Source organism: Alligator mississippiensis, chromosome 6, assembly GCF_030867095.1.
Source record: "Alligator mississippiensis isolate rAllMis1 chromosome 6, rAllMis1, whole genome shotgun sequence".
NCBI classification, from domain to species: Eukaryota; Metazoa; Chordata; order Crocodylia; family Alligatoridae; genus Alligator; species Alligator mississippiensis.
The window spans coordinates 18,694,686-18,838,864 of record NC_081829.1 but is presented as its reverse complement, the minus strand read 5'-3'; the positions used below and the strand labels follow the sequence as shown (position 1 = coordinate 18,838,864).

The 144,179-nt window shown below is 44.5% G+C and overlaps 1 long non-coding RNA gene across 3 annotated transcripts; it reads left to right on the top strand.

The window, feature by feature from the left end:
- Positions 1 to 75,594: 75,594 nt before the first annotated feature.
- On the top strand, positions 75,595 to 123,962 carry LOC132251133 (uncharacterized). Of its 3 annotated transcripts, none has more exons than XR_009462975.1 (4): positions 75,595 to 79,065; positions 85,785 to 85,901; positions 106,972 to 109,504; positions 117,923 to 123,962. It is a non-coding gene; the product is annotated as an uncharacterized LOC132251133 (long non-coding RNA). The 3 variants fall into 3 exon arrangements; XR_009462974.1 differs by lacking the exon at positions 117,923 to 123,962 and having other exon boundaries at positions 75,600 to 79,065; positions 106,972 to 107,498; positions 109,181 to 109,633; XR_009462973.1 differs by lacking the exon at positions 117,923 to 123,962 and having other exon boundaries at positions 75,600 to 79,065; positions 106,972 to 109,633.
- Positions 123,963 to 144,179: the final 20,217 nt, after the last annotated feature.

The window sequence follows — 144,179 nt, the reverse complement described above, 5'->3', positions numbered from 1 at the left end:
AGACACACAAAGTCAGTAGTAAAAAGAAATGAAAGTCGGCAGCTTGCCACAGCTGAGTGCAGACTTTGCAGAGCTGCCTCTTTTATTGGCACCCAGACTGGAGGGAGGTTTATGCTCTCAAACAAGCCAAATTGGAACTGTAGTGCACGCCCGTGCCCTCAGAGCAGCCTGGCACCCGGGGAACCCCTAGCACGGCTAGAGGTGTGCAGCTACTCCTGGATCTGGCACCTTCTTCCACTCTCTGATTCTCTCTTTCCCACCCATGAACTCCTCCCCCCAAATGCTCATCCTTTTTCAGCTAACTCTGTCTTGGCTGGGGCTTATGTAATCACATTGGCATTTCTCCCACTGAACCTGGCATCAGACGGTTCACCAAAAGTCCAGGGGCCAAAGGATAAATGACTGTGAGAAGGAATCCATGCTCCTATTTTTCCACTGGTTGGATAGGTTCCAGAGGACCTTCTGGCATCACCATGGGAGGGTCTGTGTCCAGGTTTATGACATAATGCCATAAGAGTGTGCCCAGTGGCAAAGCATGGCAGACACAGAGGAAACCATACAGACAAAAGACACAGGACACAGAGCAAAGATGGCACAGAGAGGGCCAGAGTCCTTTCCAGAGCAACAGCCACAGACTTTCTAGCTTGTGTTCTTCCTTCTGGCCTAGGCTAAGTTATAACACAGGAGGTCCCCACCATGGGTTTTTGCTTTGACCTCAAGTTTGTGACATACATTTGCCCAGGGTGCACATGTATGGATCCACCTACCTGCCAGGCCAGGCCACAGCCTGATGTGCTTTCCTTCCCTCACCTTCAGGTTCTTTCCCATCTTTGTTCATGTCTTCCTGTAATTTCTCTCTTTCCCTCATCTGTGTTGCTTTGTGTCTTACTTAAAACCAGCACATGCCCTGGCATGGAGGACTCTGGGGTTGCACCTTGAGACTATGATATCAACACTGCACTTGCAAATCATGAAGTGGAACAAAATGGACCTCCCAGAGGTAGGACAATCACTGAGGGAAGTGCTTGAAAATCAATATGTAAACAAGTTCTCTAAGCCCAGCCTCTGGGTTTTGAACTACTGGAACTCCATGGCTGGGTAGCAGCAGCTTGGGCAGGGATGTATGGAAGCTCTGATGCCTCAATACCTCTGGGGGTCCTAAGTGAGATACCCTCAGAGAAATTCCCACTCTGTATCTACCTAAGGCAGCAGCAATTTCAAATTATGTCTGAAAAGAGCACTGCCGTCAGCAGTAGTGCAGGCTGATGTTCATGGTTTGGTGGGTTAGCAGTTCTAATTCTACCTGAGTCGCTTAGGATTATTTCGACGAGATATGTAAATCTCTAAACTTTCACCGGGTTGTTAGGCACCTAAATACCTTTCTGCAGCTCACCCTTAAATCTACCCTGTGCCTCAGTTTATCATCTACAACAAACCATGGAGATGAGGATAAATAATTGTCCTGCCCCTTGGGCACTGTTGGGCTAAAATTTGCTCTTGATTAGTAGAAGGTTAAATCTGATGGTGGTGAGGGCTACCTACAGCTCTGCACAGAAGAATATGGGTGCTGTTTCACGCATTCTCAAGCACAACAGATCCTTCTGATATCAGACAGGAATCAGTCATGTTTAGGGTAGACGCTGTGTTTGTGGATCAGCTTCTGACCAGAATTTAGGAAAATATTCGCCCCTTCTCCCTTTGTTGTGCATTTCACCTGCAAAAGTAAAAATATATGGAAAATTAGAGCTGCTTCTGACATTCTACAAGTATATTTAAGCCTGATTCAGGGCACACTGAAGTCAGTGGAAAGGGTCTTGTTAGCTTCAAAGGACATTGAATTTGGGCACTAGTGAATGTAACCATGTCTCCCCCCAGTGGCAGACCCCACGGAGGAGAACTGGTTATCTCCTAACCAGCATGCTTGTGACCACACTATTGTGCATATGCACCTATCATATATTAGAAATGAAACCAGCAAGTACCAAGCTGCTGGGTTCATTAGAGCTCTATGCAGTTTTAATTAACATTTCCCTTGCAATTCTCAGTATGTTTCTATCCCATTCAGGAAACAATACCGGAAGCCTTCTAGCGCAAACTATTTACCACCTGTAGCACTTTGCATAAATGTGTGAGTTGCTTAGCAGGTAACGTGCCTGTTATACATATACATCCCCACTTCCAGTTTAGCTACCATCAGATGGAGGGCGTGTGTGTGTTTTTATGAGAGTTTTTCACAGTTCTGAAGCCTTTCATGTCCAACAGATTGGGGCGTTTTCAACATGTAATTAACTTTATCATCCCAAAATACTCTGCATTTATGGAAATTATTAGGCAAGTCTCTTTGCTCAAGAAGTAGAATGGCATTAACCCTTGCATTGCTGACATTACCTCACTGCCGATTGTGTAGAGGTAAGGGGGGACACTTATTTATTTGTTAGGCTGAAAGGTTCTACTGGCTGCCATAAAGGGATGCGAAGACAGTCGCAGATCTTGTTGAAGACAGCAGATGTGCCAGTCATCTTCATTCAAGCTTAAGAGACGGAACATTTGTTTACGTAGTAAAAATACTTGCTGAAAATGGTGGCGGCATCCCAACACGGTAGGTCTTTTGGCAGGCCAGAACTAGCCCGTGTACAAGAGATTTCCTCATTGATAGCAATTGCAGGTGGTGTGCTCTGAAGGCAGTAAGCCAACAGAAGGAATTGCAAATGTGACCCTGAAAGGGAGCAGAGAGACAGAGTTTCTTGAGCACAGGACTCAGGAGTGGCAGATGCTGGATTTCTGAGCAGGAAAATAACCTGTGCACTTCTGCTACGCTTGGGAAATGGAACTGTGGCCATTTTTTTTTCTTTTTCTAAGATCGCACCAAGCGTGTAGCTGACTCATTCCATCAGTATCTTATCCCAATGGCAGGCATGCCACAAATTAGCTCTGTACACTTGCTGAGTGCCACACCAGTCCTTTTCCCTTACCCAGACTGCTGCTTTGCTTTCCGCTTCCTTCCCTGTTCTCCCTGCTTGATTTGATGTGCTGCTTTTTGCTCCTGGCCCTATCTGCCACTGTGCTTGCTGCCTGTCCCTTTCCAAATCTGCCACATGCCATACACAGAGGCTGCCGGTGCCATTTGTGGCACCTGTGTCACTGATGGGCCACCCCCATCTTATCTTAACAGAAACCACAATGAAAGCTTGTGAATTTTGGGCAAAATGCTCAGGCCAAAGGGACAACAGTATATTTGATTCCCATAATGTTATAATTATATAAAAGGCAAGGTAGAAAAGATAAGATCCACTGTATGGGGATGTCAGGTTAGCGCTGGATCTCTGGTTAAGTGAATCATGTCTGTTAGGATCAAGGAAGGTCTGAGACCAGATATCAGCTCCTGATATCAGCAAGGGAGTAGCTGGCATTCATGGATCACGTTCTCCAACTTCAGAGAGAATCAGCAGCTAACCCCTCCCTGGGTAACATGCCAGCTGCATTTGAAAGCGGCTTTCTCTTTAGTGGGGGGGTCAACAATTTGGAAAGAATGGGCCAGATAAAAGAAGCCAGTGTATATCAGCAGAGCCCCACTAACTTCAGTGAATTTACACAGTGGAGGATGTGGCCCACTGCCTTCAATTCAGCATCTTGTCTTCTAATCGACCAGCTCGTAGTGACCTGGTATTCCAGGACTGTTCCCTCTGTTACGAACCACAAGCGAGTGCCTCATGCAGTCAGACTTTACGAGACCCACGGGGATGCCAATGTCTGACCCTCTCTGTCATTGGGAGTTAGGAACCTTCTGGTTGCACTGTAGCAGAAGGACAAAGATTATATGATATATTTAATAAAACAAAATTTAAAAAAAAGAAAAGAAAAAGAGGCCAATGCACGGGAAGGTAATGTGTTCATTTGAATAATTGGCAAAATCAAATTAATTCTACATTAAATAGTTCTGAATAAAGGGTTTAAGTCAGCAGTTTCAAACTTGTTTTCCTTAATTACTTTCCGTGTTTAATGTCATTAAGAAGATTAAAAATTCATTAACAAGAGTAGTAAAGTGGCAAATCAGTAAAGCTATCACTCCAGGTTAAAAACTAAGCTGAGGTTGACACTTTGTACACTTCTCACAGGCATTGCGTGGAGTGTTCATGGGGAGTAAAAGGCAGTTAAAGGGAAGCATGCACCCCAGCCATGGCTGAGGGAAAGGCAGCCACCACGGAGTATTGGCTGGGCATGGTAACCACTTTCACCATTAACTAAGTAAGACAGAAGGCAGCATTTAACGAAAGGGCATAGCAGACCATGGAAAGCACAGCAGTATAACCGTTGAATATGGCAAGCATCAGAAACAGACTCAACCATGGAGAATGGGAGATATTATAAAGCACTAAGGCGTGTTAAGGCAATCCAATTGCTTGATTGGTTGAATGTCCCTTGCCTTCTAAGTTTGAATAAACAGAGGACACTGAGCAGAGAGCCCGCTGCCTCGATACCACTGGGCTGTTCCATGGGGACTTCAGAAGGCTGGTAGAAAGCGTTTTCTCCTCTTTAAATTTAAATGGTTACAATACACCATAGCTCTAGGAGCTCATTAGAAGAAGGTTTAAAATGCTCAGGGCACAGATACACCACACTCCTACTCTGGAATCATTTGACTTTAAAGTTGGAGCATACACCAGGTGTACAGTGTTACACTGGTGTGTGTCACTGCATTCTGGCGCAAAGTTACCCCTCTGAAAGTAAGGAGGAAATATGTACCAGTGTAAATTATATCAATGTAGGCCTATATGTCTGCTCCCCTAGTTCAGTTCATCCAGGTCCAGTACAAACCAGCTATTCTAGCACCTGCTGACAAGGCACTGTCGTTGCATCTACTGTGGGCAGTCAGTTTAAAGAAAGCCAGTGGTATATTTACTATTTGTAGTCCCTGCATTAAGAAGAACCACAGAGAGGTGAAGTAATTTGCTCAAGGTCATCCAGTACGTCCGTGGCAGAGCCAGGAACAAAAGCCAGTGTCCTGATACCCAGCCTAGTGCCATCTCCACTAGACATTGATAAGTAAGAAAAACACTGCCAACCTCAGGCATTGCACATTTGCAAGCCAGGCCTCCAAACATCACAAGACTGGCTTAAAAATCATGCGATGGGTTCTTGCCATGTTTTACTTACCTTCTGGTTTCTCAGGGGGGTTGTATTTTCAAGGTTTTCTCTGCAACCACGAGGGACAGAAATGGATTTTTGCTCTTATGTCTAACTGTTTGGCCTCAGAGTTCTGGCATCCCAAGAGCTGCAATAAAATGGCAAGAGCTGGCAGCACTGGGAATGACACTTAGTTACAGCCACATGACCCTGAGAGCAGGTTTGAGCTAAGAGCAGATATTATTCCAACAGAGATGAGGTCAAAGCAAACCTGCAATGTGAGTGGCCCTCAACCTGGGTCCTTTTCTGTTCCTGTCTCTGAGATGGACTGAAGTGAGCTCTGAGAACATCATAAGGTTTGAAATCCGAATCTCACTTTTGTAGTTTGGAACTAGAGAATATGTCAACATGCAGAACTGATGCAGTGGCATATGGCAGAGAGCAAAATCCATTCTAGGCCTGACATCTGGCAAAGCATGCAACCGACACTAATACTGTGCATGTCGTTAGTGCCTGTCTTCCAAAGATTGTAACATACTTTCCCCCTCTTAATGAATGAAACCTCCCCAACCCTCTGGGAGGTAGGGAAGAACATTTTCTCCATTTTGTAGATGGGAAAACTGAGGCCCAGACTTTGATTATTTAGAATCATAGAAAATTAAGGTTGGAAAGTACCTCAGGAGGTCATCTAGTCCAACCCTTTGCTCAAAGCAGGACCATCCCCAACTAGATCATCCCAGCCAAGGCTTTGTATACCTGGGTCTTAAAAACCTCCAAGAATGGAGACTCCATAACCTGTCTGGGTAACCTGTTCCAGTGCTTTACTATCCTCCAAGTGAGAAAATTCTTGCTAATATTTAACCAAAACTTCCCTTGCTGCAACTTGAGCCCATTGCTCCTTGTTCTGTCACCTGCCACCACTGAGGACAGTCCAGCTCCATCCTCTTTGGAACCAACTTTCAGGCAGTTGAAGGCTTTTATTGAATCACCTCCCAGTCTTCTCTTCTGCAGGCTAAATAAGACCAGTTCCTTCAGCCTTTCCTCATAAGTCTTGTGCCCCAGCCCCCACACCATTTTCATTGCTCTCCTCTGGACTCTCTCCAATTTGTTCACATCCTTTCTGTAGTGGGGGGCCCAAATGTGGCCTCCAGATGTGGTCTAACCAGTGCCGCATACTGGGGGATAATCACTTCACTCGACCTGTTGGCAACACTCCTAGTAATGCAGCTGGGTATGCTGTTAGCCTTCTTTACAACAAGGGTACACTGGTAGTTGCCCAATCAGAATTGTGATTCAGAGATCAGAATACAACCTACATATTCTGAATTGAGAAGAAACCTTTCTCAGCAGATGAGAGCAGAAGCTATTAGTACCAGAGAACGTGGCGGGAGAGGGTGCCACTGCTGCTGTCTCTGGCTGAACCCAGATCGCAGCGCAGCCCAGCTGCAATGGGGCGGGAGGGGCACTAGAGCTCCCCCACTCCTGTGTCATCTGAGGATAGCAGCAGCACCAGGCAAAGCAGAGGAAGGTGGGAGGGGACAGGATGTGCCTTTCAGCACAAAGGGAAAGGAAAGAGTTGCCATGAGGGGGGTATGTGTGGAAGGATTCTTACTTGATTTGGGGACTTTAAAAAGTCCCCAGCTGCTGCTTCAATGGTGTGGCCTGCCTGCCCAGTTAAGGGAGAGCTGGGAGTTGGGGTGCACCCATCCCCACAGCACCAGTCAATACTCCTTTATTCCCTGTACAAAAACCTGGATCCGTCCAGGGATAGGGTCCTGGACTGACACTTAAGGATGCAGGTCCAAACATCCTGCTCTGCTACTGTCTTATTGTATGGTCTTCTCCCAGCCTGTGTCTGCCTCACCTATTTTGATTAGAAGTTCTTTTGGGGCAGTGACTGGCTTTGTGTTCATGCAGCACCTGCCACACAGGTAGTTTCATCTCTATCAGGTCCTTTTGTGACTACTGCAACATAAATAAGACCATTATCAGTCCAGTTTTTCTCTCTATCCCATTTTTCTTGGTCTCTTCTAGAAGAGCAAAGCCCATGACACTCATGTCAAACTTTGCAGCCCTGATGTTTGGAATGGGATAGAAAGAATCTAACTTTCCTGTATTACAATCTAGTCTGAAAGAGCAATGGTTATATTTGTCTGTTGTGTGTGGAGATTTCAGTGTATTTGCATGCATGCAAGTGTTACCCCCTACATACATGCATACCTGTATATGCATCACTTACTGCATAGGTGCCACTACACATGCACCTTTGCTTCATGTACATAAACAGTACACCTGATAGAGGTGCAGCTATCTCTACATCTGTGCCTCCCCTCCATTCACAGCACACAATGCATGTGTGTCCCACCCAAGTGCAGCCACATCCTTGTGGGGATACACAACCCAGTGTGGAAGTATACCCACTTACACAGCACGACATACATGCATGTATATTGGGGTGTGGCCACACTATTGTCATACAGCCTCCCTCATCCATACAAACAAGCATATGCATTCAGGCCTGGCAGGAATCCATCGGGAAGAAGAAATACAAATGGGGAAGTCCCTCAGACAACAGATTTGCAGGTATAAGCAACTTCCTGCATCTCTGAGCATAAGCACATTAACAAACCTATACCAAACCCCCTTTTCATTAGGCGTTCATTGTCAAGTCTTTGTGATTATGATGAAAGCTTCTCCTGCCATCAGCATCTTCTGAACTGAGGAGTTGCTTAGCAGGCCACTCTGGGACACCTTTGTATCCTCCGGCCCCGAAGCCACTGTGTGAGAGGGAAAAGGTATTTACGCTGGAGCTGGTTGAAATTTGTTTTCAGTGAAAAACACCATTTTCTCTGAAATCTGAACTTTTAAACAGTGGCTTTTGCTCCCATTTTATTTTTTTTTAATGGCAAGAAGCATTATGATTAAGTCTGGAAGTTTGGATATTTCCCAAATGGAGCCGTTTGGGATTTTGTTACTAAATCTGAAGAGATTCTTTTTTTTTTCCTGAAAAATACATTTAGTGGTCACCAAAGATCAAAATCAAAGCAAGAAGCTTCAGTTTGATTGAAATTAAACCTTCTGATGGATGATCAGCAGCATGGTAATTTTTTGCTGGGATTCTGCGTTGCAGAAAAGTTCTGTATTTTCTTATTTTTGTTCCATTTCAAAATGGGGGAAAAACATCAAAATGATAGAATTTGCCTTACACCACATAACCTGGTTCTTCCCAGCTCTAATTTATAGGGGGAGCAGGACAAGGTGTGGTGTGAATTCTCATTCCAGTGTAGGCCTTCCCCGCTTGGAAACCCATTCTCAGCCCCACACCAGCTGGGAAGAGTCAGGTCCCTTCATGTCAGCGTGTCTCTCCCTGTATCCCTGGGTTCCAGGGCAGAGGCTGGGAGCAGGCTGCTCTGTGCAGCCCTGTTTCAGGAGCAGTTGGGAGGAGGGGAACGTCTTTGCAAGTTTTAATTATTTAAGTCTGAATTTGAGCCGTTCGCTTTTCCCCTTCATTCTCAGCGTTTCCTGGAGAGCGACTTCAGCTCTAACAAAGGCCCATGGTTTGGGGCTGGGTTTTCTTTTTCCCCTCCAGAGATCTAAGGCTGCCTGAACTGTAATCAGATACCAGCCCCTCCTCCCTGCTCACTCGCCTTTCCCTGTGGCAGCCCCCATCCCAAAACCTCTGCCAGGCCAGCACCGCCTTGGCTTGGCTTGTCACCCTTCTATTGCCCCATCTCAACCCAAGGGTCTAGGACAAATCCCCCTTCCTGCACATTGTAATTAAAGGCACCCACTAGGGATGGCAGGGACAGACCCACCTTGAAGGGCCCTTCCTGGGAGGTGAAGATGATAGAGTTACAAGGGAGAGCAGCTTGCAAACTGTCGCAGCTTTGATGAAGTAACATTTAATTATCCCCCCAATGAAAAAGATCTGCTATTGTCTAAGCTAATTTGTCCCTTTCAGTGAATTCCCTAACCTGCACGCTAAACCCTGGGCTCAGATTACTCTTTCACCTATCCCTCCTACTCCCCTTGCTTGATGGATGTTGTTTGCAAACTCCCTTCCTGGTGCTTCAAAGCACAGTGGTAGGATCCTCTAAGTGGCCACATTCTGCTCCCTGATACCCCAAGGAGCTAACATGGCTCTGGCTCTGGCCTGAGGCACTCTGGAAAGGACCCTGTGCATTTCCACTGGAGACAACAGGCCAGCTCCTCAGCAGGTGGGAGCACTGTTTTTGTCTTGGTTGCAGCTACACCCAGCTGAGGGTCCATTGCAACAACTGGAAAGAGCATGGCCCTTGGGACACAACTGGTTATTCTGTGTTTGGCTGGCCAGCCTAGTTTTCTTTCCAGGAGGGATAGCTTTTGGAATAGTGGGGTGTAGGGTTTTAAATATTTTGAGGAGGGAGCAGAAATCCCTTAAACCACCTCCCCCTGGGTGAAAAGAGGATGGGTGGTTTCCCTTGCCAGCTATCCACTGAGGAGCACTAATCAGGAATAGCCCCATGGTCCTGGGTGCCAGGGCATGTGTGAGCTATCACACCTCCTGCACTCACCATTTCCTCTCTCCCCTCGATTGCTGTTTGACTGGAAGTGTTTTGTGCAAACTGCCAAAGAACCTAGCATTGACTAGCAGACGAGACACAGCGCTGCTCCCTGCTCACAGCTTCAGGTAACCACAACAATCCCATCCCCTTTGGTTCAGTGCACCAGACTTGCCAGCCACCAACTTGCCTGGGCTTAGGGAGATAAACTAAACACTAAACCTGTGGCAGTTCTCTTCCACCCAGCTTGGTACCTCCTATATCTCATCAGCCCAAACACTTCTCAGCCACCTGCTCTGCTTCCCCATCCCAAGCTAATCTGCCGCCCCCCATCCCAGCCCAATCTCATCTGCTTGTTTTGCTTGTTTTGTTACCTCAAAACCACCCCAAAGCCACCCCAATCTGTCTCTCTGGTTTGGTACCCCAAATCCACTGTAGTCTTTTCACTTCCTCCTGATTGCAAACACATCCCAAGGGCTTCTCAGGTTCTTTGCCTCATGCCTTCTTCCCTCCCTGCACCCCCACTCTCCCCCCATCCTCCCTGCCCTCTCTGCTTCCCCATCTCCACATAATCTTAGCCATTCTTTCTCGTTCCTCACCTCACACCCAGTGCAGTTACTCTCTTTTTTCCTCCCCACACATATATGAGCCTGCCCATTGCTCCCCCACCTCAAACCCACCCTAATATATCCCCTTCATCTACCAAAGAGCCCCTCCCTTAACTGGTTCACCCTCCCCTGCCATTTCATAAAGTCAGTCCCTCCTTCACTATGGCAGGTCCAGCCTTCAGCCTTCTGTTTTGTTCCCCAGTACATCCCCAATACACCCCACCTAGTACTACTTCTAACTAACCCCGGCCATCCCTTCTTCCCCTTCACTAATCAAACCTCTGCCCTTAATTCCCCAATCACGTAGTCATACAATGCCTCTTCTCCTTGCCTAGATGACCAATATTGCCTTCCAGGTCTCTATACACATCCCACCCACCCTTCTTTTCAGTACTTAAATCATTTTTCCTTGGTTGTTCATTCAATGACCAATCCTCGCTGTTTCCTGAGGCATTATGCCAATATCCTATATATAGTTTGGGGGAATGGAGGTGGAAATGGTGAGGAATACATTATGATCTGGCGCTGTTGGAGTGAGAAATTACTCATTACAGAGCTGGGCTGGAGCTGTGAAGTTGTGGATCTGGTTAAGAGCTGTGCTGAAGTCCAGGGCTGTGCACAGTAGGTGGGCTAGGTTTGGCTTGATATGGACATAGCGGCAAGACATGGTATTTGGATTTGGATGTGGAAGACAGCTTGGCTCTAACATTCTGTCATGGGTCCTCCCATAGGTCCAAAAGGCTCCGCTCCATGCCCATCAGCATCAGTGAAAGGACTTCTTTTGACTTTGGATCTGGCCCTATGGTTCAGACGTATAGAGGGGGCTCATCCAAACTGAGTCCAAGCTCCTTTTAAATCTTCCCCACCTCACATCCAGTCATTGGACCCATTCAGGAGGAGACAGAGGGAATTGTACCAAAGGTGTCAAACAAGGAGCTGAACCATGTAGACCAAAAAGGCTGTGGGAGAAGCAGAAGGCAGTCATTAGGACTCTGTGCCAGAACTGGGGAGCAGGGAAATTTGGGACTGTCTTCTCCAAAGAGGGGAAGATAGTGAAGAGAAGATGAGGGACTCATGGAAGGAGGCTGGAGGATTGGGGTCTGCTGTGGGTCAGGTGTGGGTCCAACTTAGTGAGAAGCAAACCAAAACAAAACCCAAATAAAAAGTGACTCAACTCGGCTGTGGGTAGCCCCCCCCCCCCCCCCTCCCCCACACCACCATCCCCAGAAGGCAGTGAAGCTGCTTTCTCAAACAGCCGCGTCACAATAAATTCATGGCAGCCAGGGCCGGGAAACAGGCTGCTGCAATTTAAAGGAAGCGTGGATTTGCATATTGAATTAAAATTAAGAGCTAATTATGCAAATAAATTATGACATTTGGCAGGAGAATTTGCTTCAAGATCATTTATTACGTTCTTTTTATAACAGTGCGAGCGTTTAACGGTCAAAGACAATATTTTAAAGGAAAATTAACGCAAGATTATTAACCTAAAAACAATTCCACATTAATGAGATGTATTTCTCTTCAACTTCTCACACCTGGCTGCCTATTGATGCCCAGCCAGGACTGTCTCTCAATAATTGGCATTTTTTTGCAGGCAAATATTGAATGAGGTTGCAAACATTGCTTTGGACAAACTCACTCAGGAAAATTCCTTCAGGGTATTAGCTTGCTGGTCTGTAAAGGAAAGTTTTGAAGGTCGATTGTGTTTCCTGTTGTTCTTCACCATGTCTCTAAGTGAGCAGGTTCATGAGTGCTTGGGAGATGACACCATCTTGGACCTGCCCTGAACACAAGAGTAAATCCCCCCCCCTGTTAAAATGTGCATGATCGCCTTTCAGAAGAGACATAAAATGAAGGTCTTGGCCGTTTGTGGTCATTAAAGATCCTGTGGCATTTTTCACAAGATTAGGGTTGTTAACCCTGGTGTATTGGCCAAATTCCAATGCAGGTAATTACAGTCTGCTTACTTCAATTTCAGCTGCACTTTAAGCTAGCTTCAAGAGACTTCACTTCCTGTCCTAAAATGTCAGAGAGTGTCAGTGTGCACCGTTTAACAGGTGCTACATTCTTCTCCTAAGATAGCTGAAATATATCTTTACACTTCGTTTTCGTATCATTGTAATGCTGTCTGGGATCCTTTGGGGTGGAAGTTGAAACAGAATTGTAAAACATTTCCTTCCCACCCTCCATCTGCCTTGTCTATGTATCCTGTAATATCTTCCTGGACAGGGACAAACTCCCACGATGCGTGAGCCCAGAGCCTAGCACTGGGGACTCAGATCTTGGTTGGAGCTTCAAGGTGTTCCTATTAAACCAAATAACATTTGATGATGGTGTTTATATAATTCTACACTTATTATTACAAGAATAGTGAGCAATAGACTGACAGGCTCTGGATTTGTATTGGAAAGTGAGCAAATGATCAGGCGTCTTATTAGGAATCCATCAATAGTTTTATATGATTAGGCTCAAACTGGTAGGTGCCTGGAATAAATAGGAAAAAAGCCCAGCTGTTTAGTTCCTGTGGTTCCAGGAGGACTGTGGTGAAAGGACATAAGAGTAACTGAGGGCAACATTTTCAGCTCAGTTGCAGGAAAACCCATGGACATGTTATTAGCAGTCCAGATTGAACTGGCTTTGTGACCCATTTCCTCATCATAGTGAAACTTTAAAGGTTTAGTGGGTGGTAAGAGACCCACATCCTATATCCCTCCTCATGGAGAGAGTGAAAAGGATTTGTCTCAGCATTCATTCATAGCTGAGCTCCCCTTTATGTCCCTGCCACAAGGTCCAAAATGGAATCTCATCTCAGCCATGCTCCTATGGGGCACCTTGTTCTTAGGATGAAAAGCACAGTTAGGACCCAGGTTCCTTAGGTCCCATGTTTTTCGCATGCTCCATTCCTCTATTACTGGCTCTTAAGCATATTCAAGGAGACCCACCGCTCTCAGCAAACATTCTCCTGGCCTTGTCTACCATGCACTTTAACAACGGACCTCACCCATGCCCTAGATGGATGCTTCAGTCCTGGGGGCAGAGAGAAGTCTGAATTGCATACTTCTTGACCCTGATGTCCTGCCCCGCTGCTCCACAGTGGCCTAGAACCATGTGCAGGGCCAAGAAGGAGAGGACAATACATGTTAATTTAATCCTGAGCACTAACCCACCCATAAGAAATCACAAAGCTCACCTTGGGCACCAAACTAAATTGCAATAAATGATGGATTTGAAGCCAAACGAAATGCCTGGCATCCCAAGTCCTCAGCTCTCGTCCCTCAAAAAGGCAATCGGTGACTTCTGGACCCTCCTTAATGGCTCAAAACCAGCTTGAAAATAATATTAATAGTAATAAAAGAAACAAAGAAGGGGCTGGCGCATTTTTTAAATAAAGAAATTTCCCTCATCTTGTGGTTAATTTAAAAGGTTTATTTCTTGAAATGAATCCTCTTCATCAAATCTCCGATCCTTGAAAATCAGTGCAACCTGCCTGTGTGGATAATGAATTGATTTGTAATGTAAATTATATAAAACACCCTCCCCGCCAGCATTTGTGTGTGAGTGTGTTTAATCTAAAGCGTTTAAGTCTGAAAATGAGCTTCTCCATCAAAAGTCTCGATTCCATTTACATTTCTTGCATACGAGTCAATTTGTGCCTGACCCAGTCTATAAATCACTGCCAAGGAGTGCTGTGTCGGTACCTCTCCTCTCCCCCTCCCCTCCCCCACCCTCGTCCTCCCATCCGTGCGCAAGCTACATTCAAAAAGGCATCCTCAGATTCTGCCTATAAACAACTCCCCGCTCCCAGCAAAACGCCTGCATGCGGAGGAGGAAATCCCCCTCTCCCAGAGAGGAGTGTGGCATGGGTAATTAGCTGGCAGTCAGGAATTCTCTCTCAGCCTATTCAGGGCCAGGCTGGTATCCTTCCTCACATGGAAGGATGCTCTACTCCAGCATGGCCCCCAGTAAAGCCAATGCAACTCTTTGGGGAGTGAGGTGGCTGCTCAACATGCATAAGAGTACCAAAACCTGGGGCCAGGCCCTCTGCTCTAATGGGATCAGTGGCGTAGCACCAACTAATACATGTGGTGGCTTTGTCTCTGACTATCTCTTTCTCTCTCCCCTCCTGTTCCTCCAGTGAACCAAACAGTGCCTTAACTTTTATCCATCTCCCAGTCCCATTAGGCAATGTGTGACTCAGGGGACTGGTAAAGGGCAACAGAGCTTCTCACTCCAGTATGTTCAGTTTGATGCCTGGGCCCTGACTTTATTGAGAGTTAGGTACAGGCTGTGGGAGCTGGGCACTCAGATTCAGAGATTTCAGAGCTGTTAGGGCTGGAAGGGACCTTGGAAGATCATCGAGTCCAGCCCCCTGCCCCAAGGGCAGGAAGTCAGCTGGGGTCAAAGGATCCCAGCAAGATAAGCATCCAAATGCTTCTTAAAGGAGTCCAGAGTGGGTGCTTGCACCACTTCTGGAGGGAGTCTATTCCAGGCCTTGGGGACTTGGACAGTAAAGAAATTTTTCCTTATGTCCAGCCTAAAACAGTCTTGGAGGAGTTTGTGACTGTTGGACCTTGTCATCCCTTGGGGAGCTCTGGTAAACAGGCATTCCCCCAGATCCGGATGCACACCCCTGATGTATTTACAAGCAGCCACCAAGTCACCTCTGAGCCTGCGCTTTTCCAGGCTGAAGAGTCCCATGGCTCTCAGCCTCTCTTCATAAGGCCTATGCTCTTGTCCTCTGATCATGCGCATAACTCTCCTCTGGACTCTCTCAAGCTTCCCCACATCCTTCTTGAATTGTGGAGCCCAGAATTGGATGCAGTACTCCAGCTGCGGCCTGGTAGTGCCCAAACACAGCAAGTCTAGGCGACCATTTAGTGAAGTATGTGTAATGAAAACAGTAGCTTCTTTGTTCAAAGAGTTTCTCCAGACCAGCAAAACTCTCTCTCACCGAGTTTGTGTACATCCTTCTCTGCCAGGGTTAATTTTGTTCTAGAGAACTAAGGAGGAAACAGTTATTCACAGGTGGTGGAAGGCCGGGGCTAATGGGGCTTAGCCCCCGAAACTGAGCTGGCTACAGCAGCTCCAGCACCACTGCCACCACAGCACCGTGCCTAGCACCCCCATCATGTGTCCTCTGCCGCTGCGCACACAGCACCAACGCATGCTGGCCCCAGAATAGCTCTGAGAGGGAGGGAGAGGCTCAAGTGGGTATGCTCCACACTGCCTAGCCCCCCCAATAATATTTTATAGTGCCACTTATGTTCATGACACAGAGAGCAACTACCTCTTGGTTTATTTAAAAATACCTACCAGGAATAGTACACTATTTGCATTGAGCTCAAGGGAGTTGTACATGGGATGGCTCCTTCCAGACTACTACTTCTCCATATGAACACAGGACAGATTCAGTTTGCCTTACTTGTGATAAGAAGAACCTCAACAGGTAAGCATCCAAAATCCCCTAGGCCTCTTTCATCAGGGTGATATGCTAGATTTTTTTAGCCCAAGGAAATACCATCAAATCAGAAATCAATCAATTTATATCAGCAAGAAAGAAGGTTAAGGTGAACAGTGAGTCAGTTCAAGGTTTGTATCTAAACATCACATGAATTATTTGGAGATGGAGATCTTACAGAAACAAGATTTCCAGGGCTTCCTCATTCTCACAGTAGGCTTTGTCATCCACTTCCAGTGTCAAACCAAACCAGAGAAATACCCATAAAGTGGTATCAATAAAAGTCACTTGAAATGTTGACGCTTCAAGAGATAATAAGATGAAGAGTAAGACCCATTGTTAGTCTCTGCAATGCCACTCAGTGCCCTCTTCCTTAGCCACTTTATCTGCCTTATCAAGATCATCATATGTGACCACAACGGAAAGAGATTCCATGTCACAGTTTCTACTCTTGGGATTGAGTAAGACTTTAGTGAGGCTACACTTATAAGTGTATATGCCCTTGGCATCAGCGCAATTAAATGGGTAAGCTCCCACCTGGGAACAACATAATGATATAACAAAGGCGTGGCAGGTATGGCGAGTGAGGCAGGCGGGCAGATTGCCTTTATGGCTAACCCCATAAAGCATCCTGCTCTAGCTCTGGAGATACAGGTTCAAACTGTACCCTAGACTTGTGCCAAAGATTGCCCCCAGTTGACTCGCTATCAATGGATACGTAGCTGCTTGAGCTGGAGGAGATGCTAGTCACATTGCTCTTTTGTTGTACTGCTGGCTACAAAACTTGGTGGGTCTTAACTACATGATCCCAATGGGCTGTTTGTCTTGGGAGATCTGTTGACAATTGTAAACAGGTACTCATTAGAGCAAGAAAAAATTGCAGCTAAGTTCACAGAGCTGAAAAGAAAAGCTGTACTGAGCTGGAGAAAGTTAATGGAGAGGATAGTTCCTGAATTTTATTCTGTGAATACCAGACCCTTAGAGTTCAGGTCTCCAGGATCTTCAGGAGCACAAATGCCTTGTACTAAGAAATGGGAGGGCCCTTTTCCTCCTCCATCTCTGTCCAACAGGTGCTAGTCCATGACTTTTCTCCCACTAAAATTCTGAAGATGTATCAGGCAGGCCAAGTTAGATCTTGTATCATGTTGTATACATGACCAAGCCTAGTTGTGCAGGGTGGAACTGGAGGTAAAACCTGAGAGGCAGGATAGATTTTGGCTAGGATTTGGACATTTAAACGTAACTTGGACACACAGCATGAGAAGCAAAATTCTGCTCTGCTATTGCATCTCTACTAGATAAGCATTAATATGCTCATCTTAAAGAATGGATAAACAAGATGCAGAGAAGTTAAGTTGTTTAATCATGGTTGTGCATGATAACAGATAACACAATAAGAGAAGAAATCAGGAGAGGAACCATGGAGTTCTGATTCCTACACTCCCCTTTTCCCCCTTTCACTTATACTAAACTCCCCAGCAAAACAGTAGAATAAAAAATAAATCAAAGTAACCGAAAACAAATGAAGTTGTATTGAAGCTATTGCCATAGACTTAAGTTTCTTACATTAGTGAAGGAACTATCCATGTTTTCATGAAGCAGCATCTTTAAGAGACTGTTATACAGTGGGCCAAGGCCATTAATTTTTTTTCACCGACATTTTGAGATTTCACATTTATTTTTTTGTTTTGCCCAATTTGGGATGCAAGCACAACATTTTGAATTTTTTTTGTGTGAAATGGGATGGAACGTCTTTAAAACTTTTGTTTTGAAACTATCCAAACATTCCACTGGAAGCTTTCAGCATGTTTCATGAAACAATGCAATTAGTTTTGAGCAGAGTGGAATGAAATAGCTTGTGCAAAAAATGTTGAACTGTTTCATTTTGCTATTTTCGATACATTTCATGAAACAGCCAATCGGAGAACATATGGGGCAACATGTGACAAATGTAAGGCAAACCTGAAAAGCACTCTTCAGTTTGAAATAAAATGGAGACCTTGGAATGAAAGAGAAAACTTGGAATAAAGTAAAATAATAAACAATTTTATTTTTTATTGTCTAAAAACATTTTGCTGAGGAAAATGTATTGAAATGGGTACAATTTCATGACACACAGTGGTTGTGACAAAAATCCCATTTTTCAGTGAAGAAAGTTTTGCTGAAAAATTCTCATTCAGCTCCAGTGTGCTGCATGGCTATATTAGGTGGAAGTAGCTACCTGAGATTTTTATGCTAAAGCAGATAGTCTAGCAAGTAGAAATGACTAGAATTATGATGTCCATATGTGAACTTCCCTGAGGGTGGCAAAATGGATTCCCCAGATAAGATGAATCTAAAGGCATTAAAATAACTCCTGTGATTTATGCAGCAAAAAACAATAGAAATCTCTCTGCAATAACAACTTACAAATGCATTTAGACTGGCATTTAAGAGGATGTTGTATGGAATTGCTAATTTTTTTATAGGGATTGTTATTTCGCTAAATCTACCCTTTCCCTCCACTTGACTTTATTGTCTTTATCATTACCTCAGTGATGGCTGGGTTTTCACTAGTGTAACAAAGCGGGGAAGTTTTCCCTTAGATCCAGGATGCTTCTCTTCAGTTTATTCAAATCAGAGACCAAAGAGCAGTATTTAAAATCTCAGGATGTTAAGAGTTCTCTAAGAGGCTCCTAGCTGCCAGGGGGCCTGGATCTCTATGCAGTCCACATTACTGTAGGAGCTGAACATTTACCCTCTCAATACACCTGTGGGGTAGGGCAGTCTTATTATGCCCATTTTACAGATGGGCAATGGAGATGCAGCAAGACTAAGGTTATGGGATTATTTTCATTCCCTCTCTTCCTCTCTCTTCCCCTCTGACAGTGAATGATTCATTGTTCTATGAGCAATGGAAGAGCTGTGGCTTCCTCAGGATACCCTAGAGCCCAGTGGTCCTAGCACCTAGCAGAATTACTGGCAGGTAGGAGATGTGGGTCCATCAGGCAAAAGAAGGATTTGGACTTGGGCCTCCCATATCTTGGGTAAGTGCTTTAGCCACCAGATTGAGTAAAAAAGGAGGGCTCACCACCTGTTCCTCTGGTTGGGCTTTGTATGAGGTCTACCTCTGTATATGTATGTAGAGAATATCTACTAGATTGTGTCGTGCGAGCAAAATAGGTGGGGGGACGCTTCTTTTGCAACTCCCCGTGAGGCTTAGGTGTGAGGTTAGTGCTTTGTTACCTAACCCAGTCAAGACGTAGGTGGTTCTAGGCATGCTAAGAAGCTGGACTGTAAAGAAATGTTTAGGCATTTAGGAATCCTTGCTGGTAGAAACGTAAAGGGCCTATGGAATTTAGACACATTCAGAGCAAGAACAAGGAACTGAAACAATTGGCCACTCAAGTCCCAGGTTAGCATCCCCTATTGCTGGACCATCTCTTGCATCCCAGACCAGAGTCTTGGCTGCTGGAGAAGCAAAGAAGGCCTCTCATAACTCCACCTAACACAACTATAAATATATGCCCTGAATCTGCCTCTGCCCCCATTGAAATAAGTCGCCCTTAGAAGTCAAACAGCATGACAGGCTCAGGTCCCTGCCTGAAAACTCGCTTATAGCATGTATCATTCAGACACTCATTCTTAAATACTCAGAGCTTTGATATTACAGTCAGGTGGGTGTTATACAGGAGCTCTTTATACAATCATTTTCTTCTGTACTGGGTGTTACAGTGGGGCTGTGTTTTCTTAAAGGGCTCTTTATGCACTCAGTTAAACTCTGGTGGGAGCAGGTGCTGTAGAAAATACTATAAGCAATCAGAGCTACATTTGCCCGTGGGGATTACAGTGGGGCAGGTGTTATAGAGAAGCATTTTATACATGTAGGAAAGGTCTGTGGGTCTAAATGGGGGAGCAATATTGTGGGGACATGGGACAGGACTCTAGTCATTGAGTCGGGCAGCCCCAAGCGTGTGCGCAGTCTAATCTCTTTGTCCGCGCACACAGTCCAGCTCAGCTCAGGAAGTGCTGCGGGAGAGGGGGGCTTCCACTCAACAAACAGAAACTTGTTTCTCCTCCTCCTCCGTCCTTCACAAATTCCTGGTGCCTGCAGCCCTGCTGGCCGCTCCAAGGGTTTAATAAAAAGGGAAACCAACAGTTTATGTGAGCACAGTAGGGAGAAGAGAGGCAGCTCAGAGGGAGGGGGCCTGTCAGGCAAAGGCCAGACAATGTATCCATATGGAGAACAGAAGGAAGCTGGGTTGCTTGCATTCAGAAAGCAGGCCCCTCTGTTCTAATGTGCTGCACAACCACTGCTCCAGGGCAGGGGCTCTTAACATAACAAGTGAGAGGAGGGGAGGCCGGCCTTGCTCTCATTACAGTCCAGATTCCGTGGCTCCTGCTCTTCGTTTCCCAGATACTGATCCCAGGCGGGACGATGCCTGATCCCACTGCCCGTGTCTCCCCTAATAGCTTCCCCAGCAGTGCTATTGTCTCCTTGCCATTTCAATGTGAAAAGATGCCCCTGGGTCCTTTTCTGATAAAGACCAATAAAGTTTAAAATAAAATAAAACAAAATAAAACAACCAAACCCTCCAGGCAATTTGAGCTTCATCTATTGTTTAGTCCAAGGAATCTCCCCCCTCCTGTCTCCTAATGAAATCCCCCAAGCCCTCCTCATTCCCCCTCCTCCCCGTTCAGGGTACTCAGATGGGCACGCTTGCATGCACTTTTGTTTCCTACAGTAGTGGTGGTGTGTGTTACATGGATGGGGAATATTTTATTTGTAAAGGTTATTGGCTACAATTGCTTAGCCCCCAAACCCCTTGATGTGCTGTGCCATGTTGTGCTGTGCTGTGTTGTGTGTGTGCACGTATGATGATCCTTCGGCATCCCTTCCACCCCGAATGTCTATGAAATCTATGAAATGTACACACACACACACACACACGCAAGCATGCACGCACGCACGCACACCCCGCCCCCCCTCCACAGCAGTTAGCAGATGGATAGAAATTGAATAATACAGAATCACTGGACAATATTAAATTCTGCTATCCTGACATTGAAATCATAAAATACTAGTCTGAATAAAGGTAGGAATATCTCTGCTGATCCTCCTAGAACCTAGGATACTGCTTGGTTTGTCTGTCTGTATATCTATCTTCATCATCAACATCATTTTCCATACATGCTCATCTTCTAACCTAAGTACACACATACACCTATATGCAGAGATGATAATCATGTGGTTAACATGCAGAACCATGTGATAAATGATCATATCATATTCCTTTGCCCCTTTCGCCTGCAGTCTCCTCATTAATCCATCTCACTCGTATTTATTCTTATACACAAAAAATGTGAGCAACTTTGACCAGTCCTCTTTTTTATTGTTAATTGGCATCCACCAACATGGAAGCTGGAGGAGGGTGACAGGAAAAGCACCCTGCAGGGAGTTCCTCGCCCCATGCACCTTGATACCTGGTACCTGCTCATGAAGGCTGGGGAGTCAAAGCTGTGGCAGCCACACCAGTCCCTTTTGTGCTGCTGGGTACAGAAACTGGTGCTCCTTAAACACGCTTGCCCAGTGGGTTGATACTCTCAGAAAGACCTTTGACCAGCTGGCAATCTGCTTTGTTCCTGGCCCCAATCTGGAAAACCCAGACCAGTTTTCAGTAGTCAGGCAGTGCTGCCCAGACAGATAATACTTGATGTCTCAGCCTCCATGAACTCCCTGTCTCCTGCTGAACCAATTCTTTCAGTTAACCAGCTAAGTCACCTCCTGGCCACAGGGAAGGCATTTGCAGTTTAGCAGGCTGACAGCTAGGGATGCCTATGTTCTGTTCCTGGCTTGGACACCAGCTGCCTCAATGGCCTCAAGCAAGACACATAATCACTCTGTGCCTTAGTTTCCCAGTCTGCAAAAGGGAGTTAATATTACTGACCTGGGTGTGGGTTGTAGCAACAATTAAACCAAAAAATACCTGCAAAATACTACAGAAATATTTTCAGGAGGCCCACACAAGCTTTCCATAGCCCTGACTCACTGTAAGAGTTCTCTCCTTTCATGCATGGACACACACAAGCAATTACACCGTTTCTCCTGCAACCAAAGGCCAGTGGTGACTTAAAGATTGCATGCACACATATATCCATGCATTGTACACGTACACCCACACACGCACACACATCCTTGAGGCAGCCTTGCCTAATGGGCAGAACTAAGGGCCAGCCTACAAGATACTTCAGTTCTGACTGTGGACTGCTGGATAACCTTGGGCAGATCTGTGCCTCTCTGTCCCATCTTGGCTATAATGGTATTGAACTGTTAGAAAAGGACTTTGAACGTTGCAAATGAAATATGCTACATAATAAATGGATATTTTACCATTAGGTATTGAACTGTTAGAAAAGGACTTTGAACGTTGCAAATGAAATATGCTACATAATAAATGGATATTTTACCATTATTATGATGATCTGTCTGTCATATTTGAAGATTGGCCTAAGTCTTCATCATTCTCTAACTCACCCAGGAGCCTCAGGCCAGCCTAGTCCATGAAGCAGGCAATTGATTACATTAGAAGGAGAGGAGGGGAAAACTCCAATTGCTCAGACAGACCAGCTGCAGTAGAGGAGTTGCCTCTGTGCTAGCTTTGCACAGGACACAAAGGGAGGACCAGACAGAACATGATGGAGTAGGGAAGAGTGGCTCATGAGTTTGAGACAGCGCAGTCACAGACCACCTGCCAAAGTACATGGGAATCATGTCCGCTATCCCCGCCATAGGGGTGCAGACAGGCCAGAGTGCTGCCTACTACTTTGCCTATGTAAGCTTTATGCAGAAGTGAATTTCTCTGTGTCTTTCTATTTTAATCTCCCATTGCACACTGAAATGCTGATGGATTTCCCTGATCACTAGCCATGCTGGCTAGTGGCTAAAGCAGTTCATTTCAAACCCTGAACAGGCATTTCTTACCATATATTATAGTGAATAATGTATCCCCAGCCATGCAGCACAAGGCTTATAAGGCTATCTCAGTATTCTGGTGACAGTGTTAAACCACTCGACCATTGACCATTCAGGTCTCATGGTTTATAGAGTCACCAGCACACCTTGACAGGGTTATAGCCCACTTATTGGTATAAAGCATGGTTAGGGATACATTATTATAGCACGTTTCTTCGGAAACTGGTCTGTGGACTACTGGTGGTCTACAGGGCACTTGCCAATGGGCTACAAAGAGCTGGTTGGCATTGGTTATTGTTTTTACATTCATTTGCTAAATTCCTCTAAAAGGAGGAAAACGTATTTTGAAAATCGTGATAGTTTTCCATATAAGCAGTTGCTGGAGTAGCCAGAGGAATGGTATTGAAGCGTGCTTCCAACAAGAAAGATATTCAGAACAACTGAGAATGAAAGGAAGGGGAACCTCTCCATTAAAATGTGGTCCACACTAGAAAAAAAGCTGGAGAGTTGCTATTATACCAGCTATCACTAACACCCATTACAATGAAAGTCTTAATTCCAACTTTCATTCTAACTCTACTCCCAGATTTTTGGAGCAGCCCTTAACTTTCTCAAAGACATTATGTTCTAACTCACTTGTCAAGCTCAGACTATACCTAATGGTGAATCTGTTTTAAACTTTCAGTGGGATTGGTAGAAACACATTTCAGTACAATGTGCACTTGTTCCAGTCAGAATTGCTGAGCTCTAAGTTATAAGCACTGGCCTTGATCATTTTAGTTTGATCTTTATTGGATTTTGAAAAGTCTAGTTAAACTTGATGATAACTTTTATCTAAACGAAAATGCAGCAATTTTGTAAATATTCATTAGATTTGCCTGTTTTTGAAGGAAATATTCATTTGAAACATTCCAGTTAAAGGATTAGTTGCATGAACTAAGTAAGCAATTATTAAAATGCCAATGCTCGTAATATTTTAAAAACAAATACATGCATAGTCTCAAATTTCAAGTCCAGGGAGATCTATAGAACAAGCCAAGTTTGACAGCTTTTTCTTCAGCTACTTTTTTTCTCTTTTTTTAGTTTTCTGCTAAATTGCCTTGATCCTAGAAAAATTTACACAAGTGATTTACTTTGAGCATGCAAATAGTCTCATTGAGTTCAATGGGAAATTTAAAGTGAAGCACATGAATGAGTCTTTATAGGCCTGGGACCTAACTTGCTTAGTTTAAGATAGCTGAGGTGAGTGGTTAGATGTGCATGGTGGCATTCTATTACTGTAAAACTTATCATAGAATCCCCTCTAAGAAAAAGGAAAGAGGGTGGAGAACTCCCCTATTCTGGAAATCTTTTGCTACTGAAACTTCTTTTCAAGCAGGACATGGTGTAGAAAAGGTAACGTACATGGAAAGAAAGACAAAGACAAATCAGCACAGCAAGCAAATCTTTTCGGGTATATTTGTAAAATTTCATGTCTGGAACACTTGGGCTCAATTCTAAAGAAGCTTTGCTTTCCAAACAGAGACGTACCAGTATATTTAATAAAACCATATGAAGAAAACCCTCTAAACATTCCCAAACTAGCTTTTTGACTAATGCTGTGGCACACAGATGGTACAGGAGGGTGTGAAATGCTGACATATGACACGTATTTGGGAGAACCTATATGCTTTGCATCTTTCTCCTTGACTTATGCCACCATCCTAAACATATGCTTCAATTTTATTATCCTGTCTGCGTTTATCCAAACACACTCAAATGTGGAGCTGCTTAGCCTGATTCTCCAGATGAGTCACACCAGTATAAAGCTGGTGTGAATAAGGACAGTCCAGCTCCTGGTTGAGTCAAAGGCCAACTGGATCATTACACTGGTAGGGAAAATGAAGTGAAACACAAATAATGGTATGTACATGTAGAGTATTTATTACTGTAAAATCCCCTTACAAAATTGCTGAGGGGTCCTAAGACTTACGATGGCATTATACATTGCCGTTGCAGAATTAATGTGCGGCCTCCTGTGTGAGCTAAGGCAGAGAGCAGCAGTGTACTCTGTCATCCAGGGGTGAGAGCAGGGAATGAATGCACATACAGTACTCCCCTCCACTGCTAATGGACCCTAGCATCAAGATTAGATTTACACCCTCCCTAGAAACATACAGCGGGAAAGGCAGCTCCCCCAACCAGACTGCTGAGCATCACTGCTGCAAACCCTGCTCCTCACTGTTCAGCCTCCACTCTCAGCGCTGCCCTGTTGGGCGCAAGTCAGACACTTTGCCAGATATCACTGTAACAGGAAAACCCATGTTATATGTGTTTCTGCCCTGAGCCCTTGGATGACAGTGAACATGCCCAGCCCTCTCCATTATGAATGTCCATCTCCTCTGGACTGGTCCAGTCCCCAGGTGACAAAACCTAGCTTCCAGAGCCAGCCTTAGGGAAAATGGCACTCTGGGCAAACTTGTATTTTGGTGCCCCCCCACCCAATGTCCCCGCTACCAAGTCAGTAGCGCTGCTGCAGGCAGAGGAAAGCAGCCAGGGGTGTGGGATACAGTCTGGCCAGGAGGCAGAGCAGCATGGTGCACACTGTCTGCCCACACTGCCTGGCCCAGTCCCTCCTGAGCAGCGGTTAAAGGCAGGGGTGGACTGGGCTGGGCACTGCTCCTTCTGTCTGGGGTGGGGACTGGCTGGAGTGGAGTGGGGCAGGGTGGGGGGAGAGTGCTGCTGTAAGTAGTGGCTGTTCACACACGTGTGTGTGTAAGTGTGTGCAGCGGGGGGTGCATTTCTGAGGCATTATGTTAAACATAGGCATTCTGAAATGGGCTTAGGGATGAGAGGGGACAGCAAGTTAGATTTGACTTTGCAATGTCATTCTAGATTGCATTTTCAGTGGCCTTGGAAAACAAGGAAACATGCATAGTTTGCATATTACACATCATTGGTACTTCAGACCTAAGTCTGATCCAATAGAGAGTGGAGCAATAAAATGATCAAGGGAATGAATTTATTTAGTCAGAAAAGTTTCTGTCCTCAAAACTGTGAAAACAGTTTCCATCAAGGTTCATAACACTTTGACCACTGCTTTGCAGATCAAAGCACCCAAACTTAAAATTCTGAATCATAGAAGAAAAGAAAATTAGGATTGGAAGGGACCTCAGGAGGTCATCTAGTCCAAACCCCTGCTCAAAGCAGGACCATCCACTACTAGATCATTCCAGCCAGGGCTTTGTCAAGTCTGGTTTTAAAAACCTGTAAGGGTGGAGGTTCCACCACCTCTCTAGGTAACCTGTTCCAGTGTTTTACTACCCTCCAAGTGAGAAAGTTTTTCCTAATATCTAATCTATACTTCAGTTGCTGCAGCTTGAGACCATTGGTCTTTGTTCTGTCATCTGCCACCACTGAGAACAGTCCAGCTCCATCCTCTTTGGAACCACCCTGCAGGTAGTTGAAGGCTAGTATTAAATTCCTTCTGTCTTCTCTTCTCTAGACTTAATGGGCACTTTCACACATGCTCCAGGGATGAGGGGGGAGCAGTGCTTTAATTAGAGCAGTTCTGAGAGCCACTCTAATTAAAGCTCCACAGCATCTTGTGTATCGGTGTCCCCATGCTTCAAAATGGCAGTGGGGCACTTCAACTAAAACTTGCTTGATGAGCCTTAGTTCAAGTGCCCCTACCGCCATTTTGAAGCACTGGGATGCTGATACATGAGGTGCGGAAGGCTGCTAGAGCACGGTAATTACCACACTCCAGCAGACTCAATTAATAGAGTCTGCTCTGACATGCTATAGTTACAGTGTGTCAGAGCAGCCTCCATGCTTGTGTATAAGCCCCCAGTAAGCCCCGTTCTCCCAGTCTCTCCTCATAAGTCATGTGCCCCAGCCCCCTAACCTTGTTTGTTGAACTTCACTGGACCATCTCCAATTTGTCCACATCCTTTCTGTAGTGGGGGGCCCAGAACTGAGCACAGTATTCCAGATGTGGCCTCACCAGTGCAGAATAGAGGGGAATAATCAATTCCCTTGATCTGCTGGCAATGCTCCTACCAATGCACCCCAGGATGCTGTTAGCCTTTTTGACAACAAGGGCACACTGTTGGCTCATACTCAGCTTAGTGCCCACTATAACCCCCGGGTCCTTTTCTGCAGAGCTGCTGCCCAGCCAGTCAGCCCCCAGCCTGTACTGGTGCATGGGACTGTTCCATCCTAAGTGCAGGACTGCACATCTCCTTATGGAACCTCGTAAGATTTCTTTTGGCCTAATCCTCCAATTTGTCTAGTTCTCTCTGAATCCTAACCCTACCCTCCAGTGTATCTACTACTCCCCACAGCTTAATGTCATCTGCAAACTTGCTGAGGGTGTACTCTATGCCATCTTTGTTCAACTTCTTCACATTGATGAAGATGTTGAACAAAACCAGCCCCAGGACTGACCCCTGGAGCACTTCATTTCATTCAAAGACAATATTGGTGAACACTTCATCCAAAGTTATGTACACTGGAATTGTGTGTCATCGTATCCTGATCCACATGGGAGCTAATGACTCCTATCATTTACCACATCCCTAGAAGCACACATGTAACACAGATGCAAAAGCTGACATAGACACACGCAGTGTGGAAATCATGACCTGCCTTGTATGAATGCACAGGGCAGGGTAAAGGAGCCCTTTAAATCCCATTCTGCCAAGCACAATAAGGGACAGCAGATGAATAAGAGAATGAGGTGATGCCTGCCAGGCTCCCTTTCCTCACACCAGTGCATAGGCCAGCCCAGCTACATTGGCATAGAGGGAAAACTGAAGGTATGTTACTTCTCCCTGGAGCAAGGAGGAAGTGGTGGGGATCAGTCTGTAGTGATCACGCCATACATAGATGACACATAAGTGTTTTCAGTGGGGAGGCACAACTCCAACAGTGCTGCCACTGTCCTAGCCCCCACCCGCACTGCTGCCAGTTGCTGGGTCCATCTGAACTGCAGCCCCACACCCCACTGTTGGCACAGAAATTGGGTGGGGGGGATGCATATTGCTCCCTGTGGCCCCCCCCCCCCCCATGAACTATCTATAACTCCATGATCTCAACAGTACTAGGAAAAAGCGTATGATGAAGATGCTGAGAGTCCCTAGCTGTTACCTCATTCTTTTCAGCAATAGCTCTCTAAGCTTTTTGCAAAGGGCAGTATCATTATCTCCATTTTACAGATGGGGAAAATGAGGCAGAGAGAGAGAGAAAGATTTGCCTAAGGTCACCCAGCAGGCCAGCAGCAGAACTGAGCACAGCACCCCAGTCTTCTGAGTATTAGGCAAGTGTTTTGTCTACCAGAAACCACTGCCTTGTATTACGAGGAAGGAGAGAGATTGTCAATTGGATTAGGAGGAAATGGGTTCAGTAAAAATTAAATTTGAGGGCATCATGGGTGGTATTTTTACTGGAGTCCTACAGGACCAAATCCATCCATGGTCTAATACTTATGACTTCAGTAGAATAGCTCTAAGAATAAACCTGTCCCACCCTCTCTCCAACATGACACAGAAGGTTTGGTTAGGAAGGAGCCAGAGAGCACTGACAAAGGAGAGACACAACGAGTTCATGGAAAGGTAAGGCATGACCTTATTAATGGCACCAGCATGAGCGATGAATTCCCATTGCTGGGAGAGCAGGCACCAGTCCTTGCAAGGTATCTAGGCATCACAAAGCTGATCTGCAAGGGTCCCATTAAGGAGTGGCCGTGCTCTCATCCGTTCCACTTGGCCTGTCACCAGGCAGCATTAGAATTCTAGCCACAAGGAGACAGTGACCACAGCCCTGCTAAAGAACTCCCTGGAAATAATTCACACCAACTTGTTTAAAGGAGCAAATGGGTTTAATTATTAGTTACAATCTTGTCAATAATTATCACCCCATCTGTGGGTAATAAATGGCAGCTTCTCACAGACTGCATCATTAGAGTTTAAGGACACCAATGGGGTGCATTAAAATGCTGAGGAAAGCATCGATCTGGTGTAAAAATCCTCTTTACAAATTACATGCACAGGTCAAGCCCGCCAACAAGTCCTCCCTCTTACCAACCGGTGCCAGCCTCCGTGAAGCCCACACACCTCTCCCTCCTCTTGAAGTCCTTCCTCCCTGCTTCCCTTTGTACTGCTGCTGAAAGGCCATTGAGTTTCCAGTATGGTGCTGCACTGGTGGCTGCTCTTCTAGACCTACCACTTCTCAACAGGACCTAAAGTGAGTATAACAATGAGAGATTGGACAAGATCCTGATCTGGTGAAAATCAGCACAACTTCATGGCAGTCAGTGACAGCTATGATATTTTACACCAGCCAGGGATCTGGCCTACTGCTTTCCACACCTCTCAGCAAAAGTGCAAAGCCAGAAGTACCTGGCACAGGCAACACTACTCTCATCACTGAAAGGCAACTGCTTCTGGGGTGAAGAAGCATCAGCCTCTCATACCTACTCTGCAGCAGAGCTTGTGGGAGGGGAAATGAAGAATGCTTTTTCCAGTTGAACTACAGGATGGAATATAGGCCAGCAGAATGTAATTACCCAGACTGGAATTTGGCCAAGACACTGGGGCTAACAGCCCTACTGTTTCAAAATATGTCACCGAATCTTGAATGATCACATATTACAGGACCAGATTTTGCATTTCATCCAACATGATGTTATAAGGGGATATTTATAAGTGTAATCATCAAAGTCATACCAAAATATGCTAGCATATAATCTAAGAGGAGCTAAAATGGGTCAGAAAATTGTGCTTTGGAGGAAAATTTCAAAAGAAATTAACATTTTGCCTCTTTTCCATTATTTTTGGCAGAAATTTGCTATTTTTGCTAGAGGAAAAAACAGTTTTCAATTTTTAAAAAATTCAGTTTTTTTAGGTCTAAGCTTTTTATTGAAAGAATAAAACCTTTCCAGCAAAACAAGACCTTTCACATGAGGATCAAAAAGAATAACTAGGATAATGTATGGGGCCATACTGACAAACAAAAATGTCAGTAAATAATTCTTTGTAGGTGCAAGCAGTAAATTTTCCATTAAAAAGACTGACAAATCTATAGAAGGCTGAATGCAACTGAGAGACAATGTAAATATATTCCTGACATGATATGCACACATATTCATGGCATGCATCATACCTCTAACACAGGCAGGCAAACCTTCACTATTATTATTATTATTATTATTATTATGCACAATCACATCTAGGACCGCCACTTCTTGCAGGTGTTATGCAACACAGATAAAATGCAGAACCTGTCTTGAAAACACAGCAGACAGCCCTCTTCAAACAACGTAACTAGACCAGGGTGATTTTTTTGGTATAATGTCTGTTTGCTAATTGTTGACTCAAGCTATTTGCAAGTCAGTTCTGAATTTGACAAAAGAAAAATAAAAAGCCAAAAAAACTTAAAATATTACATTTCTGTGTTGACTTTTGTTTTGAAATTCTATTTTTTCTTTCAGAATGTAATGAGATTATCTTTTTTAAGGAAAAAAGTTATATGAAAATTAAATGAAAGTTTTGGTTTGGGGTAGAACCAGCAATAGAAGAAAATACTTTCACTTCATTTTTGTTTTATCGTTTAGCCAGCCTCCTCTGAAATGACCCAAAAGAAAAACTTTCATTTTTTTCACCCTTAATCAAGGAAAAAAGCAAAGAAAAAAGCATCCACACATCCTGAATGCAATAACAAATTCATCTTCAACACCGCATGAACTGAACCTCTCTTGAGCCAACAACAATCAACAGTAGCCTGCTTTAACATGACTTCATACTAATTCCCCCAGACTGTATTAGGATAATCTCATACTGCATGTAACCTGTGTCTCTTTATAGGCCTCCCTTGGAATCCATCAGACACCATGCAGCACTCCAGTTTCCTTAGAAGCTCTATCATCCTCTTGGCCCAGGTAACCAAATCCCCTCCACCCCATTTTGAACACACAACCCCAGTACACTTTAAGAAAACCATTCCAGCAGGCCTAACTATGCCTTAAACACTGAACTATGCTGAATGGGGAAAGTTTGCAAAGTGGGGTGGTTTCTGATGCCTTTGTTGGTGGGTGGTCAACTAGGGACTCTTGAGTACCCTGCAAAGTGCCTAAGTTGAGAATCCAAAGACCAAGACACCTGAACTCACTAATCACTTTGAAAATCATCTTACATTAATTAAAGAAACAACCACTTTGACATGAAGCGCATCTGTTAAAGACTGTACAAAACACACTTCCAATATTTCATTCACTTCAGTCTAGTGTGGTCTGGAGTAAAGAGGACAAAATATATGCAAGTATTTTTGTGAATGGAAGTACCAAGTTTGGCTCATTAGTTTTATGGGCTCATAGTCTACGCCATTCACGAAAATCCAGATAACTGCTAGGTAGTCACAAAAACAGTAGTGAATTTTATCCTAAAAAAATAATGAATTTTATCATCAGAAATGCACAACTGAAAATTTGTAACAAAACATGTTATTATTATATTATAATGCATATTGTAGTAGTACTCAGGTCTATTTCTGAACAAGGCCATTTGAGCTGGCAACTGTACAAATACAATTTATTTCCTTAAAAATTCACAATTTAATTCCACCTTATTTGCTATTTGTTTTCCTGATTACAAAAATACCACATGACTGAGCTGACCTATTCACAAAGAGTTTATGAACAGTCAGTCTTGTCAGAAGATTATCCACCCCAACTAGTTTGGCAAATTCCTAATGAATATATTCAAAAGAAATCAGAAGTGGTTAATGCGCAATTTGCAGACTCAAAAAAATATGGAATAAGGGACCAATGCAGTTATACATATGTGTCTGAGATGTGCTAAATTCACAGCTTGTTCTGCACCATTTTTCATCTTGCTTCTTGTGCATTTTCTAGCAGATCATTTCATGTGCAAGACTGGGTACAAAAACAACATGCCCTATATGAATACTGGAAAAAATGTAACAGAATATAAACGTTTAAATGTTAAATGTAAGCATTTGCAATGGAAACCCAACCTTAGCTATTACATCTACCGAATCCCCTTGCAGAAAGAATACCAGGTCATCTACAGGTCCAATCAAAACAAAAGAAACTTCAAGCTGGGCGGGGCAGATTTTCAGCAAGTGTAAATCTGAAAGTCAGCACAGTTTCACTAATGTCAGAGGAGTCATGCCAATTTACTTTCAACAGTGTCTGGCCCCATATAGCGCATATTCACAATGAACTACTCATGAATGAGTTACCAACCAAGAATTTTTCACTGAAATTATTAGTGAATGACTTCATACAATGACTACATTTGAGAAAATCACAATCAGCTCCAGAACAGTCCTCAAGCAGAAAAATACACAAATTAGAGTTAAATAAATTACTTATTACAAATTACTAATTTAGCAGTATCATCCCATAATTGTCCCAATCCACCAAACACCCAAGCACCAACCTAACATTAAATGCAAGAATACCACCTTTGACTTCAGTGAGGTTACTGCCATTGACTTGAGTGAAACTCTTTGAATGCTTGAAGTTAAGCATGTGCTGAAGTGCTTTGTTGAACTGGGTATTATGCTGCAATTTTTATATACCTGTGTAATCCAGCTGGTCACATGAGATGATCATTGTAGTCTATTATGGCCTTATAACCCATAAATCTATGCATACAAACAGCATTATCAAAAATTGCTTATCCATAATCTTTCTGGCCATTCAAGCTGTTCCCCACTCCAAAAATATTAATAAAACACCCTGTACCTAACTCTTCTCATATTAGACTAAGTACATCACTAAATAAACTCCTTAATATTCTAGTATATTTTGCAATGAACATTTCCCTATACGCTAGAGCGATTCCTTCTTTTGTGCCATCCAGAACACAATCCCCATGAAATACTGCAGTAAACATTTCTCTGAATACTACAGCAAACACTCCTAGCATTATCAGATTAACCATTCCACTGAGCACCATATTAAGCACACGTTTAAATACTGAGAAAAGACATACAGCCTCATCTTTCCACTGCGCCTCGTTACCCTGCCTCCATTCATATTTCTCCCCATGAAGTTGACTGTCCCTGCACACGCGCGCACCCTACACCCTCACAAAACCTACCCTGACACCTCGCTCTCTTGTAGGGAGAAGGATTTGGCATGGTCGAGGAATTTTTCAACTGGGGGGCATGAGCGGCATTGCTCGACAACAACAATAAAAATCAACAACATCTCTCTCACAGGTTCATTGAAGTCTGATGATGGAGAAAGATTGGCTATAAGCACTCCTCCCCTCCCCACCACCACCTATACAAAAGAATAAGCGTGCTTTGAAGTATCGGGTCCTGACGGGGGTAATCTGGAGTTATAAAGCATTGTTTTGGTTTTACAGGTGTGCTTTAATGTCAGTGAAATTACCCTGCTCAAAGACTTCAATGGATTCATCTTTAGCAAGTGCTTAAGAGCCACTGACTCGTCTCTGTTGCTGACAAACCATCTAGATTCAACCCATGGTTCTGTTCAGCTTTCCTCCTTTCCTCTCTCTCTCTCTCTCTCTCTCTCTCTCTTTTTCCTTTTCTTTTTTTTTACTAGCAATTTGATGTTTGATCATTTGAGGCAATGAGGCGGAGGGTAATTTACGTTATCAGGGAGGTATGAGGGGTGCTCGGAACCCAGACGCAAGGCCCATTCGCCTGCTAAAGCGCCATCGTAATGTAATGAGACTCCAGTCAAGTGCAGCTAGTAATGGAGAGGAACATTTCCCATTCATCTGCCTACCTGAGCCTCCACGGAATACGACAATAACTTTTACACAGGAGTGGGGAGGGGGCTGGAGGGGGGGGATATCTGCAGCATCGGGCTCCTTCTGTTTCACGGAGATGCATAGAGGCCACATCCTTCAGGCCATTCAGGGAAACAAATTAACACATCTCAGGCAGCGGCAAAACAGGTTATTGAAAGCACTTAACCCTTCTCATGCCCACATCAGATGCTCTTCTCTAGAAGGAGCATCAAGCCAGGAGAAAAATGTATACCCACAGCCTGTCATGTCAGTGTGTAGAAAGTGCCACTGGTTGGAGACACACAGCAGAAAGGAAGCTCTGTGTTTCTACCAGAGTCCTCTGTATGATCTCTGTGCTAGTTATCAGAGACAGCCTGGCTCTTACACTGAGATACACTTCTGAGGCTGGAACGAATGCGGTTTCTGGGTATTGCCCAGTCAGTCTCCAAAAGAAGTTGAAAGAGCTTCAGAGATGTCAAGACATGGCCACAACCAAGGGAAATGATATCACTAAAAAATTCAAAGTTGTTTCCAATGAGCGATGTTCAACATGAACCTGCTGTTCCTGAGTTAGTTTTCTCACTTGAATCATTTCACATTGATCAGAAACCAAGTGTTTTTCCTTCAAAACCAGATTTTCTGTAAATGTCTCTTATGGTTTCCATTTAAAGAAGATATGCCATGAACATGTTGGGAATGCGGAGCATTCAGATTGTGTCAACTATTTCATATTTGTTTTCCTTTTTTTTGAAGTGCTCCTTTTCCCCCTCAAAAATAAACTCCCTTCTAGTGTTAGGGATGACAGGCTGTGCCTGATGGTCCTCATGGCTGACCATGCTGGGGGAGCGGATTCTGCTGTGCCCCTGGAGAGCCCCATCCTATGTGAGGTCCTCACAGCACTATGAACGTCTTCATTAACTTTGCCTTCCAGTAGCCATCTTTACTTTGTAAACTTACTGTGTCTGGTACTGGGGCCCTTGACTATGCTGGACTGCTCAGGGAAGGTTGCCTCCTAAACCAGACTAGATGCAGCAGTGGATGGGGGCAGGTTATTTGGTATCATCACTCAGCAGTGCTAATTTCCCTGCCAGAAACACCTTATAAAGGTGGATATACTCTTCCCATGTAGGAGGCAACCTACCTGGAGCAGTGTGTTGTGCATGAGGCTGCCATGGTGGGGCACAGTCAATGTACTGTGTAAACATGGCCGGTTTCTCAGTGGGCTTAGCTGTATCAAAGCAATTTAACTGATGGGGAAACTGAGGCACAGAGAAGTGCCCAAAGTCATTCTGGGAGTCAGGAATAAAATCCAGGGGTCTCATTCCCCTGTCACAGCCTACAAAGAAATTCTGTTGAATCCAAGGCTTGTGCTTTCACTCCAAACCATCCTTCCTCTAGGTAACATATAACCATTATGGACCAACTTTTGGGTTCAGTTATATACAGCACCTAGCACAACAGGACTGTGCTCATGATTGTGACATCTAGATACTAATAATAACAATAACAATAAGAAAACCATTAAAGTATTAAAGAAAAGCCTGTAATTCTGTAGTAATGTTGCCTTGCTCTTGTTGGAGAAGTAGTGATCCAGGGAATATTCAAGAAGGAAGAATTGTGATGTAATAACTTTTTTATTTTAAAAAATCACTACTAAATTACACCACCTCACCCTTCCAATTTTTCTTCCAGTTATTCTGTATATTTTATTTGAAAGAGTAAGGCAATTATTGTTCAAGTGAGCGTCTATGACATAAGTAGATATCTTAGTACTAAGATCTCTGATCCCTTTGTATGTCAGTATGGGTGGGTGGCAGGGGCATTAGACAGGGGCAAGATAAATTATTTTTCTCTACAAGCCTGCCCAGACCTGGCCATGTGTTCAGACAGAATGGCCAGAAGTGTTCAGAATTCAGACACCAAACCCGAGAGAGATAGAGAGAGCTCAGTTCCCTCCTCTCCGCCTTCACCAAATTCCTGCCACATGGACCCTTCCAATTATATTTGTGTTTGAAAGGCTGCTGTCAGGATGAAAGGCACCAAGCAGTAATGAACTGACGATTAATTTGCAGTTGCTGAGCTTGGCTCACCCAGTGCGCAAGCATCTCAGGCTCACTGCATGCGGGTGCTAAATATGACGATGTCAGCAATTGTCAGCCAGAGCCAGGGTTACCCTTAATAAGAAGCTCTCCTCTGCCTAATCACCCACCACTAGTTCTCTGTGGCTCTGACTTTGCTCCCCAGCTTCCAAAACACAAGAGGAGCTCATACGCAGTCATAGCTGCCACCCAGGAGGACAGAAGAGTAAAGAAGCAATGACCTGCTCCCCTGGGAAAGAGGCAGGAGCAACTTCTAATACCAAAGAGCTCTTAAAGTGACAGCTTGGACCCAGAAAAGATGCATTCTATGTTTGCATCCACATATATCAGCATCTCAGTTTATCTGTCAAAAATTAAGTGGTCAGCCCTGATTATTGTCGATAAAACATGACCCCTAATGGCTCGAAAGCCCTACCTAAGGCATATATGAGGAATTCAACTCTCATTTCTTTTTTGCTTTAAATGTCCTAGTTTAAAACCAGTCTCCTCCTGTGGGGTGGGGAGGGCTGACTCATGATTTCTGAACATGCAGGGTTGGCATATTGCTACAGACACGCACCAAATGGGAAGAGTGTGTGGAGGGGTGAGTGCACCGAGAAAGGCAGCAGGGTATAGCAGTGAGTATTAATAACTATTCAGATTTATGACTAAAGCAGCAGCATTGTCAGTGCTGGGGAAAGTGCCTGTGAACAAGGGGCCCATTCTGAACCCCTCTTTGAACACTGTTTTAAAGGTATTTGCATAGATGTTCAGAGCTGGCATCCACACACCTCTCCCCTCCAGCACGGACTGCAAAAAGAAAAGGACCATTATTTGCAGAGAGACCCCCAAGCAAAGTCTAGGCAACAACATGTTGGGCACTGTACAAATACTGAGGGAGCCCCTGCCCTGAAGGGCTTACTGACAGATAAGGATGGAACAAGTCAGAGGCACAGTGCCTGCCCCAGCAATGCACAGCAAGTCATGGGCAGACCTGGAGGTAGAAGTCAGATCTCTTGTGTCCTGATCAAGTATGCTCTCTACTACAGAAACCAACCTCCCCCCAGAAGCACAGCTTTGTTACAAACCTAGCTTTGTTACAAATATTAAAAAGAAAGGTGGTTGCTGATAACATGCAACAATGACTCTATGCATTTTTATAACTCAGGAACAGCCCAACTGGGACATGATGCTGCCATGGTGGAGATGTACGTTGAGATACTTCAGCTTCTCTTATCATCGTGGCCTCAGACTTCTGTGTAGTCCGTGCCCAAGATTTTTGTAAGTGACTAGTGATTCAGGGCTGCCCAGCTTGCAACACCTTAAAGGGGCCCGATTTCCTAAGAGCTTTCTGAAAATTTCCTAAAACTCAGAGATTTCTGAAAAATGAATCCCTGTAAGGTGTAAGCTGTCTCAAGTGCAGCACTAAAACCTTTGGCCTAGGAGCTTTAAAATGCCCCATTCCAGAGCTACGATGGGCTTGTTATACAGGAACTCAGTGTTATTCAATGGAGCACTAAAGATCTTCTGCCCAGTGGGTAGAGTGCTAAAGTTATTTACCATACGGTTCCTCTTATCGTTACCATACACCTTAGAGCTACTGTTAACCATTAATCCATGTTTTGTATTCTGCCTTCATTACTACATCTGGATTCTTAATATTATTTTGAATGTCAGGAGTTGCAAAGGCTGCTCAATATATATGAAGAACTAGCCCAAATTACATAGAAGCTTAAATACAAAGATAGGAGCTACATTTTATGCATCAGGTTCTAATACTCTTAGCATACGTTAGTAATACCCCAGGATTTATATATGCCTACTATTTAGGTCATTATTGCCTCAGGTCACTGCATAGTCCATGTCACCTTTATGTGCAGTCAGTGTTGTTGCAAAGCGTATATTTGTCCCCAAAACCCTGCTTGAATAGCTTCAGTATATTGACCAAAGTTCATATAACTCCATATGCCCAAGAATCAGTCATTACCACTGTTACTAGCATCTCAGGAATCCTGCTTCAAGGTCCACTGAAGTCAAAATGAGTCTTTTAACTCACGTCAATGAGTTTGGGATCAGGCCTTCATCATTATCACTTAATGTGTTGCAAATGTCCTGTGCCCTGTACTGTTATTCAGAAAGCTGTGGGCATGTCTACATGTGCACATTTACTGTGCAGTAACTGAAATTACTGTGTAGTACAGGCACACATGTACACATGCTTGCCTACCTACACTGACCTATGGCAGCTTATGTCAGTCCACTCACAAGTCAGTCCACACACAGTGTTAATGTGCTTTAACACCTACACATGTAGATGCCAGCCTATTCCCGTTTACTGTGCAGTAATTTTAAGCTGGTGTACATGCAGTGTAGATATGCCCTGTATGTACATCATAGCAGGACTTATCTCACCCTCATCTATGTTAGCTCTGCATAGAATGCTGCATGATTTCTGGGTCCTATGCACCTATATCATTTCTTCTGGTAAATAGATTATTGTTTTCTAGTGGTTAGAACAGGGACAGGAAGTCAGAACTCCTGGCTTTTAAGCAGAGCTTTCCCCCCATTTTGCTGTATGTTTCTCTACGTCTTAGTTTACCCATGTATAAGATGGGCTCATGATAAGGGTTACGCTCATCCATCATGCACATGGACACAGAAGGAAGAACCCAGTGATATTTCAATCCAAACTTTTTTCCTCTGAAAAAGGCACGTTGAGGCTGACTGAAACATTTCACAAATTGGTTTTGATTACAGCAGTTTCTTTCAATGAACATTTAAATTAGAGTTCGGGAAACGTTGGACCGTACCATTCCTACAACTTTGCAACAAGCTTGCTTTTTCGACTCAAAACAACACTTTAATTCCTAATGCAGTTCAATTTTATTTAAGAAAAATATTTTAAAAGCTCAGCAATGTGAGAGTGCATTTCATTTCACATGGAGCAAAAGGTCCCATTCCTCTGAAAATGAATGTTTTACCCAACTCTGTGATTTGCCAAAAATGTTTGAAACATTTATTTTTCAGGACAAAGCAAAATTGCTTGTTTTTATTTTTTATTTCTCTTCAAGAACTACCAGCAAACTGAAAAATCAGTTATTTGCACAGCTCTAACAATATGTCCATGTGTCATTATTATTATCTTTGTTATTAATATGATCTGTGTCATTCAATGGCCATACATACAAATTGCTCATGATTCCCCAGATAGATTCATAGATTCATAGACGTTTGGGATGGAAGGGAGCTTAGCATATCATCGAGTCTGACCCCCTGCCCTGGGCAGGAAAGAGTGCTGGGATCAGATGACCCCCAGCCAGGTGCATGTCTAGCCTCCTCTTAAAGACCTCCAAAGTAGGGGAGAGCACCACCCCCTTTGGAAGCCCATTCTAGATTTTGGAAACCCTTACCATAAATCTTACTGATGTCTAACCTAAATCTGCTCTATGTCAGTTTGTGGCCGTTGTTCTTAGTTACTCCAAGGGGCGCCCTGGTAAACAGAGCATCTCCGATCCCTTGCTGTCCCCCCGTGATGAATTTGTAGGTGGCCACAGGATCATCTCTCAGCCTTCTCTTGTGGAGGCTGAATAAATCCAGGGCCCTCAATCTGTCTTTGCAGGGCTTTGCTGGCAGTCCTGCTACAGATAAAAAGGCCTGTTTCCTGTTCTGAGAAGCTCATGATATAAGGATGGGCAAAACAGACAGACAAAGCCTGGGGGAAAGGGATCCCACAAACAAGCCAAGTGATCAAGATGGTAGCTGAGTGCATTTTGCAAAGTGAGCTTGCTGCTGTAGCCTAGAATTACTGCGTACTTTGCAGATCCATCTATATTTTATTTGTTCTTTCATTCTCAACTACAGATCTATCTGTGTCCCACTGGCCCTATCACTGCTATCGGTGGATCTATATCTTTACCAGGCAGAGCCTGCCATCCAGATCAGAGGATTTCAGGTGCCACAAAGACCCTATCACTGACATCACAGAATTTGTTTGTGCCATGCTCTCTCACTCTCTAAATATTTTTCCTGTCAGCTGCCTGCAGCACATCTGCCAATGGGTAACTGCTCGGGTCTGTCTCTTGGATGATTTTTTTAATTGCCTCGGTGAGAGGTTGCTGTGGCAGATTCAGTGAGACACGAGATTCTGCCGGAGGAAGGTTCAGTCTTGCCTGTCTCCGAGAGGAGCTTTTTGGCTTTCAGAGTTCCTGGCAATGCCGCGTTCCTTTCCATGTTGCCACTGAACAGAAAGGATCGTCTGGTTCCCTTTAGGAAGCTCTTCCTAATGAAGCCCTGAGCCAGCTCGGAGGGGCCTGCGATGGCTTAGTGCCGGAGCAGGGAGGTAATAGAATCATGGCATTAACTCCACTTGGCAGGCGATCCTAATTACATCTTGTCCACATGAAACCTAAGAGCAGCCTTGAGAAAGCCAAGGGCTCCTTATAAAGGAGGCTTGAGCCCTTTAAGGAATAGAAAAGAGAGGAATCAATTGCCTGTTCTCCTTCCTCCCTGCTCCCCAACCCCCCCCAACCACCACTACCACACACGCACCCTTTTCACCCTGCTGGAAGGTGACATTCGCTATTAACCTTATATTGGGCCATTTTGTAAATCAATGTCACTTACATTTAATAACAAGTGTAATCAAAGGAATTATGCAAATTTAATTTGATGCTTCTTGAATTATGCAAATCTGCACCACATATAATGGCTTCTGACATGTGCCCAGTTGGAGAACGTTCCATTACCTCCTCTCTTATTACCCCTATTATTATTTTTATTTTTTTTCTCCTGCGGTTGGGAGGGGGGCGGTGGTGGTGGTTGGGCTTGAGGGGAGGTGGAGGGAGGGAAAGAAGAGGGGGTGTGGAAGAAGCTGCTCCTCTGCAACCCTCTGCCTGTGTTCAGAGTACAAAAGCCTCCTGGAGGCATTTCTGTGTTATCGTTATTGCAGAGCAGAGAAAGTGGGGAGGGGCGGGGGGAAGGAAGAGGGGTAGCGGGGGGAGAAGTCATTTCCCATGAATGGCTTTGCAGGCGATAATACTGTAAGCCTCTGATTCTAAATTACTGCCCTTCCAGTCCCATCTCCATCTCAGCATTACTCTCCTCAGCCTCTTCTTCCTAAATTACTGTGATGAGATGGGGGTGCACAATATGAAATAAAGAACCCAAAAGACCAGATAGGGAGGGTCGTCTATCATGTTCCAAGCTAGGCTCCCTACTCCAATCCCTACAGCCCCCCAACCGCCCCATCCCACTAGCCAGGCCCACCTCACTGTTAAACTCCAAAAGCAATAGCATAACCATTTTTTTAGGCAGGCAGGAATTACAGATCCCGCTCAATTTTCCCTTGGTTCATTTGTTACCTTCTCTGGGGCCTCCTGACCAGAGAGAGATGTTTTCTTAGGGGGAATGGAGCACTGAGCCATGACAAGGAACATGTTTATGAAAGACTTGATGAGTGTGGGAAGCATCTGAGCCAATGGCATTCCATTTTATTCTTCTTCTTACCTCCAATAGACTTCATTACCTGCAGGATGATGGCCTTGGGTGTAAATTCACTTCCCCCTTTTTCCTCTACACTTTTTGCTGTCTATGGCTTGTTGGAGAAGAGAAGTTAGGGGAATTTGGTGAATAGAGAATGGATCTGCTGGATGGTGTTACCACAGTTGGGTAGAACAGGGAGAGAGATACATGGACTCAGATCTTCAGTGGGTTAATGTAAAATGGGGGACAAAATATTAAACTACTTCATTAGGCATGAGTTAGGAGACACAACTCGCTCAAGTTTTAAAAGGCTTATGAAATCCTGCAGTGGGGGGTGGGAGTAAGGTAAGAGGAAAGTATAAAAGGAAAACACCATCATGGCATGGCCATTTCTATGAGAGTAGATGTCCTTACTATCCAAAGGGAATAGAAATTCTCCATGATCTCAAAGTGAATTGTGAAGACAGACAGGAAGAGAGCTATATTGACTTCCAAGGGGCACATGGGTGTTCAGCAGAACAGATGACTCACCCCCTCCACCAAGGAAACAAACTTAACACGTGCCTTATCCATTAAAGGCTCGTTGAGCAGAAGGAAAAGTTCACACTAGAGTTGGTCACAACTTTTTCTCTCCAAAGATATGATGATTTTTCCACTCGTGAGATTTTTCATTTTGAGATCAAGAGTTTCTGATTTTTCTACAAAAAGTGAAAAACTAAAATTCAGAAAATGTGTTATTGTTTTTTTTTCTGCCAAAGCTCGGTTTTTGTCAAGCAAAGCCATTTTTGAAGACAGAACTTTGGGGGGTGTTTGGTATCTTACTTTTGTTGAAAAAAATTTTTTTTTTTCACAAGAAATTTGGGGGGGAAAAAAAATAACCAGAACTGAAAATTAACTGAATATTGTTGTAAAAATGATCCTCTTCAACCAATTGTAGTGAATATATCCTTTTTTGTATTCCCTGGAATTTGTGCTCACTCCATTCCAGGATTGACAGTCAATGGGATGCAGGAAGCCAATGGGACTCAGCAACATAACATGCCCTGTTGATGCCAGGTGAAGTTCCAGCAGCAGTGTCCCATCAGTGTTAGCTAGCACACGCAGCATCTGCAGGCACTCGAACAATGCCGTTCCCCAAGGAGGCCAGTTACAACTCAGTGAATGTCTTTGGTCTGACAGCTGTATCACACAGACACCTTTGAGTCCAGCACACCACCAGATGTGTGCTGGGAAATGAAAGCATAAGGAACTTCACTGGAAATCCAACTACCTCAGCCCATCTTCTCAGCCCTTCATCTCATCTATGCTGAAAACACAAGACAAGTTCACCACAGCAGACTACAGCCCTGCGAGCTGCTGAATTTTGCCGAGGTATGTCAGTGGAAATGTCAATAGACGTGGCTGGCACTTGCTCACCTCGGCTTCGGGTTGTTGATTCATTGCCCAGAGACACTGTCTGTCATTAGGAGGCTGCAGAAAAAAATGAGGCTCATTTTGGAGTCAGATACATCAATAACATCCAAAGTCCTCCTCTTTGTAAAGCTGCTGGACTAAACAGAGGAGAAAGACCTTGTTTCCATTCCTGCCCAGCACCTAGGACTAAAGAGTTAGTAGGAGTTACATATGTGGCTAAAGAAGCTGAATACACCCTGAATCATTTATTATCGTTTTGGATGATCTGCAGTAGGAACACCATGCATGGAGCAGAATCCTTTGTGCGGAGAGCTATACAAATAGAACCAAAAGGCAGTCTCAGCCCTGAAGAGCTACAGTCTAATTATTGAATATGAATCCATCTCATGCACAAGGCTCTTGGTCTAGAATAAATCTCTATGAAACCATGCAAATATTGGTTGGTAAATATTGGATGCAGCACATCAAACTTAGAGCTGGTGTAAACACTAAGGGCCAGTTGCTATTCCACCCTGCTAAAATCCCTGCTTAGTTCTTTGCGTGACCTAGTCTTGAGGATGAGATGATGGTGTATTACGAACGTAAACATGTTACCAAGGGGAATGTTTAAATTTCTCCCAGGTCTGAGGATGTTCTCTGATCGTTATTGCTAGAACTGTGGGTGTTATCATTATCCATATACCTACTGTATTTCTCTGCTTTGAAGTATACAGAGTTTCTAGCCCCAGGGATATCAGTGGCAGTGGGTTCCCTGGGCACCATGTATAAAAGTGGGGTGAGTCAATTCAGTATTTTCCACCTTTCCAAACTGTTGCTCAGCCCCTGATTCTTGCCTTTCTTCCCTTTCCATTACATTTTGAAGAAAGGAGCCCAAATAATTTCCTCCTCCCGGCCCTGAGGAGTTGAAAAGGCTGTTCATCCTGAGAACCAACACCCAGCCGAGCAGTTTTAGTACCAAACACACGCTGTCTTCTTGAACGCTTCAGGGATGAAAGTCCAGATGCTGGGTGAAGAGTTCTACAGTCTTGATATTACCTGTGGTCTCAGCCCAGATTTATAGAAGTGTATCTAAGTCCTCTAAGCCAGAACCTCCACTTAAGTCAAACCGTGGCTCAGTGTTTTTTCTCTTTTTTTGCTCTTCACCTGGTGACAGCCTAACCTTCAGTACAACTTAGAGCAGCCTCAGGGGGAGAGCCTGAAAACTCTATATTCTGCTTCTAAGCTTTTCTATAAGGCTTGCGTTGTTAACATGGAAGAGCTGGTGGAATAGCATGCCTCACAGGAGGTTCTCCAGACCAGGCTGACAGACTTTCAGTCCAGTATTACAATGGGGAATCTGTCCAGCTTGGCATCAGGAGAGGCAGTGATGGGGTAAATAAACAAAGTGGTGACCTGCCATTTGATACCTTAATTGACCCAGTGGCTCTAAAATGGATTGCTCCCAGCGGGATGCCCTTGCTCCTTGACATTTTCTTGTTCCTCCCATCCCTGGTAATCTCAGGTCACTTGCAGCCCCATCCTCCCCAATAAAAGTGTAATCACTTAAGTGGTTGTAAAAGCTCCAAGGATTGGAGCTGTGAAAAGCCAGGAGGGGAGGCCAAGTAATGTAATAAGAAAGGAAACATTTTGGAAGAATGACCATGAAATACTCTGGGAAACAATTCCAAGTGAACACACTGGGAAGGCAGCAGGAGGGCAGCTCCCACGAGAAGCAAAGCAAGAAAATCAGGACCCTTCTCCATCCATTCCTGTTGCATACATAATGCACCTACTGATAGGTTAAGCACTAAAGCAGAGCAAGGACAGGGTGGCACATGAATAGCACAAGGATGGCAAAGGTGAAGTTGTTCTGTCAGGCTAAGGGAATGACATCCAGGAGGTCTCATCTACACTGCAGTGCCTATTATTTGTGAGGGTCTGGCTCCACCATAAACCACAGCCATGGTGTTTGGACTGTGATTCATTCTTGCAATGCAAGTGGGACCAGAATATCCCTGAGCAGTGCGACCACAGCAGAGCTGAATCCAGCAGGAATGTGAAAGGACCTATCACCACGCAGGTGTAAAGGGATTCTCCACAGGTGCAACTTACACCTTGAAAGGCAACAAAGGTGTTAGTTCCATGAGACCATACAACCTTGAATTGGTCCCTTGGAGTTTTGCAAAGTTATTGGAATAATTCAGGAATATTCTCAGTGTGGGGAAATGTACCTTTAAAGGGCAATATCTCCACTTATTTCAGTGCATTCACTAATCCTACTAGAATGGGTTCAGTAAAGAGGGAAACATCTGGTCAAATGATTCCTCAACTGACCAAGTATGGGGAAAGAGTAGGGTGACCAGAGCAGTTTGCCAGCTGGGATGCTGGGGCTAGAATCTGCAGCAGGATTCATCTTGGTGTGCCCAGGCAGATCCTCCTGCAGAATCTATTCCTTCCTAAAGAGACATCTTAAGACTTTCATCTTGACCAACCCTTTTCCCACAGCACAGAGCTACCAGTTCTTCATCTTTTCCAAGTGAGATGAAAAACTGTATGCACACCCATTCCAGCGCAGGCACATGGACAGACTCATTCCCTTCAACCACCTGCTGGGAGTACCATCAGTCTCTGTGATGTACCTGTTACTGTGATGGGCAAAGCAGAAGTTTCTCAGCTAGCCACTCTGTCTCTAGTCCAAGGTTGTTTTGTTTTGTTTTTGTTTTTTAAAAAGAGGGGCTCCATCAGAGATTTTTTTTCAATGAGACTGTGTATAAAGAATAAAAATATCAAATCAAGATGGGGTGAATTGAAAGAGCTTTGGTTTAGTGATTTAAGCACAAGACTTGGTTCTGAGAAGGCCTGAGTCTGAGTCCCACCTCTGCTTCTTTGTGATATTAGCCAAGTGGTATAGGAACTGATTTGCAAAATACCATCCTACAATGTGCTACAGCTAAAAGCAGGAGAGACCAGGGCACCATCAATGCCCTGTCACTGCCATAGCAAAGAAATGTTGTCATATGCTCAGAAAAGCCTAGGAAGCAGGCCAGGCCTCACATGGCTGAGGAAGCCAAAAGCCTCCCAGGGTCCTTGCTAATCTGCCCTGTGGGAAAAAATCTTTCCAAATTGGGCAGTTGGTAGGACCACTTGCAGAAGAGCAAGACATTCAAACCAAAAGCCTATCAGGTTTGAGTACCAGAAACCACACCGGCACACTCCAATCAAAACCCTCTAGCTTAACTGTTGTCAAAAGGTCAACTACTTCAGTGGAAGATGAAAAAAACCCAGACGCTTATGAAGAATCCATATGGGGGAAAAAATCCTTCATTCCAAACAACCATCAGAAGCCCTGCAGCATGGGATTGCTAGGCAGCTCCCACACAGAGAAACAGTTACTTCTCAGACCCAATATAGGGTTCACAAACATTTGAATCCAAAAATAGGTTGTACCAAGTATTAATCCATGAACCCTCTATCCCACCATCCCATTTGTCCACAAACTTGCCAAATTCTATCTTGAAGTAGTTCAGCTTCTTTGACCCCACTACTTTGTTCAGAAGACCATTCTAACCATTTGATCCTCTGATAGTAATTTCCAATGTGATGTTATTCATAACCAGTTTGTACCTATTTAAGCTTGGTTAGGATTGTTCTTTAATTTAACTAGCTTTTCTCCTTCCCTGGTATTTACTCCACACATATATTTGTAAAAGGGAATCACATCTCTTAACCTGTCGCTGGCTTGTTAATCAGGCCAAATTCTACTTTCGTAGAAAAGGTTCTCCATTCCCCTAATCATCTTAGTGGCTCTTTTTTGCATTTGTTCAAGTGTATATTCTTCCTATTTGAACATTTGTGACCAGATCTGTACACAGTATTCTAATTAGGCCTTACTGATGTCTTGTGGTGGGGCATTAGTACTTCCTTCTCTCTACCAAATATATCCCACCTAATATACCTTATACTTGTAATATTCCCCCTTTTTATGGCTACATCACTCTAGTAGTGAATGTTCTCCTGCAATTAGCCAGAACACTCAGCTCTCTCTTCCTCTGTCGTATCTAGTCTACGTGGCCCCATTTTACAAAGTTCTTAGTCTTAGTCCCTAATTGTATGACGTTATATTAAACATCATACCATTTCTAATGTGCCGCTACACAAGGTTATCCAAGTCTTCCTATATAATAGTCTAATCCACTTTTGTATTGGCAATACTTTTGATTATTATTTCAGTATCTGTTCTAATACCTTGCATAATATTAAAGTCACAACAGCAAGCCTGTAAGTGCCAGGGTCAGTGTTTCCACTTAATTTGCTATTCTCCAAGCACAGGATACTATCCCAAAATTGAAAGAATAACTGAAGACCCAGCTAATGGGACTGCCATTTCATGTGCCAGTTTTTTAACAATTCAGGAATAGAGATGATCTGAAGTCCCTAATTTTGTCACAGGAAGCAATCTATATTTTGTTTCTATCTCGCATGTGGTAATTTCCATAACCATGTCTTCATTCATATTTAGTAGCCTACCATTCTCCTCAGTTACAACTTCTTCCTTATTGAAGACCAAAGCAAAGTACTTATCTGGTACTGCATCCATACATAGGACCAGCATCTTCAGTGTATAGCAGCTTCACTTTGTCTCCCATTGCTCTCTTCTAATTTGTATGACTGACAAAACTTTTGTTGCTTGTATTATTTTTCCTCATAAGGTCTAACTCAACCAAGCTTTTAATCATTCTCACTTTATCCTGTATTCTTTGCTCACACTAGTGTATCTTTCCTTACTGGTCATCCGCTTTTATCCTTCCTTGTAAATCCTTTACTTACCATTGAAAATGTTGACTGACTTTCACATCTCTGAGCCCCAGTTTCCTCAGCTATTAAATGTAAGTGATGAAACAGCAACTCATTTTATACTTGGGCAGGAGCATTATTTAAGCACCCACTTCAGCGGAGATAACCCAACAATCTACCACAGCAGGTGAGACCAATGACAATGTTGGAGATGGGAAGCTTCCTCCTTAGAAAAGGAGGATGCCGTCAGGCTGCTTCTCAAGAAGGGAATTTTGCAGCTCACTTGTGCTCTTGTTCTGACAGAACTCAGATGGGGAGTTCTCCTGGATAAGCTAAAAAGTGTCAGGCATTTGCAATGGGCAAGTGAGAGGCGTAACAAAGCAGCCAGGTGCCCAGGGCAGGGGATGCATAGTGGTAGTAGCACCTGCCACCTGCCACTGTGTTGCAGATCCAATTGTGTGGCTGTGGCAGTGACTGGTATTTTCCTGCTACCCTCATCCCCGCCACCCCCACTCACAAGTCAGTGCCCAAAGCAGCCCTCCATAGCCCTCTCCTAGTTATCCTAGTGGGATGGTTTAAGAGCTGCAAGTAGGCATTAGTGTAGATCATATCATTGTTATTAGAAGGTTGGGTAGCTAATACTGTGATGCACAGGAACCATACAGCTTTCCTACATAAGAATCATATATAAATGTCACATAAGAAACCAGATAGATAGACAGACAGAGAGATGCAGGGGCAGATCTGGGGGGTGGAGGAGACAGGGGGTGCACCTACACCCCTCCCCCTTTGATTCCTGCTCCATCCAAAGTTTAAAACTAACTGCTTGGCAGTTGCAGCAGCGTTTTTATTCAGGCAGCACTGAGGGAGTCACTTGATTTCCTGGCTCGTTATAATCTACCCGATCCCTTTTAAATTCTTCATTTAAAGGGGGTATTAATAACCCTCTTTTCTTTTTAATGGGCTTGATGTTCCACCAATCAAGCCATCCCTTGTTCTGCAATTCTGCTGTGGGTTAGCGGTTCCTGGTAATGCAGCTCCTATCTCACAGCTGCAGATCATTTCTAACTCATTCTAATGAAGTCATATTTGTTTTCGCTTCAATCTTAAACTGAATAATACTGCCTTAGGCCCCTGGCATATTAATAAAGTTTCTAGTTTATTTTTAACTAGAGAAAAATATGTGATGTTTTATATGTAACGATGCACCTCACCATCTGCACCCCCTTTTAAGAATTCTAGATCTGCTCATGAATAGACAGATGGATGGACAGACAGACACTGTATGGGGAATTAAATATGCATTTTGTTACTAGGCTTTTTGTGAAGTTTAGCCTTCGAATTGTGTGCATTTGTTATTGAAGATGTCAAGAGCAATAATTGAACACTGAGTCAATCAGTAAACATTTGCAAAGATCTACTTTGACAATAGCAAGCATAGTGTGAGTGTTTTCATCTGAATTTGACTGGGATTAGTATTCATGGATTCCCTTGATGCTAATTTTAGACCAGCAAATGAATGATGAAATGCAGTCAGTAGCAGCAAAGGAGGTTACTGGGTTTCAGCCCTCACCCTGGCAAAGACAGAAATAGTACTCCCATCTTCCTAATATGCTAGAAAGTTCAACAGAACCCAGCACCATTGAATTCTATATTTCTACTTTCCATACTGAGTCTGGAGAAGTCCTTGGCAGTAAAGTAATGACAATACTAAGTGCAGGTATCAGAGCCTTTGTACAATCTCTTGCATGGGGAAGAGAGAGAGAGAGCTTCTGGACAACTCTCTGCATGTGCACATGCCCTGGCTATTGTATGCATTCACCAAGGTACCAAAGTCAAAGGAGGAAGAGCCATCTCACTCCCATACAACCTTCACCATTCTTCTTTCATGCTCATGGTCACACTACTTCAGACAGACCTGAGCACAGCGGTTAACTTTGTAAGCAGATCCTTGTAACCCATTCTGACCCTGGGGCCTGATTTTGCAACCCAACAAAGGGGTAGTTGGGTGGTTCTGTGTCCTGGGCAGCAGAAGCTCATGGGGGTAACTGCAGTGAAGCTGCCAGTGGTGGTAGTGACATCACCAGCAGCATGGAGGCATTTCTTTCTGCGCCCTTGCTCTTCCTCACCAAGTCAGCACCTGAGGCTGGTGCCCTGGTTGCCTCCCTGTAGTTACACTACTACAACAATAGAACTTGTAGACAGCACTCTTTCTCCTTTTGCCTTCCATTCCTTCTTCCCAGGCCCATGAGTCAAATTCTGCTCCACTAGCATAAACCCTGAATAAACCCAAAAGAGCTCTTCCTGATTTGCACCAGCCTATTTCAGAATAAATGGCAACCTTCTCATCTTTCCTCTGTCACACTTTCCACCTGCCCATGTTTCGCATAGTTTTGGAGGTATTATGTGATCTTTATCAATGTATTTGAAGGAAAGAAGTGAGTAGAAATTGTGATGAAAGGGGACAGCCAGCATAGAGGAAGAAAGAGAGAGGTTAGAAATAAAGCCATCATCTAATTGGCCTGCAGTGAATTATTCACATGTATAATCTTTTTCAAAAAAAAAAAAAAAATTCAGCGCAAGGCAATGCAAGTAAATGCTGTTCATGTTTAAAAGTCATTTCCATAAGTAAGTGCAATTTCTCTACTGTTTGCCCCTGTTTAATGAAGTGAAATCTTGTTTGCATTCCTCCCAATTTCCCAACGAAAGGCGCCCAAGCGTTTGCACCAAAATTACTCGGTCCAAATTAAAACCCTCCAACACTTTAAAGAAAAAGGAGAGGGGGAAAAAATCTGACTTATTTTTAAAATGCCTTAAGTGCATCCCAGCATCCTAATTTATTTTTAGATACTCGTTATTAAGAGTGGTAGTAAGTTTCCCCTTCTCTCTCACTCTCTCTCTTATTTAAATGAACTTAATGGCAATAGATGCAAATGTCTGGAAGAGGAAAATAGTTAACATTTATTTATTCTTACTGTTGTCTCTTCCCTGGCTGGTGTCATTAGAACAGCTCGTTGCATTCCATTCGCTCCCATTAGCTCTGCTATCAGAGCCACCCAGCACGACTCCAGCATGGCTCGAAGTGCTTTCTGCAGCCCACATAGGGACTGCATCATCATCTCTGAGGCACTAGCTTAATGACAAGAAAAAAAATCGGAATATATTGCACAGTGATCTGGGGAAACAACAACAAAACCCACAACAACAACAACAACTAAAGATCTTCTCCACTTGACCCGTCGGTGTGCATACTGCAGCACTGGTTAGGACAGACGGACAATATTCAGTGCCAGGACAATCATGCCTTCACAATTCATTTATCTAGGCAATGTGCAGAGAAATACACCAATGGGTACCCAAAGCTCTTCAAAATGCACTCGGGAGGACCCAGCAAGACTGGAATGGATTCAAACAGCTGCTCAGTGCCGTAGAAACCATCTCCCTATGCATTGCTGCCAGGATTCCAGCTCCCAGCTCCAGAGTACAAGGATAATCTGTATGCCAGGGCACTAATGGGCATGGGGTTCACCCCCTCCATTTGAAGGAGAACAGAGTCCCAGGAGTCATACTGCCCAGCCCTGGTGCACTGGTGCCTGGTACACATTCACCTCTTATGGAAGCAGGAGTCCCACATACCAGTCAGCCTGTTGGCCCCCTGGGTCCAAGTCATATGTACATGGGAGAGTCATATGTCCTGAGCGGAGTTATATGTCCACGGGAATGTGAAGCGACATCTTTAGGAAGAAGGCCTCTGAGGTCAGCTCAGCTGAAGTGCAGCCGAGTGACCAAAGTCACATAAGTGGAGTCAAGACAGGGAACTATTTGGCTTCAGGTGTGCACCTGCCTCCAGCTATAAAGCACAATTCAACCAACAAGCTATGGGGATTTTCTCTCCCCTACTCCCACCTCCCCAAAAAGTCCTGCCCAGCTTTTGAGGGACAGGATTTCTGATCCTCAGTCTACTGAATGAGAGATGACACTGATGAGTAATTGCATCACACGTAGGCAGTGGCGCAAAGGTCGGGCTCAAGTGCATTCAGCCCTTTCATTTATGTATCTAAGAGACATGTGGACGGAGCCATCAGTTCTGGCTGATAGTGCGAGTCACAGGACGTGGAGCGCCTCCTCAGACCACAGTCCATCTCCCTGGAAATAACACAATTAGCACTAATCCCTTGAGGGAGCAGTGCCTCAGGGCCAGCACTGCAAAGGATCATCAGCACTACAAAGACCCAGAGGCAGTGGCAGCCTCTCTCCAATCCACCTGGTTGGCTTCCTACAACAGCTGCTCTTTTAACCTTCTTGACCACAAACAGCTACCCCAAATCTCAACCTGGAGAAGGGCCCCAGACCCCACACCCTGCTAGCAGACAGGATTTGGGATGGACCCAAATTTCACAGATGGCCCCTGTTGTTATAATGAGTATCACTAAAGCCTAAGTCACAGCTCTTTTAAGTTTGAAGGGTCTTAGAGGGCTGGATCTAATTGTTTGATCCCATTTCTACCCAGAATCCAAGAAGAGAATGGCACAGAGAGAGAGAGAGAAAGAGAGAGAGACCCAAGGCTCTGTGAAAGTACCAGCTGACAAAGCAGCATTTGGGAGGGAGGACATCAGCATCTGCAGAGTTGACACATAAAGCGAGGCAGCAGCTATTACAGGCAGGGAAGGAGATGTTTAAAGGGCCCTCCCCCTTCCATAAAGTTGACATTGTCTCCCATGATAACTTTTCTGCTGAGGTAGGAGACACTTTACTGCAGAGTTGCACACAGCTAGTAGCAACCCCCCTTCCCTTCCTCTCTCTCTCCAGCATCATTTACATCCTTAATTAGCTGTAATTCTGCAGTGCTCATTAGGGAAGGACTGGAAAATATCAAGGAGCCCACAAGCAGGGGGCTTCAGGGGAGAGGGACGAAGAGGAGGAGGAAGGGTAGAGATGCAGGCATCAGACTATGAGGGAAAGCCCAGGACTGGCTCATGGGGACAGAAGCCAGGAGATGCTTGTTTAATTCAGGTGGGACTATCACACCAGTTTGGAAGCAGTGATCCAGGGTGAGGTTAAAGATGCCATGCTGTCCAGCCTGGAAATACATAAACTGGCCCAGATTACAATCACATCTGGTTGGAAGGACTCACACTACTTCTACAGGCCTGGATCAGGTCTCCCAGTGGTCCATTCAGTGTCCCACATGCCTACTACCGATGGCTAGATGCAGAAATCAAACCAAGTCCTCTTCACCTGCAGCTTCCCTCAGCAGTACCAGATCTGCCCCTGCCTCCACTGCTGGGTGAAATTTTCTGCTGACCTCTTTTATCACCAAAAATTGCAGTTGGGACAGCCAACACCTTCCACAAATCTGTGCTGATTTTGCTGAATTGTTTGGGGGAGACAGGGAGCCTAAAAAGAATTTTAAAAGTGAAGGTTTTTTCTTGACATTTTCTGGACAAAACATTTTGATTGAAATTAATTTCCAAATGTACTTGGATCTGATTAAAAAAAGTTTAAAACACTTGAAAACACATCCAAACATTTGATTTTGGATTAAGGAAAATGGTTCAGTAGACCTGTAGCACATTTTCTGGGGGGTGGAAGAGAGTGGTTGACTTCTGCGCCCAGCAAAAAAATGAAGTTGCATCACACTGAAATATACATTTTGAATTATTACAGAACTCATAAGGAATACAAACACCCCTGATCTGAACCACCATATGTTACACAAACACATACTAGGAGAAGGTCCCTGCCCCAAAGGTTCACAGGGTTAATATGCAATAGAGAAAATGGAAACATTACTGACTTTGTTCTATAGGGAAGGGACTAAAGAAAAGAGAGGTTAGGTGACTTACCAAGGGCTTGCAGGCATGCTGTGTCAGAGCCAGCAGAATGACATTGCCTATACTGTAGCACTATCCCCATAAGACCATCCTCCCTCACACTTTGTCATATGGCTTTTTAAATAGATAACATGTATTTGCATGAAGCTGTCCATATTTAGACATCCCTGCTTCATCCTTTTGGGGCTCATCATTGCAAAGAAACCTTGCATTATTTTTCTCCTACTAAGAATTTGATTAGGGTTCAATTCTGAAGGTGAAGGTTCAAAATGGTAATGCCAGATCCAACACACATGGGATTACTCGATATCTGCAAACACAGCAGTATTGTCTACAAAAGGTTTTTCATTTGCCAATGTCTTATGTTATTTATTAGATTTTGACTGTTGTTCTTTAGCTGATTCCTGCTAATACCTGTGAGTTCCTCCCAGTGCTGGCACAAGTACATTTGATGTGTGCACACAATGGGATTCTGTGAAACCTGAAATAACAGAAGGGCAGAGAGAATGAAAGTACTGCAACAGCTCAAGAGGGAACCTTCAGTAAGTCCATTCAGGTACACTCAATGGGCACCTTGATAAATGGCACCTTTGCTTATTTGAAATGCTTGCCAAGGAACAGATCTAGCAAAATGTATTTCAGTGACTTTGAGCAATGGATCCAATGCTCAACTCTCCTCTCCCTTACACCAGTGCCACACCATTTCAGTTGGCAGACATGCACTGTACGAAGAAAATGGCTCTAGTTTCTCTCCCTGCAATCATGCCTATCTTTTACAGAGCACCAGTCACCTCTAGGTTTCAAAGTGCCTTGCAAGAGAGATAAAGTCATTAGCAACATTTTACAGTAGAAAATAAGGTCATGTGATCCAAGGCCGGATTAATGCATAGGCAAACTAGGCACATGCCTAGGGCCCTGAGCTGTGGGGAGCCCGGTCCTTCCCCAGTGGTGGCGGCGTGAATGGCCCCATCTGCCTCCCTTCCCTTCCTGTCCCCTCCACCAGTTTCACCACTGCTGCCACTGCTTCCTAGTAGCGTCTCCAAGCCCCGCTCCCTGCAGGCAGTAGCACTGGCGGGGTCTGGACTGGCCCAGGGCCCATGAGTTTGTTTGACTAGGGCCCACTAAAGGGTTAATCTGGCCCTGCATGTGATAAGTTATAACAGAGGTGAAAAGAGTCCCCAGGTAACCTGGGTGCCAGTACAGTGCCCTTTCCATTGGGCTCTACTATCATTCACCTGTCTACATAGTTACCTACCTAAAAATGTATATGGCTCCCATCACCACAACAGGAGAGGGCCTTAAATAGCAGAGAGCTGCACCCATACAGGCAGCCCACTGTGTGACATGAAGACCCATGATCTTTCAGCTGAGATAGATAGAAGTCTTTAGGTCCTACAGTTTGCTTGCCTGGAAGTCAATGACAAAGTTTCCATTGGGCCAGTGGTATGAAATCAGACCCTGCTTTATTAATTTGTAATCCTACAAGATGATGGGCTCCATTCAAGAAACCTTCACTGCTACATCAATATCTCTCTCTCTTTATATACACAAACACACATTTTACTGTCAGAAAGACTAACTTAAAAACTTAATGGATTTTTTTTCCAAAATGAAGTGGTTTCCCAAAGAAATTGTCAAAATTCTGAACATTTTTGGTTTTTCACATGTATGTGTTTGCGTGTGTGTATACATATGCACACACAAATATATAAAATGCTTGTATTCACTAAGGACTTGGAAGAAACATCTATGCTATGATGCCCAGGCTTCTACATTCACAGACAACCATTTGTCCAAAAAAGTTCACAAGGACATCTACTAAGCCTCTTTTGTACATCACAGACACAGAACATCCCATGAAAGAAAAACCCTATACTGTGCCACAAGAAATGCATGGGAGAGGCAAGGGCACCAATAATACTTCGGCAATTGCAATGGGGAGAGTGGGGTGGGGGGTTGGGGGTATACAAAAGGTTTCTGGTGAAAGAAACCCTTTCAAAAAAAATTTGATAGATATTTCTGTTAAAATTTTTGAGGGGAAGAGTGATCAGATAGGATGGTGGGGTCAGTCATATATCTGGCTCTAGAGTTATTCTGATGCCCAGTAAAGGACTGGACCAGACAGACAATGCATGGCAGACAGGGATATATTGCAGCGTCCTCATTTAGCTCCTTTGATTTCATCCTGTGTGCTAGCTGGCAGGGAGCTTGGTTTGGCCTTAGAAATGCACCAGGTGGTATGGACATCAGGACTTCCGAACGGCAGGTAGAAAGCCTGTTCTGCTGCTATACAAGGAAAAGGGAATGGAAACCAAAAAGACTCCTTATGGTCTGATTTTTTTGCCTAGATCTCCAGTAAATTGCAGTTCATAGGCAGCACCTCCAGGTTCATGCATCTGTGTGTTGCCATCTGCAAATGTGCACTTGTGTCAGTTATGTTTTCCTTTTGAAATATCTTGGATGTGTCCTTCATGACTGTCCCGGGTAGACGTAGCAAAACACACCACAACCATCAGAATTCCAAAGATGCAGCCTGCCAGTTAAGGTATCTTGGTAGCCCAGACCTAACTGCTGCTTCTTCTCTCTCACCTCAACCTCCTATTCATGACCAAGGATGAAGAGGGGATTTGTATTCAGTGCCACAGGGTCAATACTGGGATTGAGTGAAGCTGACACTATAACAACAAGTTATATAGAGTATAGAGCTATAGAACAAGTTTAGAGTATAGAGCTTTGCATACAAAAGTTTGCATGCTTTATCATTTCCACTTCACTGATTGGGAAACTGAGGCATGGATAAGTTAAGCGACTTATGTGCAGGCCAACAGCAAGTTAAAGCTGGCAGTGGAAGCAAGCCTCAGACATCCAACCTGTTCATTTATACCTTTCAAAGAGTCCTCCAGGTCCAGGTTGACTGCCACTTTAGTTTGCCTGATTCCTTCCTGTGGGGTGTAAAAAGCAGGCATACAGCACATGTATGTTGTGTATTCCCTTCTGCCTAAGAGCAAAGATGTAGAAATTCCTGTGCACGTGTGTCTAAATGCACCCACACATGTTTGTCCATTAACGCCTGCCTAAGAAGGTGCATGGCAGGTGGTGGGATGCTAGTCAAGCACTCCAGATACTAGACAAGAGGGTTTACTTTCAGCACTGCATGCAAACCTGCAAATGGTGCAGTTTCTGCAAAACTTGTGCATCGCACCAAAATTTAGCACCAAGAAAACGTGCTGGAAGATTTCTATATGACTCAAAATATGGCAACATGGGGGAAAGGCTTAACTGGCGAGCAGGAAATGCCAGTATAATTTTTACAGAGCTATTTAGCTGCACAGAATTGTTCTGTACTCCCACTTTGCAGGTCCTCTTTCTGCTTGCAGCAACCTCTCTCTCTTCCTTTCCTGCAGCTCTGGACCGATGGCAAATTCACTCCTTCCTTATATCACTCCTTGCGGTGACTCCTGCCAGGAGATGCTGGGACTACAGCAGTTTTGAATCCTCCCCACCATGCTCCTGCACCATTCCCTGCAGTGCCTCCTGCTGGGACTGTGGTAACTGTGAGCTCTCGCTACAGTCTGGGCTCATACACCATTCCACGCACTGCCTCCTGCTAGGATCACAGCAGCTCTGAGGTCCCTTACAGTCTGTGCCCAAAACTATTCCATACAGCACCTCCTGCTGGGACTGGAGTAGCTGTAAGCTCTACCTACAGACTGTGCCCAAACACCATTCCTTGCAGCACCGCCTGCTGGGACTGCAGTAACGGAGCTCTCCCTACAGTCTGTGCCCAGACGCCATTCTGCACAGCAGCTCATGCTGAGCCTGCACTAGCTGTGAACTCTTTTTACCGTGTGTGTTCACGTACCATTCCATACAGCGCCTCCTGCTGGGACCGCAGCAGTTGTGACCTTTCCCTATAGTCGGTGCTCATACACCATTCCAGACAGCCCCTCCTGCTAGGGCCACAGGGTCCCTTATACTCTGTGCCCATATACCATCTCACACGGCAGCTCCATCTGGGATCAAAGTGGCTCTAAGTTCCCCCTCCAGTCTGTGCCCATATACCGTGCCACAGGGCACCATCAGCTGGGACCACAGTGGCTCCATGGTGCTCCTACACTGTTCCAAACACACTACCTGCTGTAAGCTCCCCCTAGGCTGTGCCCATACACCAGTCCATACAGACCTCAATAGCCTGCAACAGCTATGAGCCCTCCCTCTGGTCTACGCTCACAAACTGGTCTGGCCAGCGCCTCTCGCTGGGACCACAGCGGCTGTGAGCTCTCCTTCGCTCCTGTGTAACGGTCTCTTCTACAGGGACTCCGAGTCTGGGAGATTGGGAGAGAGAGAGATTGATAGGAAAGAAAAGAGGCAGATGAAAAGTAAACACACACTACATAAATTCTTAAATGATTTTTATAAGGACACAACGTTGTAACAACTTGCCAAGAATAACACTGAAATAATTTCAAGGTTTCCCATTTGTTTGTAAAGTGAATATTAAAAGTGCAGGCAGCAGCTTTCTGGGGTTCCCCTGGGAACTGTTAGTGTCCGTAGTAACGAGGTCATTCCTTTTTTATTAGGAGAAGGGTTTCTGTAAAGTTAAATGTGCTGACAGCCTCTTGCCTTTGATGTTGGGTTTCACCTCGGTCCCTCCTGCCGTTACTGCCACTCCTCCCGCGCAGAGACATATCCCTGAGAAACAATCTCCCTTCTGTCTTACCCACTTGTTTGTTTAGATGCATGATAGGCGGCTCCGTTAAAGGGGCAGCACATGAAGGTAGGTTAGAGTTTCAATGGATGGTGGTGATTCAGCGACTGTAATTAAGTCAACCTTCAGTCTCCCCAAACCACTGTGACTATTAGTACCCTTGATTTTATTGACCGGACAGATAATTACATTGACAGCACACAGGAGTTAAAGTTGTACTAAGGTGCATTGGCACCATCTTCAAACAAGCATAGGGAACCAATTGCCACAAAGCCTGGCTTGGAAGGACCCCTCTCTTGAGGTGGGAGAGGAGTATCTAGGCCTCCTGGCCATTTCCCTCAAAGCTTTTCTTTCTACTGCACTACCCTGGTATGGACCAAAGACATTCAGGTTTCAAGTTGATTATTTGCCAGTGGTCTCACCATGGAGTGAATGGAAGGGAACATTTGTTCTGCTAAGTGATCTCCACATCTTTGTTTAGCCTCTTGTGAGCAACACCTACTATCTCCTGCTGACCTTTGGACACCAGGCCTCAGGTAGCAGTGAAACTGTGAGGACACCGCGAAGATTCGGTTATCCCCAGTGACGTTCCACCACTTTCCACTCCACTCAGATATTTTTGGTCTTTCTACAAGGAGACCTTGTGATAAAGGCACCAGACTGGACCTCAGGACATCATCACTAGCTGTCTCTGCCACAGATCTTCCTTGAGACTGTGGATAAGTCAAGTAAATGCTCTATTCCACAGCCAAGCTAACACTGACTATGTGTATTTGCAGTAGTTAACAATGGAGCCCTGATCTCAGTGCAGGTCTTAGGGCACTACTGTTAATAGCTTATTTTTGTTTGAACATTAAACAGGCAACAATGTCCACAGAGCTTATTGTATTTAGCCACTCCTTACAGCAGCTTAAAGGAATCAAAAAATAAATAATACATTCATACTTCAAAGTTAAATGTGCATTGTGTGCACTTAAAGAATAAGAAATAATACAAGTATCCTCGTTCATCACAGACATATTAAGAAGAAATCAACTTCTTCCTTGGGAACAGGTGGTTGCAAATAACTTAGTCACTCAAGGGGAATGCAAGAAAGCAGGAAGACATGACTGTGCATTGAGGTAGATGGAAAATTTGTCTGGCCACATTTACCCAGGAACATCTCTGTGACTAAGATCAAATGACTGATGGTGGAGTGTAAAGCCTTTCACCTCTAGGACCCCTGTTCAAATTCAACCACAGGCTGATTTGCCAAGAAAGGCTGTGACTGTCTGTCTTAGAGCTATTCAATGGTTCATGCCCAGTAAGTTGGTAGGGCCAAATCCAGTGTGTAGGAAACCACTGCAACAGGAGAGCTTTGTTGGGAAGCATTGTGGCCTAATGGGTTGGGCATTAGCATAGGTCTTAGCAAACTTGGATTCTGTTCCTGGCTCCTCTATGAACTCCTACTACTTGTTCATTTAGATTGGGAGCTCTTTATACACTATACTGAGTTGAACTGGAGAAAGACTTTTGGGCACTTGCATGTGGTGGAGTATCAAGGGTCATGCAGGAGCCAAGCTTGCCACTATCCAAACTCCCCAGTCTCAGCATGTAACATTGGCATCTTGCTAGGATCAATGTAAATCTCTTTCCTGCCACTCTGCCTTCTGGGTGTCATTGCTCAGTGTTAATGAAAGTTTTGTGGGGCAGGAGATCTGTCACTTCCTGGGTAAACACCCAGCACCTAGCACAGTGAGGCCTAGATCTTGATTGGGCCATGGTGATGCACATAGAAATAACCTAGGCAGCCTCAGAGGAGAGGCCAAGGAGTGGGCAAGATCTAGAGGCTAAATTTGTCACCTTTTCTGAAGTTTGGAACCCTCTGGGCCAGGGCTGAGGCACATCAGCAGGGGACACTTGCAGGGCAGCAGCTAAAGTCTCAGCGCCTCTGTGAATTTTCAGTCCGTACCTTTCCCCAGAGTCATGGTTTGGCAAGGAGTCCTTAGCATTGTAGACCCAGCCAGCCCCTAGCATCCCCCTTCTTTGACATCATAAGCTCACAGATCCATATCCATTCCCCACACCAGCAACGTCTGCAAGGAAATGACATGGACGTGAGCAGGGAGGTAGGAGCTGGCAGCACTGGCAGCCCTGTGTCATCAAGACAGCCAGCAACCAGCCCCCACCACCTCGCTCCCCATCTACACATGCAGCTGCCGCTGCTCCCGAGCATGCTCAGAGTGGCTCAAATAGGTCCAGGCAGTGAGGGCAGCCTAGCCTTTGCCTGGATGGGCTCCATCAAGTCTGGATGAGGAGAGAGCCAGGGAGGGGGAATGAGAAGGAGGAGGAGGAGGCTGTTCCAGCCTCACCATCCAAGCAGGAAGTGTTGGGGGCGGGATGTTTGTCTAGAGGGTTTATGAGTGGCACTTTCCAGCCCCCTCACTCCCCTCCCCTTTGCTAATTTCAAGCACTGGGAATTTGGCTATTACTCTCATTGTTTGCCCTCCTTTGGCCTCTGCTGCCCTTTCTGATGCTTTGTGCCAATTTCCTCTCGTACTTTCATCAGAATTCAATTTCCTCCCAGTAAGTTAACACCAGCCAAACTGCTCATGATTTCTTCTCCCATTGATGGATGAGTCCACTCAGGGTCCCCGAGCCTGTCCATCACAGCCCACCATTACCAAACAAACAGTGCGGCCCACTCCCTTTCCAACATGCTCTTCTTCTCCCCTCTTCCTTTTTTCGCTCTCTCTTTCATTTTTTACCTCCACTCCCTCCTTCCATCCACACACACTCACATTTCTCCCTTAAACCTCTTCTCCTCTCCGTTTTTTTTTTTTTTTTTTTTTTTTTTTACACTAACACCTCTATTCATCTCTGGGAGAAACATCATTTATTTTGCACTTCCCAGATAATTTACTTTTTTTTCCCTTCTACAGGAATTCTCCATTTCCCTATAAAATGAAAATTCATCTAGAATTACATCTTATGTCATCATTATGTTTATTAAGCGTGGATGATGTATATGAACAGTACTGGCTTGCTGCTGAGTGCTTAATGGTGCATAAGATTAAGCCGAGACTCTCAGCTGCGCTGCGACTCCCCTCCGGTTCCCATGTTGTAAAGGCATGCTGGGAGTACAAGTTCCAAACGGACAACCAGGTGAATACTGCTAACAGCTCATTTTTTTCCTACCCCCTCCCCCTTCCCCTCCGCCCCTTTTTCTCTTTCTCTCTCTCTCATTTTTTATGGAGTCCTGGTAGGGCTTGGATTCTTGTAAAGTCTCCACAGCTAATTTAAACAGTCACACAAACAAATAACATCCCCGCAAAAGCCCTGCATCAATTCCATTTTTTTCCTTTCCCTTTATTCTCTTTCTTTCCCATCCTCTTCCTCAATCCCTCTCTTTCAGCCCCTCTCTCTCTTTCTGTCTCCCTTTCTCCTTCTCTCTATTCTCTGAGCTGGCTGCTGCGTTACTGCATAGCAGCACCAGCAGTCTATGACAAAAACATTATCCTTCTGCTACTAAACAATCCAATAAACCTCTCCACAGGGAGAAAGTTAACCTCTTGTCTCTTCGGCTGATGCCTTCCAGCCCACGTGACTGCTGCCACAGTAAATTCAAATCATTAGTCTCCTCACCCCATCAAAAAACTTCTATTAGTAATGGAGACCTCGGCAGAGACCTTCCGCGGAGAGTGCTGCCTTCCCAATTCCCAGTGGAAAAATTCTGCGCGAAAAACTAATTCTACTTTTAATAATCTGTCATCAGGACCAGAGGCAGTCATAAATTATATGGGGAGCATGTGTGAGTGCACGCCACAAGAGGGAAATCAGGGGGAAAAATCAAAGCCCAAGTTTGACAAACTTTCCTGAAGATAAATAATAACTTACAAACAGGATTAGTTGTAAAGTCACGGCCGAGCGAACAGCAGCGATGCTGCAATCAGCCTATGCAGAAAGGACCATTTACAGCTCCACCTGTCATTAGTTTTCTCTCTCCTGGCCTTTTTCTCCCCTCCCTTCCCTTTCTACAGAATCCCACCTTTGCTGTCTTCCTAAGAGCAGATCCTTCTTTCCTTCCATTAGGGTTGTTTTTCCCCCTAAGTGCTCATTAAGGGGAGAAGAGACAGTGATGAAGAGGATGGTGGGGGGTGTCTTTTGTTTCTTTCTTTCTTTTTTTTTTTTAAAGAAAGCACACAGGGATAGTGTTCAAGTCATGGAAGATTTCCGGGGTCTGGAAAAACCCTCCTCCCACTCCCTCCCCCATCACCAGGGCTGGGAGAACATGTCCTAAATATGACCCTTTTCTCCCTCGCCTTCTCAAAGCTGCCCACCTCCCTCCCCACCTCTCAGTCTCGTGAGCTGAGCTGAGACCTGCTCTGTTCATAACACACCTCAACCTTTTTTTTTCTCCAGCGTGATACTTGAGCAGTGGCAGGATGAGTTCCCAGCAGAATTTGCTTGTTCAGAAGGTGCTAATGTGTGTATTTATCTAGAGGGGCTGGACAGCAAACATGCTATGGTCCAACACCAGCCCCCAGGTCCTGTTGGTCAAGGTGTCTGGAAGGTGCCAAGATATTCTCCCAACTCCTGCCAATCCCAAACCAAGGAGTAAAGTCACACACAGCCTAAGGCTCACCCCACACCCAACCCTCAATGCCAGCCTAATCCTCTCTCTCCCACCCCTGAGTCATTTCATACAATGCTCACTGTTGGCAATCCCTTTCCAGGGTGGTCACAGTATGCTTCCTCCCGCAAAACCCATTTGCATTCAAAACCCAGTGCCTCCACCTCCCCATCTTCCCTACACACACACACACACACACACACACACACACACACACACACACACTCCTCTCCCACAAACACCACCGAGACAAAGCTAATGGCTGCTGGTTACCAAATGCATGATTTGCATAGAGCTGATGAGGAGAAGCAGACACGTGCAGGGGTAGAAGTGGTTAGATGAACTCTCTAATACTCTAGCTCTTCAGCTTAAGAAGAGAAGCCAGGGTTGAATTCTGATCTCACACATGGGGGAGCCAATGGACTTACTCAAGTATAACAGGACTCAGAAAATGGCTCCTAGTTGTTACTGTCTGAGGTAGGGCCTGTAATTTGCCCTCTGTTTGTACAGCACCTAGCACAAAGAGGCCCTGATCTGGTCAGCCTCTAGGCACCAGCACAACACAAATATAACAAGAGTCATAAATGTGCTTACTTTCCATGACCCCCCGCCCCTTTCCCTAAGACCTCTCCCAAAATCTATGCATCCCACACACACACACTCCTGCCTCCTACAGGTCTCCCTCCCACACTCTTAAGCATAGAAATAATAAGTCACAGGGAAAGAATAACACGGTCTAATTATTATTATTATTATTATTGTAGCTTCTCAGCCAGGAAAACATCCCCCTGGTTAAAGGCCGCTAGCCCCCAGCCTGGATCTTTGTTCCCACCCCAGCGTCTGAGCCAAACTCTTGACATGCATCATAACCACGTCCTTCTATCAAGTGTGGACTAAGAACAATCTCCATTAGCTGACAGGCAGGCAGGGTGATAAATGCCCCCGACGAAGGGGAAGGAATTGCGTAAAATAAAGAAGCATGTTCCAACAAGTCTTGTCAAAATTGTATTGATTTAATCATCTGCAGAAATACACATTCTTGGTTACTGTAGCGTGCACCGGGGGTGCAGTGTAGAGCAGCAGCCACTCCACGCTTTCCCTCATTGGGTCCGAAGGTGATGGAGTGCAAGACAAACTGCCTTCTAATTCTTTTTTTTTTAATGTTGTATCACAAAGGGCTATTAATCCTTTTTTAGTTTTATTTAGGACTTACCACAAGCCAAGTAGCCATTGGTAGCTCAGGCCTGTTTATGCATGCATTCCGGGGCTGGGGGGAGAGGAGGTAATTATTTACTGGCTTGGGGAGACAGGGAGCTGAGGTCACTGCTTTGCACAGACAGGAATGGGTCTAAAAGGACACTACGGCAGGTGCAAAAAATGGGAGATTCTTTCCAGGGTAGAGAGTGGGACGATCTGACTACTGATTTCTGGCTCCCGGTCAAATCCCTCCCGGCATAAATCACCCGATTAGATATCCTTATGATTTCAGAGCTGCCAATATTCCGGGGCCATTTCAGCCTGAAAAATAAAAATGACACCAGGTGACAGCAGGATACTGTGTGGCTCGGATCCAATTCATTTTCCACTTTGCAGAACTGGTGAATCAAAGTTGAAAATAGGATTTTGAGGTGAGGAAGGTGGTGGGTGGGTGGAGAGGGGGGGAAGGTGCTGAAGAATGGAGCCATTGTGATCCTGCTCCTTCTCTTGCCAGTAACTGCCGGTCTGTCAGATTTGCAGGGATCACTGCCCTTGTGGCATGGTCACTCTCTCGTTGGACGTTCTGATTGGTTAATCAGCCAGGCGCTAGTGGCATCTGACTGGCTGCAGTCTGGGGCACTAATACAATCTGGTACTAAAGGGACAGTGTAGGAGGGAGAAGGGCTCCGTGGTGCGAACAGGTGAATGTGTGTCATTTCCACGGTTTGCTATTCAAAGTGCTACAGTGTCAGGAAAACAGTTTCCCCCATTAAACAAACAATCTGCCAGGCAGTTCCAGGCACTGTCACCACCAGGCTTCCCAGCAGCAGGTTGGCACTTTCTCTCTGCTTTGATCTTACAAAGTGGCCCCAAACTGAGCAGGCACGTTGCCTCCTTCAAGAAGGTGGCTGTTCCCTGGTGGTCACATCCTGCTCTTGCTTTATGCCAGCAATGCTATGGGAATGAATGGATGTCTCCTAAGTTTGCCTTGATGTTACTCCGGGGAGAAAAATCTGGCCCACGGTGGTGCCAGGCAAGGAGGAAAGAGCACAGAGAACAGAGCTGGATGCTTCCGTTCACCAGCATAGGAAATGAGGTCCAGCAATAACATGGCGTACAGGAGTGACTAAGACAGTGAGAAGCCATGCACCCTAGTGGCTCAGGCCAGGGCTCTGGAGACCTGAGACATAGTCTGACCCACAGCAAGTGGGGTGCTTCCTTATCTCTTTAGACTATAAGATACTGAGGGATGTATCATCTTACACTATATGTTTGTACAGACCATGGCACAAGGGCCTGTGATCTCAGCTGTGGCATTGACACTACTAGCAAGAGTACATGAGAGTCTGGGTAACGGAAACATCCCAGTCATCTCATTGGGAAGTGCTCCCACCATCATGGTACCTGGGGAGGAGGAGAAGGTAGACTTCTGGGGGATTCAAAAGGTCTTGCCCCAAAAATCACGTCCTATCAGAAAGGCTTTTTGCACAGGAGATGAAGTGGTTTCCTGCAAGGACTTTCAAAGGCTCAAATGCCTTCACTGAGTTACTCAGTTACACGTTCCAAACCCCCAAACTACACAAATCTCCTGAGAAAATGCAAGTCAGTCAAAGAGAAATCTTGGACCCACTTCAAACGTTTTGCCAATAATTCATGCAATGAGATTAAAAAAGCCATTTCTTCCTTTGCCAAGTACACAGAGACCAGAATGTTCTCTATTGTGTAGGAACATCACAGCATGTAGCATTCGACAAGGAAAGGTCACTTGGGAGGGGCCACAGCTCCTTTCTTAAGAGGCTGCTACCGGTGTCCTTTGGAAAAACTGGTTTTACTCTGTAGCAGAAGCCATAATTGAATGGCCAGCTGATCGGGCTTGAATAGATGATGGAGACCTGGCAGCAATTCCCTTTAAACAGCCACTCAGCTGAGATGCTGCTACCCTTTCTGTGGGTTCTGGGCCAAATCCACACCTAGTGTAAATCAGTGTAACTTCATGGAGCTGCTCCAATTTGCACTTCAACCTCTCATTCTTCATACATCAAATGCAAGCTATCAGGAGCAGAAATGGTTGATTCCCATGGGCTTCTAGTGGGATTAAGCATTACTTAAGGTGAGTAAGGCCATCAGAATGTGGCCCTATGGAAGTATCAATGCACCTAAAGGCAAATCCAGGAGCACAGGGAAAGGCACAAATTTAGAAGAAGCTAATAAGTTAACCTAAATTTTTTGAACCTTCATGGAAAAAAGCACACACGTGTGGGTTGGTGGGTGCAAAGCTTCTTCTGTTATCTGAGCTGCTCTCGTGTTTTCTAATAAAAGTACTCTGAAAATCCACTTAACAAAATTCTCATCAGATCCATAGGAATATGATCCACAGTACTTCTATGTCTGTACCAGAGAGACAACAGAGATTCACCAGAAATACTGTGAAAAAGAGTCCATAAAATCTAACAATTGGGACTATCTGTTAGAAAGCTGCAGGGTATATGTGGGTCACTGTTAAAAGCCCAGTCTGGTTCTCTTCTCCTTGAAATCCATTTGATGCCATTTTAATTGATCTCATTGTGTTATTTTTGAGTTATACCTATGTAAAATATGAGGCAATGCGGTCCCATGGAATATGTAGAAAAGCCACAGTGACCTTGGTTATATACCACGTGGGTTACCAAAATACCATAGGAGTTATGAAGTCCTATAAAGTTATCATAGGAGTTATGAAGTCTTCTATAGAAGTCCCATAACATCCCCAGGTGTGGCCATCGCAGAAAAGCTGTTGTTGAAACTGCCAAAGAATCTGACAGCATGACAACATACAGAATGTAGGAATATTGGGGATTTGTAGAAACAGGAACATTGATTTGCCAAATAAAATCAGGCAGTCTCATCCCCTATCCTGTCTCCAAGAATGGCCTGAACCAGAGGTTTCAGAGAAACAAATCCTGCAACAGACAATTATGGAATAATAACCAGACTTCAGGGAAAGTTTCCTCCTGAACCCGGGTAGTTCTAAATTATCTCCTGCCTCAAAGCAGACTAGTTTAAATCCCTTCCAAAATTCTCATCCGTTTATTTTAAATCTTAAATCTCAGTGTCTTTTGGGAATCCAGATAGATGGCTAGGATTGTTTTCTATTTTTTCTAAGATTTTGGTTTTGACAACATCTGGTGAAAACAAGTTTCCCAAGTGAAATGTGCCATGTGAAGAAAGTGTCTCCTTTTAGGGGTGATGGACCAGATGCTACTCCACAAACAAAGCATGTAAGTGGATTTAGGCGCCTATGTGACTGTCTGTTCTACCCTGCTTGAGTACCTAAAAAAATTAATGCAAAAGCTGTGCTGGTCCCCTTTCTTCTTGCTGTTTTTTGTGACTTGACCATAAGGGCATGATGGCAATGTATAGCAAAAGTAGATTCATCAATGTATTTTCAGGGACTTGGGCAGGGTACAATATAATCACACTTAGATGCATAATTCCACTAACACGCCCAATAGGTGGAATAGACTCTGGCTTTATAATTCTTCCAGTTCAGTTTCACCAGATCTGTATGTGGTAGTCTGACACTAGTGTATGTGTCCACCCAAAGTTGTTGCACAGATCTAATTAAATGGGTTTAGACGTAGGTTTAGTTCATCAGTGATATCTCTTGTGTTGACTTCAGAGGAGCCAGGATTTCGTACCAGATGAGTGAAAGCTATGGTACTTTGCCACTGACACCCATTACAAATATACTTGCCTGGGTCACAACACAGCATCTTTCCCACAGACTTTATGGAAATATCTAATGGAAATATCATGAGGCAATCTTTGAAAACTAACACAAAAGGTGATACTATTATGGAATGCAAACAATTTTAATAGGACCTAGAAAACAAGTCAAAGGAGCATATGAAAGAAACAAGCAGACTTCAGAAATCACTATGATATCTACTAGAACATCAAGGGATGGATGGAAATACCATCGGACATATCACAAGATCTACAGGAACACTTTAATTGATTCTCTTGAAATAATGTCAGTAATTTTAGCTTAGAGACTTCTACCTACAAAACACCACAATTACAATGAAACACAGCAGGTTTATAAATACTGTGCAATCCAATGGTGGTCTGTGGTATATTACTATTATGAAGTAAGAGGCCACCACCTTAAAGGAAACCTGGTTAAGTTAAAAGACAAAAACAACTATGTGGGTTATTTGGTGTTCTACAAAATAATGAAGGGGATCTGTGAAAACACGCTGTCATATAGATAACAAAGTAGCTGAGAAATGAGAAAATGATACAGGATGCCATATATTTTACCACTGGAAACATCACTGACTCTGCCAGAATCTTATATCCTGTATAAATGTTAATAGTTTTTAGGTAGAACAGTAAAATGACCACCTGGGTTTCACAAGCCTTGGGAGCAAAGAATTCAGTTTTAAGCACTCTTATTAGCTCTAGATTAAATCACTACCAGCACTGATACCCCTGAAGATTAAAGCAGCTCCATCATTTATACCTGGCAGGCAGTAAAATCCTTATGTAAATCCTAAGTCCCCTTGTTAAGTTTAACAGTCATCACTTAACACCACTTAGCATCCAACCAGGGGGCAGGGCCTTTGCCAGGGCTAACCTATCATATCCATATTGAATGGAGGTGACGTGAGGTGACTTCATAGGAATCGAAGGTTTGCCCAGTCACTGTTCACCCCAAAGCATGTAGACAGGAGATGGTCCTTGAAGAATGCATCACTGTTCTCCCTTCATTCTTGCCCCTATGGTATCTACATCTGAAACCCATAAGTTACCAGAAAACCTTAGAGAGTTGCAGAAAGCATTTTCTGCCTAATGAGGCCTTCTTGGAGCACAGTGTCATCAGACACTACCATGTCCTGCTAATGAGCTTCTCTCTGTGCAGTGTGGAACTGCACTGGAGTGAACTCTCCCCATAGGATGACTTGCTATGAACTGGCAGATTAAACTTTCCACTGGACCAGGGATAGCTGAGAGACACTGGGATAGTATCCAAGTTCTGCAGAGCTGAGTTGGGATTGATAACATGAATGTATATAGCCTGTAACAGGAGGCATAGGAGGGAGCCAGGGATAAGGCACAGACTCTCGGAAGAAAATCAGGGACTGAGATAATTCCATCTATGGCAGGATGGTCAGGACCCAGATGGACCACCCCTAACCAGTAGGAAGGGAGTACTTTGCAGTCAAAGTCAGGAGCACTGTGCAAAATGAAGAACAAAGAAAAAGTGCAGGGAATAGGATATCTCCGACACCTTATCTAGGGAAAAGCATATGCAATGCATTTAGAAGAGCAATGTTTCACCCCATTGTATAAGCCCCCTTTTCCCCCCACTGAAACAAAGGTCTCGGGAAATAAACACAATTGCTTTTTGCTTCATCTAGGGATCATCCTAGTTGTATGAAAACAGACTTTTCCTGGATACTAGAAGGGTCAGAAGCCAAAAACAAAAAAGAGAAGAGAGAAAACAAAGAGGACAAATGCCTAGACACTCTGGTGACGAGCAATATGCAAAAACCCTAGATTAGATAGACAGATAGACAGATTGCTCCATCTATCCATCAATCAGTGAAGTCCAACTGGGAGATAACTGCAGCTACATAGCTATACTGTTTTCTCAATTCAGCTCTGCTGGTGTAAACTTCATTGATTTAAATGGTGTTGCTCCAGAATTATTCCAGGAAAGTTTAAGCTTTCCTGTGCACCCCTAACCACAGGCACACTGAATTGCAACCTAATGTCATGGAACGTGCACTTTGGAAGCGCTTCTTCTTAAAGTTTTTTTGTCTTCTCTCTTCAGCCCTCTCCCCCTCCCTGCTCATCACTCTCCTCCCCATACACACACACACTCGCCAAGCAGAGATATCTTTCTCTAAGCTGCTTCTGTGCCTGTGACTTTACTGCATGGGGAAGTCAGTCTGGAAGGTCACCTCTTTCATCAAGTATTCTATTTGCATCCAAAATTGTATGTACATGAAAAATGTGGTCGTGTGTTGCACCTAGCTGCAGACGCAGATGAAATTCTGTGGAAAGCCTGATGCACACTAACCTTTGCAGATGGCGCAGCTATTGCTGAAAAATGGATTGCTTAATAAAGCATATCATCCGACATATTTGCTGCTTGGCTAGCCAAATAGAAGTTGTTTTTTGCACAAATTTCCTTGTCAAATTTGTCAATGTTCATGTCATTTTTGCTTTAGGTCACAGAGCAAGGTGCAAATTCTTGGCATCTTTACTAGTTGCAAGCCAATTTCGGCTATTTCTAACAATGAAGTGAATTTCTCCGAGGATAAGACACTCACTTTAAGGGGAAGAAAAGAAAACGGCAGGAAGTGGATGGACTTTTTTTTTTTTACTAGGGGTTTGGTTGTTGTTTTCTTTCTCTTTCTTTTTTTTAAGAGGGATAATGTTTGCACTTATTCAAGAAACCTGCTTAACTCACAGCAGAGAGAGAGGCCTTTTATCCTGTTAAATGATTTATTCTGTTCAGCTATTTGGTTTAAGAGGTTTTAGCTGCATGTAGATTATTTGCTTTGGTGCACAGAAAATGTATTCCTTTGCACAGAGAAACTTGCAGGATGGGAAGAGACCAAGAAGAAAAGGTTTATTCCCTTTAGCGTTTCCAGATGCCTTTTTTCCCACCAAATGTTTGTCAAATGCCTGTTTTCCCCTCTTCATTCCATTAAGCGTTACAATATTTTATACTCAAAGCCACATGACTGTCTATTCTTTTAACAGCTTGTTTTCTTACCTGCTTTATTATATATATTTTGGCTTTGCATACAGATACAATATGTACCCAGGCCTAGAGTATTGTTCTAGCAAGTATATCCCTCTCCTCCCCACATCCCATCTATGATCCAGCCCATTCCCAGATACAGTTATCACTGTCATCTTGGACTTTTCTGCGAAGTTTGCCCAAATTACAGTTTAAATTTAAATTTACAATTTACAATTTGCACAATTCTTTGTGCAAAATATATGATCCAAATTCACACCTGCATCTCTCTCAACTACATGTGCATGCCAGGTAACTACCTATCAGAATTGGCCACTTTTGCATTTAAGTGTTTGTTTGTATATGCAAATGTAGTCATTGTGTGTGCAATGGCAATGATTATGCATGCAAATTAGGCAGAAAATTGCCCACGTATTTTTGGGTGCTCAATACTTGCTTGAAAATCTGGCTCTGTATCCCCTGTATAGTTTTTCCTATGGATGCACAGCGGTTTGTAAAACACTTTGAGATCCTCCAGGATAAAGAGTGCTATTTGAATGTCAGATATGTTATTTATTCTGCATTTCTCTTTATGCTCAGTTCCCTTATCGGGCACTGTGTCTTCCATTTCCTAGTAACAGATGCATTCCTCTCTGTTCTGTTATATATTCCTTCAGCAGTTATTTTTCTCTCTGTGGAGTATTAACTTTCCCTCATGAATTTCTATCCCTAAGTCCTTTATCAAGCATAACCTTTTACAAGATGTATTCCTTCGCTGAGTGCATCCTCCAGCTGATACATTCCTAGACCAGGAATAGCCTTTTACAAGATATATATTTTTACCTTATTCTTTATGCCTTCCAAAGCAGGTATCCCTTCAGAAGGCATATTTCTAGCTGAGGAGCTTTTTGTTTACAAGGTTTATTTTGTTAGCAGGTGTATTCCCACTAGTAAGTTTTCCACTGCACCATTTTTTTAAAGGTCTTGTTTGGTAGCCAGATAGCCGAGACTGCCTGTGATAAAGCCAGCACAAGTGATTAATAGCAAAGTCTCTGCCATTTTATTATTAATAGCAGTGTGTTGACTCAATTAAATCCAGCCTGCTTTTTTTGGCAGGCCTTTGCAATTATACATATCATTATGGGCTGCAGCCCAAATGCATCCTGGGAGTAGACCAGAACTCCACATTAACTTTTTCTGGCGCTCTCTTTGCAGGTTGGCCACTGTAATGTGGCTATAACCAATCCGGACAGTTTCAGGGATGGGAGGAGAGAGAGATAAGGGCAAATGGGAAAGGCTGGACTCATAGGTAGGGGGAAGGCATACCTCCTGTCAGCCCGAAGTATCATGGCAAGCATGTAGCTGACCCTCCCACACACACCCAACCCTACAAACAGAGAACGGCTGCCAGGGTGCTTCAGCTTGATAATACCTGTGACCTGCACATTGGTCCTTCCAGCTCACAGGATGGAGTTAATACCCAGAAATGCCTTCCTAAACAGCAAGGCTCCAGCTGCCAACAGTCTGGCATGGTTGTAGGGGGTATTGCATTAAAGTTCCAAATTTTATCAATAGACACTTGCCACTGAGCACTGTATCATCACAGTGGTAGGGAGGCACTGTTCTGCTGGAGGGCGCTTCTTGACCTGGGACTCCTATTGTTCCATTCAGGGTACAGTGGTGCTGGAGACATTGCCCTTCCGTTGTCTCATCTCCCATCAGCCTAGCTGATCTGCAGAGGTGAAAGACAGTACTCTGGTTAAGGATACCAGATAGGGACAGATTAAGGTTCACTTCGCAGCTCTGCTACAGAACTCCCTGTGTGACCTCAGGCAAGTCGCTTAGCCTCTCTAGGTCTGTCTATACTGTGTCCCCAGCAGGAATGTTCTTAGACTCACCCCATCCACCCCCACTCCTGCCATCAAGTATAGCCGCTTTCCAGCCTAACGGAAGGATTCCATCTCCCAGTACCTCCATATCACACTAGGGGGAGCTTTGCTGCTGGAGCTGTTTCTAATCCTAGCCTACCCTCACTTCATCCTCCAACAGTCCATGAAGGCAGGAGGGTGTTCTGTGCTATCCTGCCCAACTTGGACAGGTTCCATCCACATACTCCATCTGGTTTATTTTGCTGGCATTAGACAATCTGCAGCTGTGGGGCTCTTTTTATACAAGGGTGGAAGTGTTTGAGTACTTGGTCTGCACTCCCCCATTGTCTGCAGTGGAGAGGACTTTTCTTTTCCACCTCTTCACCACAGGTTAAGTTTGTCTTTATTTTATTATGAGCACAAGATAAAATGGATGCTTCAGTTTCCTCTATAATCAGCCACAGTGTTGGTCCTTGTTTTTCTTTGCTGTCACTGAAGTTAACGTGCATAGGGCCAGATTGTAAGCCCATGTATTAACGTGCAGGGAAGAGTCAGGATTCTGCTCTAGCTGCATGGCAGCCTATTCTTTTGAACCTGCACTCAGTGATTCCCAGCTGCACCCGTGGCCGAGGCCCTGTCCCCTGTCAACTGAAAGCTCTTTAAGAAAGTCAGTGATGCCTTTAGATGTTTCCCACACATCTGACACTTGCAACCCATGGAGCCTGTACCTCACTTGTTTGGATCCCCAAAGAGGGGCCCACCCTCTTTTTTTCTTACTGAATAGGAGACTAGAGATCATCATGCAAAGGGGGCAAGAAAGACATAAACCAGTTTGGGCTCTGAATATTACCCAGTGTCTGCAAAGACTTATGAGAAAGTGCCTGTACTGGCTACCTGGCACTGAGTGAGCAGCAGTTATCACCAACAGTCACAATGCTGTTTTGTTTGAGTTACAGTATGTATATCTACAGTCCAAAGGACAGTGACCACAGACTAGAACAGTTTAGGGATGGGTCAAATTTAGCTTCTAATCTATTGGGCATTGTTCATCTGGGGTCTGGTCCAATGACTTGGCAAAGGCAGGTTTCTACAGAGTTTGAAGAACAGAAAAAAATGGCTTTTCTTGGATATCAGCCCAGAAGTTAGTTCAAAAGTTTGCCTGAACCTAGTGGCTCACCAGGTTAGTATGGTAAATGCCCCACGCTCTCTGCAGCTAATGGAGCACAAGTAAGCAATGTAGCTAGCGTCACATCCAGCCACCTCTGACAATCCAGACTGAGTACCCAGGTGCCCAGGGTCACTCTCTGGAAAACGCACACAGCAAGGCTCAAGCTCAAGTCTCTGGAGCTGCAGTGAGTTGCCTGTGTGCTCTGACACCATGCTCCCCTCTGCATTAAATTACACTCCCTGCTACAATCTCAGTGGGTCAAATTCTGCCCTCAGTAGCCCCCATTTTCAAAGGGGCTTAGTGGTTTTATGTATTCTTACATAAACGGGGCCTGATTTCCAGATTTTTGAAAATCCCTATTGGAGATACCAGTGTGAAGCCCAGGTCAGAGAAAATTCAGGATAATGTCACTGAAGACTGTTGTGTTACTCTGGCTTTACATTGCCCCTGGTAAGGTCAATAGGAACAGTAGTGAGCCCATTGACCTTATTGGGGGTGCAAAATGTATAGAGGAGGGAAGAATTTCGGTGCATGTGAATGTATATAGACAACATTTTATAGAAGCCGGACACTGGCTGACATAGTTGCTCTGTTTTACCTGTGGCAGGTTACGGTGTTAAATCTATGTTGTATCAGGGTTGATGATAGTCTTACATAGGTTTTCGATGACGGTTGTATGAGATGGTTTGGATAGGGTTGATTCTGCCTCAACCAGGGGGTGGACTAGATGACCTCTGAAGGTCCTTTCCACTCCTACTTCTCTGTGACTTTATAACTCTAAAGTCCAGAGGACAGGGCCCTCCTCTAGCAACCACAGTGGGTGGGATTGCATTCTTCTAATTTTTGACTAGATTTACACTTGCTCTAAAAACTGGGATTTTTACTCCTCACCCTAATGTCAGTCACTTTCTTAGTACAGAGAGAGTTGGGTGTTTTGATTTTTAAAGAAAAAACCCAAACAATCTGGGCAGCTGATTTTCAATTTATTGGGACTTGAAAAGGTTCAACTTTTCAGAGAAAGTCTGCTTTCCTCCCTCTGAGCCTTTCCTTTTATACCAGGACCAGCAAATCTCACATAAAGAGACACATCAGACACTTGCAAAAGAACATCCCCACCATCCCAGGACCTGTCTAGCAGGAGTTGAGCTGGTTATTGCTCCCCTGTTAACAGCTACAGCAGAAGATGGTTACAAAAGAGCTTTCTTGCCCTGTGGCTGAGCCTGCTTTGTACCAGTGACTCACAGAACATAACTAAACCATGTAAAATGTCATCCCGTGTTTGCCATTAATAAGGTTTCAATTAATAACACAAATTTCCAAGAATACCTCCAGCCTGAGTCTCAGTGCTGTGCTGCCTAGCAGAGCCCATCAGGATGCTAGTTGGTGCAGGCTGCAATTAAAAGCCTTCCTCTCTAGCAGCACCCTATCTTCCTAGCTGCACTGTGACAGCCCGCAACTCAGTGTCCTAGACAACAAGGCCACATGCCCCATGCAGAGCAGGAGAATCATGTTACTCCAAGGCAAAGGGCAAGACCACTTTTCAACGCCTTTAGCAGGGAGGTTTGTTGTAAACAATACACACCATGCCCAACTCTGCTTTCAGTTCTGCAGGAGTAAATCAGGAATAGCCTCAGAGAAATCAACAGAGCTACACTGCTAAAAAACCTGTATTAGCAGGAGCAGAATCAGAGCCATGACTCTGAGGGCTATCATTAGGATTAACCAGGTCCCAAATCACATGCACACACAGCCATTCCCATCAACCACACATGCACACACATGCTTGTACACACGTGTACACACACATACACACATATACCTTCTACACACATGGTAATAGGCATGGCCTAAATATACATATGCATGAGCATTATGTTCTTTTCCTGCATGATCACACAAGAAGCCACGCACAAATACATATACACACCTATGTGTACACATATACACACACACTTTTAGGTAGGCTCCAAACTCTTCCTCCCATATGCATTCACATGAAACATGCATATATCTGTACTCGTGCTCATAGGTATTTATTTCTATTTGTATGATAGTCCCAAGTGGGTGTGTCTACATGTGCATTTATGCCATCTGAAATTTGCTGCACAGTAAATTACTGTACATGTGAGGTGTACACCTGCAAGTGTTAAAGCACATTAACACTGTGTGTAGACTGATTTGGGATTAAAGTTAGTCCTAAATCTGTCCACACACACAGTGTTACTGTGCAGTAAGGCATCTACATGTGTGTTACTATGCAGTAACTAATCGTAAGCAAACTTGATACCTGCCTGATCTAGGTATCAAATTTATGCTCAAGTCAGCGTGAGTCACCATATTTACTGTGCAGTACAGGTGTGCCAGTTACTGCACACTAAATGTGCACATGTAGACATGCCCAACGTATATGTACGTGTGTTCACTTCAGTACTGCAGGACACACACAGGTAGGCATCATACATGTCTCATCACATATGACATACATACATCCTTCCCTCTTTATATGTAGACATATTAGCTCATATCTCCACATGTAAGTTTACTCCTGTCCACATGTTCCCCAAACAAAGGCACTCCTTTTATGTCCACACATATGCCTTCTGTATCTTCATGAGTATTACTTATCTTACACAGACATACACACACAAGCTTGCAACATGCACACCTACATCTTCCTTTGCTCTCCCCATGTCATACACAAATACCACCCTCACAACCTACCTACCATTAAATACAATCTCTTTCTCTTTAAAGATACACAAGCCTCTGTCGGCACACATCCTAATCAGCATGCATTCATACATGTGCACACTCATGCCCTGGATGTATTGGTTGAGCTCTAGGTATTGAGAGGTAATCCTCTCGTGCAGAGAGACGGGCGAATGGAATAATTAATTTTCCAAAGAGCATGAATATCAGGCAAAGCCAGCCACCCGGATATGGTGGAACGTTTCCAGCCAATATCCGTGCAATCCAGATATTTGGATTCACCCGTCTCTGGCATTTGCTCTCAGCAATGCTGATGGCAGCAAAGGTGAACTAGCAGTGGTGATCAGGAGAGCTTGTAGCTCTGTCTGTCTGGCCTGATGACAGGCAGCTTCTGAGCTACTGTGTTTGCTAAACACCAGCCTCTCCTCCCTGCTACCAAAGGAAAGCCCCAGACCCTACCCTATGGCAGGAGGTGATGTGAGCAGAGATTGTCTCCAAGTGCAATGGATCCAAAAGGCAGCATTTAGTCAGCACCATTTTGTCCTAAAAGTAGCAGCTCTTCTGAATTCTGAATCGACCAGCCCAGAACTGGGCACCTGGTTAGTCACTGATACTAATCTTTTCTCTGCTCCACAGCTCCCTCCAAACACTGGGCCTGAGTCTAATTGTAATCTACCATACTAAGGGTTTAGAAGGCATAAAGATAGAAATTGCCCAAGTGATATTTTAATGGGGGTATTGACAGACTAGCCACTGAAGACAGAGGATGTCATATGCCCAAGAAGGGAAGAACCGAAAAACAGAGGTCTTTTAGTCACCTTTTAAAATAAAGTTGCTTTAGCAGCGTTCACACACTTCCTGCATTTGCAGCCTGTGGATATGCTAGCAATTAAGCTTACTGTGACAAATATTTGTACAAACAGCTAATACCGAATATTTTCAGAAAGCCACATTGAAAATTATAATGGAAAATAAACATCACCTCAAAAACCAAAGTCCAAGAGTTCCCATCACCCAGTCAAGTGATAGAAACCTATCATATGACCCTACATGTCCAATCAAAACAACTCAACATTTGAATATCAAATCCTTTCAATGAACTAGTCACGCTGAACTCACGCAGCTCAAGAATCATTTGCAGAAATAAGAGCAAATGGAAAAAAACCAGAGCTGGCCACAGGAATTCATAAACGCAAACAGAGGAAAATCCAGAACACATTTCCTCATGGTGAATTATTGTTCTAGGCCTACAGAGAGAGGGATTGGTTCATTATTCTCCAGATCTGAATTCTGCTACCAACTTCCTGTGTGACTTTCAGCAAGTTACTTTGGGTCAGATTCTATTCCACCAGCCCTGTAATTGTGGAGGGAACAAGTGGGACACCAGCCCCAGGTATCAGCTTAGAGGTGGAAGGGGACCAGTATGGCCCACCCTCTCCAAAAGCCATTGCCATGGCAGGTGCAGTGCAGCCCTGCACTTTCTGACCATAGAAGCTGGGCAGATGCAGCCCCAAGCCTAGTAGTGTATCTAGGGGCAAGGGTAGGCAAGCAGAATGACACCCCACTGCCCAACTGAGGCTTTGCCATGGGAGGCCCCTGGGGAGACCATGCCACTGCCTGTCCCTCAGCTGTAGCAGCCACAAGAGCAGCAGCTGCTGCCTGAGTGAGGAGAGCAGAAGCAAGTAAGACATTGTTCCTTCTTTCCCTCCCCCCAGCCCTGCTCTCCAGTGGTCAGTATAATTCCCCACCGTCAGCTGTGCTCCAGGCACTGAAAGAGCTTGCTGTGCCTCTGTATTCTACCTATTAGGAGGGTAAGTGGACTTACAGTAAGTGCCTAAGTGTGATTCTACACCTTCTTGCTTGAGTTCCTAAAAAACAGTTAATGTGAAAGGAGGGTGGCTACTCCTCACTGCTTTTTTGTGACTCAATCAGGATAAGACGACAGAGAGAAACAAAGGTATTGGATTTTCAGAGCCTCGAGCACAGTAGAATAGAACCAGACCTAGACACCAGAGTCCAGTTAGATGCCTAAGAAGTGGAATAGAATCTGGCTCTCCGTCTTTTTGTGCCTCCGTTCTGCATCTGTAAATGGGCCCAGGATACTTATTATGTGTGCTTAGACTGTCAGCTTTCCAGGACTGAGGTTTTCCATTGCTATTCCCACCTTAGGCCCTCTGGCTGTCATCATAATGCTACTATTAATAAATAACTTAGTGTAGGTGCAGAAGTCTTTATTCCTCCTTCTGTGTGAGTTTGTTTGCAATGGCATGAGTTAATAGGCATATATTTATTTGATTCTATGTACCTACTGTGGTTACCACGCAAGGTTTATGAGTAAACTTTGTAAATAATACCCCATCTGTGCATCTTACTTGCTTGTGCCCTGAAGATTCTCACCTAATCACAGGACTCCAGGAGCTGGGACTTTAAGAAAAAAATCCTAATATTAAAAAAGATGGCAAATACTGAATTAAGGATTGAATTCCCAAAGACTTTTAATGGGATGTGGGAGTCTAACTGCCCTTTGTTCCTTTAAAAAAAGAGGATAACATCTTCCCTCCTTTTTTCTTGCTTTCCTTTAAAATAAACTAGGAAATAAGTAGTAGGGAAAGATCAGGAAAGGCAACATTTACTTAAGTCAGAGTCATGAAATGCAAGAATGAAGGTCTCAATTGTTAACTCTGGGATGCTGCATGTGTCCTATTTTTATCTCATAGTTTTGTTACTCATAATAGCTTAATACATTACTATTTACATTTTTAGACACCAGAGAAATGAGAGAAAGGATAATTTTGCAGCTGAGTCATGGTCTTGGCCTACAACCTATTGGGAAATTCTCAGACAAGTATAGACATGATGCAGACAAATTCATAGTAATGCAGTGAATTCAAAGCCAGTCAAACACATGAAGAGCAACACCAACTCATGCAGCCATTCAAACAGACATAACAATGAGAAAGTGTTACAGCAATGGGCTAGAATTCAGGAGATCTGTCTTCTGTTCAAACCTGATACCAGCTTCTTGTGGGACCTTGCGTAAGTCACTTATTTTCTGTGATGCTGTTTGCTCTTCTGTAAAAAAGAAGTAATGATACTTCCCAATTGTACAAGGGTTCTGTGATATTGAATTAACTAATCTTTGTGGGGCACTCAGAAACTATGAGAATTAAGGCTATCAAAGGAGATTTCTAAGTATTAGGGGAGTGAGATTGGACAGATGTTCTCAGAAACTGCTTCAAGGTGATGTTTAATAAGTTATTGAAAGGGGCAATCCAATAGGATGGGGGTCCGCTGAGTATGTTGTATGTGGGTTTGAATATTTAGTATCTTCATAAAGATACTGAAAGGAAGCTTGGTCTCAGTGTGAAAGGTGATTGGCAATCCCACATTTCATGGCTCTTGCTGGTTGTCTGAAGGGGCCAGGAAGTCCTCTGAAGCACTGGCTATTGGCCATTCTGAAGGTTGGAGTCTGGCTAGGATGCCTACCTTATCTTAATGGTACTTGGCTACCTCTCAGGGCCTGGCTTGTGGGTCTTGCTCACACATTCAGGACCAAACTGATCACCAGATTTGGGGTCAGGAAGGAAATAACCCCACTTCAGGTTGACAGCAACTGTTGGGTTTTTTTGTCTTCCCCTGTTTTGGAGGACATGATCCTCTTCCTAGGACCTCTGAGCTTATTTTGATCTAACAAATTCCATGACATGACAATTGCCAAGGTGGAGGCGGTCATACCTTCTCTGTTTTTTAAGCACATTATAGAATGGTGGGGGGAGAAGAGAGAGATTTTTATGGTGATAGAGCACACACATGCACTTCCTCAGGGACATCTAGCAGTGGCACATATTTATGCTGCTACTAGTTGTCCCTGGGGAACGTCTCTGCACACACACTCTAACACAGAGCAAATTGCCCTGGGTGGGGTAGGGGAGGCTGGGACCAGCACCTGGGTTGGCCCCAGCAGCTTTACCTGGGGTCCTGTGTGCCTTTTGGGGCTGTAGCAGTGGCAATCCAGGTGCACAGAGTCTGGCTGGCAGCCAGAGCATGGCTCTGGCTGGCCAGGCTCTCATTTCAGGTGGCACATGCTGCTGCCACATGCACTGCCTTGCTTTTTTCTCTGCAAGGTTTTTTTTATACTGGAATTTCACAGTATCTAAATTTGGCTATGCAGTGCAAAAATACAGCACGGAGAACCAAATCACATGCATGGAATACACTTTGCAGTGTCTCAAAAGACTCTGAGGTGCCTCAAAGCACGTGTGTAAACTCATGGGGACATGCCCAGAGAGGCCAAAGTCTGTGCTCCTGTGAAGCATTTGGATAGATGGTTCTCTACAAATGCAGGGGACTACACTTGATAGCCCAAGAGGGCCCTTCCAGTCCTGTGTCTTAGAAAAGATGGGTGCTATATTCAAAATGCTGCTAAGGGATTTAGGAGCCCGAGTGTGACTTGAGCACCAAAATCTGTTATGCACTCTAGAAAATGTTCAGTGCTTCTAAATAAATGCATCTTCCCATCTACACTGTGGTTTTGCTGTTCGGCACTAGTATTGCATTCATGTACCTTTTTGCATGCATGCACACTCCCATACACACACAGATGTCTGTATGTACTTTATATATGTTTGTGTGTTTATGTGTGTAAAGCAACTGGGTATTTACAAGCTGCTTCCATGGTTACAATATATATCACTATTATGAATGGCTTCATTAAACTGTCAATCAAACTGTTCTCTCTCTGACATTTTCTTCTGTATGGCCCTATGATTTAAAAAGAGTGTGTGTATGTGCGCACATGTATGCACACAGGTGTATATCTAATAATCCCCCATAACATGCACGCACCCACAAACCACCTACCCATGCCCAGACAACAACATAGTTTCATTGCTATCTATCTCAAAGCTTGGATTAGATCTGCCCTGTGGACTTTGCCAGTTGTGGAGATATACATGCAGTCATTTATCACCCAGCCACTGGTCAGTAGCACTCTGGGGCTTGGCGTTGCTTCCCCAGGCTGCCTGGCTGTTTCTCAGGAGGCGGCAGTGCCTTTGCAGTTTGGAAGTGCTGCTGATGGGCTAGTCCCCAATAAACCCCCCAAAAGTGCTGATGTGCTGAAAGCTGCTGACATTGATGGATCTGCTCTCGTCTTGCCTTTCAGTCCTGCTGCAAAAGAGGAGAGAGAGAGGAAGAGAAACAAAGGCAGAGATTAACTCTTTTGTCACAGGCTCTGCAGTTTTACAAGGCAAGATAAAGCTGCTGTCCGGGCTGGGTGCAGATGGGACCAGCTCAGCATAGTCTGTCTGATTCTCTATGGAGTCCAATGCGGAAAAACGAACTGCACAATGATTTACTGACAGGGCCAGCACTGCTGAACTGAGGCCTACAACTTTCCTTACTATTCCCACCAGAGCCAAGGAGGCAGGGCGTGTAGGATATGTTACACACCTGCAGTCAGACCACAAAATATAAACATGCACCATTGAACACAAAAAGACAAAGTACACCCAGAAACACAAATGCTCACAATCCAACTAGACAAACATACATAGATACTGAACAAACACATGTGCACACACACTGCAAATACATCCCATTCCATCTATAAGGATAAAGTAAACCTGGCCTCCAGTCCATTAACCATAGACGCACAATCACAGGTACCTCTCAAGCTGGTTGAAACATGCAATTTCATTTAATTGAAATCTGCTGTTTCATCCCAGCTGATGTGTTTTGCGCAGTTGCATCCACTGACAAAGTTTGCGTACAGAAAGATTTTGGGGGCACAATGAATTGGAGAGAAAGGGAGAGAGAGACCAAATCAGAAGCTGACATTTTGGCATAATTAGTACCTTTGGGGGGCGGGGGGGGGGGGGGGGGGGCGGGCAGCAGAGGGTGGCAAAGCATTTGAAGGGTCTGAGTTGATTCTTGTCTGGAAAGAAAAACAATGATGATCTCTTAAAACTTGTTCTTATCCAGTTGGCTCTAAATCAATGGTGCCCAACCTTCTAGCCCAGTGGTCACCAACCAGTGGATCTCAATCCACCGGTAGATCTTGGAGCCTCTTGCAGTAGATCTCGGAGCCTCTTGGAGTCAATCCAAGGCTGGGGTTGGGGGCTGAGTGCCTGCATGCATGCACACGTGCACGCCCCAGCCCAACAGGTCAGTCCATGGGGGAGGGGGGGGGGAGGGGAGGGGAGGTGGGGGAGCTAGATCAAGGCCCCTGTAGTGAGGGACAGTGCCGAAGGAGCAGGGGTAAATTGAGTGGGGCCTCAGCCAGGTGGGACTTACCTGCTGAAGAAGCACGCTCCCAAATCATTTTTTCTCAATCTGTCCCCCTCCTCCCACACTTCCCACCCCACAGACTTACCTGCTGGGGAGAGGCACATGGTAGATCTTAGGTTGCTTTTAAATTCCAACGGTGATCTCCTACTTAAAAAGGTTGGAGACCACTGTTCTAGCCCCACAGTGGTGTGGGGTTGGTCTGCAGGCCAAATCCTAAGCGGGCTTGGTCCATAGACCTAATCCAGCCACTTGCCACTCTGATCTTGCTCCATCATATATCGCCCCATTATCTGGCCACAGGGATGCTGATAAGTCCAGAGATTTGGCAGCAAAAGAGCAGCAATTAATGCTATCACCACTCTTCTGCTACCACATTTTTGTACCCTTGGGGAGCCCTGTGGGCTGAATGACATGGCTCTGCAGGCTGCAACTGGGCCTGTGGGCTGGGGGTTCAGCACCCCTGCTCTGGATAACACATTCTCATCATTACAACAATCCACTATGCAGAGACCCATAGCACGTACATCTGTTCTCACACACCCTAATGGATGCTCAGCCTGAGATATTGTTTTCCTAGACCCATCCACAGACTCTGTTCCTGACAGATATACCTGTGTACAAATACCATGCCATACATACATGGAGAGTGCAACCATACTTAGTTTATAAATGTGCATTAAACAACTTGCACACAACTGCACTTCCTCACTTCTCACATGCAAACCCTCAAGAGCCTTTTCTCTCTGCTAAGCATTAGCAATACAGCTGTCTAACACAAACAGGGTGCATCTACACAAGATGTTTAGTATGGAGTTGTCAATTAGTTCCACAGTAGTCTCAGTGACTACACCTGTGGCCCTATTAGGCTGCAGTAAACTAATAAACGCCACTGTAGGTTAGTACTTGTAAACACACACATGTGGATGCTGACACAGCTGGCTGGGGCACAAGGGTGCTTCAGTGCAGGGGGCTGTCTGCTGGCTAGGCTCATACTGGAGCAGTCTGGTGTCCCAGCCAGCCCCTCAGCAGCATGTTGAGTCAGGTTGGAGCAGCTCTGACTTGGCAGGCTGACCCCCTCAGACACCCTGCCAGCCAGGGCTGCTCTGACCTAGTTCAATGTGCTGCAGTCTCAGGTGCATGTATAAATGCAATGCCCAGAAGCAATAAACTGTGGTACAAACTGCACCAGAGTTTATTGGTTTATTATTCACCAGAGTCAAATTAATTGCATGTGTATCTACACATGAGCCCACATTCTCAGAGGTGGGTCTTGCACTGACATGCATATGTGGCTTGAAATGAACACACAGATAGTCAGACATATGATTTATACACATCCAGACCTCTGCAAAGGCTCCGCGTAGTTGTGAAGAAAGAGGTACAGCAGCATCCTGAGTTCCCACATCTCTTAAGACATAGCCAAGTGCACACTGAGAAGTGGACTATACTACATTAAACCCAAACATTTATTCATTTATTATTATTGGTAGCATTACTGTTGTTGCTATATATAGTAGTGATTGTATTATTTTTAGTAGTAGTAGTAGTAGTAGTAGTAGTAGTACTATTAAAGGCCTGATCAGAAATGACTTTTTCCCCATAAGAAGATCATTAAAATGATGATTTTTCATTTTCATTTATTTGGGGGTTGAATTTTCATCCAAACCCCTCCCAAACTGGAAACTTATACTTTTTTACTTTAAATTGAATACATTTTCTCATTTTTAAAAAAATAAAAAAGATGAAAATCTGAACATTTTTCTAAAATGATTTCCCCCCCGTTTCATTGACAAGCCATATTCCATGGAAGATAAATGTGTAGACAAGACAGAACATTTAATATTTAGTCTAATTTTGGACTTGATTTTTCCAGCTACCTTCACATTGTGCAGTATCTCATATTCTACCCGTAGTTCTACCAGTTTCAATCAAACTGGTCCCCTGGCAAGATGCTGTTCACAATGCGTAAAGCTGATAGGATCAGTGCTGGTTTGAACTGTAGGGGTGCTCAGGACTCTGTCAAGGTCAGGGTGCTTTGGTGCTGGGCATGCTAACAACAACAAACCCATACCTATTGCAAGCTACTTCCTCTTGATAAAAAAATACTTTGAATTTATCCCAATTCTGATTGTCCCAGGTTTTGACTTGCATAAAAGCAGGTGAGGGACAGTCATTTACACACACAGTTTGAATAGCAATTAACTCAAATTAAGCCTGATTGTCCCAGATACTGCCCAAGTACTTGAAGTGAGACCTGCTGGTGTGGCTCAGTAGTAGAATTCTGCCATGTGGGAAACCTGGGTTTGATTCTTGGATGCACATGTAGCTCCAGCCATTGATGTCCCAAATATCTGGACTCAGTCTGGCCTTTGAATACTGTCTAAAGTGGGAATAGAAGGTCTGGGCAGCCACTTCTCCATACTCCTGCCTAGGCCTACCTGTGAATGCTACTGGTGACCTCTTACGCATACATCATTATCCAGAAGAACTGGTGGTTGTGTATTACTACTTAAAGTGAGACAATGGGCTTGTATGTCTGCAGAATAAAGGCTTTGTCCCAGGAGAAATCCAACATCTGTTTTTAGCATTTGATTCATATCTGCAACACATTCATCTTAAAGAGTATCTATACAAAGAAGTGCCTATACTTGGGCACTGACAAGCTCTTTAAGAACACGGATATCCACCAGTCCACCATAACTTCTGTCCTTGAATATCACTAAACATGCCTATCAGCCATAAAACAAAGCACACTGTCAACTTTCAGAGAAAAATAAAAAGGAACAGATCATGAAAAGGTATTGGCTTTTCAATATTGTTCACTTTCTCACTATTTTTTTTTCACCAAATTGTTATTAAACCTGTATTGTAAATTTTTCATTTGCCAAAATTTCATTTTTTGGAAACAAAAAAAAATTCTGATAAATGGGAGGGGGGGCATTAACGCTTTACACACCCTAAAAACATGCAATATATAAAGCATAGTTGCTACATGCCACATTCCAGCGACAGATGTAATCCACATCTGCATGCACACAACACATAGTTCCTCAAAACCATTTAATGACACTCTATAGAGCCATCCACTGTCATCAGTGCCTTTCCCTGGTGTCTGTCAGGGAAGGTCTCCATGGAGATGTTACTCATATGCATGGAGGTCTCCAGTGCCAGACTGACAGTTTTGCTTGCTAACTCCTCTGGACAAGAACTAGATCTTCCTCAGTATCTTGTGCAGCTCTGAGGCAGTAGCAATAACAATAGTTTAAGCCCTCAGTAAAATGCTTATATATATACCCAGTTTTAAGCACATTGTGAGTCACATTACAATCAGTGGAATTTTTCGCATGCTCCAGTTAGGTATGTGCTTAAGCTAACAGGGCCTAAAACTGACATAGATAGGGCTATCGCTATGTGGTTCTTCTCTCTATCAGCATCTGGCCTCACCTCATCTCACATCCTCTTGTTCACAGTGAAGGCACCCAGATACACTCACCTAGGAGGCAGAACTGCCACCCACCGTCCCAGCACCTATCTCAAAACTCCAAAGCCAGGCCATCTCCACCCCTCCCGCCACCCCTCCACTCCTGGTAAGATCACAAGGACCCATTTATTCTGAGATATGAAACTCATGTTGTTTCTTTATTGTGCTTTAATGAAACACTGTTTATTCTAGGCTTTTAATTCTTTCCATCTATTATGTTTAGACAACTCATTAACAATCATTTGTTATCATTAGACTTCAATTTTAAGCTCCTTTTCCCAGGGGAGGCAATGCGGTGCTTTTAAACATATTTGCATCATAAACAATTTCAAAGCCCTCTGTGTCATTTATTTCACTGCCCCTTCCTCTTTCTTGCAAAACCTTAATTCATCCCCCGCTTTACCTGCACTGGGAGGAAAACACAGGCACTTCTCTCCACTCTGGCCCAGTCCACACTCACCCCTGAACCTAAGTCTCATGCTTTGGAGAGGTTCTTATTTAGCATGGGGACACAAATTAATGTCATACTTGCTGCAACTCATGATAGCATGGGTCATAGAATGGCAAACTACTCTTTCCGCAGGAATTAATGACCATCAGCTGCAGCAAAGCTCATTATTGTCCGTTAATGATATCAGGCTAGCTCAGAATAATCTGTGGGCCAAATTCTATGTTCATTTACACTGGCTCAGCTCCACTGACTTTCATGAAGCTACTCCTGATTTACACTGGTGTAACAACAGAACCAGGCCCTTTTGTGTGCATGTGATACAAACAGTGGGACAAGTTCTGCCTTAGTTCATTTATACCTGTACAGCTCCCATACGGCCAGACTGTGATCTCAAGAACTTGCCAGAGAAACCCAAAATAATCATCACTGAGACCAATGGAATTAGTTTGGTTAAAGTAATTGCAATAGAACTTGGCCCAGTGACTGACAGACTTAAGTAAGTGGAACTGAGGGTGGTAGATGGCACAGGAAGCATGAAAACAGAGGTGGCTTTTCCCAAAGTTTTATATAAGATTTGTCTTTCTTAGCATTTGCAGTGCCATAGCAAGGGGGATCAAGCGGGGCAACCACCCCGGGTGCCGAAGTGAAGGGGCACCAATAGGCGCTGCACAGCCAGGGCAGAGCACAGGATGGAGCCGTGAGTGGCTCGTTTGGGGGAGTGCAGGGACAGGGGAAAGGTGGCTTCTGCCACTGCATGTACTCCCAGGCAAGCATGTGCCCCCGGATCTGTGCGCAGGGCAAGGGTGGGCTGCTGCTGAGGGCTTTGCCCCGGGCACCAAACTTTGTTGCTATGGCACTGGGCATTTGTACTGCCCCAGCTCATCACCCAGCCTGGTCAGTAGTTGAAGGCAGAGAAGAAAAAATTACAGCCTTTTTAAGCAAGCTTGAAAACAAGACTTAAAAATTGTTCAGAATAATGTTGGAAAATGTTCTCCAGCTTTACCCCTCATAGCTTAAGAGTGGCTGTTTCCAATCTATATCCACTGCTGCTGCCTCAATACCCATCTCTTTTGCCCCTGGTCTATTAACATGGGGTGTCTATTCACGTGCTCCAGGGTGGCAGCGGGTGTTTTAATTAGCGTGGCTCCTGGACAGCCATTGTAATTAAAATGCCACAGTATCACATGTATTAAGCATCCCATCTTTCAAAATGACTGTGGGGGCGCTTTAATGAAAGCTCATTTGATGAGCTATAGTTAGAGCATCTCGCCGCCATTTTTAAACATGGGATGCTTAATACATGTGACACTGTGGCATGCTAGAGATTTCTAATTAGAATGCATCAGAGCACATGTATAGGTACCCATGATGCATTTCAAAGTTACAGTGTTTCAGACTAATTAGGAAATTCTTATGTGACAGCCCCATGGAAACCTGCTGATTACAGGCCCCAATTCAGCAAGGCACTTAAGGACATACTCTACTTTAAGCTCATAAACCATCCCACAAATCAATGGGTCTGATTCTAATCTATGCAAAATTGGCTGGAATATCTTTTTTTTATCAGCTAGAGTCAGCTCATACACATATTTTTCTGGATAACAGTTCCTCCATGAGCATTTGTATATGGCTTGGTTAGCTTGAAGGCTCAAATGGAGAACTCCCAGAACCATGAGATTTTAAGATATTTGCCTTTTGATACCAATGAGGTGCATATTTACAGGATTCTCTTTGCAGCTATGAGAAGCCACAAGTTTGGTGTAATGATGACTCTTAATACCAAGGCTTTATGAAAAACACCAAATATCAAGAGATTCAAAATGATCATGAAGGTCCATCCAGGAAATTGGCCACACTGAAATAAGCTTTTTTATTAAACACACACACACACACACTCTAGTTGAGTCGCATGCTAGGTAAGAATGTTTGCAACTATATTTCCCTATTACCAGAAAGTGCTCTGCCTATGCCAGTGAAAAGGTTTCAAGCAGCTCAATTATAGGAGAAATTCAATTTTAGAAGAATTTCACTATAATTTTTGGTAGTGTTGAAGGGATGTTGTAGCTGTGATATTTCATTTTTTTCTTTTCTGACATTTGGAAAATTTGAAATATAATATAAAAACCTGACCAGTTCTGTAGCTGGATGAAAACCAGGGTGGAAGTGATGAGCAGAGTTTTCTATTTTTTTAAAATCAAAATACACTCAGAAATATGAAGGAGGAGATGGTTTATTTACTTATCATAGTAGTACTTTCTGAAGGAGACTCTTGCCCTCAGAAGCTCCTCCTGTGTTCCAGGTAGCCTTTAGAAGGCTGCTGGAAATTTCACACAGTTCTTTGCAATGGATATACAACTTCTCTATTGAGATAAATTTAGATAACCTAAGTATAATCCTTAAATATAATATGTGGTTGGAGCCATTTCCTGAGGACTATCTAAAAAAATTCTTAGGGATCCTTGAAACCAAATTGCACTGAAATGTGCCTCAGAAGGAGCCTGTCTAAGAAGCTGTCTGCCCTTTCTCCTGGGGATCTCCTAAAACGAAAAACAAAGGGAAGAATTTAGTACGTGGTGCATGAAATGTGAGAACTGTCATGGAATAACTGGCCTTTGTGATGCAGAAAATCAGACTAGATGATCATCATGGTCTCTTCTGCCCTTAAAATCTGAGTCTGTGGTTGTAAGTGTTTAGTGCTCCTTTAAGGTCTGGAATGGGTTGGGATGGATTCAGGTCTCAGCTTTCTCAGCTGGGAGCAGTTGCACCAAGAGATAGCTGGGGATCTGTATGTAAGTGCAGAGTGGCTTGAATGGAGCTTTCCGGCAAGGCTCTGCTCACTTTGCTAGCTTGATCATTGCTGTCATTTCATATTCTTCCTGTTGTTATTCTGATCCAATTAAAGTCATTGTAGTTAAGTGAAAAGTCACAATTGGCTAATTGGATTTCAGGAGGCAAAGCACCCTTCAGGGGCCAGACTTAATTTATTTTTTCTTACAGTCTCTGAAACCGTTCTTAAGCCACAAGAAGCTAATCCCATCCTTGGGGAGCACCCGCTCTGGGAAGGGAGATTACTTGCCCCTGCTGCTTTCATAGCTGCCAAGCACTAGCCATCTTGCACTGGGCTTGGTGGCTATGTATTCTGAATGTCTTGCTGCAGCCCCCAACTACATGAATTTCCATGAGGATCTTCTCCATAACTACCTTCTATAGATCCCCCGCTTGTACTTCAAAGCCTCTTGCCCTAGCCTGGCCCAGAAATGACTGCTACCTGTCCCTTTCTCTCTGAATATCAGAACGACTTTGCCTCACCCTTGCTCTCGTGCTGTTGGATGATGTCAGAATTAGCAGGGAGTGGCTGATTCACAGATTTAATAGATTTTAGGGTCGGAAGGGAATTATTAGATCATCGAGTCCGACCCCTTGCCCTGGGCAGGATTCTGACCCACCTGGATAACGGACCTAATCCAAAGGCCTCTGAAGCCAAAGGGGGGGGGGAGGGGCCGTGTCTTTCCATTAGTGTCTGTTGTCTTTACATTGGGCTCCGATATCATGACTGAACATGCTGAGCACAAACAGGCATCTGCGTACTTGTCCAAATGCTGTGCAAGAGGTTAGCCCCTTACCCAAGTTTGGACCTGCATCTTCATTGTGCCAGGGCCCAACACTCTCTAGGCAAGCGGGGGTGACTATGAAACTGTTCTAAAATTTCCTCTGAGCATTCAGACATGTGCTGAGGTCTAACTTCGGAGATGCTAATCCCAGTCAGAGACAGGGCCCTCAAAATTATGCAATTGGCTTAAAAACCACACAGCTTTTCAAAAATAATAAGCCTTGAATTCTTTTTAGTTATCATTTAATTTTTAAATGGTATATAAATCTCTCAGATATACTCAGGACACACGTTCCAGTTCTCTCTGCACACATGAGTATTAGAAGGAAAAGTGAGATGATCATGTGGTTCCAGGAGCAGGAGCCCATACCAACTCTGACAAATGTTGCAGTGAAATTGTGAGAATTGCCAATACTGTAGCTGGACCGCACAATAGACAATTTGCATAATACCAAAGACCATAAAAAAAACCACAGGGACCAACATTTGCAAAAGTAGCTGCTGAGTGATTTCAGATAGCTAAATTTAAGATACAGCTGTGGGGGAGGGGGTGTACAGTGGTGAGGAGTGAGTGGGAGACTTCATGCTGCAGGGAGTGTGGGGGGATTGCAGTGGCAGATAGCTGCTTTCCCTACCATAGTGGTGGAGGGGAGGAGGGACAAATTTCAGACGATCTTCTAATAATTAGATTCTAGATGTGGAAAATTTCAATACAGTTCGAATTTCCATGTATAAACTCTAATCCCTGGGTGCCATCTTAAATTCAAAGTTATGTTGGATTTGGGTAAATACAATATATTCCACAAGTAGGGGGAAAAAGGCATATAGGGCTCTGTTATAGTTCTGAGTCAGCACTAGGGAAGGAGGAATTAGTACCATGGGAAGGTAAAAGGCGTTTGAAGGTGTCAACCAAAACAGATGATAGGACTCATATAAAAAAGTCCATGAAAACTTTTTTTTCAAAAGAAAATTTGACAAAAATGAGCTTTTTTGGATGAAACATCCTTGCTTTTCTTAAAAAGAAAATTCAATTCTCTTTCCAACTAAAATGAAAAAATGTAGCCAAATCCTGAAAATGTTTGTGCTTTCAGCAGTTTTTGGCTGAGATAAATATATATATATATATATATTTTTGTGTGTGTGTGTGTGTGTGTGTGTGTGTGTTAAAAACTTGGTAGAAATTTCCCCTCTGCCCTGTTTCCATTGGTCTTTGTTGCTTTTGAGCACTCTCTTAGAAATCAGCTTAAAAGTGTCACATTGGGAGCTGCTGGATACCGGTTGCTTCTGAGACCCTAGCCTCATGCTTAGAGATGCTGATGTAAGGAGCACTTTTAACCTCAGTTCCTAGTAAGCTCATACACATGGGGCAAAATCCTGCTCCACTGTTACATACCTAAATGATGCTAATGTAACCATATAAGAGCAATTTTTGGCATTCATACAGAGTTTGGATTTTATTTTCACCTATAGAAAAATAAGATTGCTGAAGCATACACATGGTGGCAGCAATGACCTGGTAGCTAGGGCACCTGCCAAGAGAGCACGAGCTTTGGACCTGCATCTCCCACTTTCCAGCAAAGTATTCTAACAACCAGACCACAGGCTAGCTAGTGTCTAGCTTTCTCTCTAGTCCTCCTTTTGAAGCTGGATCACTGAAAAGCCAAGAGAAAGGCAAACCTGTGAGATGAGCACTGCCTTTAATAAGGTAGAAACCTGCCAATTATACTATTTCCATTTTAGCTAACAAATACTCAATGCAAAGTGCAAGAACTCAGACAAAGCCTTTCTGAGGCAGCCCCTTCCACTGTTCTGAAACCATCCCATTGATATGCTTATACAGACTCTTCCTGGAAATCTCCAAGGAAGGAGATTCCACAACTTACCTAGGCAGCTTGTTCCATTGTCCCGCTACTCCAAGAGTAAGGAAGTTATTTCCTAAGTTTAAATCTATATCTCCTATGCTACAGCTTAAACCCATTGATTCATGTCCAGCCCGCAAGTGGCAAGGGTGACCTCCTTCCCTAATATTTGGAAACTCTCAGCAGTGAAAAAGCCTAGCCATTCTGAATTTGTGCATTTGGTTTTACTTCCCTAGATGTAACACCTTTTATTGTCCTTCTTGCATTTCATTTTGTCATCTAGAATGCAGTTCTCCAATTCATCAAAATTCCTTTAAATTCTAATCCTATCTTCCAAAATGTTTGTCAGCCCTCCCACTTTTGTGTTATATGCAAAGTTGGTCCAGCAGATCTCTATTCCTACATCCAGGTCATTAATAAAAATGTTAAACAGCACTGGACCCAGAACAAACCTCTGTAGAACCTCCCTCGAGACTTCCTGCCATCTATCCATTTATTCTCTGCTTGTGGTTATTCAACTGATTATGGGTCTGTCTACCAGTAATTCTACCTAGCCCTCATTGCTCCAAATTATGTACAAGAATGGCACATGGGACTGTGTCAAAAGCTTTACCGAAGAAATCTAGATATCACCAAACTAACTACCCGGTCAAAGAAGGTTTGATAAAATGTGTTCTTAATAATTTCATGCTGGTTGTGAGCATGGGTAATAGCATGGGTATAACCCTGGATCCTCCTTTTTTCCTTTTTTTTTTTTTTTAAATGGGTGCTATTGTAACCCGGGTGTCAGCAGGTGCGTGTATGCTATGGGAGTGTGACTGCCTAGCTGCAGGACAGCTCACCTGCTTTCCCTACAGAGCACAGCAGAGATCAGGGACATCCAGTGATGCTTGACTATTTAAAGGTTTAATTATACAATATTATATAAAACTTATAAGCATACATTTATACACACACACAAATATATATATATATATATATATATATATATATATATACACACAAATATGCTATTTACAAATATAGGTTTACACAGACTCTTATCAACCCTGAACTAAAGTATAGGCCTTGATCCTCTGTGGTCTTCCAGTTAGTATGCAGCCCTGCCCTCAACAGGGCCCTCCAAGCAGTAGGCGTGAGAACACTGAATGATAAAACACAGGTTAAACAGCAAATCAACAAAGGAAAATTTGGCAGTGATGGGACAATAGTAAAACATGTACAGTGATCTTACATCAAATGCATTGGTGACGCATAGGGGTTGCACGTGCACCCCCTAAGATCAGCCGTGCTTTACCGCCTGGAAGCACCAGCCACTAAACCAGAAGTGCCTTGGTGATCGGCTGCTGGGGGACCCCCCTCCCCTGTCAGCGATCTGGTGCCCACCCAGGCTCAGGAGGCACCAGTCGCCCATGAGCAAATGGGTTACCAATACATAACAATAACCAATATAATGAATTCACAGATAGAGCCAGGGTTGCACTAGCAGACCCTACTAGCAGGCTAAATAGAGCAGCTTACAATCCTCTCATAATGCAACATTAAAGATGCAAACTTAGAACGAAAATCCCAACATGAGGAACCAGAGCACAACAATGGCACAGCAGCTGCGCCCCCAAGAAGAAATGGTACCAGGGGAAGGAACCTGTTACCTTTAGGGAACACCATCACCCTCCCCTAGGCCATAACCATGGAAACCACCCTCTGCCCCCAAAGGGGAGTCCTCCCCCCTCCTCCTCAGGATTTGATCACCCAAATGGGGGAGGGCCCCTCCTCCTCTGTGAAAACCCCCTTCTCAGGTAACTCACAACTCCCAGCAGTTTTTGATGAGCTAGGCTTGTCTCTATCTGTGAGATGGATACAGGGTGTTTTCCTCGCTAGAGTGGTTGACTCGTCTGTAGCCACTTGCTAAGGCCCGAGCTGCCTCATGTAGCTACTGGGCCTGTCAGCCCTCTCTCAGCCCTCTGCACCGATCCATGCACTGAGGGCTCCTGCCTTATGCAGGGTTGGGGACCCATGCTGCCTCGTGCAGCCACCAAGGTCCAGTCCACTCCCGAATCCTCACCAGCCCCATGCACTGGCTCATGCACTGAGGGCTCCTGCCTCATGCAGGGTTGGGGACCCTCTTTGCCTCATGCAGCCGTGGTGTCCTGTCAGCTCTGCTCAGCTCTCTGCTGCCTTGTGCACTGAAGGGGCGTCTGCCTCATGCAGGGATGAGGACTCGCGCTGCCTCATGCAGCCACGGCAATGCCTTCAGCTCCACAGCCCTGTGCACCGATCTGTACACCAAGGGCTCTTGCTTCATGCAGGGTTGGGGACCCACACTGCCTCGTGCAGCCACCGACGTCCCATACACTCCCGGACTCACTCCAGCCCTGTACACCGATCTGTGCACTGAGGGCTCCTGCCTCATGCAGGGTTGGGGACCCATGCTGCCTTGTGCAGCTACCAAAGTCCCATCTGCTCCTGGACCCTCCGTGCACCAATCTGTGCACCGATGCCATGGCTCCCTCCACAGCGGGGCTGGGATGCATCCGCTTGCTGCCTCCCACTTGGCAGAGGCATCTTCTGGTCGCTTCCAGGGCAACTGCTCCTCCCCACTGGTCAGCTCCACCAACTCTTCTGCAGCCCTCTTCATCATCCCTCGTTGAAGCCACCTATGTGCTGGGCACCTGGGCTTTTTTATCCCTTCTGGAGGCTCCACCTCCAGACTGGAAACAGACCAATGGGGAAACCTGAGGGGTTAGTCCCCCTCAGGTCCTCTTCTTCACCTTGCCCCTGGGTCAGGGTGGGGCAAGCCTTCTTCCTGCCTTCTCCTGATTGGTGTGGAAGAGTAATGCCCCCATCAGTTGGCCTGAGTCATCCAGCTCAAACCATCAAGCTGGGGTGCCGCTGGCCAACCTGTTACACTATGTTAGCTTTTCACTCAGTCTGCTGTGACCTCACCTATCATCCTATAATATTTGACTTTGCAAATGTTATAGCCAGCAACCTCAAGATCCTTTCACCTCATTCTTTCAATATCTGGAATGAGGAAAGAGTTCTGCCAGGCCCTGCTGACTTAATTCAACTTGGGCAAAAGCTCTCTGATGCTCTCTTTACTTGACCTGTAGTGCTTCTGCTCCTCTCTTTATATGAATTTTGTTAGTTGCCTGTTTGCAGAGGCAAAGCTGTCATTAAGCAGCAAGGTCTTCTTTGTATTCTCCATTAATAGCTCACCCTCACTCTGCAGCAATGGACCCACAGTTTCCCTAACCTTTCTGGTTTGCCTGACACATTTGTGACCCTTTTTGTTGTCTTTAGCTTCCCTCACCAATCAGACCTCCCTTTTCACCTTAGCATCCCTGATTTTGTCCCTGCAAGTTCTTGGTATTCCTTGCTATACTTAGGAACCTGCCCTATCTTCCATTGCTGGTATGTTTCCATTTTGATTTTGAAGTAGCTCCCTGTATAGCCACATTGGCCAGGTCCAGACATGCAGGCACATGTAGTTTGTGGTGCCACAGACCTCTTTGTGGTGCCACAGACCACATGCGTGGAACATTAAAACATGTCCCCTGCTGCGAGTGCAGCACAGGGGCAAAATTTGCTACTAGAAAATAGGTCTTCTTTTTCAAAGAAAAAGTGACCTATTGAAAATAGGTCACTTTTTTCAAAAAAAGTGCTGGGAAAAAAGCAGCTCAGAGCATGCAAAAATAGAATGAAGAAATAGTAGAAATAGCTTATTGTTGAGTCTCCAATACTTTAGATACCTTTATATTTTATCTGTCCATGGGACCTCATCTACTAATTCTATGAGATGGTCAGAATCTGCCCTTTTTAATTCTAGTGTCCTTGTTTTGCTATTCTTGTGTTTTCCTTTTCTTAGAATCAAAGGCTGCGTCCAGATGGGTGCGGCCTGGTGGTATATGATGCTGCAGACCTGTCTGCAGTATGCTGTAAGGTAGCAGCACTGGGGGGTAGGGGGGTGGCCCCAGGAGATCCCGAGGTCAAAAAAATCCACATGAAAGAAAAGCAGGGCAGTGTATGCAGAGGCAGTGCATGCTGTGCGGAACTGGAGCCCGGACGGCCAGAGCCACACTCCAGCTGCCGGCCAGGCTCTGAGTGGCAGGATCACTACGGCTACAGCTTCCTGAGGCTCCCAGGACCCCAGGTAAGGCTGCCAGGGCCAGCACAGTTGCTGGGCCCAACCTCCCTTACCCCACCTGGGGTAACCTGCCATGCACCAGAGGGTGCGTGGCAGAAGCATCCCCAGAGGACAAGTAGTAGTGGCACTGGGTGTGCTGCTGCTTCTTGTCTCTGGGGAAACAAATCCACTTTTATGGACACATCCGAAAGTTCTATCATATGGTTGCTTCTTTCTAAGCCTGTGCTTTAATCAGTAAGCACTCTGCCTAGTGAAGAGGCTTATTGGAGATTGAATCTTAAGTCTTGTCTCTGATTTGAACCTCCTGTTCACCACTTTCCACTGTATACCCAACTCAGAAAACAATGGCCTAATCTTCCCTGATTCAATTCTACTGAAATCTACAGCATTATACCAGTGATTATAAACTAGGTCCTTAATATCCTGATTGCCCCTATTCACAGGTATGCACACAAAACACAACCCCTGGTCTTCCTAGTTCTGCCTTTAACCTTCAATACCACTTTTGCCTTGAGAACATTCAATTTTACATAATGCTGATCTCTTTTATGACTCTTTCCCAGCCATCTTCTTGACCAGACTTACTAGGTAGATGTTAGAGTCATAAAAAAATGCAGGCTGGAAGGGACCTCACAGGCACGTCCACACAAGTGTGCATATGCTCTTTGTAGCACCTCAAAAATTTAAAAAAGAAGCGAGGTGGTACACTTGGTCCTAGCATGTGCCGTCAAAAACTGGAGCATGGCCAACTAGAGGCACACTGCCACTGCCAACCACGCTCTGTGCTCCTGGCTTCACCGCTGCAGCCCCAGGAAGCCCCCAGGACCCCAGGTAAGGCTGCTGGGGTCAGCTCAGGTGCTGGCCCCAGCCTCCCCTACCCCACCCAGGCAATTTGCTGCACACCACAGTGCATGTGTAGGGACATTCCTTGGAGACAAGTAGCAGCGGCAGAACTATGTGCTGCTGATGTTTGTCGCTGGGGAAACTCATGTGTGTGCTCATCTGGATGTGCCCCAGGAGGTCATCTAGTCCAACTCCCTGCTCAGAGCAGGACCATCCTCAATTATATCATCCCAGCCAAGGCTCTCTATACCTGGGTCTTAAAAATCTCCAAGGACAGAGACTCCACAACCTCTCTGGGTGGCCTATTCCAGTGCTCTACAACCCTCCTAGTGAGAAAGGTTTTCCTAATATCTAACCTATACTTCTCTTGCTGCACCTTGAGACCATTGTCCCTTGTTCTGTCCTCTGCCACCACTGAGAACAGTCTAGCTACCTTTAGATAGTTGAAGGCTGCTATTAAATCTCTCCCAGTCTTCTCTTCTCCAAGGTAAATAAGCCCAGTTCCCTCAGCCTCTCCTCATAAGGCATGTGTCCCAGCCCCCTAACCATTTTCTCCATTTTGTCCACATCCTTTCTGTGGTTGGGGGCCCAGAACTGGACACAATCCTCCAGATGTGGCCTTACCCATGCTGTATAGAGGGGAAGAACCACTTCCCTTGATCCATGTTTTCACCTGAATTTCACTCATCTACATGCCTCAAGGAAAAACACGCTTGATCCTCTGAAATTCCCACTTCTTCCAAATTTCACAAGTCCAGCTCTCCAGGACTTCTCCAAACCAAGGAAGGACATCCACTTTTCTGTCCTTCTACAAACCGAGCACAATTCTGAAGTGCTGATGTTGCACTCTGAACTCTCTGCGCCTTCAAGAGTTTTCTTGGCAACAAGTCACTACACTTTCTCAGATCCCTTTGGAAATCCCAGCTATAAAAAACATCAGGAGCAGAATCACAGGTGATTTGCTAACACATCCAGTGCGGGTAGGCAGATTAAGACTTCTGATGCATGTGAATCTATCTTCCTTTGGCATTCTTGTTTCTGGACCCTCAATCTAATTTGGTGCAGGAACTCTTGTGCTTATAGGTCAAATGTGTCTCCTATGAAGGCAGGGTCTATGGGCAAATGGCCAGGCTCTTCATCAAATCAATTCCCAGAGCCTTATCTGATGTCCATCAAAGTCAGTGGAAATATTCCCATGGGTGCTACATCAGGCACGTTAACACTCCACACCTTCCCATACATAATCATTCTATTATCTCACTCTAATTCCCTCTGCAGGGATCTTAGGTCCTGTTAAAAAGCTGTGACACCTCCTCCCTACTCCCACAGGAGGTCATGCTTGGCCTTTGCCCTGAGAAAGCTTGCAGTTGGCCAGCCGTGGTACAATAAGGGTTCTGCAGGCACCTCACTCACCCGCAAGAAGATCATCTTAATGCAAGAGACAATATAAACATCATTACTCTGTTTAATCAGGGTACATTTACTGGATGACTCTTTTGGAGCAGAGCATTCTGCTTGCAATGGAAAATCCCTAGATGTTTCCAGGCATGTGTCAAAACAACCCACTATTGAGCTCAGAGAGGGCTTATTCTATAAAAAATAATAAAGCTCCCAGCTCAACGCAGAGGAGGCAACAAAAGCAAAAGAGCAAGGGGGGAGAGAGAGGGAGAGAGAAAGCAAGAGAGAGACAGAGATAAAGAGAAAAAACCAAGGGGAAGATGATTTTCTATCAACAAAACAGCAGGGACAAATTCTAGTTCATCTCATTGGAAACGTCTCCTTCATGTGCAAACAGCGCCTGGAGCCAGCACTAATCTCCCAGATTAAAGCCTTTTAATAGCAATTAGTCCTCTCTGCGCACTAACCCACTGGACACTCCACTGCATATTGGGGAAGGGGGGAGGCTGAAGGGAGCATCACTGGCAGTTTAACCCTTAAATGTCCTGATGAATCTGCATGCTTTTCCTCCATGCGCAAGCTTATGCTTGGGCAGGAGCATTTTAGTTGCTAAAACTATTCCTACAGACACATAGAGAAAGGCAGTGCCCACACCTACCTATGTGCATGCCTGTGTCTGTGCATGCATGTGCATATGTAAGTGCTGAGGTCAAACACAGTCAAAGAAGAATCCAGGATCCCTGGGAAATCCAAAAAAGCTAGATCTGAATTTTGCAGCATGACGCCACACCTGGAGGGAAGGAGGAGCTGACCTTTATGGCAGAGTAGATGTATTCTCAGCAGCACTATCCTATGACCAGATTTCAGTGATGCAACAACTAGAAGGAAAAAGGATCTACAGGTGGTGAGTTTTCCAGGTATACCAGATATTCACTTTCATGCTATCAGTCCTCAGAGACATCATTATGATGCCTTTCTTCCCCAAAGCACCCTCCACTACTCCTGGTCAATGAAGTTCTTGCTGTGGGAAAAGGCTGTGGGCTTCCCATATTTTTCTAAAGCTCTCATCTGTTGTTTTCAATTGGTCCAATAATCTCTCCTGATAAGGGGACAGAACCCATGGCTCCTCCACCATCATCCTGGTCCTAGACGTTAGCCAGCACCATTCTGGATCTGATGGCTCATCCATTCCATGCCAAACATCAGCTGTCCTCTCAAGAGCACCATAGCCTCCTAGGAGGCTGGGAATTTTTCTCCTCCCAATTTAGATTGGTAGCCTGCCAAAAAAAAAACTACGCCTGGGAGCAGTGGGAGCTCCCCACTTCCTGCAGCATTTGAGAAGGAGTTAGACAGCCAAACAAAGAGATCCAAGCCAGATGTGAAACTGCAAGGTGCCCTGTCTGCACCAGGAATAGATGCAAAGAAGCCAGACACATCTCTCCTCTTCCCTGTGAAGCACAGCTGAAGGATTCAGAGAAAGAACTTTGGAGCAGAGGATGTTGGTGCATCTGAACTTCCCAAAGTACAAGGCAAGCAGAATTTCCTGGAAGGCGCCACATCAGCTGCCCTGAAAGTGATTAAACCAAACAGGACAGAGAAAAACCTTCCGTGAGGTGACTGCAGGGAGGAGAGGGAAAACAACCCTGCAACATTAACACTACATCCTCTGTCAGCAGTGGGAGCTGCCAGATCCAGATTCCCCCCCTAACCCTGTACCCCCCCCAACACACACAACATCTATAGGGGTAGTGCAATTACTATTCAGGCTGGGGGCTGAAGAGAGTCTCCTGGCCCTTCTTCTAATGTAAGGTTATTGTAATTGATATGAAGGTAATTGATAATGTGTTACGGTGAATAATGTCTTCAATTTTCTGCTAAATCCCATTTTTGTAGCCATCTGGGCTCCTCCAACTGCCCCCCTGGGACGCCGAGTAATAGATAGTAATTATTCTCAAGTCATTTACTTTTTCAAAGTGTTTAGTGCTTATCTGTTTTACAATTAAAATGGAAACGACCCTGATTCACTTCCTTTCTTTTTTATTTAAATAGCGTTCACACACACACACACACACACACACACACACACTCCCCTACACACTGGAGCCCAGAGGGTGTATGTATGCGTTCATGTGTGTGTGTGTGCACGCATATACCTAGCACACAGAAACATACAGCATAGTTGCATTTACACCCTTTACTCACATACAGGAGCTAAGGAGGTATATGAGAACACAGGCACACAAACCACAGAGAAATGCCTTGTGTGCTTCTTATGCCTTGCTGCAGGGAAGCTCAAGACACATGCATCTTGAGGTCACTTGAACATACACATAGGTGTGTGTATTCCACACTGCTCTGTATGATTGCAACTTACAACTTGTGTTATCACCACATCGCAAAATACCGCAAAAAGTTATCACAAAATACATTCTACATACTGTATATTCAGGAAGTCAGGGTGCTTTTCCACAGGGACAGCTATTGATACAGAAATATATTTTGAACAAATAAGGATGATGCAAATTCACCCGCATATTGGTAGGTGCAAAGAGATAAACATACAACATACATAGACATGCATACATACAAAAAATGTACTTCTGGGCATGCATGCAAGCACATACAAACAAATGAACATACAAACATGCATCCAAATACATACCACAGAACAGACATGTAACTGAACAGGTGCAAATAATTAAGTGTGCCATCAACTGAAAACATATTTTGTATAATAGGTAAAAGTGTTTCAATTAAAATAAAAACTCTTCCCATCATTTGCAAATGCTCATGTAGGTTCTTATCCCCAGGTGACATTCCAGGTGAGACATACTTCAGCTTTTTTCAGTTTCTCCTGTTCCCCATCATGGAGAACATAATGCACTAGAACAAAAGCTCTTTCAACCCGCAGGGATCTCTGCAGCAGCAAGCCAGCCCATTGGAATTCTTGCTTCTACAAAGTGGGCCAATTGAAGGCCTGCCCAGTAATTTCACTGGGCAAGGAAATCCAATCCAGTTTGGCTTATGCCCCAGCACCCCAAAACTAACCCAATGGAAACTCTGCTGTTCCCCCCTATATGTAAACTGATCTAAGAAGCAAGCTTACCAAAGTCCTGATCCCAAGATCTTTCAGGTAAATAGAGAAATACAAAGAGTCCCTGGTTCAGTGGAAGCAGCACAACTCTGATGCTCCCAATATCAAAACCATGGCTTTAGCAGAGTGACTTGTACCTCCATAGTTCAGAAACTGCCCTAATAGAAATTCTGCTTTGCCACAGCCCTCCAAAAAGTACTTCCCTGGAAGTGCTGGGCAACTGCAACACACAGAGCTTGGCCACCTATGCAACATCAGCAGCAGCCCAATGTACTGCACTGCCTGTAGGAAATCCAAATGCTGCTCTATGACCTCTGAGATCTCTCCACTGGATCCTCTTCTGGCCAGCATGCATTCAGAAACTAACCAGAGTCTGCTGCCAACCCAAAAAGTGAAGCCCAGTGGATCAGACTTGATTCTGAAATGACCTAAAGGCTAGTCCAAAATAGCTGCCCTGCCCCAGTGTATGCCTGAAAGATCCCTTTTCCATGAAAAAATGTACAAGTAGACAGAGCTTCATATGAGAAATCAGAGCTGTGGGAATGGAGGACCATAAAACCCTGGGACAGCCTCCACAGTGTTATGTAAGCATTCAAATGTCTCAGTGCTTGTCTACACACCGGAGACCAAAGTATTCAGAAATGGCTACCTAAAGTTAACCTATATTTCAACATCCTTTTGAGTGGCCTGATTGTGAAGATGGCAGAAAACTCAGTGATTCCCTAGGGCATCCCAGACATCTAACTTTCAAGCCCCTTATTTAGGTGCCTTAGCCTGAAGTCAAACTTTAGGCAAACATTTTTTTGGAAGGCTGGTCCTGGGCTTTTATGATGCTGTGCTTGCGTCCTGAACCCAAGCCTTCTGGGATGCACATGGTAGGGCACTGCAGCAGCTTATGTGAATAGTGGTTCCAGTCAAAAAGGGCTCTGTGCTAGGGCTGGAGTCTGATGTGGCCTGTTCAGCTACACCAAGGTGTGTAAGACAGTAAGAACCATCCCATTGCCTAGACCTAGTTCACCTGCTTGCTCCTTCCCTGATGTGAACAAATGGGGACTGCACAGAGACTTCCCTGTCTCCCGCTTTCTATTCACTGGACAGAGCAGAGGGATGGATGTAGGATGCATATGGGTTATGTTCATCTGCTACCTCTCAGGGCTTCTTCAGGAGAGGTACATCTCCCATGCTGCTCCTTGCTCACACCTATGCCAAAACAGACACTGCATCCTTTACCAACTATGCAAGGTTTTGATGGATAGACAGGTATACAAAGACAGACAAGCAGACCAGACAGCTAAAGAGAAGCCTTCTGTTTTGTAACTTAATTTTTTCCCACGCCTTTGACTTTCAGGATGATCTACTGGGCAAGTACAGCATCTAGACCTAACCACGAACCCCATCTCCCTGCCCATCTTAGTCACAACCCCACCTGAAGTACCAGAGGCCCTCTCTCCTTACCCCACTGGAGTGCTGCCTTCCTTCCTGGCAGGCAAAAGCAGTCTAAAAGCTTTGTGAGGGAACCTTCTGCTATTCTGTTGTCTGAGTTTGTAACTGTTGTTGGTTTTTTTTCTTTTCAATCCCTTTAATGACTTTTCCTGATGCAATCGGCACAGGCCCGCACCAAGACTGCTTCCCCTGCTGAGAGGGAAACAAGACTGAGGGAAAAGGGCGCCGAGGGAACTGTTCAGAGGCAAAAAAGGGTGCCGAGGGAACCGTTCGGATCCTCAGTTCATCTCTGCCGCCCGCTGTCCCAGACTGGGGAGCAGGATGGCATGCTGCAGAAGCTAACTGAGGGAAATCTTCACCAACACTGCAAATGAGGCTGCCTGACTCCTTTATGGAACAGTATACCTGGGCCGCAGGCTGGGTCTGTGCTGTCCTGATATGCAACAGTGTTGCAGGCTGGGAAAGAAGGGCTTTGGGGGATGTGTGGTGAACCACACACTGGTTTCCACACAACCAAGAAGCTCATCACCTTTGGGAGCAAAAACAGCTGAGCGGCTAGAAAGCAAGCACACATGAGCATTGCAGCCATCAAATGTGGGAGCTTGACAGAAGTGGAATTTAAGACAGCCTGTGAGCCCCTGGTGCAGGAGCAGGCACCAGCCTCTGTCCCAGTGGTTCCTTCCTCCCCATCCTAGAAACAAGCTGGATGCTTTGTGGAAACTGAATGGATCTTTCGCCACCTGCTTCTGTTACTTGGCTGGACAGTGAGTACACTGAGGTAGGGGATGTGAAAGAATCAGGTAGAGGTCTGCCCACCATGGATGCAAATGAGACACATACATGACAACACCAAACCTGGCCCTGACTAGCTGAGGCTGGTGAAGACCTGCTCCCTTGTTCCTATTCACCCACTTGCAGGAACACCTTATCTTGGCAGGCAGCTACTCTTCACTGAATCCAACCTAGGATAGCTCTGGAGAAGCCATCCTAGAGGACTTCCTCATGTTGAGTTCCTGCTAACAAGCCATGTGTACTGGGAAGCAGAAGTGGGGGAAGAACAGTGAGTTGCCACAGAATGGGAGCGAAGAGGTTCAGAAGAGCAGGGGTTTGCATTGGTGAAAAGAGCAGGACCATACTGGTCTTCTGTCCGGTCCCATTGAGAGGAGGGCAAAGCTACACTGGCCCTTAGATGTCCAATGCTAGGTAGCTGGTACTAAGGGAGAACTGTGCACCCCATACATGTCCTATAATAAAATTCCCCTCCTATAGTTCCTTCCATCTGTAAAGAAGAATTTTTGGTAAAATATTCAACAAAAATGTAATTTTTGAAGCTTCTGTGGAAGGCTTTCACAGGAAAAAAGAAATCTAGTCCCAGCTGGCTCTTCTCACAGTCTGTCTGTCTGGTCAGTATCCATATTCATTGTTTCTATTTCTTACTGGTATTGAGGTAACATCTAAAGGTTACAAGCAGGAACACGGCTTCCAGGAGCTAGCTGCTGTATAAACATATGCCAAATCAAAGCATTCAATAATAAGAGGTGGGGACCCCAAGGCACAGAGAAGTGGTGTGACTTGTCCAAGCTCACAGACCAAATCAGAGACAGAACAGAACCTAGAGATCCTGTTTCTGACTCTAATCAGAATGATTTGATTTATTGGCGATAATCAAATTTCTCTGACTTTCATTTGTACTTTTTCATATTCTTGTAGGTACCACTTAACATAATTGGCCCTAACTTGCATGCAAAGAATCACTGAAATGTACTGGAAGGAACTTTGAGAAATCAGTTAGTCCAACCTCCTGCTCTGAGGCAGGATCACATATACTTAGACCATCTCTGATGGATGCTCATCTAACCTGTTCTTAAATGCCACCATTCAAGGAGACTCCACAGCATCTCTAGGTAGCTAGTACCATGGCTTTACTACTATTAGAAAGTTTTTCCTAATATCTAACCTGAAGCATCTTAAATGCAAGGTAATCTGATTTCTTCTTGTCCTTTCCTCAGTGAACCTGTAGAGCAATTGATCACTGTCCCCTTTATAATGCCCTTTAACATATTGGAAAACTTTCAATATACCCTCCCACCTCTATAGGCTCCTTCTGTCTAGACTAAACAAATCTGGTTTAATCAACTATTCCTGGTTTCCAAACATAGAGTCATAGAGAAGTAGGGCTGGAAGGGAACTCCAGAGGTCATGTAATCCAACCCCCTGCCTGAGGCAGGTTCATCCCTTTCCAAACCATTCCATACAAACCATAATCTAAACTCTACATAAGGCTGCCGTCAACCCTGACACAACACAGACCTAACACCCTAACCTGACACAGGTCTAAAGCAGTGGAACTATGGCAGCCAATGTCCTACTTCTTCCGTTGCCTCACTGTTCTCACAGTGAAGACGTTTTTCCAGATATCCAATCTAAACTTACTTTGCTGCAACTTCCAGGCAATTGGTCTGCATCCTCCTCCCTTCAGCAAGAAAGAAGAGGTGCTTTCCCTCTTCTTTATGGCCACCCGTCAAGTATTTGAAGACTGCTATTATGTTACCTCTTATGTGCCTTTTCTGCAAGCTGAACGTGCTTAGCTTGGTCTCTCCTCAAACAACCTGCTTTTCAAGCCCTTTATCCTCTTTGTTGGCCACCTCTGGATCCTCTCTAACTTCTGCATGTCCTTTTTAAAATGTGGAGCCCAGAACTGCATACATTATTCCAAATGAAGCCTAGGAAGTGCTCAGTAGAGAGGCACCATGACCTCCTGTGTCTTGCACCTAATGCTTCTGTTGATAGACCCCAAGTGAAATGCTTTTCCAGTGTAACAGAGAACCACTGACAGCTTCATCGGCAGCAAGGATTAATATACATCCAGCTTAGTACTGGGTTAACTATTGAATCAAATGGGAGTGTTAGGTATTTGCACAGTGGATGGGCAATTAAAGGCTCAATTCTCCATTGCTCTTTACACCAGAGCAGAGTGAGCCCATTATGTTGCCATACTGTTTGATAGCATTTTACCCTGTCTTTGCACTGTTGTAAATGTCTATACAAAGTGTGGTACAATGAAGAATCAGGCTTCCTAGTGCTTAGTAGGAGAAAGACTCGAGAATTTCAATTGTGCTTCTTCTGTGTTTCATGGAAAAAAAGAGACAGCATAATCATTCCATTCTTGGACACCCCCAGAAGCTGCTGTTAGTTCATGTCCACACGTTATGTGTGTCATCTTATTTCTTCTCCAACCTACTTTTATAAGCCCAGGTCTGAGAAGGCCCCCAGGACTGAAGGAGTGACTCTTGACTGACTCACTCTTCCTGGTTCAAGTTAAATCAGAATCCCCCAGCATCCTAGCATGCTTTGAAGCCCTGGGCTGGGCTGTCTGCTCCAGAGAGCAGGGTTGGCCCCGCCCCTCTGCTCCCTAGCTGGAGCAGTGAGGGCTGGCTGACAAGGGGTTTGGGGGGCAAGCCTGGCTGGGGATGCAGCCCAGCCTACAGGTGGGGACTGCTCCTGCCCCCCCCAGGCAACCCTGACTGAGGTCTTGGGCCAGGGAGTGGGGTTAAACATGCCACTCAAACTTACTGCTGGATGCAACTGTGGATTATAAATCCCAGAGGCACCTAGAAACAGGAAGAGGAAGTGATAAGCAACCCTGCAGAGTCCTGTTACTGTAATTCTGGACTGCAAATCCCAGAGACCTCCAAGGCAGTAGAAAGATGAAGTGAACAAACAGCCTAAGAGCCATGCTCTAGCTGCCCCTCCGGTCTTCTGGCCTGTGCCACTGCAGGCATATGGCTGCATTTCCTGAATCAGAGGTAAATGTCTATCCACTTCTGTTTCAATTTAATCTCTGCATCTTAAACTAACCCGCAAAGACTGAATCTATTTAGGCTTGGGCTTTTTGATTGTCTGTACCTAGCCACAAAGGATTTGGGTGTGTGAAGTACAGCCTCCTATCTGAAGCTCCAGAAGCAGAGACTTACAAGGTGCACTCCCCACCCCGAATCAGAAGTACAAAATGGGCCTACATACACTGAGATTTTTAAAACTACATACAGGATTTGGACATGCAATTTCCATTCACATCAATAGGGGAAAATATCAGCTGTAATATTCCTCAGCGTTCTGAAATGGTAAGAACTTATCAGCCAGTTTCAGCATAGAGCTCTTTGAAAATCAGGGGTTTTGTTCTGCAGAAAATTCAAATATTGTAAAATACTTTTTCAACTGAAATCAGGACCAAAAAAAAAAAGTGAAGTTTTTTTCCCCCAGATTGATATGTCTGACAAAATGAAACTTTGGGATTCTCTCTCTCTCTCTCTCTCTCTCTCTCTCCCTAGCCTAATGAATTACTTATGGAACAGTTTGGACAAGAAGAAGACACAGAGACTGGACTCAGAGCAGCTCCCTACCCTCCTGGACAGTCCTGTCTCATACATCTCTGAGGGTGTTGAGGAATGCAGCCAGTAGCACAAGAGGCAGTGATTGAGATCTCTCCCTCATGAAAGCAAACAACAAAAATCTAAAAACTAGCATTTCCCCCCTGAAAACTGGTAAAAAGTGGGAAAAATAATCACTTTCTGGACACAAAATAAGAATGTTTTAGTTCAAAGCAGAAACTTCCTGCAAAATAATTATTTAAATTAAAAAAAATATATATTTTAAGAAGTCATGGACTATTTTCACCAGTCTTACATAGAAATGATTCACTAAAAGGTCAGATCCTCTACCTAACCCAAGCACCTAAACACACTTGGCTGGGAGTTGGAGATGTGTGGAGACTTCTGTAAGGAAGCACTTCAACTTCTTGTTTGAAACATCCCCACATGCTATGCTGAAGTGAACCAGAAGGGCTATAAAGTGAGAGGTACTAACTATACTCTGTACCCTGCCCCTTTATGCACTGGACTTTCTGTGCCATGCAGTCTTTTCCTAAAAGTGGGATGAAATCTGAGCTTTTTGCAAGAACTTTGGGATTTTCAGACTAACAAAGTGATAGGGTGCAGTCAGATGAGGTTTACTAATGTGATCAGTATGACAGCAGGGCAAAAAGTAGCAGACATATTATGCAAACAGAAGTAACTTTGCCCAATCCCAGGGAGAACGGCCCCTGAAAGAGTCAGATGTAAAACTCTAGTGATGTAAATTACAGTGATTTAGGTGTCGTCTGTCCATAACCATACTGGAACATTTGCCTAATGTATTTATTACCTGCTTACTTGCCACCTAGTGACAAGGCATGATGCTTGTTATGCAGTGTGGGAGTTATTTTGTGATAGGCAAAGGGCTGTTTTTCTTGATACTGGTGTAATTGAGATTGGTGTAGAAACCCAACGTAAATTATACTGAAGAATGCAAATATCTTCTTGGAATTTCCAATTTAATGTTATGACACCTACCAATGCAAGAATGAAACAATTATTGTCCCATAGGTACTGTGCAAACAACACAAACCTAACGGCACATGAAGAAAAAACTGAAAGCTGATGGCAACATAAAGATTCATTTAACAATGCCACATAGCATTTTGAAAGATATTAGCCCAATGGTAGTAGCCAATAGTGGTCTAGGGACTCACTGGCCCTAAACCTTCTCAATATCACTTAACATTGCAATATCAGTCACTGGGCACATCTACATGTGCACTTTAATGTGCAGCTGTCTATTCTACTGTGCATTAAAGTGTCACATCAAAAACAGTGCTAATACACAGTAGAAATAGGCTACTGCATATTAAGCATCTCTAAAAAGGCATGCACTTTTGCTATTGCACATTAGGGCAGCCTAATGCACATTTATGTGGTATCTCATATTAGAGGTACTAAATTTAACATGCAGTAGCAAAAGCACATTAATGCACATATAGATGCATGCAGTTATACTCTCATTGGACTTCTACCATCACCATGATATCAGAACATCTTCAAGATGTGTATTAAGCAACATGATAAATATCTGTCACTGGTAGTTATTTCCATTTGATTTCTTTCCACTTGATTCTTGCATGTGGATTGGTAATTATGTATATTATTTTAAAATTATTGCATTATAAGTTAATGGTGTGATATTAATGTGAGAAAGCAGGTTGAAAAAGGATGGCTTGTATTTGGAGTGAAAGGTAGGGTTGTTTTTAATTATTCTGAGTTCCTATGAGTGTTTGTTCCACAGTCTGAAAATAGCTTCCAAGGGTTTGTCAGTCGTGGATCTCAGGGAGTATAGGGATGAGCATGTCCCACCCACAGCCAGCGCATCTAAGTCCACTGAAGCACTCCAGAGCCAGGAGTTTGCCAGTGAAGCTGCTCCAGGTTTATCCCCAGCAGCCACTCTTCAACCTGACAGAGACCAAGAGCTTGAGAACAGGTGCTGGGGATGAGTCCAGAGCATTCCCATGGAAGAACTTCTGGCTCTGAAGTTGACTTGGCTGAATAAAGAACAGTCCCCCCCCCATCCTCCATGTGGCATGGGAAAACCATTTCCTGCCAAGGTCCAATCATGATTCAGTTCTGTGTAATGTTATTATGATTACAATAATAATGAATTCTATTGCAGCAGCCCACAGGACAACCAGTCATGGACCCATGGACCAGTCAATGAGTAAGCTGCTGAACAAAGAGCTGATCCCCTAATCCAAAGTCTTACAGTTTAAGAAAAAAGGTAACAGACTGGTGCAGATGTGCATAAAAAGCAAAACGGGGTCATCACTCAGCCAGGTGATGAACAGTGGCTTCAGCACAAAAACAGAATGACATTTTCAGACCAGAGGACTACCAACTCTCTTTCATTTCTTATACGGTAACTGCCATGTACTGAGGAAATTCTCTCCAAATGCCTAAGACTTTGGAACAAGCAAAAGAGGAGACTGTTTCTCAACTGGTAAGCCCAGTGTATGCTGGGATATGGCTTTGAGAGTTCAGCTGATGCAGGGAGGATATATGTGCAATTCATCTATTGACTAATTTCTGTGTTATACACTATGTATGCTTCTAATTACTTATCAGTAAGTCTCAGCTTCTAAGTTTTTAAGTATTTCCCAGTAATTGTGGGCAAGGCAACCTCTGGACTTCACTCATTTTCAGCACATGGTTGAGCTGAGTAGCAAGTTCTAAGAAGCCTGGGATATAGGGGTTGTGCCTTCAGGGTCAGGTACACAACTACAGAAATGGCCTGAGGAAATCCAACTGACGTTCCCCTGGGGAGAGATGAGAAAGGCTGGGGTGGCCTGTGGAAGTTCTGGAGTCTGAAAAGTAGCCTGGGATAGAGAACAGGGCAGGCAGGTGCATTCTCTTGTAGACGAATCCTGATTCCATGGCCAACTTGCTATGTGGCTTTGAGGCCATTGTGTGTCCTTGCTCTGTCTCAGTTCTCCAGTCAGCCAAGGCCACTAATACCTCTGACCACTGTAATAGGGGGGCTTCAAGAGGCCACACCAACTGAGCCTGCCGCAAGGAAAGGTAACCTGTACCTCCCTGTGGCTCAGTGCCAGCCCTTTGTAGCTCACAGGCATGAAACCCAAGGGAAGACAAGAGACATCACCGCTTCCCTTGTCTTTCAGACAAACGTGTTTGTCTCCACAGCAGACCCATGGACACACTGAACCAGTGAATTCCAGGGTTGGCCATTCTGCCTTCCACCCACAATGCCACTTTTTGACTCTGATGGCTGGGCCCACGGCAGCCTTCTCAGTGGCTTCTATGGTCAGGACCCTTGTGCCTGGGTTTACATTGGTGGAAAGTGGAGTAAGGCAAAGCTGAATTTATCCCTGCATTTGTTATGTCTGAGTCAGTCCGTAGGGCTGTATCCTGCCCTTTGGTATCCTGTGCTGCACCTCTGCCCTTTTGGAAACAAATTTGGAAAATAAGTCCCAGAATAAAACCAAGAGACCAATCCTCAGCTGGTGCAGCTTGGTAGAGTTCCACTGAGGGTGCACATGGTCAGAAGTCCCAGTGTTATATTGAAGTTAATAGAGCTGTTCTCTTATGCACTGACTGAGAATCTACATTCCTCTCCCCTCCACAATAGGATGACAGTAGCGACCCCATCACTTCCCTCACGCTCTTTGCTCCTGCACATCCTGCTTAGTGTCACATGGTAGGGTAGCATCAGCCACTGGCAATAGCAAGGTGTACACCTTGCTCTCTGCATTCCCAGCTGTTGCTCTGAAGAAATGCACCAGAATCTGCTCTACTTCAGGGTGGCTAAGCAGAGGGGTGAGGCAGGTCATGAGGAACCTGGGCTGGAGGCCTGGAGCACATGTCTCTTCAGCTGCATTCCAGCCAGCCTGGCAACCTGCTGCACACACACACAAAAGGAAATGAGAAACTCCACAACAAAGAAACTGGCAGGGAAGCGACAGAGGGACACAGGAACTGGAAACGAGATTAAACAGGCTCAAAAACCCCAGCGTGCTGAGCTGTCCTTTCTAAAGACTTCCTTTAACTTTGATGGGGCGCACCAGAGTCCTCTTTTCCCTCGAAAGAAAGAGAGGAGGAGCTGTGTAAAAGGGGGTCCAGCATAAGGAAGTTGAGCACAGAGTGCCTGATTCCCCACTTCTTTCTTGGGGGTAAATCAGGAAGTGAGATCAGAACCAGGCCCATAAAACAGAACAGACAGCCTGGCTATAAAATGTGTCACTTCCCAAGCAAGCCTGTTTGAGGGTATTTTTGCCAATGTTAAATTCTTTTCTTTTTTTTACAAGGGACTGAGACTAGGGACGCAGCAAAGTAGATTAGAGCATAAAACAGACAGATAGACACAAAGGACCAAATTTTTAGCAGGTATAAAGTGATTTAAGTGAAGTTAGACTGTTTTATATCACTGAGAGTCTACCCCATTAGGTTAGACTATGTGCCTTCCTTGATAGTGCACAGGACATATAACAGACTAGTGGCTACAGATGTTTTTATGTGTACACAACTTGAATAGGCAGTTTACACAAATAAGAGAAGCTTTGTCTACTGCATAACAGTGTATTCTTGACTACACTGTACACTTGTTGGAAGTGAATAATAAGACCTATATGTCCCCATGTGCTGTGAATATTACTTGCTCCATGGTTGCCTATATATGTGAGGGATCAGACATATAAAGTGTACGATGTCTGGCTTGCTCTTCGTAAGTTGTTAGTTCTCACATGCTTGCTTGGATCTGGAGCAGGGGACAGGCACACCCCTTCCATAAAACACACTTCTTTGATGGCTCTGAAAAATAAACAGAAACGTGTAAGAAAGACCCAGTGGGCCCATTTGCTGTGGGCTGGAAGACAAGGAAGTCTGGAAGACTCTTGGCAGCACCAGATGCTGGAACCATTTCCTTAGAGGAGGACTTGCAGCAGGTGTGAGAATATTCAAGATAATTTATCAGGCTAGATTTTTGCCCATTACTCAGTGCAATGCAGCTCCCTATGCTGCAAGCACTCCAGTGTCTCTATGGGGCTATCAGTGGAGAAAGGTACTCTTCAGATTGAGAAAGAGCATGACAATCTGGCCCACTGTTAGAATAAGACATTCCCTTGGAATTCTCTAAAGAAACTGAGGAAGTGAAATATCAGGTTGACAGCATGACCTCAGAGCCCCAACTCAGGACTTGCTAGCCCCAACTGTTATGACTGCTAGCCTTAGAGATTACTCTCATGAGAACTTCAGTCCAGAAGATACCTGAAGGATAATATCTGAGGCCAGGAAGTACCTGCATGCCTAACTTACTGCACGACATGTCTGCCTAGGAATGCCTTCACCCTGGTTTGATATAGGAAGCAAGCAGGTCTCTGAACAGAAATGCCCATGCCTACCTATAGAAGAGCTACCATCACCCACTAAGAAAGGCCTGGTGGCTGAGTAAAAATCCATCTTGAACCTGCACTCACTTGTCCTGGAGAGTGGCAATGAGGCAATGGATTGACCCTTGGGCCAAGCACAGAGCTCTGCTGGACCTAAAAGCAGAAGGCCTGTGCATAATTTGCCTTAGTGGCTGGCCCTGTACATCAGAAACAGTATTGGTGAGTGGAGTGCTATCACAAGGAAACAAGTTCAGTACTACCTGTAGACAGAGACCTCTCACAAACGTGTTGATCTGAGTTCTGATTTCCAAGAAGTGCCCTGCTTATGGAAATTTGGGCCTGGAGTTTTGGTTTGGACCCAATTCTTGTTTTAAGTGGCTGAACTATTCAAATAATTTCCCTTCTGGTTCCCATCTAGGGTCAGATGCGGGAAAGCCCTGAGAACAGCGTGAGAGGCAGACTTTGAGCTATTTCCAGCCATATTCAGAAGTGGGAGAGCTCAAAACTGTGCTCTCATAAGATGGCTGTTCACTGCAAATAATTCATATTAGCAGCTTACTTTCGGATGTCTTTTATGCCTGAATCCAAATCTTTAGGCGTTTCCCCAGCAAGGAAGTAGGCCCAGAAGCTCTTGGACTTCACTCCCAAAAATTGGGTTTAGGAACATAGTGCTGCAAGGATGAATGTTACATGGTAGGTAAATGTCAAGCCAGGAGTTTCCCAAGGACATCAACCCCCTGGATGACAGTGCCTCCACTATGAATACTCTCCTGCCAGTGGTCTGCTTGTCACAGCACAAAGAGCTAAGCACTTGCAAAGCACTTGACCATGCCTCCACCTTGATCAAATCTGAGTTCAGAAGTAGAGCAGCCTGCCTGTGGGACAAAGGAGGTAGGACAGATGACATTGATATATCTTTGCTCAATCTAACCCACCCATTAAAAAGTGCCTCAGTGGGACAATGAAATGTTAGAGTTCAGCGGACTTCAGGACAGTCACATCAAAGTGGGATTCAGTGCCATATAAAGACAAGGCTCATTTTTAGGGCACAGATCTAGACTGCAGTAAGAGTCTTGAGTGCCTGGATCCGGGAGGGTGTTTCAGCCCATCTCTAGTTTTGAAGATTTTTGTGAGTCCCACCAAGTCTTGTTGGAGCCCAGATAAAGTAGCTGGAGAGGCCATGTCAATGACTGATATAGGTTGTAACAGGGCTGTGGTAGTGCTGACACGCGCTCTTCAGAGCTGGGTGAAGTGGCAAGGTAGAAGTCTGGGACTCAGGAGACCTCAGCTGGCCATCTGACACAGCCACACTTTCTGCCTGATTCTGGGTGCATGGCTTAATCCACCCTGCCCTCTGTTTTCTCTTCCATAAAATGGGAATGAAATATCCCCACGTCCCAGGATGCATTGTGAGGACACATCCCACTGATGCTTGCAAGATGCCAGGTACTATAGCTAGAGTTCCTCCACAGATCGATGGTAACTTGGGAGTGCCCAGTTCATAATGACTTCTGACTGATTTAACATCTCATTAACACGCACAAACACTGACCTAAAACCAAGGTCCCTGGCCTGGAAAAATGAGGCTATAATTGGTGCCCTAGCACGGCTCTCCAGCAGCTTTCCAGTGGCTCATCTCTGTTCTCCTGGGATGTGGGCTCAGAGCCGGCTCTGCTTAGAGAGAACATTAACTACACCTCTTTATTATTGAGAAGAAATTTATTGGAGGCATCCCTCCCTCTCTCCAGTTTCTCCTTACCTTCTCGGAAAAGTAAACATTTAATTTTTTTTGTTGTTAATAGATTTAATGTTCATTTGTCGGTAGCCTAGGGGCAGGAACGCGTGACATTTCAAATAATTGTTGTTTCGGGGGTATCCTCTGGAGGAAAATGCTGCAAAAGTGTGGAGAAGATTTAAGTAAATTACTGTGTCAGCTTCTATTTATTCCCTACATGATCGCCAGAGGCAGGGCTGCAAGATAACCATTAGAAGCCCAGCCATAAAACAGGGAAGCAGAATTTCAAAAAGCCGGAGTGCCATTACTGGAAAGTTAGTGTGTAACATGTTAAATTATCCCCAAAGTGGGGGGAGGAAACAGGGGGAGAAGAGGGAGAAGAGAGGTGTGTATTTGAGAAAGAAAAAAGGGAGAGAGACTGTGAATGAAAGAGAGGGAATACTCTGTGGAAGACAAGTGTGAAAGAAGAAACAATAGGGAGCAAAGACATAAGGAAATAAGAAAAGAAGGATGAGTAAGAGAAGAAAAAGAAGACAATTGTAAAAGATAAATGTAGTAAAAAAGAAAGCAACATGGGGTGGAGGAGAAAGTGAGAATGAGAGAGGCGGGTAATGATACACAAAGGAAGAATGAATGAAAATCATGGATGAATTCCAGGAATAGACACCATTTCCAGCTCTGGATCTCCAACCCTGCCATCTCCCTACAACCAAGGCCAGGGATGTTTAAAGCTGGGGCTTCAGCTCAGGTCATCACTGATGAACATAACATTGAGGAACAAATAAGGAAAGAAAGGGTTGGAGGGAGGTTCCTTAAGCCATGGTTAGAAACCGTGTGCAGTCCCACCTCAGCCAGCGAAGACTGAATTTGCTCCCCTTCATCCCCGGTAGCTGGGGAACACAGAACAAGGAATAAGTCAAACAAATCTGACAGGGTTAGGTGGCAAATATTAGGGCCTGATTTTTGGTGGCATGATGGCAGGCCTACACCCCCCGGCAGTGTACGGGGATGTTAAAATGGATCTGGTTTAGTTTATACCACCTTTAAGGTTTCCTTTGTGATTTCTTTCCTTATTAGTAGAAACATCTTCAGGATCTTTTGTTTCCTATGCACTCCCTGCCACCAGGATACGGCCCTAGTAAGCTCCACATGGGCTGTCACCTGCAGAGTTTACTAGAGAAGCACATCTTAAAACTGATATAACTCCATGGGCTATAGCAGAGTCAGAGTTAATCCAAACTGACCCAGAATGTAGCTGAGATCAGAATCTAACCCATTCTCCTTGGTGAGGCATCACTCAAGGGTTCTGATTTCACCGAAATAAGCAGCAGAAGCAGAAGTGTAAAGAATCAAAAACCTGGACGTCCTGGAAACCTCCCTAGCAACAGAATGTGGGGCAAGAGAAACACAGAACAAGCATGGTCACTATGGCCCTGTTTGCAAACAGAATGGGTTATCTACAAGGCGGTCTCCTCCACAGGCATGAAACTGCATGTAGGCTGGTGGTTAGGAGAAGCAAGCATAACCAAGGCTGCCTCCTGAACCAGCTCACAGACAGACTGAGGTAGTGTGGTTGAACAGGAAGGGCACTGGTGTGGGAGTCAAGCCACCTGGGTTCTATTCCCTACTTGACATGTGACCTTGGATAACTCATTTCCCCTTGCCCATTCACAATATAAGCTCTTTGGGGTAGGGACTATCCTCCACAATATGTATATACAGTGCCTAGTCCACTAGGGCTTACAGGTAGAATCTGCAAAGGCAACTAAGTTCCACTGACTTGCCAGAGATGTAGGCTCCTAAGTCACTTTTCCATAATGGGGCTAGGCTCCTAAACCAGCCTAGCCATTTTGCAAATGTTTCCTTTGATCTTGTTCATGGCCTACAGTCCCTAAGGAAATACAAATCCTAACGAGATGCACACAGCAGCAGATAGCAATCAGATGACACATGAAGGCACAGCTGCCTCCTCTATAGATTGCCTCCCAGCAGCCTTGCCACTGTGGTTTTCTCCTTTGTATACCTTCTCTCCCCTCACTACAGGCAGAAGAAGACTCCAGTTGTCACCCATCTTAAAACACAAGACTCAAGGGATGCCCAAGGGAACTATACAGTGGCAAATTCCAAAGGGCTTGAGGGAAATCCTCTTTCACAGGTCTGCAATCAGACTTTGGGACACATTGCCACAGGATGTTGCCAAAGCCAAGAGCTTAACACAAGTTAAAAGACATTGGACTGGTCTATGAATAACAGAGCTAAAGTAGACAGTGCTAGCAAAGAGGGATATAAAACCTCATGCTTTTGAGTTAAACCAACCCCTAGTTATTAGGGAACAGGGTAAAAACTTCATGAGAGGCAGCTAACCCCAAATCCACCTGCTGTGGGCTTCTTGCACCTTCTTCTGAAGAATGTAGTGCTGGCAAAGACAGGAGTCTGGATTAGACAGAACTCATTGCTGACCCAGTCCAGTGCTGCTGGGGTCACAACAGATCAGAGTTTGCTTTCATCTCATGCCAGTTCCTTCTCATTGTATTCATTCTGTGCCACTCTTTCTTCTTTCCAACCCCCTTCCTGTCTTATATCACCCCCACCTTAGGCTCCTTCCTCCTCTATTCATTACTTGTCCCCTTCTACAACTCTACATTGCCCTCTTCTCCATGCACGCTGGCTGTCCCTTCTTTTATTGTAATTTATTTACATCATGAAAAACAATTAAGCTCCTAAAAGTCTTATTTATCCCAGAAATCTAATTTTATCTTCTCCAGCATCACTCTCCATTTGCTTCTGCTATTGCCTCATTTGTCCTCAGTCCTTTCTCCAGTGTGAAATCAGCTGCATGTGTGGATGGGGCTAGCAAAGCAAGACACAAAATTTCTTATTCCAAGCTTTACCAAACCAACAGGTCTGTTTGCCTTCTCGCCCAACCGAGAAGTAGCCCATGCAGGCTCACAACAATAAATAACCCAAGAGATCTTTTTTTAAATTCTAACGAATCACTCGGAAGACTCAGTGGTTAAATCATTGCCAACTCTCAACCTCCTCAATATTTCTTTGCTAATAGACTTCAGGTTTAATTGAAGGATCTTCTCTGGACTCTGTCTACAGCACCATTTTCTCTTTAACCCCACCGCGCACAGCCTCGCAAAAGCCAATCCATTAAGGGTCTTCATTAGTTTGAGCACCAGCCAACCAACCAAGCGTCAAAGGTCAAACACAGTCACCTGTCACAACATGGCAGTAAAACTACTAATTGTATGGGAACAAATGAGATAAAAAGATGGTACTATTATCCTATTTGATTTATTTTGTTTCCAAAGAGTCATTTAAGTCTAATTTACTTTGCAAGCTATAGGCTGGCCATGTGTGTATATAGATACCTGGATCAGTGATACATCTATGTGTTCTTTTCACACACACTCACATACATATACACGCACATATACAAACAAATACACGTGACTTGAGAGCTACGCCTAGAGAATTTTCACAATATCATGAGGATGGAAGATTAATTCTCAAATGTCCTTAGAACCTCAGGATAAGCCTTTTCCAAGCTGAGGTATTTAACAGGTATTTAACCTAGTTACACTGCATTGTGTCAACCTCGCAGGTTTCCATCCACCTCTCAGGTAAGTGAAACATCATCCGTTAGCATCCTCTGTAACAATAAAGAGCAAGAGAGCAGGCTTGGTGCCCCAGCTTGAATAGTTTGCTCCCCATTTTTTCCAGGCTGCATATTTTTAAAATGTTTCAGTTTCACTTTTTGTTTTGTGTTCACCAGGAGGAAATGGCCCATGTGCCCTCTAGTGGAGAAAACACATTTTGCAGCTTTAAAAGCCAAATGGAATGCTGGAAGTGGCCATATTTGTAGGCCGAAGGAGGAGGAAACTTAATTCTTTGACAGCTTGATTTTCCAGCAGTGTGTTCAGGTGAGCGCGTCTGTGCACAAATATGTGTTTGTCAAGTGAAAACTGGGATTTCAGAACTTCAAAAGCAAGGGACGTCTCCAGCGCCCTTCTCCTGCAGCTTCAGACAGACATGGCGGCCTCCAGCAGAAGTTTAGTAAAGGTTTGGGCGTGTCGGTTTGGCTGGAAAAGGAATCCCTAGGCATCCCTTCTTCTGGAATATTCAACTAACCGTGCAAACCTGGGACATATGGACATCCTCAACACCTACTGACTAAACACCTTGCAGGATTGGGCCCAACGATTCCAAAGGTTTTAGAAATGATGCGTTCCAATCATTTCCCCCACAGGCAACCATGTTGTGTTTAGACCACTAAAGGTTCTTTGAATGGACTTGAGATGCTTTGAGGCACTTAAAGGTGTGGCATTAAAAATGGCAAAAGGCAGGAAACAAAGACGGTTGGTTTGGTACTTCAAGTCAGCTCTATTTCACAACTTTGGTATAGTCAGATTGGGAGACTGTATGAGCTCCTGCAAGATATAGATGCTAGCTGACAAGATGACCTCAGAGCAGTGAAATAGTTTCCCCTACCAAACTACCAGTTAGATATGAACAGTAGTGATTATTTACAAGTCTAACTGCTTGGAAAGTAGATATACTGAAAAATATCATTTCTGCTTTTCTCTGATGCCTCAGACCATTTCTGCTCATTAAGTTGTTATGCAGACCACTTCAGTTAAGCACCAACAAAACCTTTCTATAAGCTTACTGTGTTTCCTGTGTAAGACCCACCATATGGAAAAAAAACCCCAACCCTCTTTAAAAAGTTTCCAAGGTAAGGTTATCTAGATTGGTATTTAACTCCTGCCTGCAACGCCAGGTGTTGTAGTTACTATAGGCCCAACTGTATAAATGAAGAGAAAAATCATTGTATAAACCCAGGGTAGATAGATTTTCTGCCTGATGCAGGTGAGGTGGTAGCATGTGTTTGATAAATATACTTTATCACATGGGGGGTATGTGTGGGGGGGTACTTCACATGTTATAAGTAAGTATAAGGTATAAAAGAGTTCAGTAGAGGTTTGGACATAGTGTGATGTAAAGTTTCTCTCCCTTAACCAGTAAGGACATTTGTCCAAATCTCCCTTTTCTGTCAACTGAGTTATAATGAAGAGCTAGCTGCTTCCAGTGTCAGGGCATGGCTGCATTTCACTGGTGGGTTATGTAAACTCACGTCCATCTACAGAGATGACTAAGTTGTGTTTGCCTTGATCAAGAACCTTGTCTCACTGACTTCAGTAAGAAGGTGAGCAAAATCTGTCTCATCCTCTCACTCGTGGCAAACCACTATGATACCCATGAAAAGTGCCGACACTATGCACATCCATTCCAAGTAGGCTCATAATCTGAACTATATAAAGCCATTCCCTCTCTTATATCACATACTTAAGGGTGATGTTTTGTTTCATCTTTCCTAGACTGCAAGTTCCTGCGTAAAATAACAGCAATCATTTAAGCCACCCAATATTATTTACATGGACGGCCTAAGGGAGTGGGTGGGTTATGTTGTCTCAGATCATGATGGACACATTCACCTCTTCCTCCTCTCTCTATTCCACTTCATTTTTCCTTTTATTCCTTTCTTTCTCAGTTTGCCACCTATAACTTCTCCCTATGCCTTTCCACTATCACTTCCCTCCTCCCTCCCTGTAGCTTTCTTCATCAGCTTTACTACACTGCTTAAGCCAGAAACTCATTAATATATTACAGAGGATTTATCATCAATCCAAACACTCTCATTAGTCAAGTAACTAAGGGCTCAGGAGAACAAAGATGTTCACTTTCACCCTGGCTCCAAAAAAGCATTTTTAATGTGGTTAAGAGAAAGATACACCACTAAGCTCCTGAGATATCACTCATTCTAGATACCAGCACTGAACTTTAGAGCAGATAGGAAAAAGGGGATAGAGGAATATTTATGACATTTTGTTCATTATTGTTTTGTTTTGTCATCAGTGTTTGTTCATTGCTATATTTGATCAAAATGAAAAAGAAAAAATGTGAAAATATTATTTAAACATTTCCCCTTTTAAAAAATCAACCTTAGGAAACATCAACTCCCTTTTTCACAGAAATTTAAAAATTTTGATAAAAAAGATTTGTCCAACTACACAACAGATAATCCAATAATATGAAAGGAAAAGAAGCACTTTTCCTATCTAAAGTAAATTTTTCTGGCGTCAGTTGATAGCATCTTTCCTCATCACAGACACACGTGCACACATACACACACCACACTAATAGAAAATAATTAAGGTTGTGAAGTCAACAACTCAAAAGTCAGGAACCTCCAGAATTAAGGTTTGCTGTGCAACTTCAATCTTCCCCCCTGCTGCATCTGCATTATGATACAGTCTTTAATTACATGATCTCATACTATTTTTTCCACAGGATCCCAGCCTAATTTAGTGCACAAGCTGGATAGTGCTCACATAATGAGAAGCTTATTCACTATTTTGTTTTCTCCACATTGTTCAATCAGTGTCCGCCAGCCTTCTTTATACCACACCGTTCAAATCATGCACTGAAATACAAAGTTATTAATTTCCTTATGGGCTTTCCAAAGGTGTTGATGATTACAGTATTTGAATGCTTTATAGATATGAATCAGTTCATTTTCAAAACATGTCTATGAAATGATGGGGCATTATTATCCCAATTTTACAGGTACGTAGACACGGAGAAATAAAGGTACTGGTAATTAATTTTGAGTGACTAATTTGAGTCACCTGGGATTGTTGGGCTTTTTGGTTTTTTGGTTTTTGCTTTGTGTTTGTTTCTGGGTTGTTGGGTTTTTTTGGTTTTAAGAATATTTAGGACCATGGGGTATTTCATTTGTTCAAAGCACAGGTCCTACTGAGTTCAGTTACTACTGTAAAACCTCAACACTTCTGCAAATCATAGTCCAAGATGTCAAATTGGGCACCCAGAAATAAGGAACACATAGTTAGTGACCCCTGGGGAAAAGCAATTTGCCTGGAATATCATATGTACTCTAAGTCCACGTAGGGTTAGAATACAGTCTCCAGGACAGAATTCAGCTGCCATAATCACAATACTATTTCTCCTCATCCTGTAATTCCCTGCCTCATTCATTTCCAACTTTTCCAACAAATGAGGCAGGAGCACTATATAAAATAGCCCCCTTCACTACTCAACTGTATTTCAGCCCTAGAATGGGACCGTCCTGTGCACTGAATGAGGTAGTGGAACTTCAGAACAAGTTGTATGTGACCATGTAATTGAGGACTGTATCATAACATGGGGTCCAGCATGGGTTCCACAGACGCTTCTGATTCTGACATTTTCTTAACTTTTGAGCGCTTAACCTTAATAATGTCAGGTACAATATTAACCCTGTTCTGTTAACATACTTAAGCAGTGTAGGCTTGTGGATCTGACAAAAACAGAGGAGCATAGGAATCATACTGACCCCCACTTGGGTCATCATCAGGGTTGGAACCTGTAGATCCATCTCCCAGACCTCTGCCACTTGAGTGATCAGAGTAACCAATAGCGGCATATACAAAATGACATTCGATACTGGTTGTCATCCTATATGTGCATGGGCATGAGGCTTTCAAGTTATTTGCCAATCGCAGAGGAGTTCTGACACTTGAGAAGTATGGGTTCCATTTCAGGTCTGAATGGTGAATGGGTTGTAGTGGGTGCAGACTCTTCTGCACACTCTATCCAAACATGACCCCTTTTGCCCCTTTCCCTCCAACCTGTTTCTGTCTCACTCTTTACTATTCTCTTACCCAGGCCCTAGTCCCATTCTCCTAATCTACCAAGTTCCATTAACAGTTCATTTCTCAAGGTTATTAACCCAGTCCTAGCTTCCTTGCCAAGCCAGTCCTAGTCACTACCTACATTAGAGTAAATGCTACTACACTATGGGAAAGCCTGGAGCAGGTCCTATGTAGACAGCCTTGAAATCTCTCTCAGAACAGATATGGTCTAGAAGTCCCAATTACAGATATATTCCAACACAGTTATCTCATTCATTTTAACCTGATTTCATTACTTTTTGTCTATATCACTTCAAGTATTTCTTCTGAGCTAGGGAGTATTTTTCCAGAGCAAGAATTCTTCAGTTTTCAGTACTGCAAAAAACTGAGAGAAACAGCTTATAAGAGACCACTTCCTCTTCCAGATTTTAACACCACTCTACAGAACACCAGGACTGGGACATTTCCTACAATGATTGTTCACCCTTTGGCCATGCTTTGAGAAACACAGTGCTGTTTTATGAATGCAGCCATTTTAAGGTGTTTCTGTATATGTTTCTGTCTCTTACAACATCCATTGACTTTATAAAATTAGAAACATAGCGTGGTTCTATGGGTTAGAGTGTGCTGTTCAACAGTCTGTTCCTGAGAACGATTCCAGGAAGCGTAGAGGAATTACACAAAGGGCCGTTCAGCACCATGGACAGGGAACACATTCTCTACCCTTGTTAGGCCAGTAGTGAGAATAATGAATATACTGCAAAGTAATGAAATAGCAACGGGCCAAATCTCAGCCCCTTCAGCCACTTTGATACTGTCCTTCTTTATGCATGTTTTCACTCTAGTCAGCTGCATTTGTCTGGATCAGGACACAGAGTTTATCACTCTATGAGCAAGGTTTATCAAAAATGAATCTAAATAGTAGCCATTTACATTATGATGGCTGTAGACTCTCACTATCCAGTGTCATATTTTCCATGATTAGGAGTAGGTTCATAGATCTAACATACCTTGTACAGTGTTGGATACAGGCCAGATGCAAAACCAGAAGGAGCTTGTTTTCCAGATCTTCTTTAAATTCAGCCTAGTATGATGGGTTCCTTGCAGGATTAAGTGATCTAAACAGACTTTATTATTTTGGGATTGAAATGTAGAAAGAAAGCCACTGATTGTGAAAATCATTACCACTGATTCAGGATTTGAATTCCTAAATCCCAGCCTAACTTGATGCTGATACTGGAACCAAATCTATTAAACAAAACTGTTCCATTTATGTCTTATCTATAGTAAAACTTCATATCTTGATGTTGCTGAAAGAAAATAATACTAGCATAATCTCCTGTCCAGTGTAAATGGCCATTGATTGTTACCTAGACTAGTTAGCTGCCCAGCCAATTGCTAACTACCTCACCAACCAGAAAACCAACTTGTTTCTTAGATGATGTGGCAATTGTACTTTATGTTTTCAAAGTCCCCTTAACAAGCATGCATTAATCCATATCCCCATGGAGCTATGAATTGTTATCTTCACTTTACAGTTGGGGAAACCAAGATAGAGAGATTTGCCCAAGGCTACAAAGTAAGTCAGTGGCAGAGCTAGAACTGGAGAGAGAAGGGGGGAGTTCCTGACTACCAGCCCTGTATATATTTCTCAAGCCTCTAAAGTCTGTAAGTAAGTTTATTATCCATCCAATGAAGCAACCATCAACCACAAATCAGCTAAACCATCAGTTAGGCTAATGATTAGCCAATTAATGAATGGCTATCCAAAGCAAGCTTGTTCACTATAATCATTCAGTGTTTCATTTAGCATCCCTTATCCCAGAAAAAAATCTTTTTTTGCCTTCTGTGGGCATTTTATCAGAGAAAGAAATGGAAGATTAGGGCATCACTCAGCCAACTGGCCAATGACTAACTACCCTTGATAACTTATACGGTGCAGACAGAAGTGACAATTTTTACCTGATCTGGCTCCAGAAAGGAGACTACAGCCATGACCAAACAGAAGAGCATGGATGCAGAGTGCTTTAAAAGGGTCTGATCCCATGAAAATCTGAAACCTCATTGTATGAGGGTTCAGACAAACACCCTCAAAAACAGAGCACGTTCTATAACTTGTGTCTGCAGAGCTCCCAGACTGTCACTGTTTTCAGAATTGGAGGGAGGAAAGGGTGTGTAGGGAGTTTAGTCTGGGGTTTTTTTTCAGCCGACACCGGAGGGTGGGGTGGGTGGACTGGAGCCCCCCAAGGTGGGGGGGGCTCCAATCCACCCACCCCACTCTCCAGCACTGGATGGGGAGCCCCAAGAACAAGCTCCTTCTGCTCCCTTTCCCCACTTCCATTCTGAAAACAGCAGCAGGTGGGGAGGGGGGAATGACATTGCTATGGAGGCCAGGCCGCAGGCTGGCAGCAAGTAGCTGGACTCCCCAATTCCCGGACCCAACAGAGAACTTATGTTTGGTCTGGGGGATCATTGCAACTCATAGCACTTCCTGCAAAGCTCTATGAGTTGCAGTGGGGAGCTGCTCTTCTGTCTGCACTCTACGGCTGTATCCGAACGAGTGTGGCCATGTGGTATGTGATGCTGCAGACACATCTGCAGCACCACACACCAACATTCAGGTGTTCTCTGTGATGCAAGGTAGCAGCGTAGGGAGTTTTTTTGACCCTGGGATCTCCTAGGGTCAAAAAACCTGCAGGAAAAAAAGTGGGGTAGAGTGTAAGGGCAAAACTGGAGCTTGCCTTTCCAGAGCCACAGTCTGGCTGGCAGCCAAGCTCTGAGTAGCAGGATTGCCACAGCTGCAGCTCCCCAACACCCTCAGGACTCCAGGCAAGGCTGCTGAGGCCAGCAAAGTTGCTGGGCCCAGCATCCCCTACCCCACCCAGGGTAACCTGCTACATACCAGAAGGCACGGCACGTTGCACAGGCATTCTCCAAGGACAAGCAGCAGCAGCATAAGGTGTGCACAAGGGGAAACAAATATCCACATTTGTATAGACATGGCCTATAGATTCATAGATTCATAGATGTTAGGATCGGAAGGGACCTCAATAGATCATCGAGTCCAACCCCCTGCATAAGCAGGAAAGAGTGCTGGGTCTAGATGACCCCAGCTAGATACTCATCTAACCTCCTCTTGAAGACCCCCAGGGTAGGGGAGAGCACCACCTCCCTTGGGAGCCCGTTCCAGACCTTGGCCACTCGAACTGTGAAGAAGTTCCTCCTAATGTCCAATCTAAATCTGCTGTCTGCTAGCTTGTGGCCATTATTTCTTGTAACCCCTGGGGGTGCCTTGGTGAATAAATCCTCACCAATTCCCTTCTGTGCCCCCGTGATGAACTTATAGGCAGCCACAAGGTCGCCTCTCAGCCTTCTCTTGCGGAGGCTGAAAAGGTCCAGTTTCTCTAGTCTCTCCTCGTAGGGCTTGATCTGCAGGCCCTTAACCATACGAGTGGCCCTTCTCTGGACCCTCTCCAGGTTATCCGCATCCTTCTTGAAGTGTGGCGCCCAGAATTGCACGCAGTACTCCAACTGTGGTCTGACCAGCGCCCGATAGAGAGGAAGTATCACCTCCTTGGACCTATTCGTCATGCATCTGCTGATGCACGATAAAGTCCCATTGGCTTTTTTGATGGCTTCGTCACACTGTCGACTCGTGTTCATCTTGGAGTCCACTAGGACTCCAAGATCCCTTTCCACTTCCGTGCCACCCAGCAGGTCATTCCGTAGGCTGTAGGTGTGCTGGACATTTTTCCTCCCTAGGTGCAGCACTTTGCATTTCTCCTTGTTGAACTGCATTCTGTTGTTTTCTGCCCACTTGTCCAACCTGTCCAGGTCTGCTTGCAGCTGTTCCCTGCCCTCCGGCGTGTCCACATCTCCCCATAGCTTTGTGTCATCTGCAAACTTGGACAGAGTACATTTCACTCCCTTGTCCAAGTCGCTGATGAAGACATTAAAGAGTATCGGTCCAAGGACCGAGCCCTGCGGGACCCCACTGCGCACACCCTTCCAGGTTGAAACCGACCCATCTACCATGACTCTCTGGGAGAGTATATAGATACTATGTGTCTATATAGCTCTCTGTTGGGACTTCCAGACATCACCACAACAAAGGCAGTAGTAATACTCATCAGTTTTACTATTCTACTAGAAACAAAATGTATAGTGCACCACTGGGGAGAAAGTAACACAAACTGGACACAGAAATGAAGCTAACCTACACCTCAGAAAGGCAGCTGTAGTACCAGAATTGAATGAAATGATACCAGTGTCACAGTGTCAACTGTGATGGTCTGAAGTACCCTGGAAACATGGCAACCAACCCACTCGTTCAAAACATTGTATTGCTAAGGATAGTGAAAACTACCTGAAAGCTCCTCCCTCTGTAAATAAGACACATCTTGGCCATTTATGGCCAGCCACATTCTGTACACACACAAACATAGCAGTCATGAAGGGACTGAGTGAGTGGAGCCTAACTATGCAGCTGGACCACATTCATATGTGAACTAGGGCAGGTTCCCTTCACCATGGCAGGAAGAGACTGAGACTGGGTTGTGACTGTATGCTGGTCTACCCAGGAAGCTTGGGGTAAAGACCCAAGAGCCCTCAGCAAGTTACTTTTCACTGGCACATGTTTAACATGCTAAAGTTTTGGGCCCTATAAAATCTGTCACTCCCTAGTGCAAAGGGTTTATTTGATTGATATATTTATTTTATGCCCCCTTCTATTAAATCTGTCTCTCTGGAGTCACCGAAGGATGGAAATCCTGCTGAACCAGCAAGAACATTATAACCAAAAGACCCTAGCTGGAATTTCTTGAAAATAAACTCTAGAAACACCATGTTGAAACCAGTTCTGCAATGCAAGAAAAGACTGTGAATTGCATTTGGAGCAGTGCTAGGATTCTTGGGACCTCACCCTGCAAGCAAACTTTAATCAGAGTGCTGCCTTACTACACAAGGTAAAGCACACTGAAATATATGTACAAGAGGCTCTTAATTACTGGGCAGCAAAGTATTACTATTATAATTACCATCATTTAATTATAATAAGCATAATTGTTAACAATATATTAATAAAAATTCACACTGCAAAATTTGAAGCTAGATTTTGGAAAGCATCATCTAGCCATTCCAAAACGTTACGAAGGCAGAGAACGAGAGTTCTGGTTCAGCCCATTATAAAATAAATAAGAACTAGCTTCTACATCTGTGCCTGCATCCTGGTTCAGATACTCTGCTCCCTCCACCCTAAAAATGAGAACTTGATCAAAGGAACTGATCAGGAAAGGATTTCTTAAAAACAAACAAACAAACATGAAACATGATATTTAGTTGAGAACAGAATGATTTGCTGTTGTTCATTTTTTTTGGAACTAAATATTTCTTCAAAATGTTTGAGGTTTCATCACAAGCTGAAAATGTCTTGGCTTTTGGCAACCAAAATGTAACAGTTTAAAAAATACTTGTTTTTTAGTTTTCAGGTCATTGATGAAATCCCAAAAATGCTTGATGAAAACAGATGTTTTTGGTCAATATTCTCATTTTGTCAAAACCCCCTTTCTATCTAAAGTGTTTGAAAGGAAAAAAAATTTTTTATCTAAATTGTTTCATGGGAAAAGTTTTGATCACATCTGAATGATTAAATCCAAGGATTTATTTTAGGTTTGCATCTTATAATAATCATACTAGGGGACTTTATGGGAGGGCCACTTGGAGAATCTCAACCTGATGCACCTGACAGGGGCCTGATTTTCAAAGGATGGGCACTCAGTTCTTTTTTGACAATCAGGTGTCCAGCCACATCCTTCCAAAGCCACTACTCACTTTTGAAAAGTGGGTGAGAAAAATAATGAAATCATCCCACTTTTTATCGCCCCCCCCAAATCTGCAAGGCTACAGCTCGCACACCCTTGATTTTCAAGGCTAAAGCCTAATAACCAGCCCGTGTCCCTCTTTTCCCTAAGTCGGTTTGTTGGTTGGCTCTGGGTGTGGCCTTCGGTCCAGGTGGGAACTGGACCAGTAAAAAGGAAAAGTGCAGCACATGGCTTCCTGCCACAAAACCTCTGTGAGGAAACTTGAAAAATAACCCTGACTGGCTAATCCTGGCTCTGAGCAAACAATTAGCAGGAAGCAGAGGCAAACAGGAAAGCTGATTTAATTATGTGACACTGATACAGCCAGCGATCTGGAGGGGGGAGCGACTGGGGAGAGGGGAGAGGCAGGGGATGATGGGGTCAAAACAGTTTGTAAAAATCTGTTTCACAAAAGCTGTTGTTCCCCTCGGGGCAGAGAGAGATTATTGTGGCTCAGTGTCTATCAAACATGGGGAGAGAATAGGCCCAGGGGCAATGAGACAGCTTCCGAGTATGAAGGGCCCTTCTTCTTCTCCTCAGCAACCAGGAGCCTGCCAAAGAATTCCTGTAAGCTCTCAGTGGCTTTGTGTGACTTCTCCGGCTGTGGGGAGCACTGCAGCAGGCCCAGCTATTGTCGGCATGGCTCAAAGGGAGCAGAAGGAAAAAGGGGGAGGAGAGAGGAAGGGATGGGGAAGGGAGCTTAAGAGGCTTGTTGTTATCAAAGCTGCAGAGGTTATTGTGCTGGGGGACAATTGTGCTGTTTCTGAGCTCCTTGAATGTGGCTTGTTAATAGAGGAGCTGCAGGGAAACTGGGTGGGACTCGCTCCATGCAAACTTGCAAGACTGCCCCTGCATGCACTTTGCTCACTCACACCCACTAGGCATAAGTACACACAGTGCCCATATGCACACATGGAGGCCACCAGGCATACACACCACCACCTGGCCACATGCGCAGACACACGCAGACATCTGCCAGCAGATACAGACATGAATGCAAACACAGACATGCACATACTTAAACAAATGAACACACAAAGAGACATACATACACTCACAGGCACACACAGACTTATGTACAGACATCTGCCAGTAGATACAGACTTGTGTGTGGAGACACGTAAGCATAGACATATGCATGCACACATACACAGAAAAATATACCAGACAGACATTAGTGAATCCACACATGTGAATGTACCTAGACATGATAGCACACACAAACCTACACCCACAGGCAGATACACAGGTGCACAATGACACGTATGCACACATATACCAACAAGCATATATACAGAGATGCCCACGCAGCTATATACACATCCCTCTCTGCAACAGCAGCAAATGGTCACAAATGATTTTCCTACCTTTGGAAAGTCCCACTTTTCTGACTCACAGGACCACAAGGAGGCTGCAAAGCTAATGAGAACATTGTTTTACCAGTAGTCCTTGAGACTTAAAGTTTCACTGGAACTGCAGGCAGGGAGAATCTAATCATTGTTATTCAATAGAGTTTGCTCTGCAGGGCAAGTGGGATTTTAATGCAGCTTGCTCAAGCTCAATCATTAGCGGAACTGGGACTGGGAACATGGCCCTGATGCCCTGACACCCTGAGGTGGATTTTCCCTTACCTTAATATGGTGTAATAACTAGCACCTGCTGATGTTAAATCCTCTCAAAGCAGAAATCCCCACACGCTCACACCAGAGATAGCACCTTATATGCAGGAGTAGGAACCTGGGGTTGTGCTTTAACTATAAGATGATGACCCCTTCCTTCCCCACTCCAGTTCTTGGGATCAAGTCTGGGCCCATCTCTTATTCAAACTCTGTCCACACAGAAGAATAAGTTTTCCAGCAGAAGCAAAGCTTTATAGTCTACAGGCAGGGGAACTCCCAAGCATCCCAGCTGGGTAGGAATTGTTCTGCCAGTTAGTGCCCAACATGGCATCAAAGCTCAGCCCAGCTCTCCCTTTTTTCAAAAAGCAAAAGGGGCCTGCTTGTCTTCAGCCTCTCTTATTGAGAGTAGCTGTGTCATGCTCTAGAGCTGCTCCCTCACTGGGATCAATGCAGACTCCAAGGTTGGACCTACATACTTCCACAGTCCCACTTTCACACATGCAAACTCCGTCCTGAAGATATAGTCCCCTGCAGGTCGCTTGCTTCACTCCTCTGCCCATATGCGGACATACTTGCGCACACACAAGAGCTACCCATGTGCACCAGGCGTAGACCAAGTCCTGTGCAGGCACCCACACATGCAGAGGGAAGGCCAGTTCAACTGCACATGTAGATCTGCATGCACAACCCTCTCTCCCAAAAGGTTGTGTTGATGCCCAAGTGTTTGCAGTACTGCCCATCCAGAGCCAAAGGGCTGGGGAGAGGCATGGAAGGGGACCCCGTGAGAGAAGGAAGCAGTCTCTGACAACAGTGATAAGAAAAGTAGGGGGGCTGAGGTGGTGGGGGAGGGGACGGGAAGCAAGGCTGGGAGGGCTTCTCATTGTGAGGGAAATTTTATTTTTAACAGATGCTAAGGCAGATGGCGCAGAATTAACAGAAAATGGGAGAGGAAAAAAGAGGAAGAACATTACTGGCTCCAGAGAGAGTGGACATTAAAAAAATAAAGAATAAGGGAATGAAAACAAGTTTAAGTACTCTCTCCAGAGGAGGGGGGAGGGAAAGAGAGAGGCAGAGCAGGGACGAAGCAGCGTGATAATAACCAAAGGCGTGAAATTGCAAAAGTAAAATTTGTGGCACTCGGGAGGGGCTGATGAGGCCCCAGCTTCATTGCAAAACTCACTCAGAAATTACTGATGTGATGTTTTAGCCTTTATCATTAATAATAATCGAGAGTGGGAAGCGGGGTGAGGGGGGAACAGAACAAAGGGGCAGGCGAGGCAGGAAAATAGGGTGCGCGCGGAAGAGAAGCTGAGGGAGAAAGAGGCGGGAAATGCAGACAGAGGGGAAGAAGAGGGAGAGAGAGGGGGGAAGAAAGAGTGGGAAAGGTGGTAAAAGAAGAGAGAAAGTAAAAGGAAAGAGGAGTGGAAGAGATAGGAAAGAGGGAGGCATGGCTGGCAAAAGGGAGGATGAAAAGAAAGAGGGAGGTTAAAAGAGAACAAAGGGGAATGAATGGCACAGGCAGGAGTTAGGGAAGAAAATGCCAAAAAGTGAGAGGAAAAAGCCTGACTGGGGAAATGACAGCAGATGAAATAGCTGGAGAAAACAGACTGCAGGCCAGGGAGTAGCAAAAGGGGAGACAAAAGAGATACGGCCATTCCACTCTCCTCCCAAATTAATTGAGGATACATCAACCCAAGCCACTAAAACAGAGCTATTATGAATGGGTTAGTCACAGGTGGAGTTAAAGGCCTACAGAGGGATATTAGCCAAAATTGAGTGGCTTTTAATTTCTTTCTAACGAGAGACTGTGGCTGGGGAGCCAGACACTGCCTCGGCTCAGCTAGGCCTGAAGGCAGCTAAACACAGGAGCAGGCAGCTTCCCACAGCCACGCTAAACCACACGTGAGCTGACCTGTGTGGTACATGCAGCGAGGTGGAAAGGCAAACGTGAGCTGACCTGTCTGAGGCGTGTGATTAAATGGCAGAGCTGTGTACAAGATCACAGGGACACAGAAATAAGAGCTGGATAGGAATCTCCCAGGCAGTTATGCCCCATCCTCTTACTTTTGCAGAATTGTTCTTAGTACTTTATTGTCCCGTGTTTTGTACTCTGCCTGCATGATGGGCCTACTAGGCATTTATTCCACATGGCATTTGAGCTCACCAATAGGAAGCTTTCCCTGTAACCCATCTCACTTTTTCCCTTCTCAGAATGAATGAAAGCTTGGAGTCAGTGGGCCAGGAGCAACTCCGGCTCTGCTGCTGGCAGCTTCCCCCATTGCTTGAGTTCCCCGTCTATGAATGCAGTAATGTGAATCCTGAACTTTCAAAAATGATGAATCAGGACTTTCTCCCAAAATCATGAGATTACCATAAAAAATCCTGAGACTTTCCTAGGTGCTTTTTATTTGACTTCTTTAGTGCTCACACTTTCAACCTGTTTCCAGAAAAAGGCACAAAGGGTGCCTTTAATCATTTAAAAAAGGGTTAGAAACATTTTTTTTTAATGAAAACTGTGTGTCATTTGATCACGTGACTCAAGACGCACCTTCAATTATTGTAAAAGCTGTCAGTACTGAATAACAATACCTTCCCATAAAGGAATCTTCTGACAAGCCTTTTTCCCCCCAGTTGAAAATGATGATGCTTTGAAAACAAAACTGTTCACAAAAAGAAGTCATCCAAACTTGTCCTGATTCCAGAAATATAAACTCTGAAATTGTCAAAACACCCAATTTTGACATTTAGAAAATTGTTTAATTTAAAATGCCTTTTCTTTTTCTTAATGTTGGCTAATTCTTTCTAAGAAGATTTTAAAAGGTTGAAATTGAGACAAAATATTTTGCTTGCCCTGGTTCAAAACTGAGAGGAAGGAGGGAGAGTTACTGGGTTTTGGAGATTTTGATTTTTGTCCTGTTTCAGAATGAAGAAAATTTGAAATCTCAAAAACTCTTGTGGGATGGGAAAATAATTCCCCACCCAGCTGTACTTTCCACCTATATGAGACATTTTAAGATCTGCAGATGGTATGTGCTAAGTATTCTTAATTTATGTACTAATTTCATCCCATTACCCATATGATCCAGCCTAAATAATTCCCTATCTACTTGGTCTTTGTGCTGTTCATATACTTGCCCATCTTGCCCTTAGCCAAGCTATATCTAGACTTGCTTGTATGGTCCATTAGGGTTTGTTCAAGTCATTGGGTGTTGACATGCTTTCAGGTAAAAGACATGAAAAATAATCTCAGTCATTGAGCTCTGATACAACTGACACATGTGCAGAACATGAAGGACAACAGCAAAATCACCTAAAAATAAAGTAAGGAAAGGTAAGATCCCCCTTGAAAACATCATGAAAGCAGTGATACATGTGATGATGCAAGTACTATACAGCTAATTTGCATTCTGTATCTGTATGCATATACAATATGAAAGCTGCACAGATACTGGCCTTAAGACTATAACATCATGCAAAACATGTCTAGTGATCCACTGAGCATCAATCACATACACAAGTCACATGATAGCTAATCAGGATCTTTTAAATGAAAAGAAATGCAAATATGAACTGATACATACATCCATGTCGCAGAAAGTACTGTTACCTGTATGCTACATTCATATGAAGAAGCCAATAGGATCACAAAGAGAAACCATTAAGGTTGAAGGATTATATCATTTATTAGTTATTGCAGTCTCTTCCCAGATTTGTTCCTGTAATTTTGTCTGCAACTACATCACTAAAATGGAGACAATCAGACCGATCTCCCAAGTTTGTGAAGTTTCATTAACTTCTTGTCGAGCATGATGGGTTTATCCATAGAAAAATGTTAGAAAAATACTTCTTATTATAATAAAATGAACAACAACAAGAGTGACTCCTACTAGGAGAGGTTTGGACTGCAGAAGTAAGGGGGTGGCCTTCACCACAGCCAGTTCACCTCATCTTTACCCCTCATGCTTTACAGTGCCTCCTGCTGGTAATGCCAAACCTGTGCTGACATGCCCCCTGACAAGGACCTGGATTTGGAGTTTTGACTTGAGAGATTTAGTGTTGAAGACATGGATACAACATATGGGTAATGATGAGACAGAGACAGTGTCTAACTGAAATCTTTGCTTGAAAGACCCTGAGGCACATATCCCTCCTCGGCCACTTGTGGGGATAGGTGGTAAATTGCATCTTGAAAAATCCCTGGGGTAGATCTACCTTTAGAAATGCCCTGGGATGATTTCTCCTGCTGGGCTCAGTAGCACTGGTCTAACCCTAGAGTCAGGTTTCCAGCTCACGTCCCTGGTAGGGTTGTGGGGGTGGCATGTATTTCCTGTTGATGGCATGTCCCCCCTTCCAGTGTAGAGCTGTTATAATTCTCTGTGGCTGTGATGTCTGATTTCAATAGCCCCACGTTCCCCTGGGCTGCCAGCTGAGGCTGTTCCCTGGAGAGCTACGCCCCTCTCAGAGTCCATTAATGCTCAATTACTGAGGGCTGATTGGCCTTGTTGTCTGGCAAGGGAGGTAGCAGGCTCCCTCCCTCCCGGGGTCGGGGCTGGTTTACCAGGGCCCAGGCTGCTCACATTAGTATATCAATTTAATAAGATGAAATTAAGTACAAGGGGTTATGGCAGGAAAGGCAGCAGGAGGAAGAGTTGTCAACCAAGGGCTGGGAAAGCTACTGGTGTCAGACTGAGTGCTGAGTAGATTGCAGCCTCCTCTGGGATGGCAGGAATGGGCCAGATCCCAGCTGGTGTAAATTGCCATCACTCCATTGGTATCACTGGGATGACACCAGTTTGCACCAGCTGGGGACCTGAACTGTTAACATCAGTGGGGCATTGCTGATTGTCACCAGCTGGGATCAGGCACTTTGGCTCCATGGAGCTGTACGGATATGTATCTCATATAAGGACCATGGCCCTAAATGTTCCTCCTGCTCTCTCCATTCCCTTCACAAACACATTTCCCCTGCTGTGGCAGCACCCAGCTCCGTTGCCTCCCTACAACACAGCCTGGCTTTCCCCTAACATTAGCTGGGGGTGTAACAAGTCCTTTGTGGCCACTGATCAATGGAGCTTTTCCCACACAGCTTCTGCCTCTTCAGAAACCCATCCCTGGTGCTTCCCTCCTTCCCACACCAACGGACTGTCAGCAACAACACCACAAAGTTTTCTAGGAATAATATCCTCCCACCTACCCCACCACTCCCCCCCTTCTCTGTGTCTTCTGGGGTCGGAGTCCATAGATGGAATTATACAAATAGATCAGTCATACAGAGAGCAGACGTGTTTCATTTGTTACTCAGATTCCTTATGGGCAAGAAAAATAAAAGAGGCTGAAAAAATATAAAAGCATTTATTTCCTCCTCACCCCTGAAGGACTTGCATTTTCTGAAGCCTCTTGTATCAAGGAGTGAGGGAGAGAGAGAGACTGGCTGTTCTGTTATAGGGCTAGGTTTGGTTTTGCATTTCTATAGCACTGTCCACCTAGACAGCAGGCCTGGCAAGCAGGAAAGAGTTCAATCTCACGTGCCTTAAGAAAGTATTATTATAGCCATGCTACACATGGAGAAGCTGAGGCAGGGAATGGTCGGTAACTTATTTAAAATACCTCTTAGTGACTTGCACAAGATCCAAGGTCCTGGTTCCTTCTACTCCTCTTTAAGCACTAGACTGCATAGCCAATCTTCCCCAAATAGACAGTAGCACCTGTTCCCACGTCCTTCAGTTTAGGGACAAGGAAAGAATTGTGTTCTGCAAAATCATCCCCTCAGGCCCTCTGCCCCTAGAGTTAGCCTGTGGGGGTTAGCTTGGACTACATGCACATTAACCAGCCCATAACCTGCTTCCCACTGGGATGTGTGGGGTGTGGCCAGTGAGTTCCCAGCCCTTCTGGACCCACAGCTGCATAGGTGTTAGCTGTTTCTCTAAATCTTCACGGAGAAGGCCTAGTGTGATCTTTACTCTGCCATGAAAATACAGTCAGCCTCAACACTGGGACAGGGCTACTGGGGAAGGATCTCAAATCCAGGCCCTTTCCTCAGTTACCAACATCAAGGGAATACAGGCAGTCCCCTGAGCCCAGCTCAGTGAGTCATCTGTTTCACAGGCCAGAGAGGAATATTATGCCTGCTGCCTGGGGTGTGCCACTGCCCAGCCAGTGCTGTGCTGGGCGATCCAACCTTTGGCTGTTTGCAGTATCCCTCTGGGCATTGCTCAAAATAATCTGCTGCCCTCTTGCAACACCTTCAGCTTGAGGATCTCAGAGCATGCCCCAGCTATATTAATGATTTAAAGCAAACACATTGTCCAGCATTTGTCTATACACACACAGATGGAGAAAGAGGCATTAGCCCCATAGTCTGGATGGGGACACCAAGGCCCAGTGGGAAAAACAGGTAGCCCCTGACATTGTTATCTAAACTGCCATGTTCCATACAAAGGAGATGGCCAGGGCATAGGATCTCATGAATCACAGCTCTGGCATCCATGCTATGCTTACTACTACAGTAGCACCTAGAAACCGCATTGAGCTAATCACTGGACATGCACATAGTTAGAACCTTACCCTGCACCAAAGAATTTCCCCCCTAAAAAGACAAGGCAAACCAAGGTTTGAGGGGGTGGGAAACTAAGAGGTGAAATTACTTGATCAGGGTCACACAGCTGGCAGGTATTGATACAACCCAATGCAAAGCACAAGGCAGAAGGGTCATGTGGCTATGGCAGTCCTTCTCCCACATGTCATGCTTCAGTACAGGCTGGACACCAGGGAGGATTGGCTGTGTCTCTGTCAGGGACTGTGCTTGGGGAGGGCATCTTTAATCTCTGTCAATAGATTATCCAAAGGGAATGCACTGGATCAGCCCATTCTTGGACTGCCCAGCCCAGCCCATTTCCAGCAATACCTGTCTTTGAGCCCAGAATTGCGCTCTCGCAGCCTCTTTAAGCTTTGAATCATTTGACATGTCTCTTAAAGCTCCAGCCATTGGAGTCATGGGATTAGGGTTGATTCTCTTTCTTGTATATGTGATAAAAAGAGTACATTTTTAGCTTTCATGGTGGTAGAGGAAAACCTGCAAACATTATCCACACAGACTCAAACAAAACCCAACCTGAGCACAATAAAAGTAAAAAAAGAATGTAACATTTATTATATTTAAGCCAATATCATAATTTTTAGCAAGCCATACTCAGGAGGTTTGGATGCCTGGAACTAGTAATGCTGGAAAAGCTACTAAACAATTATTCAACCTGCATGCAAGATCATCACAAACCCTAGTATCTCAGGGGTCTAAGGCAGCTTGGGCACCTCTTCCCTTTAATTGTTAGAGACCCCTAGCCTAAAAGATGAAAATGGGCCCCTGATGTCCTTTCCCCAGTCCTAGCTCAGATTCAGCAGCAGGAGTAGCTGCATTAGCCAGGAGAAAATGTGCTAGGGAGATAAGATTAAGGGAAAGCTGAACCTTAGTTTAAGAGGAGTCTTGGCTTTGTGCCTTCCCTGGTTTAAAATCTCCAGCCACAGAGGTTAATGTGTTCTTGATGGAGAAGGAGAAAGAATGGGAGGGAGTGGTAGAATCCATGTCACATTGGTTTGAGAGGGCTTAAAAACTGTACCAGCCAGCAGAGCTGCCAATGTTTGTGTGGCTCCATGTTTAGTTTTTTATGCAAATTATCACATGGTTCAATTTGCATATTTACAACTAATTTGAATGTGGTTGTAAACTCTGGCTTTGAAAAAAATTGTGTGGATTTAGTGCAGCCCTGATGAATGAAGCCCTAGGTTTAAATGAAGGGCAGGCTTTTCACATGATCCATCCTATGAGCATACCTCAGCCTTGATTTGGGGAGGAAGTCCATTTAAGGTCTCTGGTGAACATTCAGTCTGCACCCTCCTGCTCAGTCTCTCTGGTGAGTTTGTTAATTTGGGCAAAGCACAGGAATGATTTTGCTTTAAGACCCAGGTCACAGAGCCTGCTGAGAGTCATATCTACTGGGGATCCAGTCTGGGAAATAGTCATGCTTCTGCACCCAGACTCAGCCTTCAGAAAGGGTCAGTCAGAGTTCTGGCAATGGGACTCAAGATGTCAGCTGCTCACCACTTAAGTAGAATGATGGCACAGGACAATAGTCCAACTCTTGGGTCCACAAAGGATACAAGGTAGACTTACTTTGTGATGTCACTATCAAAGCAGAGGTCCTTACTGAAGAGACCAGACATCCACCCTACACCCTTACCCCAATTCCCTTGTCCTAATTTCAGACCATCAAGCCTGTGCTATTACTACTACTAAAGTAGCAGCTAGAGAGGCCCACTGTGCTAGGCCTTGGACATTTACCTTCTAGAGTTAGTCCATGTCCCAAAGTGCTCACAGACTAAAATGACAAGGTCATCAAACGTTGGGAAGCAAAACAAAGAAGTAAAATGACTCGATCAGGTTCACACAGCAGATCAGAGGCAGAACCTGATGGCAGGCTGGCCTTCTAGTTCCAGCCTATCAACTCCTAGGCTGTTGCCCTAGCCAATAAACCATGCTGACTCTCTAGAGCTGAGATGGGCAGGATTTGGGGCCATGAAACACCTAACCCAAGTTCACCTGGCACGTGCATCCACTACAGTTAAGTAGAGCATAAAATTAATGCTCTGTTGCAGTTGGAGGGTGATTACTGCATGCAGTCCCAATAGATGGACCCCTAGTTGAGTCTAAGATATCAGCCACTTCCTAGAATGCAAGTGAAAAAAATTCCCCCCACCCCTGACCTAGATGCTTACCCCAAATTTTGCAACCTCCATGCACCCACAGGGCTACCACTGCCTTAGTTGGGAGGATGGGGTAAGAGGGGACAGAGGGATAGCTTTCTAGAGAAGGGGAGAATTAAAAAAAAAAAAAGATGAAAGAGAGGCAGTAAGCAGAGGCAGAGAAAGAAAAAAGAGTGGGAGGGGAGAAAGTGAGAAAAAGAGAGAGAGTGAGAAAAATGACAGGAGCTGAATTTTCGGCGCCCTCACTTTAAATCAAGATAAAAGACTGAAATGGAAAATAACAGTCCAGAGAAACCCCTGGACGGCTTTGGGCGCTAATGGAAACACATGGCTGAAGGCTGTAGTGTTGTCAGCTTCCCCGTGCTCTGACATTCCTTTCTGATAATCCGGCCTGCCATAAAATTAGAATAGCAAATACCTCCTGACAAAGATGCATGTTTCCCTCTATTGTGCCATCATAAAAAAAACTCCGCTGGTGACTCGAGGAGCCGCAAACTTCAATTTAAATTTACAGTGCGGCGGAAGGAAAGTGATATGCACTCAAAAATTTTAATAACCTATTAAGTTACGACTTCAATTTCATTTTATGAATATTTTCCTTGGGGAGCACTGCTATCACAGAGAAAGATAGAAATTTAAAAAAGATAAATAGTGCCATTAATCTCCAACATTTCTCTTCCATTATCCTTGAAAATTAGGAGTTATTTTTGTTCAGATCTTCATGTAATTAGCTCCCTACACTTGATTCACTAGCCAGAAAATGACCATGTTCAGAAAATTAAAAATTTGTCATTAAGTGGAATTTAACATAATATCATTTATCTTTATCTATTCCCCAGCTGACAGCAGGAGCCTTGGAAGTGATACAGGCTTCTGTGTCAGAGTGTAGAGGCAACTGCTCGACATGAGAGGGAGAGAGCAGGGGTGGGGGGGAAGGAGAGAGGGATGTGGGAGGGTAGAGGGAGGCTGGGAGAAGGAAGAGGGAGAGAGGGAGTCTGTGAGGCAAAAGGAAGTAAGAGAGTGAGTCAGAGGCAAAAGGGGAGAAAGTGAGGAGAGGGGCAAGGGGAGAAGGTAGAGCATGATGGGAGGGGTAAGAGTTAGACTGACTGGGGGTTAGCTCAGGACGACAGTGGAGGTGGAAAGAGGGTGGGAGTGTCTTGGGGTATGGGTGGCCATGGGCAGTGGTGATTCAGGAAAAATATGGAAGAAGAAGAGAAGTCATAAAGGCTAGCAGCGGAGGGCTGGCTGGTGGGAAGATGCCACACATTCCTGACCCCATGACAGAACCAGGCAGATGGGCAACCAGGCAACTAGCCTGCCTGGGGGACATCCCCACAAGGGAGGGCAGGGTAACAGCCTAACCCACTGAAATCACTGGAGTTTTGTTGTTGGCTTTGTTGGTGCTGATTTTCACTGTGGCTGACTAAAAAGCCTTTTCTCCAGTCAATTAGGGCTATTCTCTAATCCCCCTTTTCTCACTTATGCCAAGGACCATACCAGGACCACCCCCAGGGACACAGAAGAAAACTCAATGGATTCTCTCGTCAAGGATGTAATAAGGCCATGGTTGCCTATTAAAAGATCTAAAGCCATCATTCACTGCAAGGCCTCAAGATTGAGAAGTACTTTGTACTTCTATAAGGCTTCCTCTTCCTGGTGCTTTAAGGTGCTCTACAAATATCATTATTTAAACCCTACAGCACCCCTATGAGAGCGGAGTCATCTGCTTTAATTTACAGTGGGGAAACTGTGGCACAGAGTGGGGAAATGACTTACCCGAGATCACACTAGGAAGCAGTGGCAGAGCTGGGAACAGATGCCAGCCCAGATTTAAAGACTTCAGCTCTAACCATTATCCTCTACTTCCTCATTAAAAAACTGGTCATAATTTTCTGTGACTGCCAGCTACATTGAGAGGCTCTGTTTGTCTGTCTTTCACCTGAGCCAAAACACTAGATCCAAATCTCCTGGAATTTTTGGATATATCTTCTCCTCCCACAAAGTTTGCCTTCTGGTCCCCTAACTTAATCTCTATGTTTCTGTCCATCTCTCAATAGTTATCTCTAATAAAATATCCTTTGAGGAAGATGAAAGACACAGAATGGGTAAGGAGAAGAATGCCATAAAGCAAACACCATGGGCAGGAGCTATTTTAAATAACTGGTTAGCTAAAAAAGCCAAGGACATTAGCTACTCAGCAGTTCCATCACAAGAGCTTTGTGCTATTTTAAGCAAATCTCTTTGCCTTTTCAACCTGGGTTAAAGTTTTTGGATTTTTCTCTGTTTCCAAATCTGGTTTTGGAACCATCTTAAGTTGAATATACACCTTCCTTCTAAATCACTATTTGCAACCTCCCATATATTTTATTCTTAAAAGTAGGAATGGGCTACTTTATAAGTATAATTAATTTGGGGGGAGCAGTAATAAAAATATATACTGATTCATCACAAACAAGGAATTCCTGTTATATTCAATGACCTTGCACTGCTGTGTCTTATTCCATAAAGGAGTATAATATAATAATATATTTTCTTTTTATAAATATCTACTGGAAAGTACATTTTATATTATATATTTGTAAGGTGCAAGGTCATAGATTATAACATTCTATTATAGATATTATACAAAGTGCAATATAGCTCGGACATTTACAGCAGCCTAAGGGAGTTAGGTACAAATGTTCTCAGGCAATTTTGATCTCCCAAAGGCTCATTTGAAAATCCAAATCTATACATGTAAAGTACAAACATGCACATATTGTTACACTTACACACACACACACACACACACACACACACGTATATCTTTCCATCTGGAAAGAGAGAGAGAGAGACCGAGATAAGGTAGGTGAATATTGTATTCATCCTGGAGATGGTGAATCTGAGGTACTGGGAATTGTCTCAGGTCGAGCAACAAGCCACTGAAAGATGGAAGAACAGAACCCAGGAGTCCTGACCCTCTTTGGAAGAGCTGACCTTTCTAAAACAGAGGTTTGGAATGATTCTGCCCCAAAGGATATCCTTTGAGGTATGGCACACAGTGTCAGTTGATTCTGTCATTGTATTTATGCAATACAGGCCAAGTGTAAGCTTGGTATAAACACATGTGAGTCCACTGACTTAAATGGATGCTTTACATGAGGCTGAATTGAGCCTTGGGTTACATCTTCATATAAGTTGGAGTATCTCCAGCATCACCCTTGGGACTGAGCCACTATACACCACCTGGCAGTCTAGCCCAGGTGGTATGTCCCTATGGTTCTGAAATGTCATGGGCCTTGCACGCATTTTCCCCTCGCATCTGTCTTCCCCAGTAGGATTTCCACAGTCTTTTCCTCACCCACAGTTTCAGCTTGGCCTGCATCCTTGCCGTCAGGAGTGAGGAGTGTACAGGAAGCTAAGAAGAAGGAATTCCCTCCTGACCACTGATAGGGAAAGCCATGACAAGGGAATCTGTTAGTCCTCAGAGGGACCAAGTACTGAAAATAAAAGTTCAGTGCTTGGGCATGCTAGATAAACACTGAAAAGCCACTATGCTGAGCCTCCCCTGGTAGATCACAAGGAAGTAACTTGCAGGAGCTCCCAGAGCACTCCTTTCCCCTGTGAAGTCAACAGGCTCAGTGGCTCATGTCCTTCTGCCCAGCATCATGGTGGCCCACCAGGAGGAAGCCCCATACCTGTACACAGCCATCCTGGGGGCAGGAAAGCACAGTCCTCTCCTCCCTTCCCTCTGTTTTTTCTCTCCCGTTGCCACTCTCCTCCAAAATATTGCCCCCCTCAGTCCCAGCAAGGACCTCTCACTGGTGGCTGCCCCAGTTCTTCCACCCACACACAGTGCTACTCCCCCGCTCCCTCTCTCCATTTCCCCTATCCTCTATCTCTCCCTCTTCCCCACTCTCTCCTGTTTGACCTCCTGCTTCCTTTACACCCTCATGTTCTTCTTTTTCCTCCCAAGTCCATCCCTGACTCTCTTCATTCTGCCCTTCTTCATTCTGTTTTCCCACCCCCTCATCTATTCTCTCCCCCATTTCCCACTTCTGTAGCTCCTTTCCTCTACCCTACCTCAGCTCCTTTTATACTCCACTAGCGTGTTCCCCTCCACTGTCCCTCCCCCTACCGGCCCACCCCTTTCTGCCTCTCCCATCCCTCCCTCCTGTTCCCATCTCCCCCTCCTTGCCAGAGCCTCTGCGCTACAGCCTTAAAGCAGGATAAATGGATATGGATATCGTACAATAAAACCTTCAGAATGGAGAGTTTTGTGCAAGTGAACGGCAGCCAAGCCTGAGAGACTGAAAATTGGATAAAGGGATTAAAACAGTAGCACATTAACAGGAGATTTAGAGTGTAATAAACTCATTTCATAATAATATGTGCGTTGGGGCTGGTAATAAATCATCGCGGGATCCCTGCCTTTCTCGGTGCTGGAACGAGGCAGTGACCCGAATGCGGGGTAGGATTTCAGCGAGATGTGGATTAATTTCACAGGGTTCTTGGCCAGGAATAGAGTGGCTGTGCCATTGCTGTACAGCTGCTGCTGCTGCTGCTGCTTCTGGCTTTTGCAAAACACAAAGGCAAACAAATGAAACCAAATAGAAGGATCTGAAGCAACTGTCATGCATGGGCATGTATAAGGAAGGTGGTGATTGCATGGTATTCATCCTCACCCCTCTCACCACTGTCCCCCGCAGGGCCAACACCAGCTGTACTGGGATGAGGATGATGATCTTCATCATATTTCCAGGAATTGTCATTCCCCAAGTTGACCCCAGCTTACCCAGAATGGCCAAGGAAAAGAGGAGAGAGAAACAGGACAGCAGCTGATTGGACAAAAATCTTAAGTCATGTACCAGATCTACAAGATGATGCCCAAGCAGTAACCTTACTTAATACGAGAATGGAAAAGACAAATGAACTTAGCAACCAAAATGGAGCAGATTTATTGACCTACTGAATATATATTCCAGGAACATAAGAACATTTCAAGAGGTGGCCTGGAGAGATGGAAACCTATGGAAACATATGAAATTGTCTTATGTGGATAACTCATGAGAAAATGCAAAAGAGTTGAAGCCTCAAATCCAGGAAGCAAGTAAAGATGTAGCATTGGAACATCTCCAAGAGAAAGGAAACATCTGGATCAAAGCCAGAATAAGACTAGATGAGGTAAACAACACGGAGCAGGAGATAAAGGAGTAGGAAGAAAGAGGATGAAGAGGGAGCATCTTGAAAGAAGAAGACACAAAGGGTTTGGGTCAGCCATTAGGGAATGGGAAAAGGTAGAGACACAGAAGCCTGAAAATCAGAACCTGGAACATCTGAAGAAGATGAAAGCAAAAACATAAGACTAGAAGATATAGAGGGACACTGTTGCCTAGGAAGTGGGGCACTGGTTTCGGCACTAGGAAGCTCGGGGTTCTTTCCTGACTCCAGCACAGGCCTCTTGTGAGAGTCTGGCAAATCACTTAAACCCCCTATGCCTCTGTTTCTCCAATGTTTGTATAGTCTATTTAGATTGCAAGCTGTTGGGGACAGCCTCTTGCTCTTAGCCTAAGACAATGGGCCCCTGTTTTTGCCTGATACTATCATATTATAGAAAATGAAGACTGGAGACAAGACAAAAAAACAACAAGAAGAAAACAGGCAGCTCGGTAGAATGAGAAGACATGGCTGGCCAGCCCTGAAGGAAGAGAATCTGAAGAGGAGTAAGGACTTGATTCATCATGAAGAAAAAGAGACTAAGCTAAGGCCAATGATGAAAAAGCAAGACAGGGCATTGTGAAGAAAGCAAAGCTGAAGAGAGCGAGGACATGGCGAAAGACTAGCAGAAAGAAATAAGCCAGGAGGATAAAAACAAGGAGCAGAGCTGGGTCAGCCGGGAGGAACAGACAGAGGGCAAAGACACATGGGTTCTTCTTCAGCACAAATCCCTGATAATTAGCCCCAAAGCCATTATTAATCACTACTGGAGTCACAACTACCTCTGGACTTTTCTGATAATATTAGCTCCCAGCCTCTGCAGCCCAAATCCAAGGGAAGGAAAAACACTCAGCTCACGGCTCAGCCATCTGCCTGTTTGAACAGGTTGAGGATGTTCAAACCAAACAAAG